Genomic DNA, 123,895 nt, shown 5'->3' with positions numbered 1-123,895 from the left:
TGTCAAGCCTCTGCTTAAAGACCTCCAAAGAAGGAGACTCCACCACACTCCTTGGCAGCAAATTCCACTGTCGAACAGCTCTTACTGTCAGGAAGTTCTTCCTAATGTTTAGGTGGAATCTTCTTTCTTGTAGTTTGGATCCTTTGCTCCGTGTCCGCTTCTCTGGAGCAGCAGAAAACAACCTTTCTCCATGACATCCTTTTATATATTTGAACATGGCTATCATATCACCCCTTAACCTCCTCTTCTCCAGGCTAAACATGCCCAGCTCCCTTAGCCGTTCCTCATAAGGCATCGTTTCCAGGCCTTTGACCATTTTGGTTGCCCTGATGCATTACTATATTTTAATATTTTGCTGGAAGCCGCCCAGAGTGGCTGGGGAAGCCCAGCCAGATGGGTGGGGTATGTATGTATGTATGTATGTATGTATGTATGTATAAATAAATAAATAAATAAATAAATAAATAAATAAATAAATAAATAAATAAAATTATTATTATTATTATTATTATTATTATTATTATTATTCCCTGACAGCTTGGGGTAGGCTTGGGAGTCGCAGGCAGATGGCGCGCCGAATGGCACCCCCCTCAGTGAGGGCACCCGGGGCAGTCCGCCCCCCCCGCCCCCCTTCCGACGCCCCTGCTTGCATGCAGAACATTCCACATTCAAACGCTAATATCTCTGGCTAGGGCTGGGAAAGACTCTCTGGCTGAAAACGTGTCATGTCTCTGCCACTCAGAATAGACACAGTACTGAGCTAGATGGAGCAATAGTCTGGGTCAATATATGGCAGCTTCCTGCATTGCTGAACTTCTAGCTTAACTCAGTAGTTTGGAATCTACATCAGAATTCTCACAGACTTTTGGAACAGTCTCTCTCTTTTAAAGATCCTCACCATCAAATTGCTGCCTTGTAGAAAGGCACCTTGAAAGGCAATGAATTCAGGCACACACACCCCCAATGAATTCTCAGTGAGAATTCACATATTTTCTTCTTCTAGTGCTTCGCTCAGCATTGTAGGGGCTGCATATGCAATCAGGCAGTGATTTGTGTGAACAGGACTGGCACAGATAAGTTTCAATGTCACTTGCTGTTCCTCTGGCTGCTTTTAGAGAGATTATCTAGAGATTTTCTCCGCAGAATTCTTAGCAAGCACTCCCTTCCTCCCATCTTTTACTTACGCTCAGATTTTCTCATTTCATTTTATCGGAGTCTGACATTTGGTCTCATAGCTTCTTTGGGATTCTCCATCTTTTCTGATGCCAGAAGAAAAATATGTTGGCAGAATGAGAAAGGTGAAGAGAGGTGAGGTGCAAAGGACCCTGGGTAAGATCACAGACACATCCACACATGCAAATCCAGACCTTAAAAATAGGGGTGGGGAAGCCTTTTGAGCCCAAGGACTCAGTGATACAGCTGCAAATAAAACATGTTGTAAAGTGCAATATACAAATGTGACACCAGATGGCAACAGTGCGCTAGGCCAAATTCAATGTATTATTCAAAACGTGTTGTCGTTTTTTTAAGCGTTTTTCCATGTGTGAAGATTCGACCTTTGTTTTGCTTTCCATAGTGGGGAACATTTTGAGGGCTGTGGGTCAGTGACAGGAAGGGGCAGAGGAAAATGGGGGCAGAACAGATTCTTACCTTCAAACAATTCACTACTTTCCTGTCATGCAAAGGATACCCAAGCTCCTTGACAGGAGCGAGCCAGCAGTAAATCACACTGAGCAAGTTGAAGCTAATTCTTTATTAGCAAAAACAGGATCTGCAGAGGAGTGTCAGGCCTAATGACACTTCGGCAGGTCTTGCCCCCATGAAGCCATTGTCCCCACCTTCCCACAGCTGCCTAAGTCCCCTCCTCTCCAGGGTTTTCCTCAAGCAACCTGAGACTGAGCTTGAGTGAAGCTAACTTCTCCTGCGCCCTCTTCATGCCTCTCCTGATTCTGGGAGACCAGGAGGGAGGGGAGCTTGTCACAACAGGAGGGGGAAACACCTGTGACTCTCCACCAGCCTGACTCATCTCTGCCTCTTGGCCTCCCTCCTCTCCTGCTTCAGCTTCTGCTCCTGATTCTGGACTGCTCTCTGCCACAGACTCCCCCTGCCCACTTGTTGTTGTTTAGTCGTGTCTGACTCTTCGTGACCCCATGGACCAGAGCATGCCAGGCATTCCTCTCTTCCACTGCCTCCCGCAGTTTGGTCAAACTCATGCTGGTATCTTTGAGAACACTGTCCAACCATCTCGTCCTCTGTCGTCCCCTTCTCCTTGTGCCCTCCATCTTTCCCAACATCAGGGTCTTTTCCAGGGCGTCTTCTCTTCTCATGAGGTGGCCAAAGTATTGGAGCCTCAGCTTCAGGATCTGTCCTTCCAGTGAGCACTCAGGGCTGATTTCCTTAAGAATGGATGCGTTTGATCTTCTTGCAGTCCATGGGACTCTCAAGAGTCTCCTCCAGCACCATAATTCAAAAGCACCAATTCTTCGGCCATCAGCCTTCTTTATGGTCCAGCTCTCACTTCCATACATCATTACTGGGAAAACCATAGCTTTAACTATACGGACCTTTGTTGGCAAGGTGATGTCTCTGCTTTTTTGCTCTTTTTTTGCCCCTGCCCACTAAGCTCTATTATCTCTTCAGTTTATGACAACTCCTCCTCCTAGCCTTCTCCCTCTTCTCCCTTCAACCACTCATTGTGGCAGGGCAGGGCCTGGCAACACCTACAATCATCCCATTTTATGGTGTTTTCCCAGCGTGACGGATTGGGTGGGAGAGAGAAAGAGAACATGTATCCAGTCAGCAAAAGGGTATGCAAGGTATTTGCCCCATTCCTTGGAGCTGATTGTTCAGTGATGTTCCTTCACGAAAATGGGAAGGAGAGATTAAAAAGGATTTCCCCTCAATTCTTCTTGGACAAGTTATAAGCATCACTTCATAGATTTGACAGGAAGCTTAGGGCTTTGCAGGAAAGCAAGGAGGAAACTCAGACCTCCGACTCCTTACGCTCCCTCCCTGAGCATACACACAAACCCTGCCATATCTGCCATGTGAGGCAACTGCCTTACTCTGCCAATTGATAGGGCCGGCTTTGAGCCGCAGCAGCAGGCAAATACCTCCAGTTTCAAACCAAAGAGAACCAGTTCTTTCCTCACATTGGCATTGCATTACAAGACTTCATTTTTTAAAGGCCAACAACAGAATCTTCTGCAAATGGGAAAGTGACGAAAACACACACGCCACTGCGGTTTATTGATGGGAGCCTGCCGGCAGATGATCTGCACAGGAAGTTATGGCAACTTGATTCTCCCCCACCTGCCCTTATTCTTTTTTACTGTTATTATTTTAGTGGCTGGAATACCTCCTCCTTCCCTCTCTCTCTCTCTCTCTCTTTGGAGAGGAGACCTTGGAACTCATTTTGATATATATCACGAGCACTGCCAAAATGTGACAGCTACTCTATAGCATTTAAAAGCATTGCGCACCTGTCTCCAGGATAATGGCTCGCTGGAGATGTGCGGATGAAAATTGAATTTGTCTTCCAATATGTTTCTTGCCCAGATCAGATGTACCTCCTTTTCCAAACCTCGGCATGGGCTGGTTTACTGCCCATAAACGGGAACAGGAGGAAAGCATGCACACAAATGATGGGAAGGTCTTCACAATGACCTTCAGGAAGGCTTTGGAAATGCAAGCTAAGCAGCAGCAGCAGCGCTGGATCAAGGATGCGCCAGTGGGAGGGCAGAAGATGCTGTGGTCGCTTGCTCCCTCCTGATTTCAAACCACATGTGATTGGTTGGTGGGAGATGGGGCAGTTACAGCTCAGGTGGAAGAGCGTAGCACCCAAAGCAGGACATGTTGGGATGGTATCGGTAATTCCGGGGTGCCCTGGTCACGTGATGGTTGATGAGTATGGGAAAGTGCAAAGCTAGGCTAATAAGGGGTGTAACCTGGGGAGAGTTCCGGGGGCCAGGCAGAAGGACTCGGAGGGCCACATTTGCTCTCTAGGCCTGAGGTCACCGATCCTGGACTTACAAGGTTGTTGCAATAACAAAATCGTACACATGACACATTTTGAACACTCGGAAAGTGCTCGACTACTACTACTACTACTACCAATTTATTTATTTATACCCCGACCATCTGGCTGGGTTTCCCCAGCCACTCTGGGTGGCTTCCAACAGAATATTAAAATACAATAACCTATTAAACATTAAAAGCTTCCCTAAACAAGGCTGCCTTCAGATGTCTTCTAAAAGTCTGGTAGTTGTTTTTCTCTTTGACATCTGGTGGGAGGGTGTTCCACAGGGCAGGTGCCACTACCGAGAAGGCCCTCTGCAAATGTCGTTTGTTTTATTTTCATGCCAGGGAAAGCTTCTCTGGTGGCTGATGTTATAGGCAAAGAAGTAAGCCAAGCTAAAAAGAGAGAGAAAAAGGCTGCACATCCTATGGCAGAGTTGGGAAAACTTGTGTCTTTGTGTGTGTCTGTCTGTCTAGTGTGTGTGTGTTTCCTTCTGTGCAACCTACTGAGGGTCACATGCCTGTGGTGGGTGGAGCCAGGGGTAAAAGTGGGTGGGGCAACCCATGCAAATTTCCCTTTTGTAGTTTCTTCATTCCCTTGCCCTCCCCTCTGTATCCTCCTTCCAGCCTGCCAAGAGGCAGCATCCTAGTTGAAGGACACGTTCCCACCTGGTAAAAACAGGGGGTGCGGCTAAGCAGGGCCAGTGAGGGATGTGGCTTGGGGAGGGTTATGAGGGCCACATAGAGAGGCCTCGGAGGCCACATTGCTCCCCAAGCCTGAGGCTCCCTCTAAAGTTCTGATCTACTTTTCCTCCTGGAAACATTTCAGCCTTTCCTTCCGATCCCTTCTTTCCCACATTTTCAGTCTGTTTCGGCTCTCTTTATCAGTGCTTGGGAGAGAAAAGGAAAGAAAAGAAAAGCTGTCTGCTGAGCACAACCCTGACTAAGGGGCCAGGAAAAGAAAAAAGCAATAATTATAGGGACCGTTGCCCAGCTCAGTGGTGAAACGCAATTTCTCAGCCAGGAGGGTGCAGCGGGTGAGGGCATCTTGGTACAAATATACCAGCGCGAAATCGAGTGAGTCACGCAGAGGGATGTTTTGATCTAAGGAGAGCGTGTGCCAGGGATAACATGGCAAAATGCAGGGTATGTCAAGGAGGAGGAGGGCTTCAGCCGGCGTGAAATTTATGCCACCTATCAAGGCAGGTTAGCGGTTTGGTATTTGGGAGTCAGGATTCCCTCCGCTAGCGAGGATGATTTCGCAAGGCATTAGCATCAGCGGCGAGAGCTTAAGGTCACTTACTGAAAAGACTTTAATTAAAGCGGTGATCAATCCTGTCAGCGTGCTAACAAAGCACATTCTGTTCCCTTCCTGAGGGAAGACACGTCCCATCACCCACTCAGGGGCTTTTCAAAGATGTGGGAGGCAGGGCTGGCTGCTATGAACTTGCTGGGAATGGTGGGATGCCCTGATAAGCTGGTCTCACTCCTTTAGGTCTAGGCTGCACGCCTCTGCAGCCTCATCCTTGGAGGGGAGTGAGGGCCGGAGGGAAGGATGGGAAGGGGTGCAAGAGGCATTTCCTCCATCAGAGGACTGATTTCTCTCGCAGAAAGAGTTGGGCTGCAAAGCTCCCGGGTGATTCCTTTCCATTTAAAATTTTGTTTATGAATTTCCCAGAGATGCAATACAATCAGTTCCAGTGTCCAGTGTCCCTTAGTGATTGACTCCCCTTCCATGGTTTCTTCAAATGATTATTCTGTTCCTTCTTCCCTCCACCTTATTCTCAAAATAACTTTTACTGCTGAGCATACTCCAAACTGGCTAGCGTTTTAGCATGTTTACAATAAATTTTAAAAAAAATAATCTATGGTTTCCAATCCTCCTTGAAGGCTGCCTCATCTCGTTCTCTTAATTTGACGAGTTAAACTTGCTGATTCAGCATATTCCATCCATTTCATCCGCCACTTCTCTTTCGTAGGTACTGCATCGTCTCATCATTTGGGGGCATATAATACGCTCAGGGACGTGGGTGGCGCTGTGGGTTAAACCACAGAGCCTAGGGCTTGCCGATCAGAAGGTTGGCGGTTCGAATCCCCGTGACGGGGTGAGCTCCCGTTGCTCGGTCCCTGCTCCTGCCAACCTAGCAGTTCGAAAGCATGTCAAAAGTGCAAGTAGATAAATAGGTACCACTCCGGCGGGAAGGTAAACGGCGTTTCCGTGCGTTGCTCTGGTTCGCCAGAAGCGGCTTAGTCATGCTGGCCACATGACCCGGAAGCTGTACGCCGGCTCCCTTGGCCAATAAAGCGAGATGAGCGCCGCAACCCCAGAGTCAGCCACGACTGGACCTAATGACTAATACGCTCATTGCAGTCATCACCCACCCACCCAGGTTCCTTTGATTCTTCGGTAGACCACAGAGATTGCCAAACTCTGTGCTGTGAAAAGTTTAGAAATGTGCTGTGGGGGGAAAAGCAAGCCATCACATTGGATACATTGGGTGCTCTGTTACCAAATCTTTTGGGCCACTGGGCACATTTAAGATTCTGAGAAAGTGCTGTGGGTGCCAGTCACAAAAAAATAGGCAGTGCATTTAAAAAATTGGTAGCATCACAAAATGGTGCCAGAATGGCTTTATATCAGTGGGGAAAGAGCACTGATAACCATCCTTGCCACTCACTCACAGCTCTTGGTGCCTCTTCTCTATTAAGCATGGGAGGTGTCTCCAATCCTGGCACTCATCTCGCTTTCAAGCTGAGGGAGCCGGCATTTGTCCATAGACAGCTTTCCGGCTCATGTGGCCAGCATGACTAAACCGCTTCTGGTGCAATGGGACACCGTGACAGAAACCAAAGCGCACGGAAACACCATTTACCTTCCTGTCACAGTGATACCTATTTATCTACTCTCACCGGCGTGCTTTCGAACTGCTAGGTTGGCAGGAGCTGGGACAGAGCAATGGGAGCTCACCCCATCGTGGGGATTCGAACCGCTGACCTTCTGATCGGCAAGCCCAAGAGGCTCAGTGGTTTAGACCACAGCGCCACCCGTGATGCATTCAATGCAGGAGAGGTGGAGCCAGTGCGAACAGGCAGAGTACACAGTCTCACCTCCACTGTGAATTTTTAAAGAGGATATTTGCTGAAACCTTTTGTGGATGCCATAGCAGGTACCAGCGGTCACCCATGGGTGCGTGAGGGTGCAGCATTGAAGACCCTTGCTTTATGCCCTCTGGGAGACCCAGTGTAGCCCTGGATTCTCTCTCTCTCTCTCTCTCTCTCTCTCTCTGTGTGTGTGTGTGTGTGTGTGTGTGTATTAGGGGCAGTAAAAATAAAATAAAATAGAGACACCAATACTCATAAATTGCTAAAAGTGCCACGGGTGCCAGCACAGGTAAAAGAGCTATCCAATTCCACTTAACCCCTGTCCTGTGTGCTTCAAAGTCAGTATACCTTTGTATAGAATGTAAAAGCACTACATTTGTAGCACAAATATGCCCATAATTTTCATTGCTCATTCATTTTCATATGCCCATAATGTTGACCTTCTGTTTCACTTTTTTTTGGGCAGTGGGGAGCAATATTTTTCAGCGTATGGATCAGATCATGTCATTTCAAAACGGATGCTGACCCTTTCAGGCCTCTGGGAAAAAAAAGAAACCCAAATTAATCATAGCTTGTCAGTGGAAAAAGATAACCTTGGATGCCTTTGTCACACCTATGTACCAGCCTCGCTCCCTGCCTCTGATCACTTCCCTCTCCCAGCCAGAAAAGGCAGTGCCTGGTCATGTTATTATTGTTGGAAAGGACTGAGGTGCCGGAACTGCAAGGAGAGCAGCAGATGGCTTATCTCATCCATTTTTATACTGTAGCTCTCTGGATCCAAACTGACCTCAGAATAGCTTCTTTGCTGGTTTACACAGCCGCCACGCCAAGTACGCAGGGTGTAGGGAACAAGCCTTCTGTGATTGATATTGTCCTGAGTGTGCTGACACAAGGAGGAAAATTGCTTTGGTAATCTGTTTTGCCTCTGGGTGATGTATCGGGAACCAGGAGATAGCAATGAGATGGGCTAGTGGGAGGTTTATTTTATTCTGTGGTCCCCCTTCTGGTTGAGCCTGTGGTTGGCACCCAGAAAGATTTTACTTAGAACAGACCCACTGAAATCACTATGACAAAGTTCAATCCATTAATTGGTGTTTGCTCTGAGCAAAATTTTGTTGAATACCACGCCTGTGAACTGCAGCTTATCAAAGTGTTGGTGCTGACCTTTAGAGCCCTAAACGGCCTCGATCCAATATACCTGAAGGAGTGTCTCCACCCACATCGTTCTACCTGGACACTGAGGTCCAGCGCCGAGGGCCTTCTGGCAGTTCCCTCACTGCGAGAAGCCAAGTTACAAGGAACCAGTCAGAGGGCCTTCTCAGTAGTGGTACCTGCCCTGTGGAACGCCCTCCCACCAGATGTCAAAGAGAACAACAACTATCAGACTTTTAGAAGACATCTGAAGGCAGCCCTCTTTAAGGAAGCTTTTAATGTCTAACAGACTACTGTATTTTAATACTTTTTTGGAAGCCACCCAGGGTGGCTGGGGAATGTATGTATGTATGTAATCATCATCATCATCATCATCATCATCATCATCAATCACAAAAGCCCTAGGGACTACTTTCTGCGATCCTCCCGGTGGTCCTCCCATTCCTCCTCTGGTCACTGCTGTGGTTGCATGACCTGTCTGTCTTCAGGCACTGCAGTTGCCTGCAAGAGATTCCCACACGGAAGGGTTAATGTTGCCAACCTTCAAGTCAAGGTTGCAGACATCTTTGTATTGCAGACTTGGTCTGAACAATGGGCCTGGAGCCTGAAGGTAGCTCCCTGCCATCTTCCATTCTGATGAGGACACCACCTCTAAGGTTTTCCTCATAAACTAAAGGTTCAAATCAAGAGCTAACCAAAGGCAAATCAACAGCCCATTCAAATATTCCCTTTGGTGTTCTGTATATACAGAGCTTGCCCTAGTTTCCAAATTGCACCATCGAGCATTGGGAAGGTCTTTCCCCTTGGAAACCCTAATTTGAGGCCTAAGTTAACTCTCAGCTCTCTTGGGACTCTTACAAAGACTTTTAGATAAGAGGTTTATTAACCATCTTAGTTTATACTTCAACAGTAATAGCCAATCAAGCTTTTAACATTCTGGCTTTTGATGTTAATTCTTGAAGACCAGTTCAAATTGAGTAGCTGTATACTGTCTGCTTATACTTTCTTCATGGCAAACTCAATTTATGCTCTCAAGAAGGAAAAAGCCTTTAATTATGACATGATCCTTCACTAGGATGTTGTACATATGACCATAAACCTCATGGACAATAGTAATGTCCCTTCCATTTTTCCAGTTGCGTTTTATTGTAAGACACATTTCCCAACCCACCTGCTTTGTCTTAGGTTTTCCCCTGTGGGGACAACCATTCCTGGAAGTAGGTCTGGAATGCTGGGGGTGCGGCAAATTTTGCAATCTGTGCCTAAGATAAAACGGGCAGCAAATTTTCAAGAGATTTGTTTCATCATTTAAATCCTCTATGCTAAAGTGCTCTTGTAAATATGTACTTCTTTGGTTTAAGGCATACTTAAGTTCTGCTCTGGCTATTCAGTCATTTTACAGCACGGCAAAATTACTGAGAATGAATATACCATATTTTCGCTCTATAGGACGCACTTTTTCCCCTCCAAAAATTAAGGGGAAATGTGTGTGCGTCCTATGGAGCAAATGCAGGCTCCTTGGCTTCAGCGATAGCAACGCAAAGCCTCCGAAGCGCAGAGGGAGAGCTCCCCCCGTGCTCCGGAGGCTTTGCGTTGCTTTCGCTGAAACTGCCTGAAGCCTCCGGAGTGCAGCGTAAAGTCCAGCTGCGCTCCAGGGGCTTCAGGCAACTATCCGCAAGCCTTCGGAGTGCAGCAGGAGTTCCCGCTGCACTCCGAAGTCTTGCAGATAGCCGCCTGAAGCCTGGAGAGTGAGAGGGGTCGGTGCACACCGATCCCTCTTGCTCTCCAGGCTTCGCTGGAGAGCCGCTGCACAGTTTTCCCTCTCTGCACAGCGCCCCTTCAGCGAAGTGGGAGGAGAAATGGAAGGGGCTCCGTTTCTCCTACCGCTTCGCTGAAGGGGCGCTGCACAGAGAGGGGGAGTTTTTTCCCCCTGTTCTCCCCTTCCTATGATCCGGTGCGTCCTATAGAGCGAAAAATACGGCAATCTGTTAAGGTGCAATCCTATGTATTGTTTACTGCCCAGAGAACTTTGCTGAATGGGAAGTATACATCTGTCAATGATAAAAATAAATTCACGCAGAAGCAATTCCCACTGCATTCAATAAATCTTACTCCCAGGAAAAATATATTTAGGAATGTAGCTTAAATGACTTTTAAAAGATCCTGGGTCTAAAATAAAGCAAAATTGTGCAGCCACATCAGTCTCAAATTACTCCAGCTTTGCCATTAGCGTGAAAGTATTTGGAGAAGCAAATATTTGGTGGCAGTGAGCTTGATCTGGCACTTGGTGTCCATGTAAAAGCTCCTGGCCTGTTTATGAAGTTATGCCTTGGTTGTATCCAAGTGAAAATTCAGCAAAAGAGGTCAAAGTATACTAGCATTTATTTGCTAGGATACCTCATTTCAGTGATGCATTAGTAAATTGTGGTTCAGGTCCAGCCTGCAGCTCTCACCTGCTCCCTAAATGCTGCAAATAAATTGACAGCTTTTCAGCTAAGCGCTGTCCCTAGATAGAAGAGGGCAGCTTAATTTAAACTTCCTGCCTTTGCACATATTCTTCACTGTCACTCTGTGTCTAAGTAGTGGATTCGTGTGGATTCTTCCGCGATTGCTGTTATGTCTGCAGTGCAACCTGGAACAAGTTGTGCATGATCAAATCCGCACTGTTAAATTACATCCTCTAGAGGGGCAGCCATTAGTCTGTTGCAGCAAAACCAATGAAGAATCTTGTGGCACTTTAAAGACCAAAAAGTTTATTGGCAGCACAAGCTTTTGTGGAATGGAATCCACTTCATTGATGTAGAACAGGGGTGGCCAACTCCCAAGAGACTGCAATCTACTCACAGAGTTAAAAACTGGCAGTGAGCTACCCCCTTTTTGGGGGTTCGGGGTCAAAGTTGTTGAGTTTTTACAGGGAGGAGGTAAAACATTGAGCTTCTTTTAGGGGAGCCAGAGTTGTTCAGCTTCTTTGGAGGGAGCCAATGTTCTACCAGTGATCTACCGCATACGTCCAGTGATCTACCGGTAGATCACGATCTACCTGTTGGACATGCCTGATGTAGAATGTTCAACACCAGAATTTAATTCCTAGTTCTCACCCCTCTCCCACCTTAATTTTTCTAAGCTACTTAAAATATATTGCAGCAAATTTGTCGGGGTGTGTGTGAGAGAGTCAACAGTCCTTAAAAGCTTCTGCATTTCTGGAACAAAATCCCACATGAATGTTTTTCCGGGGGCCTGGTCAAAATGCTTGTGTGTGATACTGGCAATGCCCCATTATGCGCCCCCCCCCCAAAAAAAAGAATAAGAAAAGAGCTTTCCATTTGCACTGAGGAAACAAGACTATTAATACCACTCTCATCTAGCTATTATTTCCAAGACAAGCTGCCTGCTGTCTACTGCTCTGATCTGGCCTCAAGTCTACTGGATGACCCTTGGGCCAAAGGAAAAGAGCAACAGAACATCAGCAGCAATTACCACTCTTTCTGCAATCTCTAGTAAGGAACTGAAAGACTACGGCATGCTGCAGGAAGCAACTTCAGGTGCTGCTACATTTCTCGTCCTCAGAAGACCACTTAAGAGTTGCTGTTTGTATCGAGGTTGCGTATTTGGTTGGTTGAAGGTGAAACACAGAACACAGGGTTGTTCTTCCCCTTTCAAATCATGTCCTGGTGACTTTCAAATGAACCAGACAGGTATAAGAGGCCAATGCATGCTTGTCTAGAGAAGGAAGACAGGAGCTCCGGGTACTTTTTAAAACCTTCCTCTTCTGCTTTATTGACAAGTAAATTGTTCAAAAATGTTCTCACAATTCAATAATTACAAAGACTTCAGACTTACATTTAAAAAAAAAGGTGTAAAAACCAGAAAACCCCAAAAGCAGTAGTGTCCAGCTCAAATTGAGCTTCATTGATCAAGAATCTGAGAAAAGAGCAAGTATTGTCAAACACTTAATGTAACAGGATTAAATGTTGACTAGAGCCACTTGATTTAAAACTAGGGATAAGTGCATGTCCTATACAGTGTTTCAGGAAAGAGTATTAGCCATTGGTATAGCATTAGCCCATAGAAACCAGATTTTTTTTTTTTAAACAATTGACATCCAACTGTCATCAAATTGGCACAGAAGGCACACTAATGTGACAATGACAAACTGGATATGCCAGCCACAGAATTAATTACACACGCATTTTTAAATGAAACATGATCACAATTCCCCCCGCCCCCCCGGGAAGGGGGTGTGGAGAGGTGGAGGTGGGGAAGAGGGAAAATTACTAAATGTATAATACATGGAAGCATGAGATTAAATATACACGCAATATGTCACCGCTGCACATGGGCCGTAGCAAAATATACAGGAGTGTGCTGTGCATTTTTCCTTTTTTTCTCTACATGATCAATACTTTTGATTAGCAATCATGGGGTCTTCATGCAGGCGAGGATACAATGAACTGGGGAAGGTGGTGGTGTGGAGAAGATGAGGCACCCTCATATACACATCCTTCAACGTTTCCACTTTGGTTACCAATCAAGATAGACCGATGGTTTAAGTACTACTACACAATCCCTTCGCATAAGCAGCCTTCAAGGGAGCGATCCCAAGAGAACGCTCCCTAGCGTATTTTATTTTATTTTATCTTAATGTAGTGTATCTTAATGTAGTGTATCTTTAACACTGGAACAAAAGCAGAACAAAAAGAGGAATTACAAGAATGTCCGCGAAGGTGGTAGCAGGAAAAGCAAAGTAAAACCTGTTTCACAGCAGTCTTTTTTTCTTTTCATCTTTTTTTTAAAGCCCTGCCCCGGCTAATGATGAACTGAAGAGGTCTAAAAAAGCAGGGTAAGGATAAAATGTTACCGGCAATAGTCTTATGTACATGACTAAAAAGTTGGGAGAAGGACATTTACAAAGCTGAGAATGTATGTAATGGCTAAATAAGTTAAAAGGCCACAAACTAGAACCTCGGTTTTCAACTTCCTGACATACTTCTACTGATGCTGGGAATGGCCCTACAGCTTCCTATCATTCTCCTAAAACTTGAAAAAACACACAACCAGAATATATTTAGAATATATTTAGCCAAGGATGCAACTAGCCTGCTTTTATAGCCTGCTTTTTACTTCCCACTCAAAAGGACCATTTCCCCCCCAAAAGGATTTCCTGTTAACGAGACATTACATCATCCTATAGAAAAATATTCCTGACACCGCACTGTAGTAAAAAAAAAACTACCAGCGACTCTTCTCTATTTTCTTCCCAACTTAAATATGAAGACTGTTTACCAAAAGCCTGTAGTGTATGTCACATTAATATCACGTCTGTGCAGAAATTGATCCACCATAGGGTTAAGAACAAACAGTTTTGCATAAAAAACAGTAACAACTTGATCCGTGTCGTAATAAAGAACTCACTCCTCCTTTTTTTTTATTCTCCCAAATCTACACCTCTAACTATAGAATTTACTTTTGTGCAACACTAGAAATTCAGTATCAAGTCTTGGCACAGTTGCTGGAGACGGGCCTCCTGCTCTTGAATACTCCGTGGAGTAGCTGCTCCTGATGCCGATGGTCCCAAACAGGATTTGGGGAGGGAGGGGGGAGCCGTAGTGTTATGCATCGCAGGTCGACTGGTCCAACCCATCTAGCGTCAGCTGATTCCTATGTGGGGAGTTGGGACTTGGGGGCCCGCTTGGGTTCGAGCTGTTGGAAGGAGTCGAGTGTTTGGTAGAATCTGAGTCAGGCTGAAAAAAAAGGAAAAGAAAAAGAAAAATACTGCATGTCAAGTGCCTGAAACCATTAGGATGCTTCTGATGGGAGACAGAGGCAGTGCAGCAAGAGCTCCCGAAAGAACTGGGCCCAAATTGCACCTATTAGTGTGGACAACTGGCTGACAGTGTGATAAGAAGGAAGGGAGAGACAGGAAGAGGAGGAAGGATGAAAAGAAAGCCTGTCTTTCTTCTCAGCATAGTCCTATTGCGGAAGGCCCTGCCAAGGAAGTGTGGTGTTCCCAGGGGCTGTCTGAGAGCAAATCTTCTGAGCCATTTAGATGGTCTTGGGGGAAATTTCTCAGAGTTTCTGGATTTGAGGGCAGGGGACCCTCAACCCAACCTGAGGAGAGCTTTAAGACTAGCCCATCTCTAGTTCAAGCAGCTGCCTTGTAGGTTTCTATGCATTAAACCGTCTTCAGTCAGAAGCCAGAGCTCATCATTTCCCAAGTCCTTGCACAAAGAGCACCCAGCCTGCTGTCTTGATAAACATGAAGCCAAAATGGGAGAAAAAGTGTCCTAGGAAGCGGCTGCAGAGGGAAAGAGAAACGGCGGGGTGAGGAGTGTTCAGCACAAACACCCTCCATAGATCCTTCTGTGCTTTATGCTGCAGCCTTCCTACTTTAGAAAAGTCTGAGGCAAAGTCACTTGAAGAGGCAGGCTTGGATCCTAAGACAAATTACCGTATTTTTCGCTCTATAAAACGCACCCAACCATAAGACGCACCTAGTTTTAGAGGGGGAGAACAAGAAAAAAAATATTCTCTCCCTCTCTGCGCAGTGCCCCTTCAGCGAAGCGGCAGGAGAAACGGAGCCCCTTCCTTTTCTCCTCCTGCTTCGCTGAAGGGGCGCTGCACAGAGAGGGAAAGCTGCGCAGCACCTCTCCAGCGAAGCCAGGAGAACAAGAGGGATCGGTGCACACCAACCCCTCTTGCTCTCCTGGCTTCTCCTGGCTGCGCTCTGGAGGCTTCGCGTTGCTTTCGCTGAAGCCATGGAGCCTGCATTTGCTCCATAAGACGCACACACATTTCCCCTTACTTCTTAGGAGGGGGAAGTGCGTCTTATAGAGCGAAAAATACGGTAAATTAAGGAAGCTCATGGAAGGAAAATTTCCTGTCTCTTTCTCCCCCAGAACTCCATCCCACGTTGTTCAGGATGGTGCCCTGATGCTTCCAGAGAGGCTTCTCAAGGGTCAGAGATTGCTGGAAAGGAGAGGAGAGGATGAGAAGCCTTCCTTCCGTTGTTTGAACTTCTCTCGGGGTCCAAGCCATGCATGTGATAAGCAGCAAATATAGTTTGGGCCTCAGCTTGTTAGGGAACTTGGATTAGTCTCTCTCTCTCTCTCTCTCTCTCTCTCTCTCTCTCTCTCTGGGGGGGGGGGGCATAGCAGCACCTCTTTCATCCACAGGGAGAAAACATAATGGGCATACATTCACCCCCAAAGGTGGGAAAGGAGTGGGGCAGGATTGGACAGTATTAAAGGCAGTGTATCCACTCCCATCTCTCTTCCTGCTCCTGACAGCAGCCTTGGATGGCCGTTTTACATTAAAAGCAACAACAGCAACACACCACCACCACAAACCCCAGATAGGGGAAAGGATCACTCAGTTGTGGGTAGTGAGTAGCTTGGAAAAGCAGGGGCAAAGACCGTTATGTAAAACAGCAGATGAATTTGTCCACCGGTTATTTATGTTATGTCCTTGACAGCAAAAAAAGTAAGAAGAAGAAAAAAGAAACTGAAGGTTTCTGACTGCAAATGGTGTCAGGGAAGACACAAATGGCAGCCCAAAATGAGGAATTCACTGGACAGTCAATTGCGCCTATCCAGCCAGCGTTATTTTCTAGATTTGTTGCTGATGGCTCTGTGGTGTAGCCCTTCCCTTTTCACTTCAGCCATTTGCTTGGACATTTTCCCAGCATTTTGGAATGCAGTTAGCTCTTTGCAAAGTACAGCAGAACTGTTGCTGCGCCAGCCCATTTAATTGGGGGAAGAAGAATTTATATTTAGCCAACAGATTAAAAGGCGATATCACTGAGAGATACCATCAGCAAGGTTTTGCTGTGGGTGTAAACAGCAACTTCAGACAATCATTTAGGCAAGATCTGTTAAGGGAGAGCTGTGACAAGGCAAGGAGCCACCAAGCAGAATGACCCCGAGTTTCACAGCGCACTGTTGGTATACAGGCAGTAGCTCACATGCTCTGATCTTAACTATTGTAAGCATAAACTGAAAATGCCACCTCAAAACCTGACACTTATGGCAACCTGCTGGGCTACAGCTGCAAGAATCATAGAATCATAGAATTGGAATAGACCACAAGGGCCATCGAGTCCAACCCCCTGCCAAGCTTCGCCTCTTGTTTGGGTCGCCATGGATGGAGTCTGCAGCCGTGTGGTTTCTGCAGTCCTCATGGGGCAAAATCAACAGAATGCTGACCCAAGGTGCAGATGGCAGAAATTAAAAAAAAAAAAAACAACCACCACACACCAGTGACAGCCCACAGCCCAAAGGGTGCTGGATCTTCCCACAAGTGCGGCTCTCTCTAGTGCAGTATTCAGCAGGAAAGTGGCAAGGGTCAACAGATATTTGGGGAGTTTTTAGTAGATGCTTTGAAGCTCACTTTCACCCTTTCATATGCACCTTGCCGACACATGCTTCTTTCCCCCACGACAACCACCAGGCACTATTGTTTATTTAAAGGTATTTTTTATTCCACCTCTCTCAAAACTGGAAGCGCCTCCACGAATGGAAGGAACAGGTGGGAAGGAATAGGAGGGTGAGGGAAGCAGATGGCAAACATGACCCTCAGAGCCTGATGCAACTGGGCTGCCTCCTCCGCCATGGGCAAACTGGAACATAAGATGCCAGCTCCTGCTCCAGCCTGTCTGTTTTGCTTTGAGCATGTCATTTGTGGCGTACCCTGCATTTTATAAATACTATAAAGCACTTTCATGACTACAGTTGAAAACTGACATATAAATATACTACCTTAAATTTTGTTTACTATTGGCCATTACTTTAGTCCCCAATGACTCCTTCACTAACAAAGAGGCTACAATCACTACATATTCATAAAACAGCCTCGTCATTGCCACTGCTAACAGTGCTAGAGGGTATCGGAGGAGAAGGAGAAGAAGAGATTTAAAAGCTGCAGGCTTCTTAAAAAGGTCCAGCCATCCAGCGACTGCTGTATTAGCATTCTATGATACAACTGCAAAAATAATTTTGCAAGAGATGGAAGGAAAGCATTTATGCGAACCCACAAATTAGGAAACCAGTTTGCTCCTGATTTCAGTCTCAGAGACATCCTCCACCGGGAGAATTGTTTTCCTTTGATTAGAAAGGGCTGTAGCTAAGGGTAGAACACAAACTTTGCATGCAGAAGGTCCCAGGTTCAATCCCCGGCAACTCCAAGCAGGGCTTGGAAAAACTTGACTGAATCCTGGAGAGCTACTGCCAATGTGCAGACGATATAGAGCAGATTAGCCAATGGTCTCACTCAGTACAAGGCAACCTCTTATGCTCCTTGTACATGTCATTAAAATCAGCCGTGGCAGCTCCTGGGTTTTGATGAATTAGGAAACAATTTAAAAAATGCAGCTGGTACTGTTTGATAATCTCTCTAACGCTCCAGGAACGTTGCTAAAAGTTTATGCAAGGTGGCAGACCAACTTGCTGGCAAGAGTGCTCGGATAAGGAATCCAGGCTGTGTTCTTCTAAAGCAGTGCTTGCAAAACTTGGGTCTCCAGCTGCTTTTGAACTACAGTTCCCATCCTCTGCTAGCTAGGGATGATGGGAGTTGTAGTCCAAAAACAGCTGGAGACCCAAGTTTGGGAAACACTGTTCTAAAGCTTATCACCTATTTTGGATCCTCAGCTATGAACTGTTGCCAAGACACCCACAAAGTGTTTGAGCGTGTGTTTCTTGGGAATCAGAGCTTTCAAAACATTTCTCCCTAGTATTTTGTAGTGAAGGAGTCTTCTAGAATCAAGATTCCTGAAGCTCTATGAAACCTGAGATCTGGCACTTGAGATATACACAAACAACCAAACAGCTGCTGTTTACGTAGAAGGCTCTTTCCAGACTGCATAGAGAGCTATGCACCACTATGAGGAAACCAAAGGGTGTCTACAGATAGATCTCACCTCTTTGTCAAACTCCTGGTCTGGATCAGACATACTCCTCAAGGGCATAGCTGCTCCTAGGTCACTGCCACCTGTAAAGCAAATATGTCTGAGACTCTCCACTTCGATAGGTTTTCAAAACTGCAGGTTATAAATAGATCCATTTCTACTGTTACCTGAAGATGGCCACGAAATGTAGCTTTTGTTTCTCTGAGGTGCTTGGCGTGAAATGTTGGTCGTGGGAGGACAAGCCTTTTCATCTTGTGAAGGAGGTAAGACACTCTGCAGCAGAAATGTAGCCACAGACAATTAGACAAGACACTTTCAACGTTATTTTCTTTTTCAGTGAAACATTTAGCAGAGGTTTTTTTTAAAACACCGAAGGAATACTGCTTTCAGAGCTATTGTATGGTGGTATTTTTTACAAACTAAGCTTCGCTTGCTAAAGAGGGCCATTTAACACAAAGGCACATCATTCAAATAACCGACAAGGGGGCAATTTATCCCTCCTTCCCCCCTCCCTCCTCCCAAAAAGCAAGCGAAACAAAACTGAGTCATCAGTCTAAGTTCCTTCCAAGTGCTGGAGGCAGGATAACAGAACTCACCAGTAAACCAGACTGTATAAAGAAAAGAATGGAGTTTGACTGCAGATCATGCCTCAAGGTTTTTTCCCAATTACAAATATATGAAAATTGTTTTTGAGCTATGGTATATTTGACACCTGGAGCAGTAAATACTGCTTTCAAAGCATTCTCCAGTGAGCTTTCCCTTTGCCACCTGCTGTTGGAAGGACCATAATCTAGTCTGTGTAGGGGTTTAGCAGGACAACCTGCTAACTCGAGTGTAGGATTCAGAGCAGCAAGCACTAGTTTATATATATATATACAGGTTAGTAATTCCCTGCAAACTGCTAGTGCCCCCTCCCAACTTTCCTTTAATGTTGGCAGAGAGGCATAATGCCCACCGTCACCATCCAGTTCCTAAAGAGCTGCTCCTACCCTTGCTACAGAAGCAGAGGAGGGACAGGAAGAGGAGGAAAGCAGTGAGGAAGAATGGTCACTCTGGAGAAAGATTTCAGCAGAGATAGGGCTCATGTGATAGACGTGCTCAAAGCCTGTTGGAGGTGATATCAGAGCAGAGTGTCGGGAGAGTGAAGGGGAAGGAAATTCGTTCTGTTATTTTAGACAAGACAAACAAGAAAAAGGAAGGAGGAGAGAATAGTTATTTAGAAAACACTATTGCCCTCTTGGCAGTGATGCCTGCTTACTTTCAGTGCCGTGTGCGTCTGCTGGCATTCTCAAAGAGAGTTTTCACACAGCCTGCTCAGGCATCTGCCTCCCCTCCCCTTCCCCTCCTGGATAAGATTTGTCGCAGGGGTTGGGCTTGCATGCTTGCTCCTCTCACTATGGAAAGACCTGGGGGGTTCCTAGGAGATACAACCCCTTTTAAAAGGGAGTTTGATTTCCCAGGGTTAGAAGACATCCTACAGCTGAATAACTATCCTGTCATTTGCATCACCCTACAGTGAAGCGAGCGGAAGAAAAGTGGGGAGAGAGCAGGCATGGCCAAGGCCTCCTCCTGATCCCTTCCAAGACGTATATTAGCCCTGATTAAACTTTGCAGCTGCCCCTTAGCAAATGCACAGCCGCTCTGCTCAAGCTATAAAGTTCTTCTGCCAGCTCGTTCCCAAGATTTGCAGGTTGTGGCTGAGCATAGGCCTGCCTATCTGCTTTCCCTAGGAACAAGAAGTTTTACCAGTGGGAGATCCATGAGCACTTGCATCCCATCTCCTGGTCCCATATGAGCCACGTGGTTGAAATTGGTCGGATTGGAAATCATTTTGGATCGGAGTTCAGGGTCTCGGAGCATCTCCCTAAACCAACAAAGACATTAAATGATGGGTTTGCATAAGTAGAGTCTCCTTTACCACCAATTGCGGGGTGTGTGTGTGTGTGTGTGAGAGAGAGAGAGAGAGAGGGAGGGAGGGAGGGAGGGAGGGAGGGAGGGAGGGAGAGAGAGAGAAGAGAAATAGTAAAGCCACACCTTCTTTGTTGTATTCTTTCTTCTTCGGGGACTTTAAAGACAAATCTTCTCTTGCTTCTGGTGCGAAGCATTTGCTTCTTGCTGTTGTCGGATGTCTCCGGCACGCTAAGGGGAGCTCCTGCTGTAACAAGACATAATGCAGTTTATACGGGTTCTTCCCTTCTTCAGTATATCCTCACAACAGAACAGCCCTGAGGAAGGTTAGGCAGAATCATAGAATCATAGAGTTGGAATAGACCACAAGGGCCATCGAGTCCAACCCCCTGCCAAGCAGGAAACACCATCAGAGAAGGTCTGTATAAGCCCTGCTGCAGTGAAGGAGACTCATGCAGGAGACCTTTGTGGAATCCTTAAGCTCTTTTTGCAGAGGAACCTAGGAATTTACAAAGCATCAGGTGGACTCTTTGCTGAGTGAGGCAGGGTTACAGCTCTCTCTTATCTGATCTACAGAGTTGTGCCCTGCATGCACACATGTGGGGAGTGTGGGCTAACCACATCCACTACCTGCATGCAGCCCCTAGAGGGCAGGCCGAGGCTGAATGTGGCCCTTGGGGCGAAGGAGGCTAGCCACCCATGGCTGCCTCTGTAATTTTTTGCACATGGCTGTAATTTTACACAGACTCTACTTGCCTTCCCTGCATCACCAACACATTACAACCACTCTTCTTTATCCCTTTTCCTTTGTATGTCCCCCCACCCCACCCCGACCGAACGCACTAACCTGAAAACTTGTTCTTGAAATAGATCAGTCGAGGAGGTTCACAGTTAAGGAGATTCAGTGTGCCCATCACATTTAGGGGTCTGATCTGTTATGGAGACAAAGTAAGGGAAGCTTAAAATTCATCCTCAACACACTGCCAAGAAAGTTTGCAGTAAACGAATAAGGCACTGTGTTTTACAGTACGGGCAAGCTACTTACCTTTCTTAAGCCGATAGTCTGAACCCATTCCATGGTGCTGACATTAAATACATCAACACCGTATTCACTGTAGACCGTTAAATAGAATGGACTGCAGCCTAGAGAGAAAATACGAAAGCTGGTTATGGCTGCATACTTCTGAGATAAAACTGAGCACCATCATTATTTCAACTGCTACTGTTTCTCAAGCCATCTCTCAGGTCTAGTTCTCGCTGATATAAGTAAATGAAAAGGCATTGATTCTGGCAGTCAGCATATTAAGAACTCTTCTTCCTGACATTTAGCTTTTCGTGTGGGAAAGATTTATTGTAAAGGGAGCATTCCATCATGAGAACACCCTCCCCCTCCCATCCTGCATTGGTACAGCCTAGACAGATTCCTATTTAGGTATTTGTCTATTTGAAACCCTTTTTATACCTCCCATCATTCTATATAGATTTTCAGCACAGTGTGCCATCAGTTATATTGCAACACAAATACAATGACAAAATAGATAAAACCATCAATGACAATAATAAAAAATGCACAAAAAATGAGCAGGTGGACAATTTTTTTTAAGGGGGCACAAAAAAGATAGCAATGTGGCTATACTATATACCATAGTTGGGGGACCAGTGCTGCGAAAGGCCTTTCCTCTGTTGCCACAGACCATACAAAAAAAAGGTTGTGAAGTAGGTTGTAGATCAGGCCTCTCTGGAGCAAGCAATTTTGTTGCAAGTATTTCATTATAGATCATCAGCAGTTTAGATCTGCAGGGTCCTTTCCAATAGCCCCTCTCCACCAGCCTGCAAGGCAGGTCATCCTTCCCATTTAAAGACAGAAGATGGAAGCTGGAAGATTTCTCCCGGGTCCAGCCTAACAAGCCACCCTGCTATCTACCAGCTATGCTTTCAAAGGGTTAATTCTTTGAAGATGGGAGAAGAGTCTTATTTTTCTGAGAGAGACTGGAAGGCTACAGGAAAGCCAAGATTGCTTCAGAAGGTGCTTTTAAAGGCACAGTACTAGATATGTCTAGCAACATATCTAGAATGAGAAAAATATGTAAAAAAAAATCAGTTAGAGGTGTAGCTATGCTACACGCCTTCATTTCTGCCTTTTTGGGAAAATACAGCCCTTTGCCTGAGTAGGTGTTTTGATTTATGGTTTCCAAACACCAGCTGGCTACGACACACTTTCTGGGAGATGCATTTGACTTGCTTTCTGCTGTATAAAAGACACCTGCAAAGAAGAACAAGACTGACGAGTCCTTTTACACGGTAGCAAGGCAGAAATACCTATTCCACTGGCAAGATTATCTGCGTAAATACAGAGGAAGAAGGAAAGACGTGGGCAGGGCTGTCACTTCCAAGAGGCAAGCTAAGGGAAGGAGGAATGGCTTCCCCTGGGCTCTCCGCCTCAGCCCCTCTGCCATGCCTTGCTCCGAGGAAGGGTCAAGGGGGACCTTCCTCAGAGGAAGGCATTCTGGGTATGTTAGAAAGTTTAAACAGAATTTCCAACTGCTCTGGAAGAAAGAAAGGGGGGGGAGCGAGGAGGAGGAGTGTGGCATAATCTCTTCTGGTGCATCTGGTAGTGAGGGGAATAGAAAGGTCATTGCACTCAGTCTCTGAATGAGAGGATGAGGTGAACTCCAGAAGCTATGGGGTTTTCCCAAAGGGAAGTGTGGTGTGCTATGGTCATAGGAAGTTGCCTATACAAGAAAACCCCCTTTCAGAAGTGATTCAGAGGAAACACAACAGACCATTTCTCCCAATGCGTGGTTGGGTCCCTCGTGAAAAAGAGCCCCCCCCCATAGTTCCAATGTGCAATGGTCTTGACCAACGGTCTTTCAAAATGGAACGCCTGATAGCAACAGCTCTCCTATTCCAGCCCCCCCCCCCGCCTCTAGCTGGAACCATCACAGCTAGCCTGTGCCTTAAATCGTTGAACGAATGAGATGTGCACCAGCTGAAGTATTTCCCATTACTGGAAAAGGTATAGCTGCTGCAGCTATGTTTGCCATACAGGTGCTTAAAGCACACAGGTGGTGTTGTTTTTTTAAGGGAGAAAAAGGAAAAGGCGTGGCAAGTCTAAGCCACTCTTTAGTTTTGTTGACTGCCTTACTCACATTTCTTAAACGTTTCAATGTTTCAAGTGTTTAATCCCCACCCCCACCCCGGAATAACGTCCGCTTTCTTGGAAGTGGTTGCTACAGATCTCAGTTGGGAGAGCAAGCAAATTGCAAGAGAACAAGCCCAGACAGGACTAAGCATGCCATAACAAAGGTCCACAGACAAGGCTAACAAAGGTTTGCAAAAATGTGGGAGGGCAGGGAGTACCCCCTCTGTGCACTAGCACTATCAACACAACAGGGCACACATTCACACACTACAGTGATTAGGAGAAGATGGGTTAACAATCTGCCTTTTAGAACAAGACATTTGAAAAGGTCAGTCAGATGTTTTAGGGAGTACACATTTACACACTATGCTTGAAGTTGACTGAACTAAACTACTGGTTATCAACATGAGAAGTACATGTTTTAGGGGGTGGCTCATATCTTACAATTAAGCCTCTACTAGGGCAAGAGGCAGTTTGTCTGATTGTCAGAACTTAAGAGCAACCACCTATTCCGACTGCCCATCTAACAGAAAAGCATTTTGCTCTAGCTTGTTAAAGCCCATGTACTGGAAGCACAGAATCTGGCCCTGTCCCTTTTCTTGTCATTGGCTTTGCAGCTAAACCAAGGAGAAGCTTGGACAGTGCAAGTGGAACACAATTATTACCAACTTATATTGAAGGTTGTTTGTGTTTTATAACATGTCAAATCATGAAGTCTGATTGCTATACTCTGATATAAGGAAATGATCTACAAGGCGGATGTGAAGAAAAGTAGATGGAAGCTTCCTGTATTTTAAAGATTAATACAGTGGTACCTCTGGTTACAAACTTAATTCATTCTGGAGGTCCATTCTTAACCTGCAACCATTCTTAACCTGAGGTACCACTTTAACTAATGGGGCCTCCCGCTGCTGCCATACGATTCCTATTCTCATCCTGGGGTAAAGTTCTTAACCTGAGGTACTACTTCCGGGTTAGCGGAGTCTGTACCCCGAAGTGTTTGTAACCCGAGGTGTTTGTAACCCAAGGTACCACTGTATACGGTAACTTGTCTTTTGTACTCACCCACCTCTAAAAGCTCACAAGCAGAATTATCATTACGAAACTAACAAAAATGAGGTAAAGCAAAGTGGTGGAATTTACATTGCTATTATGGAATTAATTAATAATTAAATTTGTTAGTTGCTTTATCGTGCCGAGAGCAACCCAAAATGACCCACAAACAGACAGACAGACAACATATATATTACTGACAATGTACTCCAAAACCCCAGATGACCCCACTCAGAAGTTTTATTTTGATGCCAAACAGGAGGGGAATAAAATTGAAGGCTCAACATGGCTGAGGAGCACTTCCCAAGCATCACCCTCTGGAAATGACCATATAAGAAGGACCACAAAGCAGTGCCATCCACCCCTCAACTCAGCTGCCCCAGAATGATGCCATGCTATGGTATCAAAAGCCACTGAGAGGTCGAGGAGAATTAACAGGGCCACATTTCCCATCTCTCTTCTGACACAGGTCATCACAAAGGCAACCAAAGCAATTTCTGCGCCAAAACCAGGCCTAAACCCCCACTGAAATGAATCTAGAAAATAAGTTTCCTCCAAGAGCACCTGGATTTGGTCTGTGAACACCTGCTCAAGAATCTTGCCCAAGAAGAGGAGATTGGGAACTGGCCGGTAATGAAGGTTTCCTCTCACCCAGCCACCTAGCAGCTGGTATGTAGAGCAATACAGCCTTCACTTAGCTGTCATAATTAGTAGGCACTGAAAGCCCTATTCAACATGTATAGGTCCATCAAAAACAATGGTGGTATAGCGCGATTTAAAACTATGATGGTTAAAACAGTTATTTGCTGATTATTTTTCAGACAAGTGAAGCAGCAACAGAAAAGAAAACATATACATACTACAGGCAGCAGGAGTTGCAGGCCACATTAGCTCTTGCATGCGTGACCTTCGACCTTGCGCATCAACGTACACTCCCAAAAGGCTGAAGCAAAGCAGGTATTCCTCATTGCTGAGCTCCACAGCACAAAGGGCGTCAAGAGGCTGTTGTGAGAGGAATGCAAGCGATGGGTCATTGGAATTTACCAGGTTTATAGATTGTCCATCACCCTGGATGTTCAACAGAGAGAAACCAGATGGGTAGCCAACACAAAGCCTGTCTTTGAACACTGTCATCCACTGTATGCTGCCAGGTGCCTGGATTTCACTGAACTTTTTATGGAAAGGTTTAGTCCTATGAATTTCATAGCACAGAACCTGCCGTTTGACGGCCACAAACAGACTTGTTGAAGAGCTCTTCTTCAGTGTCCCAGTTGTAATGAACTGGCAGCCTTTAGTTTCAGGAAGCTTAACATCAAGACTGCCTTCAGATCCATCCAGAGAGGACCAGGGATACAAGTGAACGTGATGATTTCGGCCACAGATAAGGATAATGATTTTCTCTTTGGGAGCCAGCTCTATCTGGTAGACCTTCTTGCAGTCAGCAGCTCGGACGATCACTGTGAAAACAACACAAGTGATAGGAGTAAGTGATAGGAGTGCAGACAGGCTGAGCCATTTTAAGTGTCAGCAATGTAATTACAGTGGTGCCTCGCAAGACGAAAATAATCCGTTCCGCGATTCTCTTCGTCTAGTGGTTTTTTAGTCTTGCGAAGCAAGCCCATTAGCGGCTTAGCGGATTAGCGCTATTAGCGGTTTAGCGGCTATTAAAGGCTTAGCGGCTTAGAAAAGGGGGGGGGAAGCAGGGGGGGGGAATGGCGAGACTCGCAAGATGTTTTCGTCTTGCAAAGCAAGCCCATAGGGAAATTCGTCTTGCGAAGCGCATCGCAAACGGAAAACCCTTTCGTCTTGCGGGTTTTTCGTCTTGCGAGGCATTCGTCTTGCGGGGCACCACTGTACTTAGGCTATATGCATATTTCCATAGTGATAGCAGCCTTCCTCAATCCGATGCCCTCTGGATGTTGTGGTCTACAACATTCACCAGTTCCATGTAGCATGGCCAATGGATAGTGATGATGGGTGTTGTAGTCCTCAACTTTTGGAGGGCCACGGGTTATGGGAGGCTGATGGTAGGAAGACATAGTTTTGACCCAGTCCCACTCTCAACTTTCCCTTAAAACTGTACACCAATATTGTAATATTACAGAGAAACAATATTTTGACCTCTTAAAAAAAAATGCAATTTCCATGGACCACTGGTATGTTTTAAACATACAAAGCAGAAGGTACATACTCTCATCTTTTAACAATAAGGTATAACCAAACTGTGTCAAATGGTCCTATATTTCCCTTTCTGGATTAGCCCATTCAATCCAGTATTTTTGTAGGTAACATAGTACTATGCTGTCCACCATAAATTAGTTAGTGGCCTTCCAATCAATCATCCCTGATGTAGAGTGAACATATTTTTAAGGTACCCAGCGCCGACAGACAAAACCTTCCTATTTTCTTATATCCAGGGAAACGCCAAGTGCACTTTACATTATATTTTAAAGGTCAACACACATAAGTTATTATTCTATTAATAACTCATTTTTTATAAAGAAAAGGTTTTTCATTATTAATGAACAAATGGAACGGGGAAGAAAGATATTGGGAAATGCTAAGATAGGTGAGGATGATGCAGCATTAAAGAAAAAAAACAATTCTTTGACCTAGTTGGAGGGGTCCGACAGCAGGCATACACATTGAGTGCAGAAAAAGTGAAGACTGAAAGATAGGATGGAGTTCAACATTACACTGAGCTTTACTTCAAATAAAATATTCTGCAATTACAATATATGAAATACTAAAACTGGCCAGATGCAATGTGAATGTCAGTGAATCCCATGAAAGCTAAATGCAGCAATTTAGGTCTGAACTATTTGTACCATTCTGAACATATATTCTAGTAATGCAAACATTGGGAAGAACATTCCCCAAATGGGGAGCCACTGAAGAAAAGGTCTGTTCTTGCGTTGCCACCCTCCAGACCCCTTGTGGAGGAGGCACACAAATAAAGGCCCCAGATTATGATTGCAGAATCTGGGTCAGTTCATAGGGGGAGAGGTGGTGCTTGAGGTATTGAGGTCCTGAGCCATTTACAGCTTTATAGGTCAAACCCAGCACTTTGAATTGGGTCCAAAAACTAATCAGCAGTCAGTACAGTTGGGTCAGGAACTGCAACCATCTGATCAATAACTCTGCCCAAGAAAGGGAGATTGGCAACTGGCTGGTAGTTACTTAAATTTTCCAGATCCATGAGGGGTTTCTTGAAGAACAGTTTTATCACTGCTGCCTTTAAGCAGGAGGGACCACCCACCCGCAGGGAGGCATTAATCCCCTCCCCGGCCCAGCCAACTGTCCCCTCCCTGTTAGTTTTTATCAGTCAAGAAGGGCTGATAAAATCTTCCTTTGCTAACAACTAACAAAATTATAGCCACTTCTTCACAGTGACTGAGCTAAAAGGTAACTTTCTGGTTTTTCTTACTCTCTCTGTCTAGCGTTATAAATACTGCCATAAATTTCATTCTGCTGGTTCTGTTTTTTGTACAACTCACTTCCTTGATAACAGAAGCAAACCTATACAATTCCATTGCAGCAGTAGCATGACACTGCTATTGTTCAGTTTAATCACATGCAGAGAAGCCAGAACGGTTCTCTTGAGTGAGGCTCAGGAAAGTATTCTACTTTTCTTTGGTAGAGAGAAAAATGTGATAGAGTTTATACTTTGCTATTCATTAGTTTGCCAGAAAACATGGTGCATCATACAATTATTTTCCTCAGGGGCATGCAAGGTGCATACATAAACACACTCTCACTAATTAATTCTAGTATTTAATGAGACTGTTAGAATAAGGAGAGTCACATTGACATGCAGAATATGGCCACAAGATGTACCCATAAAATTAAATTAAAATAAAATAAAATAGCCTCTAACCAGGGAAGAATAGATACTGATGTCTACAGACTAGTTATTCATTTGAGATAGTTAGTTTTCTGAAAGCTCGTTGACAAGCCATAAAGATTTTTCACTTCTACTGTAATAAATGAGAGCATGAGAGGAGAAATATTTGTCTGAAAATCACCACTGCCTTCAGACAGCCAAGTGAGAAAAAAGAATCATTATTCCTGTAACCCAGAGAAAATTGTACCTGTTTCCAATTACTCAAGTCTATCAAGAGTGTACATGGAGCAAACAGCCCGCAAATTTCACTGACATTTAACATGCTTTCAAAAGTCATGTTTACTCCATGGCACTAGCAATCAATGCTGGGTGAACTCAGCAGAGATGGCCTGGACAACTTGTGACTCACAAAAACAACATCATACGGCTGACATCTATGGTTTCACAAAGGGCTCAATAAATCTTCTGGTTTTGCTGCCTGCCTGAGATTACAAAAATGGTGTGTGAGACCAATACCTGGCAGGTCACAATATATAGCTGGTAGGTGTTGATGGGCATGGTGCAAGCCTCCATTAAAGTCTTTATCACCACCACTTCATTCCCCTTTCACCGGTGATATGTGTGTGTGCTCTATTTGCTATAATATGTAGCAATAAAGCAGGTCTGCAAACTTTTAAAACTTTTGCTTCATGTGCAATGAAACCCTGCATGGCAAACATGCCCAGAGTTAGCACAAGAGTCGATCACAGTTACATTCTTAAACTGTATTATGCTCCTGCATATTTTGGTTTCAATGATATCATGAGCATGGAAGTGTGCAGAAAGAGGCAAAATAGTAAATACCTTTTCTGGCCCCTCTTTCATAGCCGAAAGCTGATCTGTGCAAACTGTATGGGGAATCCTTGGATGATCATTCTTCTAGGGTGTCAGCTGCCAGGGGTATGTGAATGCTTAGTACTGCAGGAGCGCCTTTGCATTTATGGAGTTTGGAAATGCCACTGAAAGGGACTTCTAAGGTGTCTATGGGGAACTGCAAACAGTCCTTACCTGCCTTCAGTGGTAAGATGACCAATGAGATTCTCTTCCGCCAAAAAGGCAACTGAGAGTGGCCAGCTTTTGTCAGATAAACAAGTTTTCTGTATAGGATGGACTGCTGTGTAACCAACTTTAAAACAGAACTTTTAAGTGATGGGGTTCAATTAAAAAAAAAAAAAGCTGATTGTGGAAAGAACTTCACTTACCATCACGGGTCACGTCTACAACATAGAGGCCTTCTTCAGCACCAATTGCTATTCTATCTCGATCTAATGGTAGTGGGGAAAGGGGGGAGGGAAACCACTATTAATATAAACAGGTTTGAAAATTGCGAGCTTCTGCTGTTGTAATGGAAGGGACCCATTTGATAGTGATAGTGAGCTGGAGGGACTTCACAACTGTACCGGCTCCCCAATTTCTTTCTGGGCACCAATGAAAAGAAATTATTCTAACCTTTAAAATCTCCAGTGGCCAGTTTATCTAATGGAACTAACATTTCTGTATCAGACTCCATGGACACAGAGGTCACTAGAGGATGCTCTACTCTAAATTCCTTCTCTAATTTAGATTGGTGGGGAGAAGGCTTTTTTCTGTAGCAGTGCCCTCCCCCTTTACCAGGCTGGTCTCATCTCCACTTTCTGAAGCAAGGAAGAAATTTCTATCCCAGCAAGCATTCAGAGGGTGAAGGGGATTATTGTTTTAACCAGCCTGGTAATTTACATTGCTACAGCTATATGCTCTATGGTTTTAAGCTGCTCTTAATATTGCATCTTATTTATTGCTCCAAAACTGTTTTTTTTATGTGGTGCCATTGTGATAATTTTGGTAGCTGCCCTGAGGCCCATTGTCCAAGAGGCAGGCTATAAATATGAAAATAAATAATACCCCCAAATGAGAAGGCCTGTAGGGAAAATATGCACAATTGCATTTTAAGGCATCATTAGTGTATGAACTAGCTGTTTTTCCTTAAGCCAAAAAGCAATGGGCATAAGAATAAGACGATTCATTCAAGCACTGCAGATGCCTACTGCAAACAGAGTTAATCATAATTAGCTTTTAAAAATCAATTAGTAAATTTCACACTACTAAGCTTCTCTGGGCACATATGCAGATGAGGAAAAATGCACAAGGATGGCAGCACAGGCAACACATTAGCTCCATCTGCAGCTGTAACAGCAAACATTCAAATGTCTCATTATATTCAACATACCTATAATAGTAGCAGCTAAACTGGCTTTAATGAGAGGAAGTGTGCTATCATAGGCTTCCTGTGGAATATGTACAACTTGGTTTTTGAGTTTATTTTTGTGCAGAATAGATTGCAGCCCCTCTAGGATTCCAACCCACTTTCGCTTCTCGTTCTCATTTTCTGTTAGGATCAGCAGAGAGCAGGTCTTTGAAGGCGAGCCTAAGAGAGAGGCTGTCACCTTGACAGCAAGAGGAAGCAAGATGAAAATATTCAAGTGAAATTTGCTGCTTCTCTATTGCCTGAGAAATACATTGGCTAAAGTAAGTTGCAAATACATCACTCGCAATGGCTTCGTAAAAGTGACAGCTTCAATATACACAAGCCCTTCCAGTTCCTCTTAAAGTCTTATGTGTAAAATCCTGTTTCGTGAAACCCTCAGTCTTCCTAACATTTCCCTTAGTACAATGATTTGGCAATCTTTGCAGAATCCATTTTAATGCTGAGCTAAATTCTCACATTTACGGTATTTCGGGAAGTGGGTGTTGTTTGTCCACACTGCATTACTTTCAGCATGATACACGCTTAGGGGGATGATGTGCATTATCTTGTCCCACAACCTTGCATTTCTATCTAAATTGTGGTCATTAGAAATATTCTCATGAATTTACATTCAATGGGGCCAGTGTCATTTCTTGGCAATGCAATTCAAATCCTGGCTGGGGAGAGGCAGTGGCAAAGTTGCATCTGCTGCTCAAAAGATGGTAGCGGGAGCAGGCAAATCGCTTCAAAGGTGGTGCTTGGCCAGCCCCACTGCTGCCACATGATAACACCAGCTTGCTCATATGACTGGGGAAACAGCTGGGAGAGCCTCGTTCCTTATTTCTTGGCTGGTATGTTGTGCTCCACAGAACATTATGCAGTGGGCCGAAAGAAGCTGGGGGAACAGACTGCACACTTCTGAATGAGAAACAGTAAAAAAGGCATGTTTCTTGACACTATGCATACTGACCGGAGAGTATGAATATTGCCTAGACAATGCACAAAATGCTATTGAGATAGGCACATTTCCAAGGGGCCTCTTGGAGATTATGGATACTGATCAAGAAATGTCCACAATTCCTCCTTCGTGGATGTATTATGAGGCCTGGCGGCACGATGGCCACTTGCATTGACCGTTCAACTTACATTACCCCTAACATGCTTATTATAAAAAGGTATGAAAGTCCCAAATGTGTTATGACCCAAAGCAAACAAATGAAAGGTTGGTAACATCTGTAGTACCTATGATAGATTACTAGTTGTTGCTAGGGAGGTATATGTAGGTATAGGTCCATTCAATCAATGTATAGGAATCGTTAATGACAAGAGATGCAGTCCCATACGGCAGGGATGGGGAACTGTTGGCCCTCCAGATGTTGTGAATAGTTTTGATTAGTGTATCTGACTTACTTTTTTACATTTTAATACGCTTTTTTAAATTCTTTGTTTATTTGCTCTTTAAAAAGGTGGCCCTTATATGCCAGTCGTCAAAAATTACAATGGCAAGGAAGAGACAGCTAGTTTAGACGCCTACCTGCTACTAGGCAATGCACCCTGCTAATTTATTAGACAAGGACAACAGCCTAGTCCAGGGGTCTGCAACCCGCGGCTCCGGAGCCGCATGTGGCTCTTTTACACCTTTGCCGCGGCTCCGGGGCAGATACGAGCGAGGGGAGGAGGTGCATTGTGGCGGGCGCTGTACTGGCTGTGACGTCGCATGGGGGCGGTGCGTGCGTTAGTCATGCACCGTCCCGACGTCACCTTCCCGGTTTTGCGGCTCCCAGTTTTTTTTCCTTTGGAAACGGGTCCAAGTGGCTCTTTTTGTCTTAAAGGTTGCAGACCCCTGGCCTAGTCTAATACACGTGTATGGTAGAGTTGTGCAAACCAAGGGTGGGAAATCTTTTTCTGCATTCCCTCAGGGGTAATCTGTTGGGGACCACATTCTGGTGTTGTTATGGCCAGAGCCCAATATGAGCAGGGACACCCTTTTTCTCTCTCCCTTCTTTCAGAAGGTTTCCGGGGAAGGAACATGTATCTTTTGCTAGAAGTCTGAAATGATTGTTTTCAAAGGGATTCTCTTTCCTCCCATGGCTTCATTAATTTCAGCATTCCCACCCCTCCCCTTTTCCCTCCTCCCACTCTCTTCATCTCCCTTGGTGCTCCTTCATTCATATGAAATTAGGGCAGGGCGCTGCAGGTTGCCCACCTCTAGCATAAACCACCTTAATATATTTCAGCAGCGTCCCAATTTTTTTTTTTGCCAGCTACGAGCACTTAATTTTAGTATCTGAAAGCACAAATTATTCATATAAAAATTGAATTGTAAGCACACAGCCTGTCCTTCACAGATCAGTCACAGCGAACTGATTAATCTTCAAGAAGTGTCTCTTCACCTACATGTTAAATGGATGTTTTAAAACTGAGATTTATACTAGAGACAGACAATACAACTATTTATCAGTCATTCACTGAAGCAAGGTATGAGAATAAGAAGTGGCAGTAAAATAAAAACCGTATTTGAACATACCCTGAATATGCAAGGAATATCTTTGCGGGTTGCATGTATAACATCCGATGCTAGGACAGAGCTCACGCAAAAATCTTCATCTCTGGTAAGAAACCAAATAATTCAAGTCATTGGCGTTGGATTTTACACCTATTTAAAAGTACAGCTAAAGCAAAAGCTGTCGGCCCCCTTTCCCTAGGACGTTAACACATGAACTGGTGTTAATTCTTGGTTGTGCAGTTCAGGCAGACCCTGGGTACAGATAAGCTAGTTATAGCGACAAGGTAAACCATTAGGTTTTAGCAGGGAGAGCAGGTGAAGGAACAGACGAACATAGTAACAACATGTGCAAATGCAAGGCTCACTCTAACGTCGTTTTGTAGACCAACATGGCCATTTTGCCAAATCATTCCCTGAAATAACAAAGCACAGTACACTATTTTGATGAAAATTAAGGGGTTGTATGCCAATTTCTGATTGCTTAATTGTATCCCAAAAAAATCCCGTGTAAATTTACCATGCAAGGGGGGGGGGGGGGAATGGGGTTTACCACCAAAATGACTACACCAATACAAACCTGAGATCCAGGACTTGACTTGCAACCACTCCCGGCTGGGTGGATTTCCCCTCAGGTACATCATAGAGGAATAGTTTACAGTCACAGACAACTGCATAGGCCCGCTGCCATCCTTTCTTAACTCCTGTTGGCTTTGGAACCTGTAAATAAACAAATGCACACACACATCATTCACATCTTAGCAGATAAAGCAGAAGCGGGACCCTTGAGGACATTTCCATGCGACATTTGACTTTGATTTTTAGTGCTACAATTTTTGGTGCTATAATTTTTTATTATACTGCTACAATTTCTTGTATAGAATATGAGTTCCATGAGCTTAGATGCATGTGCAAATGTATTGAGCATTATGCTATAAACATGATGCACTTACTGAAGGACCTATGACCTCCATGGAATTCTGGAGTGCTATGGATCATGGAGCTATAAGAAACCAAACAGCATGCATAGTCATATGTGAATTCAAGCATGGAAATGCTAGTATGTCTGGAAATATAGATAGATAAAGAAACTCCAGGGAAGACAGATTTTTTAAACACTCCTCTTTTACAAAACATTCCCCTTTTACAAAATTAACTTCAGGATGTGTGCACTTCAGCCTTGCAACTGGAAAATATCAAAGAGAGCGTAAGATGATGAGAACATTTATCTCTCCCATTTAAAGTTTGGCTACAAACAAACCTCTATCACCTTTCCCAGAATTCTTTCTCAACTTTCAGTCTGTGGCAATCCAGCTGCCAGTTTCCAGAACTTTTTATCAAATCACCTGCTGTGCTCACTAGTATAAAGATTAGCACTAAGGGGATTACTATAAATTGTAAACAAAGCCTTGGGGCTTTATCATAATTTGGGGAGATGGATGGATAGAGAGAGAATGGGTTTTCGGCACAATTCTAGGGAAGATCCTCTTATGCAGTTTGCCCCTTCTAGCATGTCAGATACTAGTGCAGAAGATACTAAGCCGTACGCCAAAGGAAAAATATTTCTGTAATATACTAAGATAATCAAATGCCTTCCAGCTACTGCTGCTGTAAAGAAGCAGTACGCTAAAATGACACAAAGCAAGCATTTTGTTTTCTTCCCTTTAGCTTCTGCATAAAGTTTGTATTTTCAGTTGGACTTTTCAGCTTGGAATTCTAACGCCCCATCTTATGTGATATCAAACACACACACACAGATTCTTTTCTCATATATACTTGCGCGTCTCTGAAAAGCAACAGTTATTTTTTTACACTAGTCTGCTGCTTAGTTAAGTGTCAAAGCTATTTACATGTGCAATTTTCCATCTAGCTTTGATGCAGGGTGGGCCTCATGAGTTCATGGAGCGCACCACGATTACAGTACATTTTAGGAGATGCAATAGGAACCAAAAGCATACCAAAACCAACAGGAACCAAGATACACAGATGATTTTGGTACACAGTGTTCTTTCGGTACCCTTGCTTCCTGTTTAACTAAACCAAATCCTTTTTTCTAATTTCTGCATTTTGCTGAAGTGGGGTATGAAACCTGAAAGAAAGGTGATGTCTTTTTAAAGCAGTAAAGAATAAAATGTATTAATATATATCTACGACGTGAAGTGCAGATCAAACAAACAAAGCCCTCCTTTCAGGTTTTATACCCCACCTGAGCAAAATGCAGTGAAGAAATAATTACACAATATACTGTACTTTTTATTGTACACTTCCATGCTTGAAGATTATTATTTAATGTGGCACTGAATGAATTAATTGAGTTTGTACCTAATAACCTATGCCAATCAAGCTACTGGATTTTGGGGTAAAAACACAGTAGTGTTTTTAAAGATAGGTGGGATTCAATTAACACTACTGTTAGAATCATAATTCTCTCCCTGCCTCTGCTCCTGTATAATTTTCCTACCTTGACGTAGCCTTTGTAGGCTGTTCCTATGCCTCTTTGAACATCTACCCCAAGGGGTCTCTTGGCTTGCTCTGGAGGTATAGGGCAGACTTGTGGTGCGCTGTCCTTGCAGGAAACATGGCATGCAAATGAACACACTAAGAAAGAAAAGGTGAACTTGTCAAAGTTCTTTGCTGTTACACAATAAAACCTAAAGTTCAGTTAAAAATAAGGAGCACAGCATCATACAAGTACAGTGTATTGCTATCATGAGGCTTTCTGATTAAAACAGTTGACACGTGACTGATAACACAGCTTCAACTCTACAGGTCAAAATGGAATTGGAACCCCTGCAATCCTCTCTTAATGCCTTGCCCTTCCTGAAAATTTCATGGGCTCACATTAGTAACGTAAATAACCCATTTCTGCAGCTGACCCTTCAAATATGGCGCAAATGACAATCACATTCAGCTCCTTTGCAGCCGCTTTTAACTTCTATTTTAGATCACCCAGCCTTTTGCTTTAATGAGGCATATCACCATTTCCTCCAGGTAACTGTCTTGCTGCAATAAAGATGTAAAAATTATGCTGTTAAGTCTCTGAGTACTTAGAAGACTTAAGCCAACTTACCATCACAAGCGTAGCCCTGTCTAATCAATCCCACCATGAGGGAGGTGCAGTGGCTGCACTGAGTGGGGCTTGAAAAGGATTTGATACTGAGTTGATGAGCTTTAGGCTGGAATATAAATTCAGGGTAAATAACATTTTCAAAAGGTTAATAAAATGACAAGTAATTGTAAAATTGTATCAGTGGCAGAAGTTCCCACTTCAGTGGACCTTGATTTGAAGAGGTGGCCCTGGTTACGCATTCATTTACTTGCAATGGAATTTTAACAGGAACCATTATTATTATTATTATTATTATTATTATTATTATTATTATTATTATTATTTGGGCATCTTTTTGAAATAATACTCAATGCAACTTACAAAATGTTTAAAATATGTAGAGATCTAGCAGTTCAAATTCTCCCTTGTTAAGCATAACACTTGTAGGAAGTAATGCTAAAAAATATGCTCTCTATACAAATCACACCGTTTTCATTCCTACACTTAGATGCATGGTGGAAGCAATGGACGACACAGTTCTGAGACTGGGACTCCCTTGCTCTGCCACTGGGAGATGATCTCACCACCTATATGAGGGCAGAGAAGTTTGCCCTTATACAAGTGGCTTGGCTTAGTGCTACATCTGAACCTAGGCTACTGGTTGCTTTGACTTGTTCTAGATTTAAGACAAGGTGTGCTTTGACTTATTGCTCCTGGTTTGTCTGAGGTTTGTCTGAGGGAGGCAAGCCACAAGCCCATGTTCAGATGCAACTCTATGCCATACCACGCCTTAGCTAAGGTCAAGCTAAATGTCCATCTAGTCTATCATCCTGTTCTTATAGCATCCAACCAGATGTCTGTGAAAAGCCCTATGGGAAGCTCTGGGTAGAGTGGAAGCAGCAGGACCAGGAGAGAAGTGAAGTGATCAATATTTTTACTAAGCCTTGGTTTTGCTTAGTATTATGTGTACACTGATCCACTGTGGTGAAGTTGGTTCTTTCACTGGTTTTTCAGCACTGAAAGCTCTCTCTCGGGGTGGGGGGCATATTTGCTATCCACTCTTCATGGTGACAATTTTAAAATGAACACAGAAAATCTACTGTGGTGGATTAGCATTGAATAAAGTTTTGCATCATGGCAAATTTTAACTATATGTAGACCAAGCAGACCAGAACTGCAACCTAAAGGAAATCTACTCCGGCACCCCAACAAAACTAAAGCAATGAGTAAGGACACCACACACAGGAGTGTTTAATAGCACAAGCCTGCACAACTTGCAGCCTGCAAAATCATACACAGCTGATCTGCCCCATACTGGCTTGCTGTGTGCTTAGCAACCCCATTGTTTTTACAGTCCCAAGGAGACAGCAGACCTGTTGGGCTGCTACACCTGGCAAATGGGCTGCATAAGGCTTTGTAAACAGCTATGCAGGACCAATTTAAAATAATCCTAACAGATGAAAATGACGAACTCAGACAAAATTAACATACAGATGGCTTATGAATGGGATACAATCCTTTTCATATCTGCACCCTCCCCCCAAAAAAAGTTCTAAGCAAAATAAGTCAACAAGTGCCCCCTACCTTTGGTACAGCTAGAGAAATGGACTGAATGGTGGGGGAAGGAGCAGCAGGCATCCTCTGAAGCCGATTTGGTTCCTGAATTGCAAAAAACTACAGTTGAGCAATTAAAGACTTCCAGGATCCAATATGCATTTGGTTTGGCTACAACTCGAGTATCTTTTTTGAAGGTGAGCAAGAGCCGATATCACAAAACGCAGCATTGTTCCAAATTTACTAGAAGCAGGTTTGCAGATCAGAAAGACTCATAGGAAAGCCTGCACTCTAGCAAGCAGCAGAAGGTAAACAAGGAAGAAGATGGAGCTCAGCGATACACAGGGACCCAGGGAAAGGGGAGCAAAACAAAAGGGAGCTCACAAAGCATGTACATTGAAACACTGGCGCAAGTCAACACAGAAAGAAGCTGCGAGGAAAGAAAATGTTTTCTTGCGGACTGATGGCTGTAAACATACATTTATAAATTTAGGGCTCCCCAAAATGCTTTAATCTGGATTAATGGAACAACGGCGGCTTACTTCTTGCTGCTGCTCTGCAGTCACAACAGATGTCGATGGCGAGACCTCTGCTTTAGAACCCTGTGCCTCCTGCTCACTAACGGAATTTGTCTGCAAAGTGGGTTGGAGGAGAGGAGACAGTAAAGGAAGTTAGCTTCCAGCAACGGATCCCTGAGTAGCAGAACAAAACCAAGTTCACCTGGGGCACAAGAGCCTGTCTGCCCAGAAAATGCTTTGTGTAGAGCATTCTGCTGAGCTCTGTAATGTCAAGCTAGTTAACACCTACACTCTAAAAGGAAAGCCTCCACCAACAAAGGCCACAGCTATATTAGATAAGCGGAGTTGGCTGGTGCTGAAAACCCCCAGATTGTGAAGTTATCAGTTCATTCTGAGATTAAGGTAAAGTATTAATACATGGCCTTCAAATACCCTTTGAAGGTTACTTCTAACTCACTGTAGGAACAGACAAAATCAGATCTGCCTGGCAAGGACTTACCTCCATACAGCAGGTGTGTGATTACACTGTGCTTGTGTGTTTTTGTCTCCTGTATGTATGTGCGTGTATGCACCCACCCAATCACCATAAAATAAGACTTACACAGTATCTACTTTGTTCATTATTGTTAAAGGCTCTTTAATGAGCATTAGATATGGAGATAGTACTAATGATTTCTGTATTTTAAAACAAAATGTTAAAAGATGAAATTTCTGGTGGGGAGGGGAGAACAAAACTGAAGACTTAGGAGGAAAATGCAGAAATGCACTATTATGTTGCATCTAAATAAAGGATAGAAAATGTTATAAAAATAACCCTTATTTTGCTAAACTACATGGCCTCATTTAAGATTTAGAACTGGGTTAGGTAATTTCACTTAACAAAAACAAAACACTGTTCAGCAGCTAGAAGATGCAACACACACAAAATTTCATTCAAATTTTAAATGGGAAAATATAGCTATTAGTAGGTGCAGAGCTAAGGTGTATTTAGAAGAATCATTTTTTGACTCTTGGATAATGGGCCTTTAAAAAATGCTAATATTGTTACCAAAATGAAGTTCCGCACTTTGGAGCTCTGAAATCTTACATAACAGAGCTAATCTTTAAAAATAATAGTCTTTAATAAGATGCTGTTAGAGAAAGAAAGGTCTTAGAAAATACGTATGCTACAGTGGAGTCCATGTGCTGTTCATCTTATAGCAGGTTTCAATGGAAACAGGAAAAGTTTTGGCCCTGTCACTATTCTGCTGTCCACAATACAAATTGCTCTAAAAAGCATAAATCACGTTTAATACACATTGTAATTGCCACAGCAACTTCAAATGAGCAGTTTACAAGAGAACTCTTAGGAAATGAAGCTATTTCTATTTAGTCGGTTAATCTTCAGTATAATTTAATAAGCATGTATAAAGGAAACTAAAAAAAAAGGTCACTAGTTTAGGATGGCAATTTTACACATACAGGTTACAGATTAGGGAGGTAAAGCCATCAGCATGAACTTACTTCTTCCCAAAAGGCTAGCAGAGAAGATGAAGACGAGGAAGAAACATTGTCCTTGTTGTAACAGATATGAGAGGATAAAATTGATCACTTTTTACCCAGCAACAAACCATCAGAGCGGTTATTAGCAAACTAACTAGGTAAGTTAGTAATTGGCAAAGTTTGCAGACTGCAAAGGCAACATTGTCCTGATATTCCCAAATTGTGCATTACCAATATTAAATATTCCTCATAATACATCTGAACAGTGTTTGCTATCGAATACAACCAACAAAATGCTGCCAGAGAAAACAGCAGCTATGACTTGGTGAGTGGCCTTGGGAAAGTTCCTAGCACTCAGCCTCCTTTTCCCATCTGTAATATACTGATCTGTCTCAGCGGCTATTGCGAGGTCAAATGAGGTAAGGAACTCGAGAGTAAGTGCAACATACAATAATAAACATTTCCTGCAGATGCATATAATGAAGGCAGATATTTGATCTTCATGAAAAATTCAACGCCTCACTATAAAGGGCTTTTAGATCTAACGTGGCAAAGATCTTTCTACTTCCCAGTTGTCGGTAACAGCTAAGGTTTGGCACAACTTGTGATTGCATTCTAGTTTGTTTTCAAAGAGGCTGCAGAGTGGGTGGAGAGCAGCACACAGCACATCCTTCTGCAACAGCAACAAACCAGCGCCCACTTTCTGTGAGATGCAAGCAGCCTCTCTACAAAGACTTGCAGCCAATTTATCTTTTCCCTGGCAACCAACGTGCAGTTTGAAAAGGAAATAAGGAAAGCCAGGAAGTCGCAAGAATAGGTATAACTGTAGTCCCAGTGATCGCATGTGAAATCGTAGACCCAAACTCCATACAGGTTTTTATCTGAGCTGGGTTGTGACACATATCCTCTCTGGGCTTTATGACATTCCAGATGCAGATGACTAGGCACTTGCAAGTAAGTCATACATCCCCCGAGGAAAGCAAAGTGGCGTACAGAATTAGTCATGTCAGGTTAAGCACTCTTGATTTCTACTGACTTGGGAGTTTGTTCTATAAAACATGCAGAGTGGAAGAGAATTAAAAATACTTTCATTAAGATTTCATTTTTCACCGTGAATATGATTGTGCTGAATTTGTAATATGACTCTACACTGCATTTATTATATTACTATTGTATCTTGTGACCTTCTCTAAGAATTTGGCTTGCAACACATGAATTATATGATCGCTTGGTCTGATCAAGCAAGGCAACTGTTAGCATTCTTTTATCTGTTTGTGACGGTCATTCCAATCCCATTCCAATCAACAGATGAATTTCCATACAATAAAACAAATATGCAACCCATTAAGTATCGATAAGGACACTGAATACAAACCGTGCTCAAGTATGTGTTTCTGACAAACACAGAACTCATTAGTTTATGTAGGTGAATTTATCAAGAACGGAATATATATATATTTTCCAGTGTCTAGCTACTAATCTTCAGTCACATCACCTAAAAGCTGAAGGGCCTACTTTTCCTGTCAGGCAAGCTGTAACTGACAGGTTTTGCAGTCTGCCTGGTCTGCTGGATAATTTAGTGGAGTAGCATAGCTTTGGGGATGTTCTTGTGATTTTATTTTTCTATAACCCATCTGTCTTCTAGTAACACTGTCATGTATCCCCTTTCCAACAGAGAGAGAAATAAATGAATGGAGTTGAGGAACATGTGCTCCTCCAAATGCTGTTAGAATACAACTGCCATGATATCGGCCCATTGCCAAGGTTGCTGGGACTGATGGGAGTTGTAGTCTAACAACAGTTAACTACTGCTGTATGGGATGAAACAAACACACACACACAGAGAGAGAGAGAGAGAGAGAGAGAGAGAGAGAGAGAGAGAGAGAGAATATACAGATATGGGAGGTCTGAAAAATGGATGCAGGTGGGCTCTCCCTTTGTTTAGCCTTAATGGGAGGTGGGTTTAATAGACAGCTCAATGGAGGTGAACAGAGGCCAAATAAGCACGTATATATTAATACTGTAAGAGGAGCCAAACAGATATGGACCACAGAATAGGATATTTAAGTTTATGTTAGTGAAGAAAAAACACTCATTTCTCTTCTTCCACGCTGTGCTCTAACTTTAAACTACCAAAAAGTAAACTTCCCATTTACACGACACTTTACAGTAAAAGCAAAAGAGAGGAACCCTGCCAGAAGGAGCTTACAATTCAGATTGCTTGGGGGACAGGGTCCTTTTCCTTTATGAACTGCTATTACCTACTTCAATATCATATAATAAGTGAGTCTGAGTTAGAAAGAGATGAACCAGTTTTTGAATGTAATTATCTGTATCCACTTTGTTGCATACACTGCTATGATATCCCCACTTACTTGCCTTTCCCCCTAAACTGAAAAGGCCCAAATGTAACTCCTTGTAGGGGAGTTACACCAGCCCCTTGGTCATTGTGGCTGCACTCTTCTGAACCTTCTCCAGGTCTAGCAATATTCCTTTTCAAGGTGAGACAACCGGAACTGTTAACAGTATTTCAAGTGCAGTCACACCATTGATTGATGAAATGGCATTATGACACGGGCAGTTTTATTATCAATCCTTTCCCTAACAATCCCTAACATGGAATTCACTTTCTTCACAGGTGCCTTGACATCGTCACTGAACTATCCAATAAACACTAGCCCAGATCCCATTGGCATCTATGCAAAATTAGGATTTTTCTCCCCAATGTGCTTAACTTTACACTTGCTGATGTTGAACTGCATTTGCCATTCTACTCCCCATTCATTCTTTTGGAGATCCTTTTGGACCTCCTTTGGATTCCTTTTTGCAATTCTGATGGTATCCTCAGAAAAACACAGCTACCTCACTTCTCACTCATAACTTTATGTCATTTATCAGTATAGATCTGGCTATCCTTCTTGCTCCACACTCCTTTTTAACATCCCAACTCACTATGTTTCCTGTGCAAAGGTTTAAGGGTGCTAATACTCACTCTGAAAGTCAGATCATGAGCAAGAGGTGATGTATTGAAGTATTCAAAAATAGAATCCTGGAAGTCTGAAAGTTTGAGACCTGGAAAAAGAAAGCACAATTCATTAGTCATCATCCTGCTATTTTCCTTTTTTAAAAATTAGCAACAATCATCATGGTGGTGAACAATAGTAAATAAAATTACATTCCTAAAACAACTACAAAATGCATCACAAATTAGTAACTCAGAGTAAACCATCGGCATAGCTGGATCACCCCTCTGGGAAAGCTTGGGTGAAAAGTTGAGTTTTGAGAAGGTGCTTTAATGCCAATACTGTAGGTCCCCGCCTGATGTTTGCTGGAAGCCTATTCCAAAGCCAGGCCTGAACCTTGTCTGGAATGGGTCTAGATAATGCGTATATTCCAAGAATGTCTGAATCTTGATCGCCTTCCCCCAAAACAGGGCATTTTCAACTAGTGGATACCTGTCACAAACTGCTGTTATTGGGGTGACTTTTTTTTTTTTTTTTAAAGGAATGGCCATACTAAAGCCTCTTTAAGGGCAGTGGAGTCCACCCCCTTGTGTAAAGGCATGTAAATCACCTCCAGACCCAACCAGACATACCCTGCTGTCTTGATTTGATTAGTCATGAAGGACAGTGATTGAGAGGGCACTTAGCTGGATGCATAGCTGCAAGCACCTTGAGGCGTCATAATCTGAAACTGACCAAGCAAAACAGGGCAAGATGTTGTACTGGAGGCCTGACTAGGAACTGTCATAGTCATGACATCAAGGTGAGTGAGTTCTATCCTCAAAGTGTCATGCAAACATGGCACAACAGACCTTTTAGGAATCCAGTGGTGATCCGTGGACAACTGTTAGACCACCCTGTACAGTTCCACTGGGAGACTACTTGAGGACGCCATGGAGGCACAAGGTATGTTTGCTGTCCTCATAGCCACACTGGGTAAGAATCATTATAACCAGTGCTCAGTCGACCTCAAAGTTATTTTTGCCACCTGTGTTCTAGTTGTCATCTGGCCTTTTTCATTGCTTCAGAGTCCACAGAGTACCAGGAAGCTGTACAGTGACAGAGTAGCTGAAGAAGTGTGCATGCACACAAAAGCTTATACCCAGGACAAACATAGTTGGTCTCTAAGGTGCTACTGGACATTTTTTATTTATTTTGACTGCATCAGACCATCACGGCTACCTGCTTGAATCTAGTATCTACTGTCCATTCTACAGCAAGACAAGGGCCTCAACAGGATTTAGTGTCCACATTACCTGCATCCGTCCTGTATTTCTCCTCCAGCTTCTTCTTTAAAGTTTCAACTTCTTCCAAGAGTTCCCGATTTTTTGTTTCAGATTCCTTTAGTTTGCTAAATGGTGAAATGGAAACCTTGAAACATTTGGAACATAATAAAGCAAACACTTTTCTTTGCCCTCGGCGGGGGGCTCCAATGGATGTGGATTTGCTCAAGCTCTAGGTTGCTACACTGCCCAGTTTCAGAAAGAGAAGCCACGCGTCAGATGTACAAAACCAACTTCAAAAAAGCTTGCCGAAACCGTGACACTTCCTAACAACATGGCACTTTCACGACCCATAATCCTCCACATGCTGGCTGGCTGGCGGAAGCCAGCTGCAAGTCTCTAAAAGGGACACAGATGCCCCAGGGCTTGCTGAAAACAACAACAGGCTAGCCAACCCACCCCCCTCCCCACACTATGACAAAAGCCAATGCAAGAGCTCTAGGCTCAAGCTGCAGGGCTAGAATGCCTTGGCTTCCTGGCTGGAATTTGACTTAGGGTATCATGAGGAAGGAAATGACTGCTTGCTTGGCCACCTTTTTCCTCCGTCTCTCACAATCCCGATTCTTCCTCCTACACAGGAAATTAGGAACAGGGCTACTTCTTTCCTTGAAAGAGAAGCAGCCATTGTGGTGCAGGTGCTGATGGAAGTGATATGGGAAATGGTGCGGAGGTGTGGGGAGGTGAAAGGTGTACTGGGGAGGGGGGTAGAAAATATGACTGGATGGGTTCTGCACTCCATCTATCCATCATGACTTACAACTGAGAAAAGAAAAGCAGGCCACAGAATTACATGCTTCTTTCCCCCAGCTTGTGTTGTGTGCAATTCTTCCTCCCTGCCCTTATGCTAATAGCCAAAAACCATGGTTAAGCGTTATGACCATACAAATGTTAACCATGACTAATGCTTGCCCATTTCAACCCCTGGTTTCAAAATGGTTGGCATCCCTATAAAGATAAAGGTACCCCTGCCCATACGGGCCAGTCTTGCCAGACTCTGGGGTTGTGCGCCCATCTCACTCAAGATGCCGGGGCCCAGCGCTGTCCGGAGACACTTCCGGGTCACGTGGCCAGCGTGACATCGCTGCTCTGGCGAGCCAGAGCCGCACATGGAAACACCGTTTACCTTCCCGCTAGAAAGCGGTCCCTATTTATCTACTTGCACCCGGGGGTGCTTTCGAACTGCTAGGTTGGCAGGCGCTGGGACCGAGCAACGGGAGCGCACCCCGCCGCGGGGATTCGAACCGCCGACCTTTCGATCGGCAAGCCCTAGGCGCTGAGGCTTTTACCCACAGCCCCCCCCGCGTCCCCCCCCCCGCATCCCTATAGTTAAAGCTTAAGAAGGTGCTGCAAGAAAAGCAGGGAGAGGAGGAGGAGGAGGAGGAGGAGGAGGAGGAGGAGGAGGAGGAGGAGGAACCCACAACTTGGCAGTTTGCTTTCCAAACAGGCTTAAGGGCATTAGCCAGGATCCAAAAAGTTACGCAAATTCACCAAAGGGCTTTGCACAGTCAGTGGGATTATTTTTTTACTGTTGTTTCTAAGAGCGACAACCCCAATGGCAAATCCCAAACTGCTTTTCAAAGCTTCCCCCAGTTTGAAAGAGTTCTTCGCTTTCCACTTGGGCAGGAAGGAACTAGTTGCATTGTTGTTTGGATCTAGGTCAACCTTCCCCAACCTCGTGCCTTCTAGACATTTTGGACTACAGCTCATTCCTAGCCAAAACTGAACTGGCTGGGGATGACAGAGGCTGGTAGTCCAAAAAATATGGAGGGCACCAGACTGGCTGAGGGCTAATCTAGGCTGCTATGCTTAAATTGTAATGCAAGGCAGAGGCTTGGGGCTGTTTATTTTGAGTTCTTAGACTCCCTGGCACATACACGTACTTTCAGAAATATGCATCAAAAAGTCAATTACATAAAGAATTACATGAATGCCATATTTTGTATTAGAAAAGCAAAATTAAAGAATGATCTGAAACATTACCTTTCAAAGGACAGGTTGGCATCTTTAACCTTCCTTAACTCTTCCTGGACCAGCTGTTTGGCACGTATTTCAGCATCGAGAGCAGATTGCAGCTCCAACCTTGCTGACATATCCAACTTCTGACTACGTCTCACTTTCCAGAGTGGGTCCTATTGCAAAAAGCAATGGTTAATACTGCTAAAGAATTTATCACATGTGTTTAAATATTAAAAACGATTAAAAAGCTTCAGTTGTATTCATCATCGTTAGCGAGGTAGGGGTGGAGGGGAGATGAGATCTTAAAAGGAAGACGGCATTTAGGGAAGAAAAACATTTGTAGTGCATTCCAACTCAAAAATTGGGGAGGTGGGAAATGCAGCTGGAAAATGTAGCTGAAACACAAACCAAGCAGTTTTACATTGACAGCAAGAGCTGACCAAAAAATCCCCAGAGAATGAATTGACCAAAATATTGCCCTTGAGGGCCCCTGGTGGCCTGGCAGGATGGATGTAAATACAGAAACAAACAAAGCCAAGGAAAAGTTTCAAAATTTGCTTCAAAGGTGCTTCAAAGAGGCAATTATTGGATTGATGATTTGCCAAAATCCATTTCACTGTGGAACTATCTGCTATCCTTTGTAAACAGATAAAATCACCATTTCCCCATTCTAGCCTTACATTTGACATTATTATTTTTTCACATTTTAATGTTTTTATACAGATTAGACTGTTACATTAGAGTCTCTAAAGAGCAACTGAGGCAGTAAACAATGACACCGTCCAAAGACTGTACGAGAAAGGAAACTAGCTCTGGGACTCACCCTTCCCCTGGCTTCCAATAGGAGAAACAATTCCTCTCCCTAGGGCCAATTCAGCTGTAACAAGCAGCATGTTGAGAAGGGAGATGGGAATGGGCAAAGGCACCAGCTGTTTCAGCCAATCTATTTCCTGAGAAGGGCTGCTTCCTTCTGCTATTGATTGCCAAGGGCAACACTCCATCCTCATTTGGAACTTTTCTAAGCAGGGCTGCCATGCTAGATACCATCCCATTCCTGCCTTCTAGAACTCACTGAATGATGTGATTCTTCATTTTCATTGATTCAAACTCTGTACACTCCTCTTCCTTCAAAAAGGTAGCCCAAACTGGGTTGCATTAAATAAGTAAATACAATGAAAGATGAAAGAACAGCCCAGTAATTTTCAAAAAATACCCAAGGGGGGCGGGAATCTCAATTATAATGAGAACTGAAACAAGCCAAATATATGGCTCTAGTTATCTCCTGCTTGGACTACTGCAATGCGCTCTACGTGGGGCTACCTTTGAAGGTGACTCGGAAACTACAACTAATCCAGAATGCGGCAGCTAGACTGGTGTCTGGGGGCGGGGGCCGAGACCACATAACACTGGTCTTGAAAGACCTACATTGGCTCCCAGTACGTTTCCAAGCACAATTCAAAGTTTTGGTGATGACCTTCAAAGCCCTAAACAGCCTCAGCACAGTATACCTGAAGGAGCGTCTCCACCCCCATCGTTCTGCCCGGATGCTGAGGTCCAGCGCCGAGGGCCTTCTGGTGGTTCCCTCATTGCGAGAAGCAAAGCTACAGGGAACCAGGCACAGGGCCTTCTCGGTAGTGGCGCCTGCCCTGTGGAACTCCCTCCCATCAGATGTCAAAGAGATAAACAACTACCTGACATTCAGAAGACATCTTAAGGCAGCCCTGTTCAGAGAAGTTTTTAATGTGTGACATCCTAATGTATTTTTGGTCTTTGTGGAAGTCGCCCAGATTGGTGGGGTACAAATAAATTATTATTATTATTATTATTATTATTATTATTATTATTATTATTAATATTAATATTAATATTTATTCTATTTATAGAATTATTATTATTATTATTATTATTAATAATAATAATAATAATAATAATAATATGGTAACTGGTTCCAGAATCAATTCACAAATAATATACATTAGAATTAGGGAACGCAAAATGGATTCTCTTTGAGATGGCCACCAGTCTCAAAAAGGATATTGTAGCACAGGAAAAAGTGCAGAAAATAACAACTAGAATGATCAGGAGGCTGGGGCACCTTTGCTGTGAAGAAAGGCTATAGCGTTTGTGGGGAGGTTAGTTTAAAACGAAGTTACCTGGGGAAGGGGAACATGACAGATATTTATAGAATGGTGTATGGCATTGGGAAACCAGTAAGAGAAATGCCCCCCCAAAGCAGTCCAGTACCAATTAAACTTATTGGCAGGAAATTCCGTGCAGAAAAAAGGAAGCAGTTCTTCACACGGTATATGAGTCATTTGTGGAACTTGGAGACACAAGATGTGGTGACTACCACTAGCTCAGCTGGCTTTTAGGTGAGTCTATCAATGACTACTAGTCACGATGGCTCCACGTAACGTGACACTGAATAGCAGCTGTTGGTGGAATATCAAAAGGAAAGGGCTATAGCTGCTAGTAGGCTGTTGAGGACTACTGGTCTGATCAAGCAAAGCAATTTTTTATGTTCTTATGGAGAATGTGGGAGGGAGGCTTTGGGGGAGGAATGGTCTGCCTTTTCTCTATATATAACAAAAATGTAAAAATGTCATCATGCAGCCCCATGGGAAGATCTGTAGTGCAGCATCACAATTCTGGATTTGCATGAAGTCAGGATGGGATAGGGGAGCAACATCAAAGGCAGTTTGCACAACAACATTTGCCATGACATGGGAGCAAAAAGGGAGGTATGATGAGAAGGGGAACGTGGTGGTTTAAAGTAAAGGCAGACATTTGAGCAAAGCAGGGATGGAGAGAACTGAGAGGAAAATAGTAGTTTTGAGCAACAACAGATGTTTAAATGAAGCAGCGATGAAGGCACACTGTAGCAAATTTAAACAACGACAGAGGTTTTGAGTAGAGCAAGCAGGAATGATGCAGGGGGCAGTGGAAGTTTAAACAAAGTTTGAGTACAACAGGAAGGGAATTTGGAATAGCTTTGTTGTGTTAGCTTTCTGGTGTTGTATCCATCATTTCTATTTCTTCTTGTTAAAACTGCCCTGTTTGTTTTTTTAAAAGGCAACCCTTCTGTGTCCTCCATCCCTACTTTACTCCAACCTCTGCTGTTGTCTAAAATCACCATTTTCCTCTCAGTGTGCCTCCACCCTCACTTTACTCAAAGCTTCTGTAGTTATTTAATACAACCACTTGCTTTTCTTTCAGTGTCCTCCATTCTTGCTGTATTCAAGCTTCTTCCTCTTACATTTCTTAGCTGTCTCATGTGTCAGAGATAAAAGATTAGGAGCCCTCAAATATTCTATAGTACCTTCACAAAATGCATTTCACTATTGCTACCATGTGTTGCTTTCAACATGAAGTTCCAGATTCAGTGTAGTTAATTTAGAACAGATACAGTGGTACCTCAGGTTACATACGCTTCAGGTTACAGACTCCGCTAACCCAGAAATAGTGCTTCAGGTTAAGAACTTTGCTTCAGGATGAGAACAGAAATTGTGCTCCAGCGGTGTGGCGGCAGGAGGCCCCATTAGCTAAAGTGGTGCTTCAGGTTAAGAACAGTTTCAGGTTAAGTACGGACCTCTGGAACGAATTAAGTACTTAACCTGAGGTACCACTGTATTTTGTTAACAAGCAAATACTCAGATCCACCAACTTAATTTAACTATCTCTAACTCAACAAGCTAACTGACATGCTTGCTCTTAAGATTCTATTCATCTCAAAGATACAGTAACTTATGTGGTGTGTGCACAAAAGGAGCTGCAGAGTAGGAGAGAGGATGAGGAATGGAAATGGGAGCAATCTGTGTACAAGGGAGAGCTGAGAAAAATAAGGAGGAGGGGAAAAGGAGAGTGAATGTGAAAATGAGGGTGCAAAGAGAGTTGCAAAAAAGGAGGAAGTAGGAAACGTGTGAATGGGGGTGAAGATGAAAGCATGGCTTCATAATTGGGTAGAAGCTGAAAAGGCCGCTTAGTAGTTGCAATGTGTGGGGATTCAGGAGTCTCAAAGCGGCTAACAATCTCCTTTCCCTTCCTCCCCCACAACAAACACCCTGTGAGGTGAGTGGGGCTGAGAGACTTCAAAGAAGTGTGACTGGCCCAAGGTCACCCAGCAGCTGCATGTGGAGGAGCGGAGACGCGAACCCGGTTCCCCAGATTACGTGACTACCACTCATAACCACTACACCACACTGGCTCTCTTGCAGGTGGTATGCAGGTGGTAACCATGGGGTGGGGACGTGGGTGGCGCTGTGAGTTAAACCACAGAGCCTAGGACTTGCCGATCAGAAGGTCGGCGGTTCGAATCCCCGCGACAGGGTGAGCTCCCGTTGCTTGGTCCCTGCTCCTGCCAACCTAGCAGTTCGAAAGCATGTCAAAGTGCAAGTAGATCAATAGGTACCGCTCCGGCAGGAAGGTAAACGGTGTTTCCATGCGCTGCTCTGGTTCGCCAGAAGCGGCTTAGTCATGCTGTCCACATGACCCGGAAGCTGTATGCCAGCTCCCTCGGCCAATAAAGCGAGATGAGCGCCGCAACCCCAGAGTCGGTCACGACTGGACCTAATGGTCAAGGGTCCCTTTACCTTTAACCATGGGGTGGGGTGTGTGCAGGGTGGAGACTACACAGAAGGAGGGGGAGGAGGGGTGGACATGGAACTGAAGATTAAAATGGATGCAAAGAAGGGCTGCAGAATAGAAGGGGGTTCAGAAATGGGGCTGAGAAAGTGAAAAGCAAGCGTAGTAGTCGCCTGGGATGGGAAGGGGACGCTATTTTTGGCTAATGTGTGCTGCAGGGGGTTGGCAATTGGAGCGAACAAGGAAACAAACCCTTAATCATTTTTAAAAGAACTTCTGGATTCATTGAAGATACACAAAATTGGAGGCCCCTCAAATTGTAAAGCTTTCCAGTTAACCAATTAAGATATACATGCTTACCAAAGTCCTTGATCCCAGACTGGAGCTTCTTAAAGATTCAAGTTCTTCTGTCATCTTAGAAGCTAAAGCTTGAAGATAGCCACGGGCATCTTTTTCATCACTCACCCTAGTGCACAATCATAAAGAGTCACTCCTTTATATCGATAAAGAACACAGGCACACACACATTCAATAACATTTTATCACCAGTCTCAGTGTTCAAACCATAAAATGATGTTTTTCTTGGATGAAAATTTTCAGGATTAAACTCAGCAGACACAGCCAGGGTAGTTTTCCCTACAACCATCCCAGGGTAGACCTATTGTAACACTCCTGCTGTGGAGATAGTTAAGCAGTAAAGTTTATTGACAGGGGAAATTTGGAGTTTGTGATGACCTGTGAATTCCCATCTCTGAGGTACTAAGAGTGGGCCAACCTTGTCTGATGAGAGCTACTCTTGATGGACAGGCAGGGTCATGTGAAGACCACTCCAAAGGGGATGAGCTTCCCCTTTAGTTCAAGGAATGTACTAAGAACCTGTAAACAGCCCAAAGCAATAATAAAATAACAATTTGCAAAAACCACGAAAGAGCCTAACTGAGATATTGCTGCCTAACAGGCAGTGCTGGTCTGGGAGAAAAGGGAGAAACCGTTTTCTTTGATATTCTTAGCCCACTTGATAGCTCAGTCGGTAGAGCATGAGACTCAGTAGAGTATGAGACAATCTCAGAGACATGGGTTCGAGTCCCACACTGGGCAAAAGATTCCTGCATTGCAGGGGATGGACTAGATTGCGCCCATGGTCCCTTCCAACTCTACAATTCTCTGATTCTTTTGTGATTCAACAAAAGGATCTCTTTCCATCAGATAAGACTGCCCTAACCCCTTAAGGAGAATGTAATTTGTGTTGAGGTTGTTCATATCTGGTTGTTAGGAGCATTATAAACTCCTTTTGGAAAAGGCTGTGGCATAATGGTTTCAATCTTCCCCCTACATATCTGTGTTATGATGTGAATTTTTGAAAAATCTTTGAAGGATCTACACTGCCTCATTTATAAGTCTGGCACAGGAATCATAAGGTTGGCTTTAAAAAAGAAGAACTGAAACAAAGAACTGATGAACAGCCAGGCTGCAACCTTTTCATTTAATACAAATTACTTTTTAATGTATGACCTAGACATTCTCACTTTGGTGAAATCAGTTGACATAGAAGGTTAATAAAGTTCCTGTAAGGGTAATAAAAATGAGGGAGCCAGTGTGTATCAATCAATATTTCTGAAGTGTATCATCTACAAGATGACACATTTCCGTTCTATGGGAGCCTTCCTTCTGCTAATACAGCACTAATTTATTTTTCAAAGGATCCTCAAAATGCACATACCACTGAATAATTTCTGCAATTTGAGCTTCCCAGTGGGCAACAGATTCCTTCTTTGCCGCCAAATCCTGAAGCTCATCTTCTAGCTGCCTGTTTTGTGATGTTAGTTTATCCACAAAGGAACAAAGCTGCAATGAGAAAATTAGAAGTTTTCATAACTGTAATTTAATGTAACTTTGAACCTCCTGCAGCAAATGCGTAAAACCGCCTGCAACATTTTGTTTCCAAACAGTCAAATTAAGCCAGCCCAGTTAAGTGGCAAAGTATGTCTATAAGCAGCACTGAAGGTTTCTTCGGTTTTGATAACAGAGATTAAACACCCAGTTTTTCACATTTGACATGGAATAGTCAGACTTTCACACACAATTAAAACCACTGTATTTTTTATTTTTTTTAATTATTTGTAGCCTCTCTTGAATTAGGAGCAGGGCAGGTAACTCTAAAATGGTATTTGAATTATAGAAATAAAACATAAGATATCTTGGGGTAGCCAACATGGCCTCCAGGTGTTGCTGAACTACAAATCCCATCATCCCTTACCATTTGCCATGCATGCTGGGGCTAATGGGAAGTGAAGTCCATAGCATCTGGAGGAAGCCACGTGGGCGGTTACTGTTCTATCTGATGAAAAACTGTGCTTCTTCACAGGTTATGACAATTTACCTTCTCATTTTCAGTTGTTATTTTCTTGTTATCTTCAAAGAGCATAGTTCTCTCTCGCTCATATTTCTCTTTCAGAGTTCCCACTGTTTCCTCCATCTCACTGTGCCTACAAGCATGAAATAATATCATGTAAATGCCATTTCTCAGAACAAAGAAACTATTGCTGCCTTTTATGGAGTTGAGTACATAAATCTTATTTAGTTTTTGGATGCCACATTATGTATAGTGACATTTGGGGGGGGGGGGGGGAACGTTTCCAAGAAAGCAGTTGTACACAGAACTTACTTCTCCCGTTTGGCCTTATCCAATTTATCTTTTAACATCATGATCTCTTTCTGCAGTGCTAGCTGATGGCTTTCTAAGTCATGCACCTCCTTTTTCACATTTTTTACTTCCAAGACATGGGATGCTTCTCGCCTGACCAGCTCCTCTTCGTAAAACAAGATTTTCTTCTCAAGCTCTGACTTCATTTTGGCCAGTTCCTGCTGATGCTCATGCATGGCCACGCCAGCAGCACGGCCTCCCTGCTTTATCTGCACAAGTGCAGGGGGAAAAGCCACACAGACAACATCACAATACAGCACATTCAATATTAGAGACTTTAGTTTTGTTCAAAGTGACATAAAACACATTCCATCTCCTTAATACCAGAAGAGTTGATCATGAAGTATAAACACATGCATATTTATTTGTCTCTGCATAGCTTAGAGAACTCATTTGCTTCACCATAATCTCTCTGAAAGCCATGAACTGACAGCAGACTGAAACATGCAGAAAACAGTCCACATCAGACTGCAACGGGAGGGGGACTGCATGCTTCATTCACTTTGCCTTCATGTAGAAGACTAGCATGTCAAAGTGGAAAGGTTTTACTCTAGTCTCATAATCATGCTGACTTTCCACTTTCTATAGAACCATGGAGCACACACGAACACGCATTATTTGCATCCTGAAGAAGCACAGACCGCTATTTAGACATCATTTTAGTTATCTGTTCCCTATTTATTGAAACTATTTTTTCCAGCACCAGCCATTTGCAGGAGTCCCAATCTGAACATATTCTGGTGAGCATTTAAGGTCCCCATTCCTATTTTGCAGGCTGCCATCTGATTGGACTTCACTTTGATTCTGACTTGATTTTAGGATGTATTTTAATTGATTGCTTGATATTATGGTAAAGTGTCATATATTTGATGTTAGCTGCTCCAAGCCCGGTTTTGGCTGGGGAGTGCAGGGTATAAATAAAATTGTTGTTGTTGTTGTTGTTGTTGTTGTTGTTGTTGTTGTTGTTGTTGTTGTTATTATTATTAATTCTGAAAGCCAACTTTCAAATGGTGTGTCCCCCCCTTTAATTACTGTTTTAATGAACATATTGTCTCTTGCCCTGCACTCCTGGGACTGAACTGTTAAGAATGATAAAGTCCAAAGAAGTCAAACAACAGAGGCCCTGAATCATGTAAGCAAATCTATTCACTGTGGTACAGATTTAGGTTTTTTTTGGGGGTGGGGCGACTGTGTAAGAGGATACAGCAAATAAAACCTTGTCTGGGCTCTGTAAGAGGCTAATTCTGAGCTGGTACACATGAGAACAGCCTGCAGTGGTAGTCCCCATGCAGCTTAACATGTGCTATGTGAGGTTTTTCCTGCACTACTCCAAACTTCCCAAGAAAAACCCATAACGTGTATGGCAATCTAAAGGTCTACCAAAAAAAGAATATAATAAAGTAGTCAACCTGTGGTGGGGATGAGAAATGTGTCAATGTCAATGGTTGCTTCTCACATTAAAATTGTGAGACAGGGAGGATTGCTACCTATCCTGCCTAGATCCAAAAATATCTTGTTGGAACGCCCAATATACGTTGAAGAACTAAATCTCGGGCCTTGCGCATTCTGGCAAGCTGTTTTTCGGAAGTGAATAAGTTGCAGCTGTCATGGGACACCCTGGAGATCTGGATTTCTATCCCTTATCAAGTGAAGCTGTTCTTATATGGCTTAGATGCTTTTCAAATAATGTCACCTTTAGGGTCTCCAGTTCATTTTCAAGCTGCTTAGAGAAACTCTCACTGTGCTCTCGAAGCTTACGCTCTTTTGATGCCTCTGCTGCTGCGTCATCAAGTTGGGCTTCTAGCTATAAGAAGGAAAACAGGCCTGGTTATTGAAACCGCTATAGCTTAACCCTTATTATTTTTATGACTAGAGCAGCTACAAAAAACAGAAAGGGAGACATATGCCCATCTTGAGGTTTACAATCTAGATGACAAGGGTCAGAGAAGAGGAGGAATAGAAGATAAAAACAGTTTTGGAAGATGATATTTTACCTTTTATTCCCAATCCTACCAACTTTCAGAAACTTCAAGGGAATACGCACGCACGCACACACACACACACACACACACACACACACACACACACACACATCTTTATAACCCATCCTCATGCCTATGGCGACTTAACCATCTCATGCAGGCCTGCACTGTAATATTTTGTAGCCAACTAAGAGCCAGTTACTTTAAAAGGGGAAACATGGAATCCAAGATCAACAAGAGAGATCTGGGTAGCTAGGAAGCTTCAGTATAAGGAAAGAATGACTGCGGCATTTAACTATAAATATAATAACTGACAGAAAAAAGTTAGTGCTTCTGGTTCTTTCATTGCTTGCTTTCTCTCCTTTACAGACAGACGAAGGGAAGGAGGGAGAGTAGGATGAAAACAGGAAGCCCAAATTATGGTCCAGAATGTGCTACTGTGATATAGCAGGAGTTTTAGCAAAGTGAATCCATGGAATAGCTGGCTCACACATTATGTTTCTCCACACAACCCCACAGGGCAGAGGGGGTGTGGAAGGACTGCACGAAGAAATAAACCAGCTGCTTGTATGTGTGGAACCCAGCCACAGTAACTATTTCAAGCTAAAATAGCAGCTGAAATCCATTATCCTCAAGTACCCTGCCGAGCTACCTCTTTTCTCGCTTTCTCAGATTTACGGATTTCCTGTCTCATGGAGTCAATTTTCTGCATGATCACTTCCACTTCTTCCTCTTTGTCACGGAGCTGTCGAGATAGTTTCTGCTTGTGGGAGCGCAAGTCTGCCATCCTCTCGTTCAGCTCTGAGAATTCCTGCATTGCTAGCTTTCTTTGTTGATGGGCGTCCTTGAGTTCTTTGGACTGTGCCTTTAATCTTTCAGACGCTTCAATGAGTTGCTGGGGAAAATAAAGGTCCAAACAAGGGTTTAGAGATCGACACCCTTGAGCATGAAGTTCAATCTTATTGCAAAATCACATTTTGACAACATACGTCCTCATCTCCACCTCTCCCCATCCCTGCTCTCAAAATAATGACAGGCATTTTGGCAGTATATAAGCAGAAGTATTTATATATCACCACTCTGATATCCCAGCGTATTGTATGCTTCCATCCTTCTCCCACCTTCCTCTATTCTCCCTCCCCTTCTTTCATACATCCCCCCTTTCCTCTTCTGTCTCTCCTCATATCTCTTCAACCACTCTTCCCAGCATCATCTCATTACTTCTCTTCCTCTCTTGTCATCTCTGCTTCTTTCTGTTCGCCTTTTCTCCATCTCCCTTCTTCCCTACTCCTCCCTTTCCTCAATCGTACTCAACCTTCTAAAAAGAAAGAAAGAAAATAAATATCAGGATAAATTCTTTTATCCCTGTGTGTGCTTCTGCTTTGCGGTGTTCACTTGCATGTGGTGGGGATCAGAGCCAGTCCCAGGGGCAAAAGGAGGTTATAAGCTGATGCTTAAGCTTCTGTGGAAATCCCTGGCAGAAGGACGGTCACTCCCACGAGCCAAAGGACACAAAAGGGTTAAACACCACAGGGAACAAGAGCTGATTACTGCTAGTGATTACCCTTTTTCTCTAGAGAGGACACCAGAAACCTGAGCAGCGCTTTAGCAATGCCACCCTCCCTCAAAGGGAAAAAGGGCTGTGAATAGCTTGGGGAGCCCTCATACACAGCCTACTTCCATCAGCCCTTTAGTTTTCTTGTGTTGCCTCTAGCCTTTGCAGTGTATGTCCGGGGTGGGAGGAATGCTTCTCTCTTTTATAGGGCTCAATTTTATTTTATTTTGATTTTTTAAAAAAATCCGTAACCATTTGTGCTTTATATTATATTATATTATTATTATTATTATTATTATTATTATTATTATTATTATTATTATTATGCTTTATATATTATTATTAAACATTGTGCATACAGTCTGGCACAGTCAATATGGACAGAATGGGACTGATACTGACACAATACCATATCAGTTCTGAGGGACATTCTCAGTGGAAAAGGTGCTACTGGTCAATCCCTCAAAAGTGCTTAGAAATTCTGCCCTATGAAGCCTTTTTCTCATCTTTCCCCCTCTATAATCCTTCTCTTTAAGTTATTCTTTTACATATACAACATATCAACATTTATATTCCATTATAATACAGTCGACTCACAATTTACACAGGGCTTATGTTCTGGGGATTGTGTGTAAAGCCCAAATCACATACAGTATAGCTGGAACAGCCCCCACACGAGCATCCCTATCTTCTCAGAAGCTTGTGCGTCAAATGGGTCTTGCCCCCTCCTCCCCACGCAAGGTGGAGAGCTTCAATTTACGTGGATTTAATTTCTGTGATTGCAGTTGCAAGCGCCTAACACTACAATCACACAAGTTAAATGTGTGCAAGCTGCAAGTTGACTGTATTTCAAACCTAAACAAAGCCAGCATGCTAGTATTATGAAGAAAAAATATTGTCCTGCTAAAGAAATAAAATTACTAATTTCATCTAACATTATTTAGATACTTGGACATTACACTTGACCACAATCATTTATTTTTGCTGTATTCAGCAAAAGTATTCCATCTCATCTGAAACCTATCATGCCTTTGTTTTCGTTGCCTAAATCTGAGATGGTGGGTTAATTTTGACATAGCAGCAAATTCCCAAAGTTTCTCCATCTATTAAAAGAATGGATGTGTGTTAGCTGATCACCATGACTTAGCAAACAATATTCTTGCCGCAGTTAACATATAAGAAACTAATGCTTTATGTTTTCATACCACCAAATCTTCCCACATAATTCAATACTGTAAAAGGAATTCTGGATGGAGAGGAATTCCATAACCCAAGTTCGTTTTTGTTTCTTAATTTTCTTCCAGTGCTTTTTTGACACATCACATCCTTGCCATCTTTTAAGGACCCAGAGGTGGTTCACTTTTTGGAAAACGGTGAATTATCCAATGCAGGCTTTGCTGATGTGAAACCAAGAGTAAGCAAGCAAGCACAAAGTATCATGCGATGTCTTAGTGTGAGGTACACATTCAACTGTATGCTCACTGAATCCAAATGTAATACTGAGATTCACGTGGGAAGAAAATAACGGTATAAGCTGAATACATGCATTCACTGCATTGTTGGTGTGCAGCCAGCAGTCCCTACAACTATGCACCTACAGCAACTGCACCAAGTACCCTATTTGCAATGGGGGGGCCCTTCCCGAGTGGCAGCTGGTAACTGGTTTTCCCCTGAACAAGTTCAACTTGTGCCCCTGCCCAACAGTTTTGGGGGAGGGCTATAGCTCAGTGGCAGATGTTTCCATATCCAATCTGCAGCATCTTCAGGTAGGGCCTGGGAGTCTAGCTGGGAGAGGAGCTGTCAGTCACTGAAGACAAGACTGATCTAGAGAGACCAATGGTCAAATGTGGTGTAAAGGTTGCTTTCCCCTATGTTCCTACTACAACACATGTGGTCCAATGGATGAGGAGAACTGGATTTTGCTTCTGATTGTTCCAATGAAGCTTGGTAGCATGGACATGTCACTATTACTGAGCCTAGCTTATACTACAAAGTTGATGTAAAATTGGATAATTGCATGTATGCTGTCCTGAGCTCCATGAAGGAAGGACAGGATACAAGTATGACAAACAACAACTCTATATATAGTGAGAGTTCCACATAATGTTCCACACTGCTGGCAATACCACCTTTCTACTTGCACTCCCTAGTCAACACCCACTGAAAAATTTTCTATACTTCATACCTTATGGAGATCCTCTTTCTCTTGCCGAAATATCCTACATTGCTTTTCAAGTCCTCTTAACTTGTGGGTGGAGTCTTCATGTTCCTGCCGCAGCGTCACCGCGTCTTCCAGTTGCCGCTCTAGCCTATTTGAGTCTATAAATTTTAAAAGGGAGGATTATTCCATAGCGTTTTTGCTCAGTTGGCATATGCAGCAGTTCTGCATTCTTCTCTGCCAAGAACAATTTACACTGGGTAGTTCAGAGCGAACTCATTCATTCTTCTCTCTAACATAACACACACTGGCAAAACCCCAAGTCCCATCATCACAGCTCAACGTACACGGTGTCGACAAATACAAATAAAATCCAAATTCTACCTCAGTCCCAGTACCAAAGAATTCCAAGTTCTGAAGGCAGAATAAATTATGCAACATAAGCATTCTTGCCATCTGCTTCTTTCAACAATACTGAACCTGCTTTCAATACTCATGTTTTCAAGGAATGAGATCCAAAAAGCTATTTTAGATAAGACCACTGTGGCTTTGCTTGAACAACTGTCCCCATCATATCTCAAATTGCGCTTGAAAGTCCCATCGCTTTTGAAAGCAGCTTGTCACGTGACTTTTAAGTAGCTTTTAAGAGACACACACGTTCAAAACCCATTTGTGCATGCAGAGCTAGAGAAGAGGAAGGGCAAAGAAGAGGAAGGGCAAACATTAAGGTTAGGGTCAGATAAGCAGTACAGGTCATTTAAAGGAACAAGAAACTAGTTCAGGCAATGTAATCACAGCTCCCTGCCTACTCTAGTCCCACTTTGCCTTAACCTCCCGACCACCAAAGAGATGTCTCCAATCATTGCTGACATATTTTCAAGTGTTTCCATGCTTTCCATAGGACTAGAAACCTTAAAGGAAAAAAGCGGGAGTGGGTATATAAAATAATGTCTCAGAAACTCAATGTACAATTCATTTTCTCAAGCATAAGAGGGTGGACAGTTTGGGCAGAAGCAGATGCCCCACTGGATTGCCCCTTTGGAAACTCTTAACCTTCCTTCCCCAATTTTAGCTGCCGCCTGTGAACAGATATAAGCTGGTTACATGGCATTAAGGTAAAGGTAAAGGTACCCCTGCCCGTATGGGCCAGTCTTGACAGACTCTAGGGTTGTGCGCCCATCTCACTCAAGAGGCCAGGGGCCAGCGCTGTCCGGAGACACTTCCGGGTCACGTGGCCAGCGTGACATCGCTGCTCTGGCGAGCCAGAGCCGCACACGGAAACGCCGTTTACCTTCCCGCTAGTAAGCGGTCCCTATTTATCTACTTGCACCCGGGGGTGCTTTCGAACTGCTAGGTTGGCAGGCGCTGGGACCGAGCAACGGGAGCGCACCCCGCCGCAGGGATTCGAACCGCCGACCTTTCGATCGGCAAGCCCTAGGCGCTGAGGCTTTTACCCACAGCGCCACCCGCGTCCCTACCTACATGGCATTACTGTGGTCCTTTCTTTTCCTTTTTAAAGAAAAATTGGATCTTGAATATTCAAAGTAAAATAGAAGATTACAGCGGTGCTGGTTCTACGGACAAAACTTGCAGGTTTGTTGTCTGTGGGTAGCTGTGGGAAAATGTCAGGCCTCCCCCTGCCCCCAGTTCAGAAAATGGTTGATCCCTCAAATTCCATCCATCAGATTTTCACCCAAATTTACAACTATGGCTACTTCAACACAGCTAACTATAAACCAGCAAAAAAAAGAGTTTTATTTTTCCAAAGTTGAGAGGTGCCTCATGGGAGCAAGGAAAGGAAATGCCTCTACGGGGGGAAGAGAGAAACAAGGCTACAAGTCTGATGAGTGTTTACTTGTCAGCATCAGCCACCCCTTAGTTTCTAATACTGCAATGTAGCCTATCCACTCAAAAGCAGCTACTTCATGTAGGAGATTCAGTATTGTATGCAGCCATTTCTTCTGCCTCTGGGGGGTGTCTCCTCGCGAGCCAGAGGGGCAAGAAGGGCCTTGTTGAGCTGCTCAACCTCCCTGTCTAACAGCTGATATGTGGGGCAGCACAGCAGCAGCAGTTGCTTCCCTGCCCATCAGCTGATTGGCTCAACAAGCCTCCAGGTTGCGAGCAGACCCTCTCTGGAGCCCAAAGATAATGTCCTCTACAGGCTCTGGAGAGGGTCTCCTCGCAAGACAGGAAGTGCTCCCCATTTCCAGCTTCTACATCCAGGTTCCCGGCACTGAGTGTGTACACGGTTGCACGCAAAGAGGTCATGCATAAATGGGGAGTTGCCTGTACAATGGTACCAATCAGCCTGGCCTGTGGATCTGACTTGAGCCTCTGAGCAAAATGATATGTAAATTATAATTTAATGTTATTTATAAATTAAGATTAATTGAAGGTGTTGAATATATTCAATAACCTTTGATTGTTTTGTGTCCCTGTTAAGGTTGCACCTGGAGCAGGTTCTCCTACTGCCCAGCTCTAGTTACCCTACTGTCTCACAAAAAGAAACTTCAGGTGCATACCGCGGATACCTAATTAACAATCAAAAAGAGAGTCACCAGTTACAAAGGCATAACCCTATAAAACTGAGGGTTCTCAGAATGGTGAATGGATGCAGGACCACATCAAACAGCCACTTTCTCACATTTCCTCATAGCAGATGTAGACATCATAAGCGAAATATTGTGCACTGCAGCTTAAAATTTTCCATATGAATGGCACTTGTACAAAGTTCAAAGCTTGCCCCTTTCTGGGAAAAAATATTAGAAGAGGATATCCTGGGATTTTTATAGAAAGGATAGAAGTCAAAAGAATTATCTAAGTGAAGCCGTACAAATTGCCTTTTATTCTTGGCTCCCCAGTGGGAATAATCTGCTATCAAGTAAAGGAAGCTTTAGAAGAAAGATAAGCTTTTGTTCAAAAATCTAAATGCTGCTTAAGGTTGCACCTGCCACACTTTCCAAAGCTGTATCATAATGTAATATTTCATGCATTTCCACACTGAGCTATCTTGGTACTTGAGCTAAAGATCCAAAAGTAAAAAAGAATGAGGCTCACGTCTAATAGGCTGCTATGAGGATTAGCGCTTTACCACTGGACTTATTTTGTACTTTTTTTGAGAACTAGAGAGAAACCTATTAAAACATGCCAGACACATACCTGCTATTTTGTTTTTCAAGCGCTCGATTTCCTCATTTAGCTTTTTTATTTCTTTATCCCGGTTTGTGTTTGCTGTTATGCGAGCAGAACCATGAAGGGACTGAACAGCCTGGGTAGATTCTTTAAATTGAACCGAAAGAACAAAGCAAAACAATTTGTTTAGTCCAACCTGAAAAACATTCTGCTGCTCCATCGCAAAGCAACATAAAAGGAAAGCGAGAGGGCGTACCTTGCAACTTCCTGCTCAGCTCCAGCTTCTCCTGCTCCAACCTTCGTATTCTCCTTTCGTATGCCTCTATTTGCAAGCTGTTGTCCAAGTCACGCTGCACATCCTCATCTTTGGTTATACCACTGGACTGCATGACACTCTTTAGTGAGCCTCTATCAGAAAAACAACTGGAAACCAGAAACATTGGAGAACACGTTTTAATCAGTTTATGCTCAACCCTAAGTAGCAGTTTCCTGTTGGAAATTCAACAGAAGCAGAAACCTTGGAACAACTGTGAAGATTGTATAACAGAGATCCTTGCTTCAGTACTATCTGAGCTGGCCTGCAAGTAAAATGGCAGCAATGTGCTATGTGATTTGTTTTCTCTCACTCCAGCCAGCACAGGCTAGCTTATCGGGGAGGAAGCAGCAGCAGCAACTTTTAATTCAGGGGAGACTGGAAATGGAACAATGCTGCTGCTGTGACAATTCTCCCTTAAGTTTAAGACTATGGACACACTACATTTTCCAGGAAGGGCAGGTAGACTGCCTTTAAAAGCTGAAGGAACCACAGCTCAGAGCAAACACTTTTCAATAAAAAGTATCAGGTTGATCTCCGAGAATCTCCAGCTGAAAGGATCTCTGCCCCAAAACCTGGAGAGCTACCGCCAGTCATATCGGAGTGCAACGGGCTAAGGAGAATGCTGATCTGAATGAACCTCATATAAGCTCGTGTGCATCTATGATATCAGTCTGTCTAGGCCTTTCACCACTCCATACACCCTTTGATACACAAGAGAACCACCTCCTCAACATTATTTTCAGTACAAAAACTGGCTTTAAAAAATATTCTGCAACTCGAACCACATGGAAACCCAGTCTATCGCCCTTTTATGATCACAGCCAGTGTAGTATAGTGGAGAGAACCCAGACAGGGAAATCCTGGTTTAATTCCCTGATCAGCCTTAAAGCTCACTTCTAGGGAAGAAGTATGGTGATGTTCAATTCACCTTGAGGCTGGAGACTGCAGATGATGGATTCTCTTTGTGTTTAGAACTACTGGTTGGGGCACCAGTTAAGTGATTACCTTGACAAAGTGCTCTTGCTCTCTATTTTACTGCTCAACTCCCTTTGTCCTCGTTCCCAATTTAAATTGTGCTTAAATATGCGGAAGTGTATTTGCTTTAATTTACCCTTTTAACTTACCTTGCCCCCTTCCTCACTGCTGAATTGTAGATTTCAAGCTCCCTGGGGCAAAGACCTGTCTTCCGCCGCTTGGATTACTCTATAAAGCACCATATCCAGTGATGGTGCTCATATAAAAAAAATCATAAGCAACAAAAAAGCAGAGGAGCCCAAGACACGCAGGGCAAGCCTTTTAAGCTGAAGTTGAATACGTTAAGAGAAAAGCAAATGACGAGATCCGAGTGTGGTGCTTTCCCATATGCCCATATGCATGAACTTTTTTCACCTACCTCTCAGTTGTGTAGGTAAAGCCAACAAACGGTAAATGCAGTCCAGAAAAGCCAGTGTGAGAACCAGGTGGTATCATTTCCTGCACAAAAAGGAATGCAGGATGAAAACCAAGTTGAATCTGGAAGAACATGTTGGCTTTTTTGTCCCTCGCCTCAAGGACAGGGAACGGCCACAACCCTATTTCATCCACGTGTATACTGTCCATCTCATGTAAAAAGGGCCATAGTCATATAAATGCTATTTAGGAAGATTAAGTATTCAGATTTATTCTTTTAAAGTAGGAATACTTCACTCTGGACTTTATCTGCCAGTGTTTTCACTATGCACCAAGGAAATATCAGTGAAATGTTCAACAATGGCAGACCAGCTTTTCTGAAAGTCTATCAGTTTTCGATCTCACTGATGATCTACTGTAGTCACATGAGAACACACAGCCACTGGCAAGCACTGAATATGTTCTCAACTGCATTCAGTTCATGCAGAGGAAAGATGAGGCCCAAGAGAATTAACATTAACCTGGTGTGCACATTAGAACTGTCCCCAGAATCCCCTGGGACACACAGGAGTCCTGTCAGTGATGAAAAGGTTTTTTGTCCCTTTTTCAAAGGTTCAAAGAAGCAAGTTTGAAAACTATTGCCTTTAAGAAGAAAATAAATAATCACTCACAGGGTTTCTTAATACATCGTCATCTACATCAAAGTTTGATGTGTCCGAAGGACTGCTAACTTCTGGAATGTAAGGTGCTTCTAAATTTCGGATATTGTCCCAATTTAGCCCTTCAAAAAATGCATGCGCCTTGAAGTCTTCTATTCCATTCTGCCCCAGACGACGTTCCCTACTGCAAATAAGCCTCTGGATTAGGTCTTTTGCCTCTTCAGACACATCACTAACATGGGATGGAAACTGGAATCTCTCCTAAAGAAAACAGAACGGGGAGGGGAGACATTGTTTCAGACTTCTACAATGAGAAAAGGCTAGCTAAGGGACTGTTTTTGAACGGGCTTCTGGTAAGTCAGAATGCAACTGAAAATGTTGTGGAAATTTGAACAATAATAATAATTAGGGTTCACAAACGGTGCTTAAATTTGGTAGCCAACCATTATTTACACACCAGAATATGTTTGAGCACACACCGTTTCCTTTCCATGGGAAGGAACTGCCCATCCATACCCACACAGAATTAAGGACAGGGTCTTATAGAAGATACAATAGACGTTCTTCAGAAATTAAACACTGATTCCACTTGCACTCCATACATTAAGGGCAGACAGACCTCATACTTGCATAGTTTACTCCTGTGTATTTACTAGAACTATCTATCTATCTACTGCAAAAATCCCAAAGCAGCCAAAAACATGTTATATGTGTTCAAGATATAATTAGTACATAAGACGAATGAGAATTTTAGTGAATGCATAGTTAAATAGCTCTTACTTCATGATTCATAATCTTCCCGTAGGTTTCCACCAGCGACTCTGCATAGAAAGGTGTTTCACCATACAACATTTCGTACATGCAGACTCCCAGGGACCACCAGTCGCACTCAGGCCCGTATTTCCCCATGCCATCCTCCATTGCTTGCAGTATTTCAGGGGAAATATAATCAGGTGTGCCCACTGCAACTGAAGATTGCACCTTCAAAAAGTAAAATAAATACCTAAGTCTTAAGATTAATTCATCTACACACACTGAATTAACTATATCCTAGCATGAGAGAGGGCTATGCATCCCTGAGTAATGAAACGTAATGGATTGGATTCTGGGAACCATAAGCAGTAAGGGATTTTCCCATTCCATCTACTACTCCACCCAGCAGCCCCATGTATGCCTGAAAGCCTCTCTAGAGGATCAGGAACTCTCCTGGACAGTGTGGGATGGTGTTCAGGCAAAGGCACTTTGTGGGTTGTAAGGGAGGCTTGCAGTATTCGGGATCCAAGCCAATGTTGCTGAGTTAAGTTCTTAAAATCTTCACTTTGAGTGAACACCTTACAAAAAATATCCTGGAAGCTTGATGTTTTAAAATTTCTATTTTGGCCAGCTTAGTGCATGAGGTTCTCCCCGAACCCCCACCCCGAAATCTCTAGTTTTGTTTTCAGTTATTACATACTGTATCTTCCAAAAAAAAAATACAGATTAACATGGAGCAATTACGCCACAAAAATGCACAAAGTTCCATTTGAAATAAGTAATCGTAACATTTTATTGATACGTACAGTGCCATCTTCACTCATCTTCAAACACGATCCAAAGTCTGCCAGGCGTATATGGCCGTTCACATCCAATAAAACATTGTCAGGTTTTATATCTCTGATTTGAAAAGAAATTATTATTTTCATACAGTACGCACATTAGGTCAAAGCACTAACTTTATTGAGCAGTTAGTAATCTAATTTAGAAATAAACCATATATTTTCTCCAGTAGAGTATTCTGTTTATTTGGCTATAAATGAAAATAATATATACCTCACTACAATTTTATGATGGTACTGGGCATTTAAAAATTGGTATGCAACAACCCACATTGGTTGGAAATATACCCAACTCGCCAATTTCATGGAAATATGTTAATGACATTTAACTAAATATGCTAATATGTAGACTACTGATTACTTTTGAGACATCCTCAACATTAAAGAAATTGCCTTTTCTGTATTTGGATTAAGAAACCAGGTGTATGCTTCCCATACTTCATAATTCCATGCGTAAGATAATTGCTTTTCAAAGTTTTCTGAGGTGGAAGGTCAGAGCAGAAATGACTATACAAGTTTCCAATATGAAACTACTTTACTTTTCTTCCAAATTAAAGAGATAATGCAATTAATGGGGGGGGGGGAGGTAGTGTCACTTTCCACTTTCGCATCATATTGAGGCAACACTGATCAAGTGTTTCGCCTTCTGTTTACCAAAGATTTTTCTGGAACATGCATTGCTAACAGCAGTTCAACAATAAAAATGTACAATGTGTCCTTTGCCTTCCATTTCCTTCCCACAGGAAGGAAGGTGATTAACTATTGGAGAGTGTCAAAAACGAATTCTTCTGTTTTTTTAAGCTTGTCTTGAACATGCAGGCACCGCCTTTCCTCACAACCACCACACAAAAACAAGTTTCTTTTTAGTAAAATTAAATACAATCAAGCAGGTAACAAAGTTCTTAGACGGCTATGTTATACATCACATTACAGAGTCCCCTCCCCCATGGCATTTTACATTTGTTTACTCAGAAAACTTGACTTAAATGCCAATTTTCTAGCTAGCTCAATCCCAGGCAAAGTCCTCAAGTGATTTCCTGAGGTAGCAGTAATTTAGAAAGGTCATTAAAAGCCATGTTATGTTTTGCAAGATAAAAAATACTTTAATGACAAAATCATGGCACACACATCACAAAGAGATGCTAACACAACAACCAGAAGTGACTTTAAAAAAGGGTTAGACAAATTCATGGAGGATAAGTCTATCAATAGCTATCAGTCATGACGACTGTTATGTTACCAGGATCAGAGTCAGCATGCCTCTGAGTACAAGTTGCTGGGAAACAGCCATGCGAGAGAGATAGTTGCCCTCATGTCCTGCTGTGGGAAGTTGCCCTCATGGTATACTAAACTGTGTTTTAAATCATCCCAACATGAGCCATGCCAACAAAGGTCCGTATAGTAAAAGCCATGGTTTTCCCACTAGTGATGTATGGAAGTGAGAGCTGGACCATCAAGAAGGCTGATCGCCGAAGAATTGATGCTTTTGAATTATGGTGCTGGAGGAGACTCTTGGGAGTCCCATGGACTGCAAGAAGATCAAACCTATCCCTTCGTAAGGAAATCAGCCCTGAGTGCTCACTGGAAGGACAGATCGTGAAGTTGAGGCTCCAATACTTTGGCCACCTCATGAGAAGAGAAGACTCCCTGGAAAAGACCCTGATGTTGGGAAAGATGGAGGGCACAAGGAGAAGGGGACGACAGAGGACGAGATGGTTGGATAGCGTCTTCGAAGCTACAAACATGAGTCTGACCAAACTGCGGGAGGCAGTGGAAGACAGAAGTGCCTGGCCATGGGGTCACGAAGAGTCGGACACGACTAAACGACTAAACAACAACAACAACATGAGCCTTGGAATTCAGGGTGCTCATAAGCATCTGGATGACCACTGTGGAAAACAGGATGCTTTAATACCTTTTGTGTGATCCATGTACTTCCTATATCTCTCACATCCCCACCAGTGGTGGGGTTTTTTTGCAATCACCTCAAACACACCGCCATGTTGAAATCTGTCTCATAAAAGAATTCAGAATGGGGGCAACTACCAAATGGCAGACTTGATTTTTGATGGCTGCCATGTTATACTAATGTACACTGAACCACTTTCCAAAAGAAATTCCATATCCCAACAAGTACGACAGAAGAATAGACAATTGTGCAATTGCCCCAGATTGTAATTAATCCCTATTAGTTGTTCTGATACTCTTAGACTGTAATTAAGCATACAAACATGGAGTTTACTTATCAGTAAATATTGTTAGGCTTAAGCTGTGACATCAAAATACAGAGGAGTGAATATTCTTTATATATATGCTCCAAAATAGTTTGGTAACTTCCAACTCTTCAGCTGTAACCCCAAATTATTATTTTTTAAATGGCCACATGGCCTCAGAATCTGTGGGTGTTTCTATTAATACAAAATATTAGCTGATCTGTAGTTTGAGCTTCCTTGCTCACTAATCATGTACTGATACACATTAAGAGGTTTCTAGATGAGACAACTTGACATTTCTGATGCCATGCTGTTAATTTTTCTTTCTTTCTTTTTCTGCATTGATTGTGTTCCAAATGCTATTATTTGCTGTTGTAAGAATAAAGCCATCAAAGCTTAAGAGCACTCTAGCTATCCCCCTCTGTTTCACATATTCAAGCTTCCTTCGTATCATGTACAATTTAACATTGTGGGTATTCACCCCTTACTAAATGGGGTCATTTTCTTATATGTGTAATTTTACAGTTGTGATTATTTGTGCCAAGCGCACACTGTAAACACTTCCACATAATGTCATCCTTCAGTGTGAGGCTCGCCTTAGTTATATGATTATTTTTCTGTTTATTATTAATTGGGAAAAGAAATATTAATTAGAAGTGCATGAAATGCATATAAAGAGTTGCAATCTGGAAGTGCATATAACGTGTTCTAGTCAGGCATACCTAATCTAATTCTCAGGATCAGAACATCCGTTTTGCTGAGTCGTAGCAGCTGCACAAAGTACAGATTGGCCAACATCTATAACGTATCACAAAATCCTCTCCCCTGGAGAAAGACTTGCAGCATTTTAAAATTTGAAGGTGTGTATTTTTTAAAGTAAGTTGGTGAATTACATTTTGACTGTTTAAATATAAAAGCTATGTTTTGGAAAGCTGAAAACATGGGACAAAAAGGACATGACCGACAACAGAACTGGTGGTGGAACCATTGCTACATATGTCTGGAAGAGTTGCTAACTCTTCTATCACTGTGAAGACAGGAAGGAAATAAAAAGCACCCAACAGGAGGGATATCATAGCTATTCCTGTTTGTACTACATCAATCTTATATTTATTTCTAATCTTCAGGTGAACATGCCAATGCTTATGAAGCCAAAATTGTACCACTCAAAATAAGAAATATTTATCAGCAGACTTGGTGTAGCCACAATGTATGGAGACGTATAAAATGTTTGGTTGGAGGTGGGGGTTTTCTGTTTTAAGAAAATTGCTTACCCCTAAGTTGTAAGGGTTTCCTCCACAATGTTATTTATTTATTCACAACCAACAAGACAGAATCCTTACCTGTGCACATAATGTAGCTGATGAATGGAATGTATAGCAAGCACCATTTCCCCAATGTAGAACCTGGCCATATCTTCAGGAAGCTTGTCTTCAAACTTGCTAAGTAAGGTCAATAAATCACCACCCACATAGTAGTCCATTACTAAGTACTGGAAAAAAATGCAAAAACAAAATAAACAACATGGGTGAAAATCAATGCAGAATGAGATCCAACTGATCACATTCAGCAACTGCACAACCACAGCACAAAAGATGTGTCTGCAAAAAGAGGAGTCAAAGAGGCTGATGTCTTTAAATTATTACCATCCAATTTATTATAGGTTCTTCAACAGCAGGTCCTAGGGAGGGTTGCAACAATTTAAAATTCAGCATTAAAAGTTAAAGCAAATCAGAGCCATGGAAATAAAACACAGAAATATCAAAATGTATTTAAAATGTGCTTTTAAATTATTAAGTAATGCAGTTACAGGAAAGATGGAAAGTTAAGCTATTTCAAGCTTTCATACAGCCAGTTGCTAAAGTGGCCACAAGCCATCAAACATTTCTCTTCTGCAAGCTTCTGTGAAATATGGGGATGTGTGTGTCAGTGGCATGGTCCCAGCTCAAGAACTGAAGGAAGATGACATTAAGCTAAGCAGCTCTAAGTCTGGTCAGTTCTAGAAACCTACACTACCTTGAGTGCGACAGATGAAAGGTGGGATGCAAATGTAGCTGAATAAATTGATCAAATAGTTGAGTTATAATGAAGGTGCCTGACTAAATTGCATCCAGTGAAAGTTCTATTTATTAACTCACTGTAGGTAACTGAATAGCTTTCAGGAATATTTTAGAGCATTTACACAGAAAATTGAGTGGCAATATTTTGCTATGAAAATAGATTCCAAGAGCTATGGTTATAGAGTTGTCCTTAAGACTTGTAAAATGATGCCTTGGAGACAATCTGCTGGGTCAGAAGTTTGGTATCATCAGTTCTTGACAGTCAGTTAACTCAAGAGAGAACAGCTTGAGAATATGGGTCAGCCAACAGTCAAAGATACTGACTGCTTGTCATGTAAGAATTCTGGGACTCTTGGTCAATACTGACAAAAATGCTTTCTGGAATTTAAATGATTTTATTTAAACTTTTTTTTTAAAAAATGCAGTATTTTCTCTGTGCTTTCCTATCTCCAAACCACAGGATGATCAGCGAAGAAAGATTTTCAAAAAACAATACTTCAAATTAAAAGATACAGGGAATAAAATTAAGTGCAGAAACTGCGCCAAAGGTGAGAAGGGTTAATTTGGTTTGGAAAACATAACTGTAAAAAAAGTCAAGAAAATAAAAGTAAATTTTGGCTACTTAATCATTTGCGTACAGTAACTTTGACCAAGGTTCACGAGAACTGCATCCATTTCATATGTTCCCTTGTCTGTGCATGTCTGTTCCTCAATAACTCTCTTCAAAGACACAAGCAAGGTATTTTTTTGCTGCAATTTCTCTGCAATAGCCCTTGGACAGTACAGCTGCCCTCTGCTGAGCCCAAACCCTACAGGGCCCTCCAAACATATGCAATGGCACTGCAAACCTAGGCATACTTACTAAGAATAAATCCCTTTTAAGTAAGTGAGACTGGCTCCTGGAGAAGCATGCATAGGATTGCACTCTAAAGTTGGAGTTTTTCTGTGTTTTTTCTCAGAAATATTTCAGAGCTGTAACTTAACATTCTAAAAGCCACAGTTGGCCCTCAAATCAGTCGTGCCACCCTGGATTTGAGCAGAAGCCTTGGGATCTTGTGTATAAAATAACACATAATGCAACTGAGCCAAGGTAAATAACTAGAGAATAAAAGCATTTAATGAACAATCTAATTCAATTCACTCTAGCTCATTACGTTTAATGGCAAATCAACATATCAAAAGAGCAAAATAAAGTGTATATGAATGATGTAGGGAATCTGTTTTTCTTCCACAATAATGACATAAACAGGCAGGCAGATAATGCTCTAGGTTAAAAAAAGGTACCCAACTGAGAAACTAGGAGTCAATGCCCTATTCCTTTAAAGAATTGCAGCTTTCACATACCAAATAGTTTTCATCCTGAAAGGCATAGTGCAATGTAGTAATCCACTGGCAGTCTCCATTCACCAAAACGTCTCTTTCTTCTCGGAAACAAGCGGTCTAAAAAAGGAAAGGGGAGTTCTTTTAAATATTTGACATCTTTGCAGAAAACACAGGTGCAAACACATGTTTACACCAATTCTGCAACACACCAATATTCATGGCAAGGAACCATTTACAACTTACAATATATCAAAAGAACATTTCAAGACAAGTCCAAAAGGCTCAGTATCTTATTATATGAATATTTATAAACCACCAAATCATTAAAAAATTGCAGTGTAAAAGTTACATTTTTGTTTTACAAAGTCAAACATTCCTTTGATCACCAAACTCGTTAACCATTCCCAACTGACCAATTTATACAATGGGTCTGATATAGCTTCTTAACTAGTCCAGAATTTTTATTTCTATATTTATTTCCCTCGGAGGGCACATGGACACAGCAAAACCATTTATAAGCCACCCAGAGTGGCTGGGTATAAATATAACAATATAACAACAACAACAACAACAACAGTAGTAGTAGTAGTAGTAATAAGAAAAAGAAGCTAGCACCATTCAACAAATAGCAAAACCAAGCCATACAGAGTAGGGAAGGAAATGGTGTCATTTTCCTTTCAAACATCTGAACAAGCCATGGAACAGGGAAGTGACAGATTTCTAGCAGCAGCTAGAACTATATCTATGTGTGCAGAATAGAAACTATTTCCCAGGACTTCTTACATGAAAAATAAAGGGGTAACTAAAGAACTGGAGAGCTATGAAACTCTTACGATTGATAAAGGTTGTATTGTACCAGAGACCGGATATGGTATCCCTACAATGAAATGCAGCATCCAGTCATATATATGTCTGTCCAATGAAAACTAGGCACTAGACTTGTATGTGAACTTTGCAACCAAGTTTCCTTTATACTTCTGAGAGTTCTTGCTAAATGTCATATATGTCTTGTTATAAATTATCATTGTTTAGTTTTTTGCTAATGCATTCTTCACTGATTCTACTGTGATGCGTACTATGCTAAGATGCTTTATTCAGCATATTGTGTCCCAGTCTTTTTAAAAGTATGTAAAGGGTCTATTAAGGAATTTATAACATTTCTGAACCAGGTATTACATTTATTAAGGGATCAACACTGCTTCAGTGTTTTCCTTTCACAAATACATTCTGATCTTTTTTAAGGAACTGAAAAAAATCCTCCCTCAATTAACTATCCTCCTTGAAGACTTGACTTTCAAATTGCACAAACTTACATTCTTTGTCTTGAATAATGCATTTAGCATGTGGCTCTGTATGTCATAGCAACTGAAATCTGAAGCCTCCATGTAGTCTTTAACTTGGTTTTATAGTAAACAAAAATCTGGCCAATATAATTCATGGTAAAAAAAACTAGGGCAGACTGTCTGGTAAACGAATACACAGTATTGCTGAGAACAACAGATGCCTCGAAGGGACTGTCAGACTTGATTGCATTAAAGCAGCTCACTTGGGGGGGGGGGGAATTGCAGGGAGGAATCAAGCTCCTATATGCTCATGCAGTAATTCTTTCTAATCTGGCTGAAGTTCACCGTGATTTTCTTTAATGCCATTTTTTTAAAAAAAGAAATCTATGAATTGGAAATACTGCACTTACCTCTGCCCTTTTAAGCATTTCCCATTTATTTAGAATCTTCATTGCATAAATGCGCTCCGTGCACTTCAATTTAACAACTGCAACCTGGATTTAAAAAAAAAAAAAAAATGAAGTCAATGACATTTTAGCAATTTTGAATGGATTGATAACTTCTGAAACAAAATACGTTTTCTGATGAAGAAAGTATATCACAATATGAATGTCATCTTACATTACACCCTACTGTAAATTTGGGGGAGATCAACATGCTACTGATAATCAGTTTCATATTTAAATAAGGACCACTGGGGAATATACACATGCAAACCTGCACATCCTAAGGGTAAACAGTGGGTCATGTGTCACCAAATACCTATGAACAAATAAATCGGAAGCCTTTTATATGAAGATGTCGGGGGACTGTACAGGCGACAACCATCTCAGGCACGATCACTGATGTGATGTAATGGGGCAGGGTATGCTTATACACGCTCCACCGACAAACGTGGTGGTCAGGAATGGAACCCCAGCACAAAATGGCCACTGTCTGCACATTATTTACCAAAAACAGCAGTATTTGTTTACTATGGGATGCATATTATTATGTCCTTCCATTCATGAAAGAGTCTTTGAATTAGTAGAAGTGTCCACTAACAGAAGACACCATTCTGGTTGGAATGGCATTACTTACTTTTATAACTGTAATTGTTCTCTTTGTTTTAATAAATGAACATTATATTGGTGAAGCCCACCCTGGGATCTTATGGTGAAGGGTGTGAAGAATTCTTATAAATAAATAAATAAATAAATAAATAAATAAATGGTGTGAAGAATTCTTATAAATAAATAATTGGGGGAGATTGTGTGTGTGTGTGTGTGTGTGTGTGTGTCGATTCCCACTTCCCCCTGCTGTCCCCTGAACCAATTCCAGAAGGTTCTGGAAGGATTCCCGACCTGTGGAATAGATTTTCAGGGTACAGGGGGCTGCTATAGTGAGAAGGAATTGATGAAAATCATCTTCCCCTGACCAGCAGAAGCATCTGTTGGATAAAAGTCCCTTCTGCAATCAGAAAAGCACAACTGGATCCAGCCCTATGTCGGGGGGGGGGCCTGGATCTGGCCAGCAGGTCAGGTTATTATTTCCACCACCCTTTGTGGGCCAGCTGCAAAGCACCTGATATTGACAAGTGGCCTGTTTCTGCATGCACGGTTTGAAATCAAACCACACTGGCAAAGGCATAATTCACGAAGCACTGACGATTAACTGCTCATTAGATCTTAAGAAACCACCTGGTTATTGTAGCTTGTGAAACCTGGTACACAGCAATTTGCATAAGGTTTTGCAGGTACCTGCACGCCTCCTTCTGGCTCAGCTGCACCTTTACCTGCACCACTCCTGATGTTATATATGACTTCAGGTGTAAGGCAGGTGGGCATGGCTTAGCCAAAATTCCCTTGGGGCCAAATGGGGAAGCCTGCCGGACCTAATTAGGTCCACCAGTTGGAAATTTCACACTGCCCCTCTAGTCAATAAGAAGTTTATGCAGAGTAACCACACATAAAACAAGAGCTAGTACCCTAGAAGGAAACAAATTAGACACCAGTTTGAAGGGGGTCAAATTAAACAAGTATTTGAAAGATATGCACATAATGACCTATATGTGAGTATTTAGTAGCAACATGATTTTACTGCAAGACCAATAGAAAACATCTGTCCAAGCTTAGGGTGCACACTCCTAATACGGATCTGCAACCTTTATCACTCTGTCATACACAGTTTAGGTGGCTGAAAGAGCCGTAGAGATTATGAACCTGTCCCCATTCTTCAGCACGTGTCAGATTGGCAAAGCACTGGAAACTCCTAGATCCTAGGGCAGCATACAATTTTTAAATGCCCAAGATTTTTCCAGCTCCATGTTTGCAAATTGTACTTGAGAATTTTCTTTAACGCTACTGACTTGAGCACAAGCACAGAGAAGTTATTCTAGATTAATTCAATTATAATAAAAGTGATCACATACACCCCTCTAAGATGAGCAAAGCAGACAAAAGATTAAGAGAAAAGCAAGTTGTGACCCACGGATTCAAAGCTGGTTCTAAGCATAGACCTTGGATGCAAGGAAACATGTTTTATGTTAAGCACCTTGGTTTCTTTCTAGGATTTCTTTGCCTTTGTCTCAGAAGGAATGGTCAGCCTTTTGGTCAGCCTTTCTGGTCACAGCTAATGCTGATAAAGAAGGGATTCAATAATTCTTTGCCTTTGTCTTGGATTGCACAGCAAAGTCAGCATTGCTGGCTCTCCATCTCTTGCTTTATTCATAATATTATTCCAATTAAGACTTAGTTACTAACCCAGGACTTAAAGGATATTTCACTCATCTCTAACAGCTTTACTTAAAAGGCACCAGGAAGCAAGTGATGCAAGAGACTACGTTGGGTTAGAAGGCCAAATAAATTTGACCTGAAACATGGACGTTCCCTATATTCCATAGCTCAATAAAAACAACTGTGGATGTCCTGTCACAAAAACAGAAGAGACTGCTCTTCAATGTAATGCATTTTAGAGACACTTTGGTGGGTGGGCTGGGCGGAACCCTTTGGCTACAGCTAATGTATCATTCATAGGAAGTTGCCTTATACTGAGTCAGACCTACTGGTCCATCTAGCTCAGTACTGTCTACACTGACTGGCAGTGGCCCTCTGGGATTTCAGACAGGAAGTCTCTCCCCAGGCCTACCAGGAGATGCTGAGGATTGAATGTGGGACCTTCTGCATTCAAGACAGATGTTCTACTACTCAGGGTAGCTCTGCCTCTAGCTACAGCCCTCCCCCGATTATGTTATTTCCTAGGCTAGTATCATCACTTTTGGGAGAGAACACACACACTATCTTAAAATCTGGGCAGCTAACTGGGAGACTCATTACAACACTGTAATAAGTCTTGGCACCTTGACAATTGCACGTTTTCTAGAAATCAGTGAAGCAAGCACTAGCAGGTTCTAAAGAGCAGTAGAAAGTAGGATTAGTTTAGCTTTCCACTACTGCTGACATACAATTATAAGCAGGGCTGCTTATTCTATGAAATTTCTAATACCAACTGCTTATCTGGTATATGACTGTTTTCTTTTTTAAAATCTAGGTTTCATGGTTGCAGAGCTAAGTTCTAAAACACAGAAGCCACAACTGTGTGTGCCAATAGAAAACAACACAATGCATTGAAATCCAAATACTACAATTCATAATAAAAAAGCTACTTAGAAGATTCCAACTATATTCCTTTATCCCTCCCAAGCCTTGCAAATTTATTCATTCAAATGTTTATACCCTGGCTTCCTGCCCCATATAACACTGTAACTCTACTGACTAGAATGCCATGATTCTAGAGTCCAGGACACCAAATCAGGATCACTGGACTTAGGAACTCAACTCTGTCTTTGAGACCAACAGTGGTGATCAGAGACCCTCTGAACCAGAGGATGTTAAGTTCAAGGCTGCTGGTGTGGATTCTATATCACCAGAGTCCATAGAACGAGAGCAGGGACCTTTGTATCTGAAGTTTTTCAACTAGTAGGGTGCAGTGCTTTCCCCCCCTAGAAAAATGGGTGCCGCTACTCACTATGAAGTTGTAAAAGTTAAGTGTCCACTTTTTAAGCGGGGGGGGGGGGGGATGCGAGTACTGCGTGCCCTTGAGTACCCCCCCCCCGGATTAAAAAAACAAAACAAAAACCACGGGAGAGGAAAACTGGAGGCAGAGGCCCAAACAATCATAGGTGACCTCTAGTCCTCATTGGAGCAATTTGCTCCATCGGAGCTCTCTGTGGTGCTGAAGCAACCAGGCTGCCCTGTTGGACCCCATGGACTCCTCTGGAGCACCAAAATACTGAGGAGCACCTCCGTCTGGCCTGCATGGCGGAACCCAATTCCAAATCTTCATTCAAACTCTTCCAGCAGTTCACTATAGATATTAAACAACATGGAAGACATAAGAATCCCTCAGGCCAAGGGAATGAGTAGAGGTTCGCCAGCACCACTTTCTGGAACAGCCTCTCCGGAAAAGAATGGAAGCACCATAAAACAGTGTTGTTAAGTTCCAGCCCAGCCAGGCTACGCAGAAGGATGCCATTATCAATGACAGGCACTAACAGCCAACAAAACCAAGAAAGGCACACTCCCTACTGTCTGGTTTCTGGAGTAGGTCATCAAAGCTGTCTCTTTTCCAAAGCCAGACTTGAAGCCAGATTGAAACGGGTCTACATATCATCCAGAAAGGCCAAGAATTAAGCCTCAATGTCTCAATGTTTCTCTATTTTACATTTTTTAAACTTTTGTTCCTGTTATATTGTCATGTTATACAGGCAGCCCGTTTACATACGTTCATTTGTGTGCGAATGTGTATACATGTATCGGGCCAGAACTCAGAAACGTCATAAAGGTGTCAATGAAACATCACTAAAGGGGTGGGATGGGGTGCTTGCAGGCTTTTTCTACGGTTTCAATTATACATGATTTCACCGATGTATGCGTAACCCCTGTGTAAACAGGGGCTGTCTGTAACTGAGTGTACTCTATTGACTAGCTTGCACTAGTGCATGCGGTGGATCAGTAGTATATTCTTAATTCAGTCCTATGACCTAGCTGTTATACAAACTCTAACCCCCATATTTGCGAGTTGTCCTCAGACAGCTCATATACTTTGTTAGGTGGCATTAATCTAGCCGAATGAGAAGTAACTCCTTTGTATTAAGATTAGTTACTGTAAGGGGTTGGGATAAGGGGTTATGCACAATAAGGTTTTAGGACCCAAGAGGTTAAAACAAAACAGAAATTGATGGATGCCCTATGCCTGTTTCAGCAGCAACAGCAAATGTAGCAGTACATCTTCCATAGCCACTGTCTAAATCTGGGCACTAGATCAGGCAGTCATTACTGCTTCGATTACATGAGGAATTTTCATCAGTATCACATTCATGAAAGAACTACACCTTTGCACTGTGATTGGGCACTTAAGGCATGATCTGCATGGTTCATTATCAGTTTTCTGGCCACTGAAAAGCAATCCAGAAAACACAAAAGCATTTTTAAATCTGTCTTCATACTGAGAAAATGGAATAATGATTAGCTATACTGAACTCTTGGATTTTTTTGCTCATATTAGGCATGGAATGTATTGTTGCAGAAGTGATAAATAACCTATACAGGCAGCTATCCCTTTATATGATTCCCTGTTCAATCCAATCTGCTGCTTGGTATTTTGAAAAATATACTATTTTTCACATATGCGTGTCATTAATCATTTAAACTGACAACCAAGCTGCTGCCTGTACTTTGAATAAAATTCACTGTCTAGACTAAAATGTGCAAACAACAGCTACTAAGTGTTCTTATTTGCTCACAAAATAGATAAGAGTTCTTTTGGGGAGGGAAGAAACATTCTGCTCTTTATTCTATAGGGAAAAAATAGATTTGAAGTTATTTTTCCCTCTATGTCCCTGTCCATTTTGTGTGACACAATGGACTTATCAATACAAAGCAGCTGTGGCTTTTAAGGAAGTGGAGCCATGGCTGCATCACACAACCAAAAACCCAAATCCTCTCTGTACCAGAAAATAATGTTTAGAACTTTTGGGAGCAAGCCCAAATAATAGGTGTAAATTGAACATTGTGTTTTAATGTGAAGATCAGGCTGTATTGTTTAACACAGGTGACAAGAGGGGGTAGTTCTGTTTGTTGTTTTTGCTGCAACAAACTTTTGAGCGTTGAAACACTTAACATTTTCTTATGGCATAAAACAGGGACCAGATTCAACTATCAGTAGAAGCCAGCTCAAGGAATTCTGCTATTTCAATGTTGCTTCCCGCCACAACTCCCCCGAAATCTACTCTGGAGGATTAGGAGAACCCCCAGAACAGTGTTAGAAACTGGAATAGAAAAGCTAGGCGCCAAATGGCTTCTGGGACCTGGGTTGTGGCCACCAGAACAGAATGTCTAGTAGCCAGGGGGTGGGCGCAACACTTTTTATTTATTATTTTAGTAAGCATGGATTAATATGCAATTCACAAAAGTGATACATTTTTAATATCATATTTGCAGCCTAAATTGTTAATAGATGTTTAATTTGGCATTTGCAATAAAAATACTGGTACCATTTTTAAATTTTCAAAACACTCTACTCTTTATTGTTAAACTCCTTAACATATTATCTATCCTTAACATATACTTCAAGGCTTCAAAGCACATACATTTCATTAATCCTTGAGTGTCAGCCAAACACAAAAAATAGCACCCAGACTTTTTGAGGTGCTCACAAATGGAAAATCTTTAGGTGCAAAATGCACCTGGTGCCCTGCTAATTTCGAACACTGCCCCAGAATAGTGTGCAGAGAGATGAAGGAGGAAATTGTTCTGTCAGGCAAGCAGAAATGTTTTCACTGAAGGAATGACCTTTGTTACACTGAATTCCACCTTATGTATTTGAGCTGCTGCATGATTCTTTGCTTTAATATAATGAATTTGTTTGCCTTTACCATGAAATAATGAACACCAATAAACCTAAAATTAGCCTCAGAGGCTTATTTATATAAAGAATTGTTCTGAAATATTTCTTGGGGATGTGTGACATTAAGCAACTGAAAAAGCCAACATGGGTACACTAACCTTTTCATTAAATGCTTATCATATTAATACATATTAATTTTCGGCCTTTTTGAACAAGGTTATTTAATTAAGAAAGCTATATAATGTAAACTAGCACTTGCATAATCTAAAACTGGTCTGAGCATTTTCACAAACATGCTTTACTGTTCTACTGCATTTCAGAATATATCTAACTTGTATGTACTCTATTTGGAGGAATCCTTAAAATACTTCTCAGGCTGAATAAATTTCTAATAAACTAAAACTATTTAAGATTCCATGGATTATAGATGTTAAGACAGCTTTCCAGATTAAAGATTAAAGTACAGCAAGAAAACCCATCTTCCTGGGTTTGTGGACAGAACTTAAGTGCAGAGTTACAATGCCAAACCTCTTCCAATCAAGGAGAGGGATCAGTTGGAGGACTGTCCCCCCCGCCCCGGGTTAGGGAAGGTAAATCAAAACTAAATGTTCTGCTATTTTAAAAATCTTATCATCAATAATAATAAAATAGGTAATCACTCAATTAATTAATGGAAACAACAGAAATGTAGAATAACAGGATGTTTTTCTCTGTTCCTTTCCCCCAAATCGGAAGCCACTGAGAGAAAACGCAAGGAGAAAAAGAACATATTCTGTTGCAAATGCTATATGATAGACAAACACATACACCATATACAAGCCAGGAGCTGGTAAAGCTCTAAAATAGGATACAGGAACTCCACCAAATTAGAACAGACAGCAACATCAGGAGCAAAAAACTAACCGATTGCTTCATTGATGGGTTCCTATTTAAATGAATTTGAAGCATATCCTCTCTTTCTAGGACACATTCTACATACTGAATTATAAAAATAGACCATGCAATTGTAAGCAGAAATAAAATATCTTGATAGTATAGGGAACTGTGGTCTCTTCTTAATATTTTCTCCTTTATCTAGTCTCTTTTCCAAAATACAGCACCACACATGTCACCTTCTACAGATGACCCAGAGGGGCCCATTCTAAAACACTATAGCACCTAAAGTTAGGTAAACACAGCCACTCTTCATCCACATGGCAGAAAGAGACCATTCCCTTATTGACCAATCAGAAGCCAAAGCTTAATTACCTATACCTTTTCCTAAACATGCAATGAGCATGCACCTGGGCCTTTAACAGTCCTACATATTTACACCTGTCCTTTGCACTTTGCACCTGTCCTTTGCACTTTGATCTGGAGAACACCAAAGCAAAATCAGTATCATCATCACAGCAAATATGACTGTTAGGGTGCGAGAACATGCTTAGACACACCATATTAAGCAACATCATTCCACAACCCAAAATGCCATTTTTATTAATTCAATAGCGCTGTAATCAATGGTTTCTAAACAAAGGCTTGAGCTTCCCATTCTGAGGATTATGTAAACTTTTTATCTAACAAAAATACAATGTAATGGTCTGAATTAAAAAACATAGTAATAGCTTATTTAGAACAGTGCCACTGCAGGTTAGATAATCTGTTCTAAGTTTGCAAAATGCTATAGAGGGAATCAAAAAATAAAATTCCTAGACTACTGACGCAGAGTATACTCTGAAGAGTATAATGGTCTCTCCTACAAACCACTAGAAGCGTAGAAGTGTAGCTCAGTGATAGAGCATCTGTCTTGCATGCAGGGGGCCTCGGGTTCAATCCCCAGCCTCTGAAACCCTGAAGAACCAATCAGTAAAGTAGGACTGAGCTGGATGGACTAGTGAGTCTGATTCAGTATAAGGCAGCCTCCTAAGTGTTCCAGAGGACTGGAAATGTCCCTTTATAAATTAAAGACCTGATTTGTCAGGGAACCAATACCATGCAATAAACAAAGGCTATTAACCAAAGGCTGGACTTCCAGTTCAGGGTCTAGGACTGGAAATACCACTGATATACAATTTTCAATTCTCTTTCCGTTCAGCTTGTGTTTCCAGAAATCAAGGATGCTGAGGCAGGTCAATGATTAAATCTCCCATGGAAATATAATACCAATGCAAGAGATCCAGTTGCACGAGCAATGCCCTTGTTAGTTCAGAAGCAGTTCCGCATGCTTCCCTAGCAAGTGGTAGCTCCAGCAACCTTCAAAACCAGCTTCTGGTGCATTGTAATGAGTTGCTATTGGGAAGGGGGTAGGAAATGAGAACTCCCAGTTCACATACACAAGCCTAGGAAGAACCTAAAGGGATTATGCAGTTGCAGCCAGATTCTGCTGGTGAATCCAAAGAACACCCTGAACTCTTTTCGGCATGCAACATTCTCCCGGGATCCAGTACAATTAGTTAAGTGCTGTCTCAGAAGGCAGAAGTACTTGCCCAGACACCGAGATAGCCCTTTTACCAAAATAAATCTCACAGTATTGTATATGACTGAGAAGGCTCTTAAAACATTTATTCCACTCCCATTTATCATGGAAGCATACATTCCCTTGGATTTAACAGAATGCTATCTTCAAGACTAAACATTATGTGTTATGTCTCTTTACCATCACTTTGCTAATTTAGCTACTATCTTTAGATGCGATTTCCAAAATCATGCCTCAATAGAAAATAATTAACAAATAACTCTCTACATTTTTCACACTATATCCCCATCAATAAAAGCTAACATTTTTTCCTGTGCACTTTTACAATTCAGATCACTAGCCGCTACAAACTTTTTGCCTCATGCTAGGCTAGCCGGAATTCCAACACATTATGGGTTCTACCCAATAGTGTCATGGAAGCATCTTTGATCCACAAGTGGAGGGGAGGGAATTTTTTGCCAATTTCTCCTTCTTCTTGCACATGCTGTCTTTCAACTCTCTGGAGCAGATTTTTAGGGTTGCAAGGAAAATCAGTGAAAGCTGTATTTTCTCCTCTTCCATTAGTGGAGGCCTCCATTGGATCACAAGCCCTTCCACAAAATGAAGGACCCAACTGGATTCAGTCCTATATGTATGAACTGTTCACCCCTAGGCTATGGCAGCTATAGAGTTAAATATTCTAAAAGGGCGGGGGAATTGGTTCAATTTAGCAAATACAATAAAGATTCCTGAAGCACCTTAAAGCCAAGCTATTTTATTGTGCCATAAGTTTTTGTGGTTTGGAGTTCACTTAGTCCAATGAACTAAAAATAGTTAAAAGAGAAACAGTCTGAAAGTAAAGCATGCAGTGTATTTACCAAAAACTTACAATAGACAACGTATCTAAAACTGCGCTCCAATGGCATCTTACCTCACCAAATGCACCTCTCCCAATTACTTTTATGATTTCAAAGTCATCTCGATGAAGCTGCATTTCTTTCACCAGCTGAGTAAATGGTTTCGCTGTTGAAAATAAAGAGAAATCACAAATTAAAGTCTATATAATATCCCAACCTTGCAAGTAATCCCACAAAGGTTAATGGAATGCCATCTCACCTATACAGGTATTAGCAACCTATGGCATGTTATCACTAATTTACAAAAGTTCCCCACCTGAACATCTTCTTTAGCTGATACAAGTAACCAGTCATGCAGCTCTTTACAAGCTAACACTAGCCAGTTTCAATCAGCATTTTTGTTTCTAATGTTACCTTACATTAGAAATAGTAACAGAGGCTGCAGGGCCAAATCCAGACCTCTGAAGAGTAACACTTTGCCCCCCCCCCACCCCAGTTGTCTGCAGGATGTATTAAGGAAGTGATTGCTAACAGAGAGCTCTAGGAATGGAATTTGTTGAGTTCATGAGGAGTGGGGGAAACAAGCCTGACCTACTATCTTTTAATCTCTCACAAAAACTAGCTGCAGATCAGTGTTGTACAAAGACTAGTCAAATCAGTGTCCAGAAAAAATGCCTTAAAGCATTACATCAGTCACATAAAATATAGAATGAAGCATATACTTAGAACATTTCAAGTTGTGCTTAAGAATAGGTTTATGCCCTTTCCCCTATTACAAATAGTGTATGTTCCAATAGGCATACATTTACTCCCTCAGACAAACACACAGAAATAAGGTGCTAAGGGAAGTGTCAAAAATAAGGCAATAGTGCCGTATTACTCTGTGCATGCCATTTATTTCTGAGATTGGGTGTAGCACAGAAGTCAGCAGCTTAGCCCAGTGTTTCCCAACCGGTGTTCCGCGGCACACTAGTGTGCCGCGAGACGTTGCCTGGTGTGCCGCGAGATGTTGCCTGGAGGGAGGCGGGCGAGTCGGGCGGCGAAAGGCGGGGCGGCGGCGGCGAGAAGCCGCCCAGCGCGGGGCTCTCGCCGTCTGCCTGCCTGGCTGCCTGCGTGGCGCTGACGTCACGGGGCTGTAACGTGCCCCACATAGGCACACGCGGGGCGGCGAGCGAGCTCCCACATCCCATCGCCGCTCGCTTCGGCCGGCCTACTGGGCTGTCGCAGGCGGAAGACCTGCGCATGCGCGAGGTTTTCGCGCCTTCGGGATTCCCTTCACGCCTTCCTCCTCCCGGGTCCTTGAGAGCGCGGGAAGCGGCAGCGCGAGACCGGCGTTGAGCCTGGTAGGTATTGCGCTTGCCAAGGCAGTCATTTGGGAAATGAAAACTTGCAAAGCAAGCAACCAGTTCAATCTGAAGTACGTGTATGCTTAATATCCTGTATCTGAAACCTGTTCTGCCCCCTCCCCCACACTTGGTGCCATTTTCATCTACACATGCAGCAGAGTAAGTTGACCCAGAATAGTACCAATTCAGATGGCAGATGGGAGAATGACAGTGCTGAATGCTTTCCCATGTAGAACAGTCCCTGCAAATAAAAACCTAGCATATTTGGAAGAGGGATGCTAGCCTAACCATTACCTTCTATGCTGTTACTTTTTTTTTTTTTTTTTTTTAACATAAGTAAAAAGTGACCTTTCCCCATCTGGCATGGTGGTGTGCCTCGAGATTTTTTTCATGAAACAAGTGTGCCTTTGCCCAAAAAAGGTTGGGAAACACTGGCTTAGCCAATAGGTCTAGCATTCTCTGAGTGTCCTGTCAAAGTTCTCAATTCAAAAGCAATAATAGCACCACTATTATGACAACTGAACATATGCATTAAGTACAGCCCACTGTTTTTACCACAATGGCACTTGGCACAAAATTTGCAATACAGACAACTAAGAAATTACAGGAAGATGCTAGGATCCAGCAACTGTTGCCGCCTGAGCATATTTCTCTCCCAGACCTAATAGCCTACAGCAGGGGTGGCAAACCTTTTCTAGCTTGCTAGATCGGTATCACCCTACCCGTCAGGTCAAATCTGACAGATGGGTGGGGTTCCTGACCTGCCAATCACCTGATGTTAGCAGTGATTCCATATATCATGTGGTTGTAACCAGTGCTAGTCCAACTCAGAACAGACTCACTGAAATTGATGAACCTAAATTAGTCATGGGTCTCCTCTAAGCTGGGCTGGCAAGGGATAAAATCCAATGTATTTATACTTCAAAATGAAGTTACTGCTGTGAACTCATCTTATTAAATACAAACAGATATCTTATTGGAGAAGCAGAGGTACTCTGTGCATGCCATTTATTTCTGAGGCTCACAATTTTAATTTATCTATCTTACTGTTCAATTTAAACTCCTTAGACTCTATAAAATGCTTTGACTAGGTAGAATATTACGTGCAGGTTTTCCTTCTCAGTAAGCCAATTGACAAAAGCTTTGTATGACACCTTTTTGCAAACAAAACAAAACATCCCACCAGAAGATCTGGAGTCTCATGATAAGATAACACATGTTATTAACTAACTCACTCTGCGCTCCTCTCATATTTTCAGACATAGTCACATTTATTTAGGTGAATGAAAAGGGCCCCACAGACCAATTCCGCTGCTGCAACCCATACAGACAAGAGCAGAGGAAAGTGCAGGAACCAAAGGCTGCTGTGACTCATTCTCATTAATGCTAAGCCATGGCTTAGCAGTACAGCTGAACCAGATCACTGTGGTCTGGTTCACAGTCAGAAAAAAATTACTCTTCTTACAATGACTGGTAACATAGCTTTGAGTGGCTTTTTAAACACCTAGTGTCCTAGGGCAAATCATCCCCACCCCCTTTGAGCCGAAAACAGTAAGTATGATAACATGTTCTTCAAGCTTTAGAATGGAGGTAAAACTTAGTGGAGCCTCCAAACATTATTGCAACACCATTTTAAAAGGTCAGGCTCTCTTGTGAGCCAGAAGGGTACTACTGGAATCAATGTAATTGCACAGATGATCATGTTGACTACTATATAAACTTATATACCACCCTTCATCCAAGGATCACAGAAGGGTTACAGTATAAAAACTTAAAAATGCATAACAACAAACAAAACAATCACCCCTTCCACAAATGCAGTTTAAAAAGCCATAGATTGCTTAATTAGTCAAAGGCTTGGGAGAATAGAAATGTTATCTCCTGGCACCTAAATATATGTGATGAAGGTGTCAGGCAAGCCTCCCTGGGGAGAGCATTCCACAAACAGAAAGTCCATAGAAAAGGTCTCTTCTCTCCTTGCTACCCTCCTCAGCTCTTGTGGAGGAAGCAGACAGAGAAGGGCCTCAGAGGTTGTTCACAGATTCAGGGGCTGTTCATATGCAGTGCACAATCATTCCTATTGAATTAAATGTACATAGGAACATAACCTAGTGCAACATGCAACCTATCTTGAGACAGAGAGCAGTCTTTGCAAATAACTTTTAAAATGAGTTTTGCAGTCAAGCCAGAGCTACATATGCAAGACTTTAGGAACCAGTGCAGGAACACATTAAGATTTTTACTGTGAAAACTGCTGTAAGAGAAGACTCTGGAGGCTGATAAGAATGCTGAACAGATACTGAGGCCGTGGAATTAATTAATACTGGGGATACTACCTAAAGTTACAAGAGATTTCAGGGGAAAATATTTTCTGCTTTAACAATCAAAGAACAGAATGCTGCTTTATGCTTTGATTTCTACTGTTACCCCTTCAGAATACTTCAGATCACTGGCCAAGCCTCTTGTTTACATCATATTTTTTTTTTTTTTTTTTTTTTTTTGCTTTATTTACGAAGAAATACACAGTTTACATATTACAGACATATACATATACGTATACAAATACATGTTACAAACATATACATATACAAATAAAGAAAAAAGAAAAAGAAAAACAGAAACAAAAAATAGAAGAAACAAACAAGACATATACAGTTACGAATAACAAAAACTTCAGTCCAGCTTAGTCTTGGAATTATCAATTCTTATATTATTTCTACAGTATTTCTAAAACAGTCTACTTCGATGATATTAATTATCGTCTACTGATAAATTATTTATTCCCTGGATCGACTCAAAATAAATTAAAAATTTGTTCCATTCATCTTTATGTTTAACTGTATTGTTTGGACTTATTTTCCGTGTTAATCTCGCTAATTCAATATATTGATATAGCCTTATTTGCCAATCTCCGATTGTGGGTAGGTCCGGGGTTTTCCATTTTTGGGCGATTTGGATTCTTGCCGCGGCCATAGCATACTGAACAAAGGTTTGATCTATTCTCTTTATTTCTTTTCCAATCATGCCTAACAGAAACAGCTCGGGATTCTTGGGAAAATTATACTTCAAAATTTTTTTCAGTTCCTCGTAGATTTGTGTCCAGAATTCCTTCACTATTTCGCAAGTCCACCAAGTATGAAAAAAAGTCCCGACCTTGTCCCTGCATCTCCAACATATATTATCCACACTTTTATACATCTTTGCTAGCTTTGCCGGAGTTAAATACCAGCGATATGCCATTTTCTCTAGGTTTTCACGAAGGGCTACACAGGCTGTGAATTTTACACCTTTCATCCAGAGTGTCTGCCACTTATTATACTCTATATTATAACCAAGATCTTTTTCCCATTTTAACATCGCTCCCTTCACCAGATCTTCTTTGGTGTCCCACTCTAATAATTGTTTATACATTTTCGACAGGATTTTGTCATTGCTTTCCAGAATTTCTACCTGATACCTTGATTTTTTCTCACTCATCCCCACTCTCTTATGTTCCCCCCATAAGGCATTGATCTGGTGAAAACGTAACCATTCTTTTATTTTATTTTTCAATTCCTCATAGGGCTTCAACTTCCATCCTTCCTCAGTCTTCACCAGAAGGTCCTCATATGTGTATCTTTCCTCATTCATATTAATTTTCTTTATTTCAGTTATTTCCGTTGGGGAGAGCCACCATGGAATACCTCTTTCAATCAGATTTCTATACCTCTTCCACACTTCTAGTAGTGGGCCTCTAATTATATGACTGGAAAAGCCTCTGTGAATCTCCCCTTTTTCTTGCCAGAGATAGGCGTGCCACCCGAATCTAATATTAAATCCCTCCAAATCCAAAAGGTCTGTATTTCTGAGGGTGGCCCACTCCTTTAGCCAACACAAACAGGCTGCTTCATAATAGAGCCTGATGTTCGGGACCGCGAATCCAAACCTGTCTCTTGAGTCTGTTAGATATTTAAACTTAATTCTGGCTTTCTTTCCCTGCCAGATAAACCTGGACAGGGTTTTTTGCCAGTTCTTAAAGAGGGAGGTACCTTTAATTATCGGGATGTTTTGAAACATGAATAACAGTCTTGGCAAGATGCACATCTTAATTGCAGACATCCTCCCCGTCCATGAAAGTTTCAATCTATGCCAAGTGTCTATATCCTTTTTGATATCCTGCCAGACCTTACTATAATTATCCTCAATTAAATTTATATTTTTTGGTGAAAGCCAGATTCCTAGATATTTAACCTTATTCACAATTTTAATACCTGTCTTTTCTTCCAATTGTATTTTGTCCTGTTCAGTCATGTTTTTTACTAGGCTTTTTGTTTTATTCCTATTTAATTTAAAACCCGACAGTCTGCCAAAGTCCTCCAACAGTTCTACAACCCTACTTGCACTGTCCACTGGACTCTCTACGGACACGACCAGGTCATCGGCATAGGCCTTGAGCTTGAATTCTTTCTTCCCAATTCTTATCCCCCTCACATCATCTGCCTCTCTTAATCTGTTCGCGATTATTTCTAGAACCATAATAAACAGTAGGGGGGACAATGGGCAGCCCTGCCTGGTGCCCTTCTCAATCTTGAAGGACTTTGTCAGGTTGTCGTTTATAATCAGCCTGGCCTGTTGTTCTGAATAGATTGCCCTGATGCTTTTCATATAGGGACCTTCAATACCCGCCGCCTCCAAGCATTGTGATAAAAATTCCCATGAAACGTTGTCAAATGCCTTTTCGGCATCTATAAAAATCAGTGCAGCCGGGACATCTATTCTCATATCTAGGTACTCAATGATATTTAAGATGTGGCGGACATTTTCTCTCTGATGTCTATTAGGGAGAAATCCCACTTGGTCCTTGTGTATATACTTCGTTAAAAGTTTCTTGAGTCTGGCAGCCATTATGTTAGCAAAGATTTTATAATCGTTATTAAGCAACGAGATCGGTCTATAATTTTTCATATCTGTTTTGTCTTTCTCAGTTTTTGGGATCAAGGTTATATATGCCATTTTCCACGAGGCTGGAATCTTCCCTCCCTGAAAAATATTATTAAATACATCTTTGAGCACGGGGACTAGATGTTCTTCTAATGTTTTATAATATTTTATAGTCAAGCCATCTGGCCCGGGGGCTTTCCCAATCTTCATCCTGCTGATAGCCTCCTTGATCTCGTTTACTGTAATCTCTTTATTCAGTTGCACTTTATCCTCCTCTGAGATATATTTCCCTTCGTTTCTATCCAGATAGTTCTTGATTTCTATACTGTTTTCACTTCCTCTTTCATACAACTTTTCAAAAAATTGAGTAAATCTATTCTCTATTTCCTCTGGGTCTTCTATGATGTTATCCTCCACTACAGATACTGAGGCCGTGGAATTAATTAATACTGGGGATACTACCTAAAGTTACAAGAGATTTCAGGGGAAAATATTTTCTGCTTTAACAATCAAAGAACAGAATGCTGCTTTATGCTTTGATTTCTACTGTTACCCCTTCAGAATACTTCAGATCACTGGCCAAGCCTCTTGTTTACATCATATTTTAGTGTGCTTTCTTTTTTAAGAATGTGGAACAGCAGCATCCACAGTATGCAAGATTAGATAGCTGGGTAGGTCTTAATGGGTCTGGCTGCTTCCCCAGCAAGGCATGCTTCAGCAGCCTGTTCCATGATATTGCAGTTAATACTTTCCCCATCTGCACACAGACTCACAAACCTGAAAGTCTTGCGCATGTGGTATTTTCCAGACACTAACTTGCCTCCTAATTAATGTAGTCTAGATCCTAATTAATTCAGCATAGAAGAGTGAGGTGGTAGGCTCTTGAAATGGTGGTATGAATTGCACCACTCCAGAGTACAAGCAGAAGACATTTTCAAATGCTTCATGGAATGAAAGACTCCCTGCAAACAGAAAACTAGTTCACTCCTCAGAAACAGAGCTAAAACATTTTCCCCTCATGAGCTTATTTACTTGCTGCGGGGGGAGGGGAGGGAGAGAGAAAAATGAAGAGATGTGGAAGTAGATTTAAAATGTTACCTTAAGTAGCACAGTTCATTCTACAACCTGAAGAGTCTGCCATTTCAAACTGCTGCATGTATAAGATCAAACTATAGACAAATCATGATTTAGGACAGAAATCATTTTCCAAGGCATTTTTCCTAGACTTAATATGCAACAGTGATAGCCAACCCCTGCTCTTAACTGCCAGCGCGTTGTAATCAGTGGCATACTACATTTTTTTCACATTTTCCCGTCAGCTTCAGCAGGAGACACCCATGGGCTGTTTTGCAGTACAGTACAGCCAAATTAGGATTTAAGGGACTAAGAGATGGGATTATGTGCATCCTCCCTCTCTTTTGGTGTGTACAACCATCGTCAACTCAAGTTACAATGAAAGCATGTTCAGTTCAATGCTCATTTTAAGAACCTTAGAATCTCAAATCTGGGTTCAATTTATCACATGTTACTGCATGATAAGACTGGGTGATTTATCCCTCTTCACTTTCTACACCACACCATTTTATAAGTATCCATTATGTTCTCCCTCAATTTTGTTCTGAGTATTTTTTTAAAAAACCCTTTCCTAATAAGGAAAAGTAAACTAAACCTTCTGATCATTTCTGCAAATGAAATGAGACCATCAGAAATACACACTTATATTCTAAATGGGAAATACCATGCTGTTTACACACGAGTGATACAGAATGTTAAATTTGTAATGTTACTAAGTGGCCTGGATACAGCTACATACGGTACAAATTCAATCAAGCCTATCACACTGAAGAGATGTTAACTTTCCCTCTCCATACCCACACTCAGTGTGAGCAGGGTTTCTGTGTGTGTGTTACTGATCTGTACTGACAACACAGAAAAGGCTTTAAATACTTTTAAATTAATTAATAAAAGGAGAACAAAGTTTCTCAAATTGTTCCCAACTTTGTCTGCCTTCCAAATCTTATCATTTCTGTAAACTATGATATTGCAGTGACGTACCATACTTTATTGAACCATTTGTAGTCAAAATTATGCAAGTTCACCATTCAGCTGGTATTAATATTTGAGTGTTGATGCTGTAACCTAAAAGAATTTTTAGAGGGCTCATTGATATTCTACGAAGATGTTAACTTTTATTGTGGTTTCAGAAAGGGTGAAATGAGAGCATATTAGAGAACGTATGCTATGAGGAAGTATCATGGAAACTAAATCAGAACAAAAGATATACACCTTTAATCTGAGTCTCCTTTCCAAGAAAAAAAAAACAACCTCTCTCTTTGTAACCAACTTGAAAACTGAATCAGAATTTCCTGGATCTGTCACTGCATCAGTTTACATCCAAGCAACCAACGTGCCTACCTTCAACAAACTGCATGCTTAAAACAATACTGCAACAGTAGTTGAAAATAAAGTGAGAGAGAAGCAACAGAGGACAATGTGAGCTGTCCATGCGGCATTATAGATACTATAGTGGTACCTTGAGTTACAAACACCTCAGGTTACAAACTCTGCAAACCTGGAAGAGTTACCTTGGGTTGTGAACTTTGCCCCAGGATGAGAACGGAAATCGTGTGCTGGCGGTGTGGCAGCAGCAGGAGGCACCATTAGAGAAATCACGCCTCTAGTTAAGAACAGTTTCAGGTTAAGAACGAACCTCCGGAATGAATTAAGTTCATAACTAGAGGTATCACTGTACTGAATGACCTCAGAATATCTTCAGAGTGAACTATAGACACATTCATGCTAATTAAGGAATTAACTAAAACAAAAAAAATTTTCCTTCCAGTAGCACCTTAAAGACCAACTAAGTTAGTTCTTGGTATGAGCTTTCGTGTGCATGCACACTTCTTCAGATACACTGAAACTTCTGTTTCAGTGTATCTGAAGAAGTGTGCATGCACACGAAAGCTCATACCAAGAACTAACTTAGTTGGTCTTTAAGGTGCTACTGGAAGGAAAAAAAAATTTGTTTTGACTATGGCAGACCAACACGGCTACCTATCTGTAAAAGGAATTAACTAGTGTGTGTGAGGGACAGTATTTTCAGTTGTTTTTTAACTGATCATAGGAAATTTGCCTTATACCAGACCAAACTCTCTGTCCACCCTAGGGCACTACAGTGTATACAGATCTGCAGCAGTGACTTGTGTTCTCTTATAACCCTCTACCTGATCCTTTTAACTGGAGATGCCAGCAACTGAACACAGAAGGCCCCAGTTTCAAAGAAGCAGCTCCACAACTGAGCTAAGAGTGACTTTTCTAAATTCACATATAGGAGGAGGAAAGTACTAAATTTTTATATCCGGGTTGCCAAACCCTTAAACGGATCGTGTTTTGTGGGTATCAGAGGCATAGCGTGCCACTGACAATATACCTACTGCGTTGTAACTTGCCATAACCTGCTTTAGTTTAATAACCTATCTGATAAACAGTACATCTATACTCATTACTAGTAGCTTTCAAAGCTGTAGGGCAGGCAACTCTCCCTACAGAGGCACAGACAGCTGCCAAGGGAGGCTCAAGCTCCTGTGTATGTCAAAACACCAAACCTTATGTTGATTTATGCACTAGGGTTCAGCAGGAAGGCATGTAACATCTTTGCTCCACCCAGCACCTCCTGTATAGTGTACACCTATAGCACCTCCACGAGGCCTGGGGCTGTGAGGGACATAAAGAGCACCCACCTAGTGAAGAAGTCATGTGGGGCAAACTTACAGCTGCTTCAACAGCCAGAAGATTCAGCTGCAGAATGGCATGTGCTGAAACAAAGGAATGGGGAACTTACCTTTGCCCTGACTGTTGTATCGCTGTTTATTTTATTGTGTTTTAGAGATACTGTAAGCTGCTACAAGAACTTCAGTTAAAAGGTGGGGTATAAATAGTCCTAAATAAATAAATAAAGCAGCTGTTTTAAGGCTTTTGGTTTTGCACTTTAAGGTATATTGTAAGAACGTGGAATACTGTTTCTGCGCTTGTCATGACAAGAGAGAAAATAGCAAAATGAACCCTCAGTTGTCTCCAGCCACGACTGTTTGCTATGTCACTGTTTGCTATGAGGAGTGGCATCCTTGTGGTGAGGTTCACATCCCTTCAGACGCACCATCCAGTAAAACTTGCTGCATCAGTTCTAGCCACCACTTAGACAGCTCCCCAGACCAAGCTCTCAGTGCAGGCTGCGACACTCACCACACAAGTGCCCTGAATCGCCCAGGAAGACAGGGTGGGAGGCTTGTCTCCATCTGCTTTGGCAGAGACAGCACAATAAGCCTAGGATCTGACATTTGGCTAATATTGAACAGTTCTTTTCTCTAATGAAATCTGAGAACACTTCACTGATAGTCTTTTAATAATAATAAGGCATTTGGCATTCCTTCTGGACTGAACTGATGAGGAATTCTTATGTTCGTATTTTTTGTGAAATGTAACTTTAAATTAGAAACGAAATTAAGATTACGTTTTGTAAAAGAGGAGAAAGAACTAAAAAATTGCTAAACAGATTTTCTATAGTAGCTGGGAATTATAATACCACTATCCTGTGCTATAAATATAACTGACTTTCTGAACAGGTGGGTACTTTATGCTTACAATTCAGTAACACAGCACAATCAATCTGAAACTAGAAGTCAATGAGATTTGAGAATAATCCTCCTTAAAGGAGAAGTTTTCTATAGAATGCTTGCTCAAAGTAAAAGCAGTTTTGTGTTTACTGTTGGGATACAGTCTAAAGATTTATACAGAACTTATTTCCTACTAAAGATAACTACCAAAGAGCAATGATCAGAGAACACATAGGTGTGGCACACCTTTCTGTTCACTGTACTTTCTCTTAATAAATGGCAATATACAACCAGCCATCTTCAACTCTGTCCCACACCCTGTTTCATTTCCTTAGACAGAATTCTAACTGAAAGGTTTGTGAAAGTCAAACCTCTGCCTTGGGCAAAAATCCATGAAGACACATGAGAGGCACTCATTGCTGCTATTAGCTGTAATACTTGCAGTGATGAAAGCTATCCAAAGACTCCAATTGAGGACTTTTACATTTGTGATGAACGTTGGCCAAAAAAAGAGTTTTACAAGACTTTTTGTTTATTTGTTTAGCAAACTGCAAGTTCTACAAGAGTGGTGTCCCTTTCTGAGTGTGCTTGTTTGTCCACCATTCTCTGGCTTTTCATGCTAGCCTACCCTTAAGAAATGTTGCTGTTTTTGTTGTACATTGCCTTAAGACAATTGTGCAGAAGGCAATTAATAAATTGATGACAAATTATGTAGAGGTTACATTCTGGGGATTGCGCCTAAAGCCAAAATGGCATATAGTCAAAATACATCGGGCTGAATGCCAGTGGGGTTGTCAAAGTCATTTTTCCTGGAACTCTGGCCCCCTTTCCAATTTTTTACGGGTTTTTTTTGCCACGCACATAAAGCTGAATGTGCGTAAGTTAAATGTGTATAAATTGCTGCCCTACCATACAAGGCAACAGCCATAATACAAAAGACTCTGCTAGAAGCAACAGGTACAAAATAGGCCTGGGAGCACCTAAATCAGTGGCTTTCAACCAGCGTGCCGTGGCACCCTGGAGTACCTTAAATGATGGTCAGGAGTGTCACAGACAACAATGGCCTCTGTCCCTCTGTCCTTCCCTCCCTCCTCTGCTGCCCTCTCGTATCTCTGCCTCCCAAAGGCTTACACAGCTGTTTGCTGCAGCAGCCCTGGCTACAAGCTCCGCAGGTGAATGGTGCCTCTGGGGCTGACCAGGGGGTGCTTCCCAGGCCCCTGTGGGACAGTGCGGGGCACCTTTCTTTGGGGAGGGGGCTCAGAGGACTCCCAAGGAGAGGGGAGAGGAGGCTGAGGGAACACTCCAAAGGGAGGGTGTTTGAAAAAGATTGCAAGGCACCAGCTTTGCAGGCAAGGGGTGACATAAGTGGGCTCCTGAGCCCCACAGGGTGTCGAAGAATGTAGATGGTCAAGGGAGCCATAGACTCAAAAAGGCTGAAAACCTCTGACCTAAAGGACTGTCAGCTCCTGTACCACAGACAAGAGAAGGCCTGCTGTGTGTCTCACCTCACTCAGAAGTACAATCTTTGTGTGTGTGCTTTTCAGCTCATATCTGTGTGATCTTTTCTCCCCCTGGTGCTTTGGTTTGATAGCTGGTGCTTTTGTTGTGCATTTGAACCTTATTATTGTAATTTTATGTTCTTTTGATAACATTAGCCTTCTTAATTGCTCCACTGAGTGAAAAAGCAGGACAGGAAATCATGAAATCACTAACTGTACAACCATGTGGGATGTTGTTCTAATAGTTCCATTTGTCCCACTTTAGTTTGAAAATATCTATATTCAAATCAATCTCACACCCTTCTCTCAATCCTTTGGAATCACTGTAGTTTTCTGATATTAACCAGCTGTGTTTGTGAGCATCCTTTTCCATTCCACCATCTGTCAGACTCAGGCATCAGGAATATAGGAAACTGCCTTATATTAAGTTTGGACCATTGGCCCAACTAGCTCAGTATTGTTGACACTGACTGGCAGTGGTTTTAGTCAAGAGGATATTCAACCTGGGACCTTCTGCATACAAGTCAAATGCTGCACAACTGAGTTACCGCCCTTTCCCAATTCTTAACAACTGTTAAAGGCTTTTACCCTTTTCCTACATTCATAAATCACCTTGCAATTTTTTGAACCTGCATTAGTACCCTGCAGAAGCTAACACATTACGTCCTCCAGGCCATATGTGCTGGAAGAGATGTAACATTATGGGAATATTGCTACATCTATGAACATGTACTGATTTTTCAGGTTCAAGTCTTTGCAGGATTGTCTGAGATTGTTCAGGAAATAATTCTCCCTATTCCAGTGTAGGCATTCTTTGATGATGCAGCAGCTAAAGTATAACATAAGGGCCTAGTGTAACTCCTTTTAGCAGTGGGATTAACAGAGAGAGTCAGGCACCGGAAATAAAAAGATTTCATGGAATACAAATGTTTCATAATATCAAGTACTGACCATCCACCATTATTTTTTTTTAAAAAAAAAAATACACATTGCAGTAGTGGCCAGAAGATTGGAGAAGATCAGTCTACATCCCAATCCCAAAGAAGGGCAGTGCCAAAGAATGCTCCAACTACCGCACAATTGCACTCATTTCACACGCTAGCAAGGTTATGCTTAAAATTCTACAAGGAAGGCTCAAGCAGTATGTGGATCGAGAACTCCCAGAAGTGCAATTTTGTCTTCCTGCTTATTTAATTTATATGCAGAATACATCATGCGAAAGGCTGGGCTGGATGAATCCCAAACTGGAATTAAGATTGCCGGAAGAAATATCAACAACCTCAGATATGCAGATGACACAACCTTGATGGCAGAAAGTGAGGAGGAATTAAAGAACCTTTTAATGAGGGTGAAAGAGGAGAGCGCAAAATATGGTCTGCAGCTCAACATCAAAAAAACGAAGATCATGGCCACTGGTCCCATCACCTCCTGGCAGATAGAAGGGGAAGAAATGGAGGCAGTGAGAGATTTTACTTTCTTGGGCTCCATGATCACTGCAGATGGTGACAGCAGCCACGAAATTAAAAGACGCCTGCTTCTGGGGAGAAGGGCAATGACAGGCCTAGACAGCATCTTGAGAAGTAGAGACGTCACCTTGCCAACAAAGGTCCGTATAGTTAAAGCCATGGTTTTCCCAGTAGTGATGTATGGAAGTGAGAGCTGGACCATAAAGAAGGCTGATCGCCGAAGAATTGATGCTTTTGAATTATGGTGCTGGAGAAGACTCTTGAGAGTCCCATGGACTGCAAGAAGATCAAACGCATCCATTCTTAAGGAAATCAGCCCTGAGTGCTCACTGGAAGGACAGATCGTGAAGCTGAGGCTCCAGTACTTTGGCCACCTCATGAGAAGAGAAGACTCCCTGGAGAAGACACTGATGCTGGGAAAGATGGAGGGCACAAGGAGAAGGGGGCGACAGAGGACGAGATGGTTGGATAGTGTTTTCGAGGTTACCAGCATGAGTTTGACCAAACTGCGGGAGGTAGTGGAGGACAGAGGTGCCTGGCGTGCTCTGGTCCATGGGGTCACGAAGAGTCGGACACGACTAAACGACTAAACAACAACAACAAAACACATTGCCGTAAATATACAAGGGGATTAGCTAAACAAGACAACCTTTTTACATTTGGTTTTTATTCCTACAAGAAACAATGAGAAACAAAACCACAACTGGCACAAACTAGAGAGACGCTCTATTGTAAAGTGAACTGTAATGGGAACTCACAACGTAAGACAATGACATTCATTTTGAACAGAAAAGTATCCTGAACAAATTATTCAGAATTGCTTAAGGGGTCTTGGTTCTTGTGAAAATGCAATTAAAAATAGTAATAATGTGGAGCTAAGCATAACTCTTTACAGGGCCCTGTGATGCATGCATTTACTCTACAAGTTGCCCTTCTCCTGATGAGGGCTCACGTAAGCACTGTATTTAAAAAGAAAAAGTGATGGCAACTCCAACACATTTCACTACAATGTGCAAGAGCCACAGAAAGTAGCTGAAAGACTTACTAAATTATCAGAAGATGAAGCTATCTACCACCCAGCTTAGAAATACTGTTGCTGTTGTTGCTTGTGAAATCAGAAGAAAGGAAAACTTATTTGAAGCTGTTCTGCAAACCTTGGTTAAGAGGGAATTCATGATTAGCAACAAGCCATGGTTAAGCCAAAAGAGGTAAGGAATACTCCTGATCTCTTAACAATGGGTAACAAATGGAGAATATTCTGTTTTCGCTAGTCCTTCGAATGGACAGAGAAGGGGATTCAGGGACTATTCTGTAACACACCTCTTTTGGGAACATTGCCAAAGTTCAAATATTTTCAGGAAGCATTATGAGACTTTTCTATTTCAGCAGGTTTTTAGCAGCTGGGATTAAGCCAGCAAAATTATGAGAGTTCACAAGTTCTGGATGCAGCTGGATTTTAATTGAATTGCAATGGGATACAATTACATGATTAATCTATTTCAAATTTACATACACAGAGAAAGAGAGAAGCAACATTTTCCCTTGTCCTCTTTTGTTTTCCACAATTCCTTCTCCACAATGATCAGAAGGCAGCAAGAGCTTGTAGGATTCAACATTATTTGCATGTGTGTTTGTGCACTAGTCTCTTTAGAGCATCACAGATTTGCCCTAACACTTGTTCTTAGTATACACATCATTCCTAGAAAAGCTCTACAGAACTTGAATATAGCTGAGCCATTCCTAAGTTCCTAGCTGCATGTTCCAGAAAACTTTTCACATTAAATTGGGTTTAGGAAAATGCAACAAGAGAGCCATGAAACTAATGCTTAAGATTACTGCTCAGTTACTCTAAAAATGTGTGGATTAGGTAACTAGTCTTTCCTGCCTTCCTACAGCGATACAGATACTCATTTGGGCGCAGCTCAGTGATAGATCATTGCTCTGCATGGAGAAGGTCCCAGGTTTGACCTCTAGCATTTCCAAGTAGGGCTAGGGAAAACTTCTTGTCAGAATGGTTTCGGTAAGAGGGGGCATCATGCCTCTGGTTTGGAACTTAACTGGTTAAGAAGTTCCCATGATGCCTCAACATTCTGACGTCAGCTGTAGAAGCTGGGAGGAGCTGGGAGGAGTTTCTGTCTCTTCCTCTCTGGTCTTTGAGGGGGAAAGTCGCAGTTTTTCCTCATGGCTGAGGTGAGCCCAGGAGATCCCTGGGGAATGTCGGAATAAAGAACTGAAAATGGACAAACCTGGACTCTGTGTGTGTTTGACAAAGGACGTGACAGTTTTTTTCACCGCTGTGTTTATCTCTGCTAAGGTGTGACTGAGAGCTACCGGACGACGGAGCTGAGTGGCGCAGCTGAGGGAAGCGCGCCGGACCGGGCTGCCATAAATAGCTAATTGAGGACCAATAAATCAATTAGCGGGGTCCCAATATATCTATTGCCACAAAACTCCAGACTAAAACATAAAGAATAACGGCAAGAAGGACCAATAGTCAGCTTACAACTTCCTATGTTCCTGTCCATGTACAAAGTGCGTCTCCCTTGTCCATTCAAAGAGTACTTTAGTTTGGCCAAGCTCTTCCTAGCATTTCTTGTGGGCAGGGACTCACAAGTACATAAAAAAAGATTATTTTGCATTTGGAAATGGGGAACCAGGTGTTAAGTTGATGGCAACACACAGGTTGTGCAATACTTATATATTATGAGTTTTCTTAGTTTCTGCCTCCCAGGTGGCAATTCAAAAGAATGTCCACATGGAATTTCCAGAACCAAATGCCCTTTGTTGTCATGACTTCTTAAAATGAGATTTCATTCCTGTCCCCAATGAAAAACATGTTCTAAAGGTGTCACAACAAATTTGATGCTCTCAGTTCCAGTAATGATATTGTCTAGTTTCCAATCTAAGGGCTTTGGATTAATGAGTGATCTCATCTTATTTCAATTACGCTTTTCTTGGAAGTGTCTCCCTAGAAAGCTGGCTATACATTTATCATTAAAAAAACTGACCAGTTTCAGCTTTTCATAAGAGGACAGGAAGAAGCTAAATTTCCAAATGCAATATATTAACACTATCTGCAGCATTATAGTATGTGATAGAAGGCTCAATGTAGGGCTGCCATCCACCTGGAATTCCCCGAACAAAGACAGGTTTCGTCTGGCAAAAATTGAATTCAGGCGAAATTTTCAAAAATTGGTTTAAATGTCCGGGGGAAACCCGGACGTATGGCAGTCCATATTGAAAGTCTTGTTGTTTTTTGCCAAATTTCCTAAAAATACAATAAAAACTTTTATTTATTTATTTATTTGAGATTTTGCTCAACATCTTTTGTGTCCGGATTTTCATTTTTTGAAATATAGCAACCCTAGCTCAATGTAGACAAAAAAACTATTCCTAGACAATACATATTATTAGAGTAGAATTAATTCAATTTATTCTACAAATTGTTATATCTAATGCAGCAATGTCCAAATGCGATTGACAGGTAGATCCCCAGGGTTCTGCAGGTCGATCACAGGAGTAAAAAAAGAGATTGCCCGGTTGCTCTTTAGCGATCTCGACTTCCCGCTGCCAGCGCTATTTCCACTTGCTCAACAACTCTGGTATCTCCCTCCTAAAAAAGCTCAACAACTATGGTAGATCACTGCCAGTTTTATTATACTGGGAGTAGATCGCAGTCTCTATAGAGTTGGACATGCCTGATCTAGTGAATATATTATTGTGTCTACATTACATTCCTTATATGTAAAGAAGCTTTAATGTGAACATTGTACAATTTTTCATCTTTCTCGCTCAAGGACCAGGAAGAATATCCATCCACAAGGATTTCAAGAGGCTGAGAGGGAGGATGCATCCACTCCTCTTCCCCCAACCAAGAAATAATCCATTATCTTCTACCAGCTGTCACCCACTTCAGTCTTCACCAGATGAGCATTTTTGCAGCAGCCCCAGAGACCTAATGCATTTCTTCTCAGGGCTTTCATTTTAACATATATTTTGCAGGTCTTAAACACACCTATGCACTTAACACTGGCACCTGCGGAGTGAAAGTGCATGCAATTTTAGAGATTTACAGTATTAAAAATGGAACTGACTTTTTGGAATGTAAGCAGCAGGAGAGATTCTTAAAAAACAGGTTCACTGTCCTAAAATAACTAACCAGAAAGAAACTTAATGTGTGCAATCTACCAAATGATCGGTTATTATTACTTCTTCTTATTATTATTATTATTATTAATTCATTTTCTCAACTGCCCTTCACTATAAGGTCCGAGGGTGGGTTTACAGCTACTGTATTTTAAAAATCCAAAATGTTGAAAGTGGCATCAAAATGGATAGAATCTTTTATGCAGGAGCAGCCAAGCACTTTTAGCAACGTCAATATATTATAAAGCTGAATAATCGGATCCAACTGAACAGTAGAATGAAAACGAAGGGTGCTGGCTGCTGTTTTATACTCTTGCTCCAAGCACACAAAGAAGAAAGAACATGAAGGGCACCGCAACAAACACTCCTGCAAGTTCCAGCACGACAGGTTACACTGCACCCATCCCATCTATGAACTGTAAAATAAATAAATAAATAAACTAACTAACTTATTAAGGCAAACATGGCATTAAGACTATTGTGCTGCCTCAAAAATGTCCAGTTCCACAGTAAAAATAGAACAAGTACAATGGCACTTAAAACACGTCTGTATTTTAAATAAGTTGATCAGTTCTAAATTATAACATGTTATCTAGGAGAGTACATTATTCCTTTATTTCTGTATTGCAGTACAAGATATTGCTATCTGAACTAGACTCTTTTTTAAAAGCTCTTGTAACCCATCAAGAGTCATTTTTCAATGAACTAAGACCTATTTCTTCCAGCATAACCACCTTACACTCTTGGGAAAAAATGTAAGAAACGGTTTTTCAAGCCTAACGGAAACATCAGATAGGGCATACTCACAAAAAACATATATGAATATATATGAAAATTATTACATAGGGAAAAATGTACTTGTGCAACATTCAACGTACCTATCATCTCATTTAAACTGGATTGCCTCACCTGCATTTGCAGTGTAGCACACTAGACAGCAACCGGGTATGCAATTTAAATGTTAAGCTGGCCATGTGGCACACAACCACAAAGGTACCGTAATTCTTAGTTAAATGTAATCCTGAGCTTTACATCTAACTAAGAATTACATCTAACTAAGCAGTATGAAGGGACGCGGGTGGCGCTGTGGGTAAAAGCCTCAGCGCCTAGGGCTTGCCGATCGAAAGGTCGGCGGTTCGAATCCCCGCGGCGGGGTGCGCTCCCGTTGCTCGGTCCCAGCGCCTGCCAACTTAGCAGTTCGAAAGCACCCCCGGGTGCAAGTAGATAAATAGGGACCACTTACTGGCGGGAAGGTAAACGGCGTTTCCGTGTGCTGCGCTGGCTCGCCAGATGCAGCTTTGTCACACTGGCCACGTGACCCGGAAGTGTCTCCGGACAGCGCTGGCCCCTGGCCTCTTGAGTGAGATGGGCGCACAACCCCAGAGTCTGTCAAGACTGGCCCGTACGGGCAGGGGTACCTTTACCTTTACCTTTTAAGCAGTATGAAAATGCCTTTTTAAATTATAGCTGTTGCTAGCAAGAAATAGGTGTAGCTATCTGTACATGATCTTTATAGCAAACTGTATCATTGCTTTCTTCACAGAATCAGTAATCACTGCTATTTTCCAAGAGGAATTAGCAAAATACAAGGAAAAATGAAGCAAATACTTTTATTTACACTTCTAGTCTTTTGAAAAACATATAACTCAACCTTTGCCTATACACAGAGTTCTATATACAGAGAGTTCTACTTTATTAATGGTGGGTAAGGTCCAGAGTTCCATGAGTGGGACAATCCTCCTGACAACGTAAGGGGAAGTATTTTCATCAGTTCCTCCCCACAACCTCATGCCCCTGTAAAGCTGCTACAGAGAGTTGGGGGGCTCACCAGAACCATATGGGAGATGGAGTGGGAAGAAGAACAAATTTACAAGCAGACTCCCTTCACCCTTCTTAGTTATTTTCATTTGCTGAAAGGATATTCTGTCCATTCCAGTGTGTATGTGTAATTTTATTAATATACTCCCAGTATATTTCGAAGCAGCGCTTCATTATAGGAATAACCTCACTGTACATAAAAAATCGACATTGATCAGATATAAGACATTTGATCATGTGCTCTTGCTTGTGATAATTTAATCATATCAGAAGAAGAAAGAATAGTGTTCAATTATCTGTTTATTCTCATTGTGTGACCTACTTCTTATTTAACTGTTTATACATTTTAACACTTCACTGTTGAAAGTCTCTTGCAATCAGAGGAGAAATGTTCCTTTATAAACAGCTCACCCATCTGAAATCACCCACACACCCATTTTGCAAATATCAGAGCAATAAAATAAAAAATAAATGTGAAATATAGACTAACAGTAAGTTTCCACAAGAAAGGATTTTGCAGCTTCATGTTTCCATCACTACATCTTGTAGTAGTCAATTCTATAGTTTAACTACACTTTGTGTGACTTCCTATTGCTTGTGCTGAACCTTTCAGCATGATCCAATGTATGAATCACCATAAAACATTTCCTTGGAAAAGAGTTTTGCAAACTTCAGAACTGAAATTTAATAAATAATAATACAGGTGGGCATTATTTTTGTTTGTTATTATGGTTTGTATATATTTTTTGTTTTTATATTGTAAACCACCCTGTGACCTTTGGATGAAGGGCAGTACAGAAATAATAATAATAATAATAATAATAATAATAATAATAATAATAATAATAGTGATTATGTTTTACATAAAAATCCAACACTAATATTTTTAATTAGAACTGTAACATATGATTTAAAATTAAATGTATAATGATATCAAAGTTATGTGATTGATATTCTGAGCTTTATCAGGCATTAGTTTAAAATGCTCCAAACACTATCTTAATAGTCTCCCTTTCTCACCACTTTAGTCTAGGGATTTCCCTCCTTATGGACAACACCAGCAAAATCTACCATGGGTATGTGCTGCTGTGCTTTCACTGGTTCCTATTACCAGAATGATAGATTTCCACAAGACATGGAAGCAACCATTTCTAATGTAGCTTGAAAAAAAATGATGATGATTTTAGTATTTTGTTCACATTTATAGACCACCATCATAATTATCTTAGCAACATATGATATAAAGTTTGAATAATTCTGTGAAGATAATAACTACATTGATGCATGTAAATAAGTATCGTCCAACATATTAAGTAAAAAGGTAATTTCTCAGTCACGGGAAATACTGATGGCACTTTGCCACAAATCTCCTAATGACTGCCTCAAGGAGTTTCAAAAAGATATTACATTGCACTGGAGATAAAATAGTGCTCTTCCGTATCCCATTGCAAAACTGACAGAGGACCCAAAAAAACCGGCACTGTCTGAACTTGGCCATGTAGATAGTACTGGAACCACTGTAGCACCGTGCCTCCAATTTCCAGTCCATGGTCTATGTTGTCAATAGCTATGGAGAAGCTGGGGACCAAGGTCACCCTCCCCTTGTCCTGCAGGGTTTAGCATTTTGTCTACTCCTGTGCTTATAGCTGGACTTTCTCTGGACAAACCATGAACTGTAAACCTAAGAACAAAGCTTGTTTGCAGCTGATGGCTTGTCTGGAGTGAGACAGACCATGAGCCTGTGTTTGAATGAACTGCTAAGCCAAATCATAGCTGAACACACAGCTGTGCAACAGGAGATAGCAACAGAAGCAGCAGCAGGACTGGAAGAGGAGCAAAGTAATCATGATCTCCTGTCTTTGAGCTTGCATGTTCACAGTAAGCCATAGTTCCGCTTCACTTTTTGTGAAGCTCAGATTTTTCTCCTTCATTTCCTCTAACTGAGGCTTGTTGTGATGTCCAAATGAGATTATGGTTAGTGCTAACCATCAAACCATAGCTTGCAAGCTCATTTCATGCCATAGTTTCAAATTATGGTCTGGAGGCTTATGTTAATAGTAGTTTTTTTAAAAAGGTAGCAATTTGAGGCCATTTTGGCTTGCTTTCCTACATAAAATGTACTGAGAAATGGCAAACCAAAATAATCTATTGTTTCTAGGAATATTATTATAAAACACAACCAATTTAAAAATGGTATGAACAGAAACAAAGCTAACTTTTCAAGCACTTGAAACAGGTAAAAATAGAAAACTTGCACATCAAATGTCTGTCTAAATAAAGAAGCTTTCACAGCCCATCTAAAACTGGAAGGAGAGGAGCCCTATAAGAGTTCTCCAGGAAGAGTTGTGGTGCCATCACTGAGAAGGTCCTGTCCTCAGTTTTGTCCAGTTCATGGCATAGAGAGCAGGCCATCTTTAAGATTTGGGTAGGTTGGTTCAGATAGGTGAAGGCAGTTATTGGGGGTAAACTTATTCTGGATCATGAAGGGGGTTAAAAAATGAGTACCAGCACTTTAGATTGAGCTCTGAAAAGTATAAGTAACCGTGGACATAGAGTCATCACACTATAATCTGATTGTTGAGCATGACCCAGGATTTTGGCAGCTGTGTTTTATGCAAGTTGTTGTTTCTGATCTAGGCAGCCATAGGTAGAAAGCACTGCAGTAGTCCAGTCTGTTTACAACTAAGAGTATGAGTTACAGACCCCAGGTCCATTTATTTCAAGTAATTGTCAGTAATTTGCCACAAACCATGGCTTGAATCACAGCAAAAGGAAGACTGGGAGAGAAGCACAGCAGCCATGCTCTCCTCACACTGAACCCTCACACTATGCCATGGTCTTGTTTAGCACTGTGTGCAAATGAACTGTATTGTGAGAGGGAAGGAGGAAAACGATGGAGCAGGAAGGCACGTAGGGTACTCCCAATCTTCCAAATCATGGTTTGGACAATCAGAATGCAGCATCTAAACAGGCCAATGTGTATGACACCTATAAAACCCCAACATACTTTGTCTTTTCTTGCTTTCTGTGGGTCAGAGTTCCAAACAAGAAATCTTCAAGTACTAAACAGATATGTTGCTGTAGATTTCCAAATTCTCTTAAATGGCTTGAATAGCAGTTGAACTTTCTGTGCTGGACAGATGTTAAATAATGATGCTATACTCCTCCAAATAATGGAAGTGCAGATAACCCATCTCATCAAACTATTTTCTGTCCTTCTGTCATCCCCATTCATGTGTATGCCATTCCACCCCACCTCAACTTCTATGCTCCAATACACTCAGATGGGGAAATGAAACACTTTCATGCCTTTGAGTCAACCCTTGCAGAGTAAGAACAACGTAGAATCAAACTGTGCTTAGGCACTGTCCTTCCCCAAAGCACTTCAGGCTCCATATTTTAACTTACACAGAAGAGCTCCGGGTTCTGTGTGCATGCAGAGGCTACTCAAATCTTCAACATGAAAATAATACACACTCAAATCGTGTAATAGTTTATAAAACCAAGCATCAGTTTACTCATCTTTTCTTGAGTGCTACCACCTGTTCCAATATGCACTGGCTTGGAACCCAAGCTACCTTTCTGCAAAAGGAAAGGTGCCTTCCATTCACATAAGGGACTCCAACACAGAAAAGGCTCCAGCTGGCAGAAGGGGAGGGAATAATTTTTGCCAGTTTCCTTTTTCCCCCTTGCAACCACCTATTCCAGAGGGCCCCTGTCCCAATCTCCCAGAGCAGATTTTCATGAAACTATAAATTCAGAGCAACAATTGATATCTACATTCTGCTTCTCTGAACTAATAAAAATAGCTGTTGCTAGTCATACACCTGAACATACGAAGTTGTCTAGTATTGTATCAGACCATTCATTTAGTCCAATATTGACTAGTCCAACTGGCAGCAGCTCTCCAAGGTCTGAGGCAGGAATAATTCCCAATCCTGATAACCCTTCAGTTGTAGCATACCAAGGACTGGAACTGAAATCTTCTAAATGCAAAGTATGTAACTCTTCCACTAAGCTATAGCCCTTCACTATTTGAAGTATCTTGGTCGCTGGCATCAACTATCTGAATTCATGTTCAACTATTTGCTAACTCTGCCAGAGTGAAACTAAAACTATATGTACCATTTAATAGGTGAAGTAATAGGTTATCAATAAGGTATTTCTTCTAAAAAGACAGAAGAGCTTTGCAAGGGTTTATGGTCTGTCACTAATAGTTGCATAGCAGAGTGTTGACAAATTTCAGGATGTTCAACAACTAGGAATTTCCTTGTTGTTTCCTTATAAGCAATAGTAGCCTAATGGGAGATGGCAAGTCACAGAAATAACTTGGGCCTTTAACAGAAATTTCTGTTTAGATATTAGGATAATGGTTTGAAATGTACTTCTTTGTAATGAGCTTTAATCACATCCAGTTATCCTGTATAGCACCAGATGGTCGTTCACACATGCATTTCAATTACTTTTAAAAAACTACTTTCACTCTGATGCTATAGTCTGCTAAACAAGGCAAATGTGGGTAGAAATGGATGCTGAGGGTCACAATATGGGTCACTGCCCACAACAGAATTGAATCAGGATGTTGCACCAATGCAAGAGTTCAGGACAGTGTTAATTAACTACACACTAGAACATGATTTTTGTGCGTGGAAAAGCGGCATACAAATAAAATGAATGAATACCTCCAGTTCTTTCAATAACTGCAGTCTTTCTAAATGCTTCACAAGGAACTTTACAGTGCAAATAGTCAGTCTATAAAAAAGGGAACTCCATGGTTCCTGCAGCAAGCAAGATGGAGTCATGGGTGGTCCTAGGCAGCCCTTACGCTTCTGTTCAGAGATTACTGCAGAAATAGCAGGAGGCAAGTAGAAGCTTTGTTATGCTGCTAGATCTGCCCCAGACCGCTGCAGGTTAGAAGACAAAGAACTCTCCTCTCTTTGCTGACACGATCAAACAAACAAAAAATTAAGATGTACTGACAGAATAGTATTCTTGGTTTAATGGGCTATTTAACCAGCCTTGTATTTAAACAGTAGCCTGGTAGTCACAAGTAACTAGAAATTCCATACAGACAAGTGAGTGGACTGTCAAAGGAGGGCTCAGTTTCAATGCTAGTTGTGGGGAAAGCCCATCCCTGAGCCCACTCCCTCCTTGACCAACCTGTTTTGTAGAACACTTTAAAAAGAGCTGCCTGCTAAGAGGGCAGCATCCTGCATTTCCATGCTGATCATGGAAAGAGGGTTTCCCCTGCTCTCCAGCCAGCAGGGAAACACAGGCTGCTGGCGTCTTATCAGGCTAGGAATTTTTGTGTGCTTCTTTACAAAACAGCATTGGATTTCAGTAAAGTGTATAATCAGTTGACAATATTTCACCAGTTGACTGAAGGGAGTGCCAAACCTAAACACAGCAGAATGCAAGTATTGTTAATTTTCACACTCATATATACTTTTTGTGGCCAAAAATAGGATGTGTGTAGGGCAAGATGGGAGTTTAATCAGTGTAATTCATTTTCTTGATTAACCTATGTCACTATCCCAGAGCCTTTAGGATGTAACAAGTCATATATAAAATAAAATCAGTTAGCTAATTTTTCCTTCACTAAGTTACTTCATTTTGAACTGTAGTAACTGCTTTTAAAATAGTAGCTGTAAATCTTTTCTGCGTTTTTAAAATATTCATCAGTCATACAATGATGACATGGAAGCTACTGCACTGGTATCAGAATATAAAGGTGTTCACTTCCAGAAATATGCCTGTCAATTTCCCCTGTCAACCAATACACAAAAATGACCTGCACATGCAAGAACACTTTTCCCTTCATGAAACTATATTACAACAATTTATCCACATCAACTGGTTTACACAAATACACAGAACTCATGATGGAGGTGCACCATATTTCCGCCACAAAACAAGCAATCAATGTGGTGGGCTTCCAAAGCAGATGCTGGACAGTGTTTAATTATTCAGTTGGCAATTATTGACGCCAATACAGATGACTCCAGGAAGTGAATCCTCTTAGTTGGTTAATGTATAACAAAGAGCAATGGTCCCTACAGAAATTGAGAGCCAGCTGTTCACATTTTAGAGCACTAAGACTGAGCAAGAAATACTTCTCCAAAATTACATGAAGCTCTTTCTAGGGAAGTTCTGACACTTTTTAAAAGAAGTCTTCCAACAAAAACAAAGCAAAACAACAACAACCATTTGGGAGAAAAGGAATCGTTTTTGAAAGAAGCAAAATGGAGCATTGATACTCTTAAATGTTGGTTCCCCACCTGACAACTTTTTACTGAATGGAAATTAGTTGTCCTTAGCAATAAATCTTGGTCAAAAACAAATTCTGAAACCATTTCCCGTTTCCTTTGGACCTATCTAGAAGCAAAGTACTTTCAGAATCAAGAAAATGTAACGTTCAGCAACTAAAAACAGTATGCTGATTTATATTTCTACAGTGGTGCCCCGCAAGGCGAATGCCTCGCAAGACGAAAAACTCGCTAGACGAAAGAGTTTTCCGTTTTTTGAGTAGTTCTGCAAGACGAATTTCCCTATGGGCTTGCTTCTCAAGACGAAATGTCTTGCGAGTTCTGGCGAGTTTGTTTCCTTTTTCTTAAAGCTGCTAAGCTGTTAATAGCCGCTAAGCCGCTAATAGCTGCTAAGCCGCTAATAGCCGTGCTTCGCAAGACGAAAAAACCGCAAGACGAAGAGACTCGTGGAACGGATTAATTTCGTCTTGCGAGGCACCACTGTATTATTATTATTATTACAAAGTAACTTAAAAAAATAAATTCTCGGTCCTTTTTTCCTGCTTCAGTTTGTTTAATTGCTGCACATTTTTCACTGTCAGCATGCTTAAAACTACGTATGATCACAAAACACAATTATTGTGTATTCTGTATAAAACTTTAAAAAATTAAAATAAAGTTAGCAAAAAATATCATGAGGATTGTGCAAAACTGACTTAGTGCATTGAACATTTACTCGCAAACATATCCCTAACAAATCTGACAGAATAGGATATGAAATACTGTACTGTTGAAACAGTGGAACTTGAATGCCTGCTTCTCCTTTCCTCTCCCTCCACCCATTCCAGGTAGAACAGGCTAAGAAAGGTCATGGGATTAACTTGGCATTTCAGGCTAAGCTTAGCCTGGCACCAAGCCGAGGATATTTCACTGCTGTGTTTTCTACGTACATTTTTATTTATCTTCTTTTTTTATTCCTTTTGGTGCAAAACACTTTAACCAGTGTTAAATAACATACAGTATCAGTGCAACAATAGTGTCAAAACACAGAAGAGCTCATCTGAAAGCGTGTATAAACAAAAGCTTTTTTCCTCTCCATAACATCTATACGTTTTCTCAGCAGCACCTCAGCTGTAGGTGCTGTACTTCTGAACTGGCGTCCCCCTCAGGACCATATCCTGGAATTTCCCAAGAAGGGGGTTTATGAATTTCATCTCCCCCCTCCTGTCTAATCCTTGCTGATAGGCAGGCTCATTATTGCTTCCAGGCAGGTCAGCTGACAAAAGAAATCACTTGGTCAGTTGCCACATGACCACCATAATTCCTGGAATCTCTTCCCACGTGTAGCCTCCAGATCAACTTGCAGTCCAAAACTGCAGACAACCAGACTACACACAGTTAGGCCCACATCGTTTCAAAACTCGTAAGTAAACCAATTACTTAGTAATGCAACAACTATGAAATCCAGTCCATCAAGTTGTTCTCCAAAAAGTTCGATCTCAACCTTTAAGTGACTTGCCTTCAACTGATGGGTAGGGACCCACTACTGGATTGTGATCTGATTTAAGGTGGACTGCAACAGGAACACTTCCACCATGCAAATATGACAAGTATGGTAAGAAAATGCACAGTTTGACTGAAAGGTGGGTCCCACATCTGGAAAAGTTGAAAACTACGGCTGTATATCAAGCGGTCCATTAGCTACAACAGCTTAACTCCCAATCCAGAATGCTGGCAAATGCTATCCTCCTGCTCCCCAATTTGGAAAAGCATCTCTTACTGTAACCAACAGTCAAGAGGGCTTTTTCTCCCCAAATTGGGGAAGGGGAGATAATCATTCATCTAGATTATCAATATGAAGGCTAATCCTGAATTTACTCTCCCAATATGCCATCCAACTCTGCTATGATAGAATCAGGTTCCCTCACTCTACCACTTTATCAGCCAGTAGGTGAAAATCATCTTCTTGCAACCATATATATATATATATTTCTGCCTGTATTTCTGTACTCCTACAGAACAGTAGTACTTCCTTGCTGGGAGCTGCTTCTGCTAAGTAATAGCATCAATTATTTCCAATACAATATTTATCCAAACTGCCACCAGCATGCAGCATTTTCACAAACCACGTAACATATTCTCCTCAAAAGACCCTCCTTGACCATGATCTTGGCCAGTCCTTGCTTCTACCTGGATCACGCATTATTGCTCCATATCTCGAAAAATTCCGCTGTACAATTCCAGCCCTCCACACCCCAGCAAAGTTCCTGTTCCTGATCTTGCATATGCATCATTATCTTTCTTCCATATCCTTGCTACTTCTATTCATGAGTCAATGCTCTTCCTACCCCACCCAACTTCCTCACCCCATCACCAGCAAATTCATAGGCTGACAAAACCCATTGCCGGACAGCTCACTGACGGATCCCTCTTATTTCAAGGCTCACTCTAACCTATGTTTGTGCTACTCATCATCTCCTTAATAATATTGTATCCCATTTCCCACTGCAAGCCCAAGAGGTGCCATTTATCCCTTAGCTGCTCCTAGCCCCATTTCTCCATGTGTAAGATTTTATACTTAATAATCTGGAAGTATCCCCAAACATACTCCAAATCTGGATACCACCTCAGCTTCCACTTCCTTTATGTACGCCGTGCTTTATAATTTGATGTGTCCTCTGCTTGCCAAGCGCCACTAAACACTCATTCCCTCACCCACATTGTTGTCACCATTCCCAGAGTCATGGAACAATCATCAACAGGCTATGATGCCGCCCTCCACACCAATACCTGTGTCTGGGGCTAGGCTAGGCCCTGCAAGAGCAGCAGCTCTCCCTGCTCAATCCCGGCCAACACTTCCTTCATGCAACCACCATGCAGGCCCTGTTGTTGCACCATGCCCATTGTCCCTTCACATCGCTGTCAGATCCCTCTCCCAATCCGCTCCCTAAGAAAAACCACCCCCGAGCACCCGGAAGCATTCTCCAACTCCCAACCCGGTATGATCAAAACTCGCCTTTCCTTAAAAGTTTGCTCTCTTCCTTACCCTCCCCCCCCCCCCCCGCCCCGAAACTATCCCGTCCTCTCCAAACAGACCTGGGCCCAACCCTCAGCTGACAGGTCTGCACAAAGTCATCTGTGTGGGTCTGGGGCTACCTGCCCCTCCGTCGAAAACTCCCGTAAGCAAATGTGTGGCGGACCACCCCACCCCCAAAAAACCCTGCGCTCCCCACCGGAGATTTCCTCGTATTTCTTCGCTCCCAACAGCGGATTCAGGGCCCGAGCCTCGCCGTGGCTCCTCGAGAGCAAGCCCTGGCGATCCCTCCCCAAGGCAGCACCCCCACCCCTCGCGTCCCCGGCTCTCACCCCACTCGAGGAAGTCGGAGACGAGCCTGTCCCTGCGGAGCGGCGAGTCCCGGCTGCACTCGGTGTAGAGGCCGACCAGGAGGTCCAGCAGCGCCTCGACGCTCAGGACGCTCTCGTTGCGCCGCGGCCCGTCCAGCAGCAGCTGCTCCAGCTTCTTCAGCCGCACCTTGGCCGACATGGTGGCGGCGGCCGCTGCTGCTGAGCGGAGCGGCTGGCCGAGCCCACCAGGCGGGAAGGAGGGAGAGGCCGCGAGGCTGAGGGAGCGAGAGAGAAGCGAGGCAGGGGGGGAAAGACGAGAGAGAGGAGGGCGACCGAGGAAGAGGGAGGAAAGGAAAGAGGCGCCGCCTCAGGCTCTGGGCAGCGGCGGCAGCATCCGGCTAGTTCCTCCCTCAGCGCTCTCCGGCGAGAGACCCGGCGCCCCGGGCCCGGCTGAGGCGCTGGCGACGGCCGCTGCGCCTCCGCGCTACGCCCGCATTTCCACAGGCCTTCCTCGGCGGCGGCAGCTCCTCCGGGCTCGGCTCCAGGCCCGGCTGGTCCATGGGCCGGTCCCTCCCCCTTCGGACCCGCCCTCTCGCTTCGCCTGGCAACCGAGGAGGAGGCGGTGCGTGTGTGGATGTGTGGAGAAGAAGCCGGGCGGGGAGGGGGGGAATTGCGGTCGTCGCCACACAGGCCGCTGCCGCCGCCGAACCGGTGGTCCCTTCCCAACGGTCTGAGGGAGCTGCCACTAACGCCGGCAGCCTCTCTCTCTCTCTCTCTCTCTCTCTCACACACACACACACACACACATTCACACACCCCTCCCTGGCGCGCCCGTGCGCACGCGCGCCTGGGATCGCGATGCGTTGGCTGTGGCCATCCGGGCAACGGGAAAGGAGGGCGAGGGGCGTGGCCGGGCGGGGGGCGGGGCTGTGTCGTCCCGAGGAAGCTTCCCTCAGGTTGGCCGCTTGCGCAACCGTTGGAAGCCGTTGCCCGGGGAGAAGGGAGCCGCCGAGTCATAGCTGCTGCTTACCTGCCCTTCACTGCAAAGTCCCAGAGCGGGCTGCAACCATATAAAAATACAGTATTAAGTTTCGTTAAAAACAAGCTACGCCTCTAACATCATAAAATGCAGTATGAAAATTAGTCTGAAGGACCGTTCACATTTGTACGGCGCTTTCAAGGGTTTTAAGCGCTTCAAGGGCGTTATTTATCTGTTTTGTGAAATTCATACGCTGCTTGATTTGTTAAAAAAACGAACCATCGCAGTTTACGGAAAGATAAAACATTAAAAATCAAGAGAAGTTTAGAGCCCTGCTTGGAAATACTAAGATTAAAATCTCCTCGGTTTCCTAAGCATCTAGGTTGGCTTGTCTGAACAAGGATGTTTTTAGCAAGCGCTGAAAACAGTGCAGAGAAGGCACCTGCTTGGTATTGATAGGCAGGGTTATGCCGATTTGTATCAGGGGAAAGAGGCTGCTATTTTATGGAAACAATACAGTGGTTTAAGGTTGTTGTTTTTCACCTCTCTCCCACTCCCTGTGACTTGGAACAACTGCATTAATAGTGGAAATTTTGACGGGGTGGGAGCAGCAGCCCAGTGGCGTAGCGTGGGGGGTGCAGGGGGGGCCGGCCGCACCGGGCGCAACATCTGGGGTTAGGGCAAATCCACAGGTTAGGGGGCACAAATCCACGGGTTAGGGGGCGGAAATCCACGGGTTAGGGGGCGCAAATTACTTGCCTTGCCCCGGGTGCTGACAAACCACGCTACGCCACTGCAGCAGCCTCTCCCAGCACAGACAGATCACTTTCCCCCTGCTGAATATCTGTCTGTCACACAGTTGTGTGTGGTGAGCTGTTTTCTTTTCCTTTCCTCACCTTGGGGTGAACTCTGCCTTTGTAGGGTAGGATGGGATCTTGCAGTACGCTCAGAGACTCGGGCTGCAAACCCAGGTCCACACAGGGAGATTAACATCAGAGCAAGCATGTGTAGAATTTTTCTACCTGGTTTAAATGTCATTCATATCCACACTGCACATTTAAAGGTAAAGGGACCCCTGACCATTAGGTCCAGTCATGAATGACTCTGGGGTTGCGGCGCTCATCTCGCTTTATTGGCTGAGGGAGCCGTTGTATAGCTTTTCTGGGTCATGTGGCCAGCATGACTAAGCCGCTTCTGGCGAACCAGAGCAGTGCACGGAAATGCCGTTTACCTTCCCGCCGGAGCAGTACCTATTTATCTACTTGCACTTTGACGTGCTTTCAAACTGCTAGGTTGGCAAGAGCAGGGACCAAGCAATGGGAGCTCACCCCATTGCGGGGATTTGAACCGCCAACCTTCTGATCGGCAAGTCCTAGGCTCTGTGGTTTAACCCACAGCTCCACCCATGTCCCACTGCACATTTAGAGCACTCTAAATACCACTGTAGCATCCATTGTTTCCCAAAAAGGATTCCGGGGGCAGGGGGACATTTGTAGCTCTTGCGGGGGTGTGGGGTCCTAAAAAGTCTTGAGAGTGAAATTCCTGCATTGCAAGGGGTTAGACTAGTTGACCCTCAGGGTCCCGAGTCCACAATTCTATGATTCTATGAAACACCACCCATAAGGACATAATAGCTCTTCTGCATCAGGCCAGTGGCCCAGCTAGTCCTATTCTCACAGTGGCAATCCAAATCCAAAGCTCACAAGCACTACGTTGATCATTCAGTGTGACTTTCCTTAGTGAAAAGAGTACACCTTGAACTATTTGACCATGCCCCCCCCCCCAATTCCCAGGGAATAAGGTATACGGGTACCTTGGATCCCGAATGCCTTGTGACTTGAACGTTTTGGCTCCCAAATGCTGCAAACCCGGAAGTGAGTGTTCCGGTTTGCGAACGTTCTTTGGAACCCGAACATTCAACGGGGCTTCCGCGGCTTCCAATTGGCTGCAGGAGCTTCCTGCACCCAATCAGAAGCTCTGCCTTGGTTTCTGAACATTTTGGAAGTCGAACGGACTTCCGTAACAGATTCCATTCGACTTCCGAGGTACCACTGTAGTTTGATTTTGAATAAATGTATGTGGGGAAAAGATTGGTGTCAGAATTACCATAATCTGGAATTCTTCACAGGAGCCCAGTGTTATTCTCCTGGGACCCAGATTAAGGTTACATAGGAAAAGCAGGAGCATATCTATTTTCTGCATTCCCTATTGTTGCTATAATGGCCAAAGTAGAATATGGATTGTCTCTGTAGCAGATTCTCTGAGCTCTAGAGCAGCTGTGGGGAACCTTGAGCCCTCCAGGTGTTGCCAAAACTCCCATCATTCCTAGCCATTGACCATGCTTGTCCTGGTTGATGAGAGCTGCAGTTCAGTAACATCTGGAAGGCCAAATCTTCTCTGCTCCTGCTGTGAACACAATTTAATGAAGACAAAAGGCCATAACAAATAATACATACAGTGGCACCTCGAGTTAAGTACTTAATTCGTTCCGGAGGTCCGTACTTAACCTGAAACTGTTCTTAACCTGAAGCACCACTTTAGCTAATGGGGCCTCCTGCTGCCACTGCACCGCCGGAGCACGATTTCTGTTCTCATCCTGAAGCAAAGTTCTTAACCTGAAGCACTATTTCTGGGTTAGTGGAGTGTGTAACCTGAAGCGTATGTAACCTGAAGCGTATGTAACCCGGGGTACCACTGTATTTAAATACAGTTTTAAAATGTGACTATCTAGATTTACAAAGCTAGAGCAACAGTTCTTATTTCGCACATCACCAGCACAACCCGCTTCTGTGGTTCCAACAAAATAATACCGGTAAATGGCATATTTGTCCTTTGCTACTTGAAAGTAATATAGTATCTGTGTTGCACATAAAATATTTATTTCACTTACTATAAGATCAATAAATCACTGTCTTGGAGCTACATATAGGCTGCATGCTAAAATGTAATGCAGAGGTTAGTGGACTACCAGCTCCCATCATGACCCTTAGACATACTGACTGGGGCTGATGAGAGTTGAGAGTACACCAACATCTGGAGGACCACAAGTTCCCAGTTGTGACCATACACCCTACCTTTTATTACTGGTGCAGCACAGACACATAATCTGGCCCCTAAGTGTTTTTACTGTATTGGGGTTTCCATCCCATACAATCTGCACAATTTAAAATGATACCCAGTTTTCTTGAAGCTACCAGCATGAGTTTGACCAAACTGCAGGAGGCAGTGGAAGACAGGAGTGCCTGGTGTGCTCTGGTCCATGGGGTCACGAAGAGTCGGACACGACTAAATGACTAAACAACAACAACCCAGTTTTTTAGGTAGGGCATGCCTCTACAGTGTTACCCACCAAGCCAAATACAGGTCACCAACCATATAGGGTAGCCCAATAATATTATTTTGCTTTTGCAACTAGCCTGGGACTGATGAAAATAAAGAGATTCTCTGCAGCCTGCATTCAACCTGGTGGGTCACAAGTTGTACTGGCCTGGGGTAGGTGTTGTCTGTCTTGAGGGACGTGCTAAAAATAAAAGTGACTTGACTAGAAGGAAAGAAAACATGCCCTAACAGTTCCTTTTTCCTGCCTGATGTCTCGGTGGAAAAATACAGACCTCTCTTCCTCACTCCAGTCCTATGAAATTATGTTCAGTTCTTGCTTTTGTTGAACCAGTGAAAATGAAGAGACTCCTACAGTGTTTTTCCTGAAATGGCCCTTAATATGAAACATTTATGTGAAGTAAAAGTGGAGGGATATTCTAAGGCAAGATGCTTGCCCAGGTTTCTTGGCATTGTTCCAAGAAATGGAGTAGATAGCACAAGAGGAATATCCTGTGTTAGATTTTGATGGCAACAGGAAATGGCTGTGTCACTGCTTCAGGAAAATCCACCCAGAGATCAGGGGTTTTGGACCAACAAATGTGAAGTAACCAATAAGGAAATAGAAGAGTACCGATTCTCAAAATGTTAGGATAGCTCATGCTGTGGTGAATTCAAGACAATCATTCCTGGAACTCAGGAATAATGTTGGTTCCAGGATTGGAGGGCAGTCTTTGGCACTCTCAGGGAGCCCTGTTAATCTGAAAGAGGGTGTGCAAACCAATAATTCTCTCTTAGGTCTGAGCTTGGGTTCTCTGTGCAGAATAGGAACAGGAGCATTATTAAGGGGGCCTTGGCAAATGCCCAAACTTGTCATTCTCTGGAGCTCCTCCTGAATAAAACCTGCCATGGGGAGACGCAGGGCCATTTCAAGAGGTTTGATGAGTCAATTAAAAACCTTTCAGCCAGCAGAAAGGTGCTTCAAGGCAGCAGCAGCAGACCTCTTTAAGAATTGATGTTTGTTTTTATTTATTCATTCACTTGTGATCCCCCAATAACAGTGTTCTCTGAATGGACTACAACAGTAGAACACTAAAACACAGTAACCACCCACAATCAATTTGAAAATCAATGAACCGATATAAAAACAGGGTGTGTGCTCTTTTTATATGTGATATGAATAAAAAAAACAATGAAAAGAATAATAAAAGGATCAGTTGTAGCAAATTAAGATGCACCGCATCACTAAAATCTGGGAGAGTAAAAATACACAGATATCAGAAATGTGGCCTGATGCCAGAAAGAGAATGAGGAAGGCGCCAGATGAGTCTCTGCATAACTCGGCTGCCCCAGCTCAAAAGGCATCTCAGTGGGGACACCCAGAGAAGGACTCCTAAAGATGATTTCAGGGTCCAGGTAGGTCCATGTGGAAGGCAGTGATCCTTCAGGTAATCTAGTCCCAAGCTGTCAATACAAGACTTTCAAAAACGATGGTTGACTGGCATTGCCTTAAAAGAGGCATTCTTAGAGTGGCTGTGGCTCCCTACTCTGCAAAAGAAAGCCCTCCGTTTGAAGTCATACTCTATTTGGAGAGCTGTCCTTTCCAAGGAGATGACAGGGAGAGCAGGAAGAATTTTGAATTGGCCCCCCCCAACAGTGGGCAACTGGGCAGCAGCCTGGGCAGGCATACAGATCTACTGTACTCCCTAACCCTTGGAACATGTCGATGCAGCCCCTTGCACATACTCATTCTACACAGTAGGTTAAGTGAAGGGCTTTAAATCATTCATTCATTCGTTCATTCATTCATTCATTGAAAGCATTTTGACGAGAAGAGCTCTCCTGAGCGCCTTACAGATCAATAAAAAGCAAGAGAGTCCCTGCCCTTAGCCTGACAATCTAAAAGAAGGAAAAGTGAAAGGGAGCTCAAGCACCCAGATCTCCCAAGTTGGGGTGGAAACAGTTCGGCCTTAGGAGGTAGGGAACAACTGAGAGGGCTAAAAGAAGCTAGTTTCTCAACAGAGCTTACCTTCTCTTCCTCTGCTCAGCAGCCCGATGAAATGGCTTTGAACGTGGGAGTGACAAAGTTTCACTAACACAATGGGGGTACACCTCTGAATAAGGAGATGGTCAGTTCCTCACAGACAGACTGTACCATCCCAAGTTTTCCTTCGAGGTGCATTTCCCTCAAATCCCACCTCAAGACCCATCTTCTCCATGAAGCTTTTGGCACACCCAGTTCTCATGCTGCACTGTAACGAAACCTAAGTGGGCATAAATTAACTTATCAATCGTTCTTCTGCTGGGTCAAATGTTAGATTGTAAGCCCTCTGAGGCAGAGGCCTGCACATTTCTACTCTGTCGAGTGTCGTGCCCATTGATGGTGCTATATGAATGAACGCTTTGAGAGCCCCCCTATCTAAAAATGACTCCTGTGTCAGTAATTTGCCAGACTGAAGAGAAGGCCATGTAACAGCACGAAAGCCAGAAAATACTGATTAAGAAGCATGTGAGTTGATAAGATTGAACGACTCATACATTTCTCCCTCATTTTGGTCCTGAAGTAGGCAAGTACTGCTCCATGCTAAGAGGGAAATTGTTCATACCTGTTTCACATTATTATTATTATTATTATTATTATTATTATTATTATTATTATTATTATTATTTATACCCCGCCCATCTGGCTGAGTTTCCCCAGCCACCCTGGGCGGCTTCCAACCGAATATTAAAAACACAATACAGCATGTAAATCATATAGATGTAATCCCAGATGAATCTGTGTTACTCAAGTAGGACTTCCAAGTCTAGCATGCTTTCCTGTCTCCCCCTGGTTTGTTGTATATGCGTGCAATGACACACAGCCCAGGAAACCAAGAGTGATTATTATTGGTGGAGCAGTGTACAAATAAAATCCACCATCTCCTTTGCCCATAAAAGTCAACAGCTTCCACAGACGTCTGTTGGGTACCACAACATAAAAGGTCTTGTGCCAAATCACGCATACATACACCTTGCCTTGGAAAACACAAGACATATTCTTCCTGTGTCCCTATTTTCCAGGGACAATCGCTGTGTTGTCTGATACGTTCACTCGCAACTTAACAGAGCTACTGGGAGAATCTTAATACCTGGGCAACTGTGTGAACAGAGGCAATCCTTGAAGTATCCTGGTCAAAACCAGCACCTCAGATGGGGCCCAGAAACAGACAGGGAGCCAGTTGTGGGGGGTTTTTTTGGTCCTTGCAAGATATGTCCCATATGCATAGTTGTCTTACAACAGATGTCTTATGAGGAAAGGTTCAGTGGTAGAGCATATTTACAGACAGAAGGTTCCATGTTCCATCTTCAGCATCTCCTATTAGTGCTGGAAGACACCCCTGCCAGGGTAAAATAGCAGCCCTAGCAAAAAGATGATTGGCAGCACTTCAGGTTTGTTTTCAACTCAGGCACTCAGCCAAGGCCACATGTCTTCTACACCTCCACCCCAATCACCTTTAGGAAATTGTCTCACACCAAGTCATAACTTTATCTAGCTCAGTATATTGACTGGTGTTATGTACTGAGTTGAATAGGATCCAAAATACAGCAGTCTGATTGGTCCTAGAACAATAGGATCCAACATGCAGCAGTCTAATTGGTCCCAGAACAATAGGATTCAGAATGCAGCAGTCTGATTGGTCCTAGAACAATGCAGCAGTATGATTGGTCTGCAGGAGCCACCCAATCCAGCTCCAGGTGGAAGTGAATCCACAACCTGATTGGCCTACAGGAGAATTCCAGAATTAGCCAATCACATGCAGCCCATTGTGTAAATAATGTATATAAAGCTGATACTTTGAAGGGACTTTCATTCCTCCTTACCACTATGAGCTGAATAAAGAGCATGAAATCCACTCTCAACTCTGAGTATATTTCAACTGGCAGTAGCTTTCCAGGGCTTCAAGCGGGGGTCTCTCCCAGCTATACCTGGAAATTGAACCTGCGACCTCCTGCAGGAGCTCTGCCACTGAGCCCTTCCCCGACAGATGTTAAACATTTCTCCCGTTATCACAAACCTCATGCTGTCACCTCTCTGGAATGGGCCTGCCTGACTTGGCAGCTGTGGCGCAGGCGCCAAGACTCTAATCAGCCCTTGGACTAGAAGTTCAAATAAATGCAGGATTTTAAAGGGGCGTTTTGTTCCATCTAGAAAGGTGAGACCGAGACAAGAGTCTGAAGAAGGATGGCAGGAGCGCTTATACTGCCTCCGTCTCTCGATTCAAGGTGGTGTACAGGGCAGCGACTGGCCCGAGTGAGCTTCATCACTGAGCAGGGATTTGAACCCTGGTCTCCTAAGGTGCTAGTCTGACAGTCTAACCAGGGGTTAGCAAACTTTTTCAGCAGGGGGCCAGTCCACTGTCCCTCAGAACTTGTGGGGGGCTGGACTATATTTTTGGGGGGGGAATGAATGAATTCCTATGCCCCACAAATAACCCAGAGATGCAGTTTAAATAGAAGCACACATTCTACTCATGTAAAAACACGCTGATTCCTGGACTGTCCGCAGGCCGGATTTAGAAAGCGGTTGGGCCGCATCCAGCCCCCGGGCCTTTGTTTGCCTACCCATGGTCTAACCACTATGCCACATTGACTCACTGGGGGGCACTTCTTTGACAGCCAAGGTATTTTGCTTTGTGGGGACCAATTTCTTTTGCTGAATCTGTACTGTTCTCTTTTTATTGGGACAGTTTGGCCATTGTGTTGATAACAGTATGCTCACGTTTTTTAACTCACCCTGGGACCTTATGTTGAAGGTATGGTAGGAAACCTTCCAAATAAATAAGCCAAGGCTTTTAAAAGTTTTTTCAGTCAGAGCTCACATGAACTCCTCCTCACTGCACCTCTCAGGTGGGCGCCATTATCATTCTAAGACAAGCATCCCCAAACTCAACCCTCCAGATGTTTTGGGACTACAACTCCCATCATCCCTAACTAGCAGGACCACTGGTCAGGGATGATGGGAATTGTAGTCCCAAAACATCTGGAGGCCTGAGTTTGGGGGTGCCTGTTCTAAGAGAATGAAGGAAGTGTTCATGGTTAGCTCTGGCACCTCTTTTTCCAGAAAAATAGCATTGGAATAAACAAAGTGCATTTCTTCTGAAAGCAAAATTCTGATGCCAGTTTCCACAAGTCCAAAATGTTTGGATGGAAGATAGATAGATAGATAGATAGATAGATAGATAGATAGATAGATGATAGATAATTTATTATGGTCAGAGACCAGCTTATAAAACACACTTGGGGGTACAATCCCAGAAGGAAAACAAACATTTAAAACAATGTACAACAATAAATTTAAAATTTATAAATGCGATAAGCGTATAGACACTTAAAACTTTAAGATAAGCTACCGCAGAGAGATGACCCATAGTCACCCATGGAACCGAGTTTGGGGATTTTCTTAATGAACTAGTTTGGGTCGGGGGATGGTCTGCGCCTACAGACCCGTACACAGAATCTGGCGACCATCCAGGTCATCTTATGATCTTTGCCTAACAGGAAAAGGTCATATTTTTGCTTTTCCGGGAGGCCAGCGAGCCTCACCAGTAGGGGATCAATGTTCTTACTACGTGCCTCTTCATAAAAGGGACATCTAAAGAACAAGTGCTCTGGGCTTCCTATCTCCCCCAATGAACAGGCGCAAAGTCTCTGAGCGTATGGGTCCTTTTTTAAAAGATCCTTCCAGGACCTGCGAGGGATGCAAGATATTATGGAAGAGACGCCATAGAACAATGTGTGGACATTCTACCTACGACTGCTCTCTTGGGAATGTTCACCTCTAGGCAGCGCTAGAGCATATGCCCACGCTGCCCAGAGTGGGCACCCTCCTGAGGGGGGCATGGCACGGAGGGTGCCCTTCCAGGCGCGGGATAGCCGCTCGGGTTCCCGGAGTGGTGTGTGTGCCCCGCAGCTGGGGGTGGAGTGAGCTGCTTACGGGGGTGGAGGGAGCTGGCCATGGCGGACATTTGGCACGCCGCCTGCCCGCAACTCCCAAGCCTCCCCCAAGCTGTCAAAACAAAGGGGGAAGGGGGGAAATGCCACCAGCAAAAGCGGCACAGATCCCCCCCTCATACCGACGGCTCGGGGTAGGCTTGGTAGTCGCGGGCAGGCAGCGCGCTGAATGTCACCCCCCTCAGTGAGGGCACCTGGGTCGGTCTGCCCCCCCCGCCCCCTTCCTACGCCCCTGCCTCTAGGCACATAATGTCACCTTTTGAAAGCTCTGTCGACATGCTGATGAAATTAAGACACACTCTGTACGATATTCCATTCCACTCTTGAAGCTTGTCATTGTAACAGAGCAATCCTAGATAAGCTTTTAATACGAATGATAAGCTTGACTCAGGAAAAAGGTTCTAACATACTTAGAAGGCTGCTTTTTGTGTTGTTGTTCTCCCATCTGAGTCGGAGGTGGTGGGAAATAAATCGTTGCACTTTGGCCAACTCTCTCTCTCTCTCTCTCTCTCTCTCTCTCTCTCACACACACACACACAGTGGGAAACACTGTATGAAAACCTCTATTGCTTGTTAAATTGGCTGCCTGTTGTGAACTGGCATAAGCCCATCCATTGTTGCTGAAGGCACATAAAACACATTATGGATTTAAAGGAAATACTCAGAAATGTAACAGGCACCGAGATGTGCCTGTCTTTGATGTGTTTACTCATGGCGTTATGTAAGAGTAAATGGATAGCATTGTTTCTCCCACACCGGAAGAGAATGAGCTCAGTTTTGACATGTCCGTTCGAACAGGCCTGCCAAACTCATTGATTTACTTCCTCAGATCTGTATCCCACCTTTCTTCCAAGGAACTAAGGCAGCCTACCTGGTTCTCTCCCCCCCTTTTTTCCTCACAACAATCCTTGCAAGGGAGGTGAGTCTTGAAAGGAAGGATTTGGGCGCAAGCATCTGACCCAATGAGTATCTTGGCTGAGTAGGGATTTGAACCTGACACCCCATGGGCATGCTAACCACTACGTAACACTGCCTCTCATTATGGCAGATGTGGGATATCAGTCATGTATTATGTGTGTGTACTGTTGCTCTGTAGCACACACTTACTGGTTGCCCTTCTCCCAACGAAGAGGTGTGTGAGAAAATACAGATAAAACTGCAAAAGTCACAATAAAAACACTAACAGCACAATCCTAGGTAAAGGTAAAGGGACCCCTGACCATTAGGTCCAGTCGTGACCGACTCTGGGGTTGCGGCGCTCATCTCGCTTTATTGGCCGAGGGAGCCGGCGTACAGCTTCCGGGTCATGTGGCCAGCAGGACTAAGGCACTTCTGGCGAACCAGAGCAGTGCACGGA

The 123,895-nt window shown here is 42.7% G+C and overlaps 1 protein-coding gene across 7 annotated transcripts; it reads right to left on the bottom strand.

Annotated features, from left to right (window-relative positions):
- Nucleotides 1–12,018: 12,018 nt before the first annotated feature.
- On the bottom strand, nucleotides 12,019–113,025 carry CDC42BPB (CDC42 binding protein kinase beta). 7 transcript variants are annotated; one of them, XM_028704427.2, is made up of 38 exons: nucleotides 112,272–113,019; nucleotides 82,927–83,018; nucleotides 73,087–73,170; nucleotides 71,415–71,510; nucleotides 69,354–69,502; nucleotides 65,762–65,855; nucleotides 64,983–65,183; nucleotides 64,215–64,463; nucleotides 63,548–63,627; nucleotides 62,095–62,261; nucleotides 61,866–61,985; nucleotides 58,734–58,867; nucleotides 55,646–55,888; nucleotides 54,705–54,815; nucleotides 52,973–53,220; nucleotides 52,688–52,793; nucleotides 52,028–52,152; nucleotides 50,668–50,773; nucleotides 45,751–45,899; nucleotides 43,744–43,838; nucleotides 42,478–42,557; nucleotides 39,507–39,557; nucleotides 38,028–38,117; nucleotides 37,516–37,590; nucleotides 35,953–36,058; nucleotides 35,344–35,480; nucleotides 33,463–33,602; nucleotides 32,907–32,988; nucleotides 30,362–30,578; nucleotides 29,358–29,420; nucleotides 25,133–25,729; nucleotides 21,123–21,220; nucleotides 20,925–21,009; nucleotides 20,204–20,324; nucleotides 19,916–20,033; nucleotides 18,337–18,442; nucleotides 18,182–18,252; nucleotides 12,019–14,012 (listed from the first exon to the last, which is right to left on the bottom strand). In XM_028704427.2, exons 1-38 carry the CDS (start codon nucleotides 112,447–112,449, stop codon nucleotides 13,881–13,883), a joined length of 5,196 nt encoding a protein of 1,731 aa, XP_028560260.1. In that variant the 5' UTR covers nucleotides 112,450–113,019; the 3' UTR covers nucleotides 12,019–13,880. The 7 variants fall into 7 exon arrangements, with proteins under 7 accessions (XP_028560260.1, XP_028560324.1, XP_028560514.1 ...); XM_028704491.2 differs by having other exon boundaries at nucleotides 20,204–20,321; XM_028704681.2 differs by lacking the exon at nucleotides 37,516–37,590 and having other exon boundaries at nucleotides 112,272–113,025.
- Nucleotides 113,026–123,895: the final 10,870 nt, after the last annotated feature.

Source organism: Podarcis muralis, chromosome 1 (genome assembly GCF_964188315.1).
Source record: "Podarcis muralis chromosome 1, rPodMur119.hap1.1, whole genome shotgun sequence".
In the NCBI taxonomy this organism is placed as follows: domain Eukaryota; kingdom Metazoa; phylum Chordata; class Lepidosauria; order Squamata; family Lacertidae; genus Podarcis; species Podarcis muralis.
The sequence above is the reverse complement of the archived record's forward strand: the minus strand, read 5'-3'. Positions and strand labels throughout refer to the sequence as shown.

Bases quoted from the DNA above. Each gene is read 5' to 3' on its own strand.
- CDC42BPB (XM_028704427.2), bottom strand. From the start codon at position 112,449: ATGTCGGCCAAGGTGCGGCTGAAGAAGCTGGAGCAGCTGCTGCTGGAC. The intron at 38,118-39,506 runs GTAAGTTCATGC...CCCACTTTGCAG, and splicing joins TGCTAGCCTTTTGGGAAGAA to ACAAATTCCGTTAGTGAGCA. The intron at 18,443-19,915 runs GTAAAACTTCTT...TTTCTGCTGCAG, and splicing joins TGCTCATGGATCTCCCACTG to AGTGTCTTACCTCCTTCACA.